The sequence below is a fragment of the Diachasmimorpha longicaudata genome, unplaced genomic scaffold (assembly GCF_034640455.1).
Source record: "Diachasmimorpha longicaudata isolate KC_UGA_2023 unplaced genomic scaffold, iyDiaLong2 ctg00000102.1, whole genome shotgun sequence".
Classification (NCBI taxonomy): Eukaryota; Metazoa; Arthropoda; class Insecta; order Hymenoptera; family Braconidae; genus Diachasmimorpha; species Diachasmimorpha longicaudata.
Genome location: NW_026973922.1, coordinates 6,004 through 150,182, shown reverse-complemented (window position 1 = coordinate 150,182; position 144,179 = coordinate 6,004). Strand labels below are relative to the sequence as shown.

The 144,179-nt window shown below is 39.4% G+C and overlaps 4 protein-coding genes across 4 annotated transcripts in view; all 4 read right to left on the bottom strand.

Moving 5' to 3' along the window:
• Positions 1–43,841: 43,841 nt before the first annotated feature.
• Positions 43,842–121,435, bottom strand: LOC135171775 (uncharacterized). The gene is made up of 7 exons (XM_064138348.1): positions 121,355–121,435; positions 119,822–121,046; positions 109,041–119,654; positions 107,985–108,192; positions 62,602–69,489; positions 58,437–58,570; positions 43,842–49,726 (listed from the first exon to the last, which is right to left on the bottom strand). Exons 1-3 carry the CDS (start codon positions 121,433–121,435, stop codon positions 114,292–114,294), a joined length of 6,669 nt encoding a protein of 2,222 aa, XP_063994418.1. The 3' UTR covers positions 43,842–49,726; positions 58,437–58,570; positions 62,602–69,489; positions 107,985–108,192; positions 109,041–114,291.
• On the bottom strand, positions 49,452–59,720 carry LOC135171777 (uncharacterized). Its single transcript, XM_064138350.1, has 6 exons — positions 59,633–59,720; positions 59,438–59,458; positions 51,271–55,131; positions 50,983–51,117; positions 50,709–50,888; positions 49,452–49,726 (listed from the first exon to the last, which is right to left on the bottom strand). Exons 1-6 carry the CDS (start codon positions 59,718–59,720, stop codon positions 49,452–49,454), a joined length of 4,560 nt encoding a protein of 1,519 aa, XP_063994420.1.
• LOC135171776 (uncharacterized) lies at positions 69,215–79,371 on the bottom strand. The gene is made up of 6 exons (XM_064138349.1): positions 79,229–79,371; positions 78,200–78,414; positions 71,034–74,837; positions 70,746–70,880; positions 70,472–70,651; positions 69,215–69,489 (listed from the first exon to the last, which is right to left on the bottom strand). The coding sequence occupies exons 3-6, from the start codon at positions 74,725–74,727 to the stop codon at positions 69,215–69,217; spliced, it is 4,284 nt and encodes a 1,427-aa protein (XP_063994419.1). The 5' UTR covers positions 74,728–74,837; positions 78,200–78,414; positions 79,229–79,371.
• Positions 121,436–131,999: 10,564 nt separating the features above from the next.
• Positions 132,000–144,179, bottom strand: part of LOC135171774 (uncharacterized) — a 15,817-nt gene continuing 3,637 nt past the window's right edge. The window contains exons 3-4 of the mRNA XM_064138347.1: positions 137,587–143,277; positions 132,000–135,874 (exon numbers count right to left, since the gene is read on the bottom strand). Of these exons, the coding sequence (XP_063994417.1) occupies positions 139,262–143,167 (3,906 nt within the window). The 5' untranslated portion in view covers positions 143,168–143,277 and the 3' untranslated portion in view covers positions 132,000–135,874; positions 137,587–139,261. The remainder of the gene's footprint in view (positions 135,875–137,586; positions 143,278–144,179) is intronic.

The following is a 144,179-nucleotide window of genomic DNA, read 5'->3' as shown; positions in this document are numbered from 1 at the left end:
ACGACATCGTGGGAATCACTTTTTTTTGGCTGCACCTAGACAAAATCTGGCATCATATTCGGTTTCAGCACGCCGAATATCAAAGGAAACTGATGCAACATCGTTTTCTTCGCGACCACAGCTCACGAAAAACTCAATCATAGAAGTTGATATTCGGGTTCGATATGATGGCATATAACTTGAGCACACATTGTCGTAGGCCGATGAAACCGCGTGCAATAGCTTCGTCTCGTCGAACTACACGAGTGCAATGCGCCAAGTTTGCGTTTGAACGATTTGTCTTCGAGAAAAAGTCGATTATACATATGCGTGTTTACGACATCGTGGGAATCACTTTTTTTTGGCTGCACCTAGACAAAATCTGGCATCATATTCGGTTTCAGCACGCCGAATAACCACGGAAACTGATGCAACATCGTTTTCTTCGCGACCACAGCTCACGAAAAACTCAATCATAGAAGTTGATATTCGGGTTCGATATGATGGCATATAACTTGAGCACACATTGTCGTAGGCCGATGAAACCGCGTGCAATAGCTTCGGCTCGTCGAACTACACGAGTGCAATGCGCCAAGTTTGCGTTTGAACGATTTGTCTTCGAGAAAAAGTCGATTATACATATGCGTGTTTACGACATCGTGGGAATCACTTTTTTTTGGCTGCACCTAGACAAAATCTGGCATCATATTCGGTTTCAGCTCGCCGAATAACCAAGGAAACTGATGCAACATCGTTTTCTTCGCGACCACAGCTCACGAAAAACTCAATCGTAGAAGTTGATATTCGGGTTCGATATGATGGCATATAACTTGAGCACACATTGTCGTAGGCCGATGAAACCGCGTGCAATAGCTTCGTCTCGTCGAACTACACGAGTGCAATGCGCCAAGTTTGCGTTTGAACGATTTTTCTTCGAGAAAAAGTCGATTATACATATGCGTTTTTACGACATCGTGGGAATCACTTTTTTTTGGCTGCACCTAGACAAAATCTGGCATCATATTCGGTTTCAGCACGCCGAATAACCAAGGAAACTGATGCAACATCGTTTTCTTCGCCACCACAGCTCACGAAAAACTCAATCATAGAAGTTGATATTCGTGTTCGATATGATGGCATATAACTTGAGTACACATTGTCGTAGGCCGATGAAACCGCGTGCAATAGCTCCGTCTCGTCGAACTACACGAGTGCAATGCGCCAAGTTTGCGTTTGAACGATTTGTCTTCGAGAAAAAGTCGATTATACATATGCGTTTTTACGACATCGTGGGAATCACTTTTTTTTGGCTGCACCTAGAGAAAATCTGGCATCATATTCGGTTTCAGCACGCCGAATAACCAAGGAAACTGATGCAACATCGTTTTCTTCGCCACCACAGCTCACGAAAAACTCAATCATAGAAGTTGATATTCGTGTTCGATATGATGGCATATAACTTGAGTACACATTGTCGTAGGCCGATGAAACCGCGTGCAATAGCTCCGTCTCGTCGAACTACACGAGTGCAATGCGCCAAGTTTGCGTTTGAACGATTTGTCTTCGAGAAAAAGTCGATTATACATATGCGTTTTTACGACATCGTGGGAATCACTTTTTTTTGGCTGCACCTAGACAAAATCTGGCATCATATTCGGTTTCAGCACGCCGAATATCCAAGGAAACTGATGCAACATCGTTTTCTTCGCGACCACAGCTCACGAAAAACTCAATCATAGAAGTTGATATTCGGGTTCGATATGATGGCATATAACTTGAGCTCACAGTGTCGTAGGCCGATGAAACCGCGTGCAATAGCTTCGTCTCGTCGAACTACACGAGTGCAATGCGCCAAGTTTGCGTTTGAACGATTTGTCTTCGAGAAAAAGTCGATTATACATATGCGTGTTTACGACATCGTGGGAATCACTTTTTTTTGGCTGCACCTAGACAAAATCTGGCATCATATTCGGTTTCAGCACGCCGAATAACCACGGAAACTGATGCAACATCGTTTTCTTCGCGACCACAGCTCACGAAAAACTCAATCATAGAAGTTGATATTCGGGTTCGATATGATGGCATATAACTTGAGCACACATTGTCGTAGGCCGATGAAACCGCGTGCAATAGCTTCGGCTCGTCGAACTACACGAGTGCAATGCGCCAAGTTTGCGTTTGAACGATTTGTCTTCGAGAAAAAGTCGATTATACATATGCGTGTTTACGACATCGTGGGAATCACTTTTTTTTGGCTGCACCTAGACAAAATCTGGCATCATATTCGGTTTCAGCACGCCGAATAACCAAGGAAACTGATGCAACATCGTTTTCTTCGCGACCACAGCTCACGAAAAACTCAATCGTAGAAGTTGATATTCGGGTTCGATATGATGGCATATAACTTGAGCACACATTGTCGTAGGCCGATGAAACCGCGTGCAATAGCTTCGTCTCGTCGAACTACACGAGTGCAATGCGCCAAGTTTGCGTTTGAACGATTTTTCTTCGAGAAAAAGTCGATTATACATATGCGTTTTTACGACATCGTGGGAATCACTTTTTTTTGGCTGCACCTAGACAAAATCTGGCATCATATTCGGTTTCAGCACGCCGAATAACCAAGGAAACTGATGCAACATCGTTTTCTTCGCCACCACAGCTCACGAAAAACTCAATCATAGAAGTTGATATTCGTGTTCGATATGATGGCATATAACTTGAGTACACATTGTCGTAGGCCGATGAAACCGCGTGCAATAGCTCCGTCTCGTCGAACTACACGAGTGCAATGCGCCAAGTTTGCGTTTGAACGATTTGTCTTCGAGAAAAAGTCGATTATACATATGCGTTTTTACGACATCGTGGGAATCACTTTTTTTTGGCTGCACCTAGAGAAAATCTGGCATCATATTCGGTTTCAGCACGCCGAATAACCAAGGAAACTGATGCAACATCGTTTTCTTCGCCACCACAGCTCACGAAAAACTCAATCATAGAAGTTGATATTCGTGTTCGATATGATGGCATATAACTTGAGTACACATTGTCGTAGGCCGATGAAACCGCGTGCAATAGCTCCGTCTCGTCGAACTACACGAGTGCAATGCGCCAAGTTTGCGTTTGAACGATTTGTCTTCGAGAAAAAGTCGATTATACATATGCGTTTTTACGACATCGTGGGAATCACTTTTTTTTGGCTGCACCTAGACAAAATCTGGCATCATATTCGGTTTCAGCACGCCGAATATCCAAGGAAACTGATGCAACATCGTTTTCTTCGCGACCACAGCTCACGAAAAACTCAATCATAGAAGTTGATATTCGGGTTCGATATGATGGCATATAACTTGAGCACACATTGTCGTAGGCCGATGAAACCGCGTGCAATAGCTTCGTCTCGTCGAACTACACGAGTGCAATGCGCCAAGTTTGCGTTTGAACGATTTGTCTTCGAGAAAAAGTCGATTATACATATGCGTGTTTACGACATCGTGGGAATCACTTTTTTTTGGCTGCACCTAGACAAAATCTGGCATCATATTCGGTTTCAGCACGCCGAATAACCACGGAAACTGATGCAACATCGTTTTCTTCGCGACCACAGCTCACGAAAAACTCAATCATAGAAGTTGATATTCGGGTTCGATATGATGGCATATAACTTGAGCACACATTGTCGTAGGCCGATGAAACCGCGTGCAATAGCTTCGGCTCGTCGAACTACACGAGTGCAATGCGCCAAGTTTGCGTTTGAACGATTTGTCTTCGAGAAAAAGTCGATTATACATATGCGTGTTTACGACATCGTGGGAATCACTTTTTTTTGGCTGCACCTAGACAAAATCTGGCATCATATTCGGTTTCAGCACGCCGAATAACCAAGGAAACTGATGCAACATCGTTTTCTTCGCGACCACAGCTCACGAAAAACTCAATCATAGAAGTTGATATTCGTGTTCGATATGATGGCATATAACTTGAGTACACATTGTCGTAGGCCGATGAAACCGCGTGCAATAGCTCCGTCTCGTCGAACTACACGAGTGCAATGCGCCAAGTTTGCGTTTGAACGATTTGTCTTCGAGAAAAAGTCGATTATACATATGCGTGTTTACGACATCGTGGGAATCACTTTTTTTTGGCTGCACCTAGAGAAAATCTGGCATCATATTCGGTTTCAGCACGCCGAATAACCAAGGAAACTGATGCAACATCGTTTTCTTCGCGACCACAGCTCACGAAAAACTCAATCATAGAAGTTGATATTCGTGTTCGATATGATGGCATATAACTTGAGTACACATTGTCGTAGGCCGATGAAACCGCGTGCAATAGCTCCGTCTCGTCGAACTACACGAGTGCAATGCGCCAAGTTTGCGTTTGAACGATTTGTCTTCGTGAAAAAGTCGATTATACATATGCGTTTTTACGACATCGTGGGAATCACTTTTTTTTGGCTGCACCTAGACAAAATCTGGCATCATATTCGGTTTCAGCACGCCGAATAGCCAAGGAAACTGATGCAACATCGTTTTCTTCGCGACCACAGCTCACGAAAAACTCAATCATAGAAGTTGATATGCGTGTTCGATATGATGGCATATAACTTGAGTACACATTGTCGTAGGCCGATGAAACCGCGTGCAATAGCTCCGTCTCGTCGAACTACACGAGTGCAATGCGCCAAGTTTGCGTTTGAACGATTTGTCTTCGAGAAAAAGTCGATTATACATATGCGTGTTTACCACATCGTGGGAACTACTTTTTTTTGGCTGCACCTAGACAAAATCTGGCATCATATTCGGTTTCAGCACGCCGAATAACCAAGGAAACTGATGCAACATCGTTTTCTTCGCGACCACAGCTCACGAAAAACTCAATCATAGAAGTTGATATTCGTGTTCGATATGATGGCATATAACTTGAGTACACATTGTCGTAGGCCGATGAAACCGCGTGCAATAGCTCCGTCTCGTCGAACTACACGAGTGCAATGCGCCAAGTTTGCGTTTGAACGATTTGTCTTCGTGAAAAAGTCGATTATACATATGCGTTTTTACGACATCGTGGGAATCACTTTTTTTTGGCTGCACCTAGACAAAATCTGGCATCATATTCGGTTTCAGCACGCCGAATAGCCAAGGAAACTGATGCAACATCGTTTTCTTCGCGACCACAGCTCACGAAAAACTCAATCATAGAAGTTGATATGCGTGTTCGATATGATGGCATATAACTTGAGTACACATTGTCGTAGGCCGATGAAACCGCGTGCAATAGCTCCGTCTCGTCGAACTACACGAGTGCAATGCGCCACGTTTGCGTTTGAACGATTTGTCTTCGAGAAAAAGTCGATTATACATATGCGTTTTTACGACATCGTGGGAATCACTTTTTTTTGGCTGCACCTAGACAAAATCTGGCATCATATTCGGTTTCAGCACGCCGAATATCCAAGGAAACTGATGCAACATCGTTTTCTTCGCGACCACAGCTCACGAAAAACTCAATCATAGAAGTTGATATTCGGGTTCGATATGATGGCATATAACTTGAGCACACATTGTCGTAGGCCGATGAAACCGCGTGCAATAGCTTCGTCTCGTCGAACTACACGAGTGCAATGCGCCAAGTTTGCGTTTGAACGATTTGTCTTCGAGAAAAAGTCGATTATACATATGCGTGTTTACCACATCGTGGGAATCACTTTTTTTTGGCTGCACCTAGACAAAATCTGGCATCATAATCGGTTTCAGCACGCCGAATAGCCAAGGAAACTGATGCAACATCGTTTTCTTCGCGACCACAGCTCACGAAAAACTCAATCATAGAAGTTGATATGCGTGTTCGATATGATGGCATATAACTTGAGTACACATTGTCGTAGGCCGATGAAACCGCGTGCAATAGCTCCGTCTCGTCGAACTACACGAGTGCAATGCGCCAAGTTTGCGTTTGAACGATTTGTCTTCGAGAAAAAGTCGATTATACATATGCGTTTTTACGACATCGTGGGAATCACTTTTTTTTGGCTGCACCTAGACAAAATCTGGCATCATATTCGGTTTCAGCACGCCGAATATCCAAGGAAACTGATGCAACATCGTTTTCTTCGCGACCACAGCTCACGAAAAACTCAATCATAGAAGTTGATATTCGGGTTCGATATGATGGCATATAACTTGAGCACACATTGTCGTAGGCCGATGAAACCGCGTGCAATAGCTTCGTCTCGTCGAACTACACGAGTGCAATGCGCCAAGTTTGCGTTTGAACGATTTGTCTTCGAGAAAAAGTCGATTATACATATGCGTGTTTACCACATCGTGGGAATCACTTTTTTTTGGCTGCACCTAGACAAAATCTGGCATCATATTCGGTTTCAGCACGCCGAATAACCAAGGAAACTGATGCAACATCGTTTTCTTCGCGACCACAGCTCACGAAAAACTCAATCATAGAAGTTGATATTCTGGTTCGATATGATGGCATATAACTTGAGCACACATTGTCGTAGGCCGATGAAACCGCGTGCAATAGCTCCGTCTCGTCGAACTACACGAGTGCAATGCGCCAAGTTTGCGTTTGAACGATTTGTCTTCGAGAAAAAGTCGATTATACATATGCGTTTTTACGACATCGTGGGAATCACTTTTTTTTGGCTGCACCTAGACAAAATCTGGCATCATATTCGGTTTCAGCACGCCGAATAACCAAGGAAACTGATGCAACATCGTTTTCTTCGCCACCACAGCTCACGAAAAACTCAATCATAGAAGTTGATATTCGTGTTCGATATGATGGCATATAACTTGAGTACACATTGTCGTAGGCCGATGAAACCGCGTGTAATAGCTCCGTCTCGTCGAACTACACGAGTGCAATGCGCCAAGTTTGCGTTTGAACGATTTGTCTTCGAGAAAAAGTCGATTATACATATGCGTTTTTACGACATCGTGGGAATCACTTTTTTTTGGCTGCACCTAGACAAAATCTGGCACCATATTCGGTTTCAGCACGCCGAATATCCAAGGAAACTAATGCAACATCGTTTTCTTCGCGACCACAGCTCACGAAAAACTCAATCATAGAAGTTGATATTCGGGTTCGATATGATGGCATATAACTTGAGCACACATTGTCGTAGGCCGATGAAACCGCGTGCAATAGCTTCGTCTCGTCGAACTACACGAGTGCAATGCGCCAAGTTTGCGTTTGAACGATTTGTCTTCGTGAAAAAGTCGATTATACATATGCGTTTTTACGACATCGTGGGAATCACTTTTTTTTGGCTGCACCTAGACAAAATCTGGCATCATATTCGGTTTCAGCACGCCGAATAACCAAGGAAACTGATGCAACATCGTTTTCTTCGCCACCACAGCTCACGAAAAACTCAATCATAGAAGTTGATATTCGTGTTCGATATGATGGCATATAACTTGAGTACACATTGTCGTAGGCCGATGAAACCGCGTGTAATAGCTCCGTCTCGTCGAACTACACGAGTGCAATGCGCCAAGTTTGCGTTTGAACGATTTGTCTTCGTGAAAAAGTCGATTATACATATGCGTTTTTACGACATCGTGGGAATCACTTTTTTTTGGCTGCACCTAGACAAAATCTGGCATCATATTCGGTTTCAGCACGCCGAATCGCCAAGGAAACTGATGCAACATCGTTTTCTTCGCGACCACAGCTCACGAAAAACTCAATCATAGAAGTTGATATGCGTGTTCGATATGATGGCATATAACTTGAGTACACATTGTCGTAGGCCGATGAAACCGCGTGCAATAGCTCCGTCTCGTCGAACTACACGAGTGCAATGCGCCACGTTTGCGTTTGAACGATTTGTCTTCGAGAAAAAGTCGATTATACATATGCGTTTTTACGACATCGTGGGAATCACTTTTTTTTGGCTGCACCTAGACAAAATCTGGCATCATATTCGGTTTCAGCACGCCGAATATCCAAGGAAACTGATGCAACATCGTTTTCTTCGCGACCACAGCTCACGAAAAACTCAATCATAGAAGTTGATATTCGGGTTCGATATGATGGCATATAACTTGAGCACACATTGTCGTAGGCCGATGAAACCGCGTGCAATAGCTTCGGCTCGTCGAACTACACGAGTGCAATGCGCCAAGTTTGCGTTTGAACGATTTGTCTTCGAGAAAAAGTCGATTATACATATGCGTTTTTACGACATCGTGGGAATCACTTTTTTTTGGCTGCACCTAGACAAAATCTGGCATCATATTCGGTTTCAGCACGCCGAATATCCAAGGAAACTGATGCAACATCGTTTTCTTCGCGACCACAGCTCACGAAAAACTCAATCATAGAAGTTGATATTCGGGTTCGATATGATGGCATATAACTTGAGCACACATTGTCGTAGGCCGATGAAACCGCGTGCAATAGCTTCGTCTCGTCGAACTACACGAGTGCAATGCGCCAAGTTTGCGTTTGAACGATTTGTCTTCGAGAAAAAGTCGATTATACATATGCGTGTTTACCACATCGTGGGAATCACTTTTTTTTGGCTGCACCTAGACAAAATCTGGCATCATATTCGGTTTCAGCACGCCGAATAGCCAAGGAAACTGATGCAACATCGTTTTCTTCGCGACCACAGCTCACGAAAAACTCAATCATAGAAGTTGATATGCGTGTTCGATATGATGGCATATAACTTGAGTACACATTGTCGTAGGCCGATGAAACCGCGTGCAATAGCTCCGTCTCGTCGAACTACACGAGTGCAATGCGCCAAGTTTGCGTTTGAACGATTTGTCTTCGAGAAAAAGTCGATTATACATATGCGTTTTTACGACATCGTGAGAATCACTTTTTTTTGGCTGCACCTAGACAAAATCTGGCATCATATTCGGTTTCAGCACGCCGAATATCCAAGGAAACTGATGCAACATCGTTTTCTTCGCGACCACAGCTCACGAAAAACTCAATCATAGAAGTTGATATGCGTGTTCGATATGATGGCATATAACTTGAGTACACATTGTCGTAGGCCGATGAAACCGCGTGCAATAGCTCCGTCTCGTCGAACTACACGAGTGCAATGCGCCACGTTTGCGTTTGAACGATTTGTCTTCGAGAAAAAGTCGATTATACATATGCGTTTTTACGACATCGTGGGAATCACTTTTTTTTGGCTGCACCTAGACAAAATCTGGCATCATATTCGGTTTCAGCACGCCGAATATCCAAGGAAACTGATGCAACATCGTTTTCTTCGCGACCACAGCTCACGAAAAACTCAATCATAGAAGTTGATATTCGGGTTCGATATGATGGCATATAACTTGAGCACACATTGTCGTAGGCCGATGAAACCGCGTGCAATAGCTTCGGCTCGTCGAACTACACGAGTGCAATGCGCCAAGTTTGCGTTTGAACGATTTGTCTTCGAGAAAAAGTCGATTATACATATGCGTTTTTACGACATCGTGGGAATCACTTTTTTTTGGCTGCACCTAGACAAAATCTGGCATCATATTCGGTTTCAGCACGCCGAATATCCAAGGAAACTGATGCAACATCGTTTTCTTCGCGACCACAGCTCACGAAAAACTCAATCATAGAAGTTGATATTCGGGTTCGATATGATGGCATATAACTTGAGCACACATTGTCGTAGGCCGATGAAACCGCGTGCAATAGCTTCGTCTCGTCGAACTACACGAGTGCAATGCGCCAAGTTTGCGTTTGAACGATTTGTCTTCGAGAAAAAGTCGATTATACATATGCGTGTTTACCACATCGTGGGAATCACTTTTTTTTGGCTGCACCTAGACAAAATCTGGCATCATATTCGGTTTCAGCACGCCGAATAGCCAAGGAAACTGATGCAACATCGTTTTCTTCGCGACCACAGCTCACGAAAAACTCAATCATAGAAGTTGATATGCGTGTTCGATATGATGGCATATAACTTGAGTACACATTGTCGTAGGCCGATGAAACCGCGTGCAATAGCTCCGTCTCGTCGAACTACACGAGTGCAATGCGCCAAGTTTGCGTTTGAACGATTTGTCTTCGAGAAAAAGTCGATTATACATATGCGTTTTTACGACATCGTGAGAATCACTTTTTTTTGGCTGCACCTAGACAAAATCTGGCATCATATTCGGTTTCAGCACGCCGAATATCCAAGGAAACTGATGCAACATCGTTTTCTTCGCGACCACAGCTCACGAAAAACTCAATCATAGAAGTTGATATTCGGGTTCGATATGATGGCATATAACTTGAGCACACATTGTCGTAGGCCGATGAAACCGCGTGCAATAGCTTCGTCTCGTCGAACTACACGAGTGCAATGCGCCAAGTTTGCGTTTGAACGATTTGTCTTCGAGAAAAAGTCGATTATACATATGCGTGTTTACCACATCGTGGGAATCACTTTTTTTTGGCTGCACCTAGACAAAATCTGGCATCATATTCGGTTTCAGCACGCCGAATAACCAAGGAAACTGATGCAACATCGTTTTCTTCGCGACCACAGCTCACGAAAAACTCAATCATAGAAGTTGATATTCTGGTTCGATATGATGGCATATAACTTGAGCACACATTGTCGTAGGCCGATGAAACCGCGTGCAATAGCTCCGTCTCGTCGAACTACACGAGTGCAATGCGCCAAGTTTGCGTTTGAACGATTTGTCTTCGAGAAAAAGTCGATTATACATATGCGTTTTTACGACATCGTGGGAATCACTTTTTTTTGGCTGCACCTAGACAAAATCTGGCATCATATTCGGTTTCAGCACGCCGAATAACCAAGGAAACTGATGCAACATCGTTTTCTTCGCCACCACAGCTCACGAAAAACTCAATCATAGAAGTTGATATTCGTGTTCGATATGATGGCATATAACTTGAGTACACATTGTCGTAGGCCGATGAAACCGCGTGTAATAGCTCCGTCTCGTCGAACTACACGAGTGCAATGCGCCAAGTTTGCGTTTGAACGATTTGTCTTCGAGAAAAAGTCGATTATACATATGCGTTTTTACGACATCGTGGGAATCACTTTTTTTTGGCTGCACCTAGACAAAATCTGGCATCATATTCGGTTTCAGCACGCCGAATATCCAAGGAAACTAATGCAACATCGTTTTCTTCGCGACCACAGCTCACGAAAAACTCAATCATAGAAGTTGATATTCGGGTTCGATATGATGGCATATAACTTGAGCACACATTGTCGTAGGCCGATGAAACCGCGTGCAATAGCTTCGTCTCGTCGAACTACACGAGTGCAATGCGCCAAGTTTGCGTTTGAACGATTTGTCTTCGTGAAAAAGTCGATTATACATATGCGTTTTTACGACATCGTGGGAATCACTTTTTTTTGGCTGCACCTAGACAAAATCTGGCATCATATTCGGTTTCAGCACGCCGAATCGCCAAGGAAACTGATGCAACATCGTTTTCTTCGCGACCACAGCTCACGAAAAACTCAATCATAGAAGTTGATATTCGGGTTCGATATGATGGCATATAACTTGAGCACACATTGTCGTAGGCCGATGAAACCGCGTGCAATAGCTTCGTCTCGTCGAACTACACGAGTGCAATGCGCCAAGTTTGCGTTTGAACGATTTGTCTTCGAGAAAAAGTCGATTATACATATGCGTGTTTACCACATCGTGGGAATCACTTTTTTTTGGCTGCACCTAGACAAAATCTGGCATCATATTCGGTTTCAGCACGCCGAATAACCAAGGAAACTGATGCAACATCGTTTTCTTCGCGACCACAGCTCACGAAAAACTCAATCATAGAAGTTGATATTCTGGTTCGATATGATGGCATATAACTTGAGCACACATTGTCGTAGGCCGATGAAACCGCGTGCAATAGCTCCGTCTCGTCGAACTACACGAGTGCAATGCGCCAAGTTTGCGTTTGAACGATTTGTCTTCGAGAAAAAGTCGATTATACATATGCGTTTTTACGACATCGTGGGAATCACTTTTTTTTGGCTGCACCTAGACAAAATCTGGCATCATATTCGGTTTCAGCACGCCGAATAACCAAGGAAACTGATGCAACATCGTTTTCTTCGCCACCACAGCTCACGAAAAACTCAATCATAGAAGTTGATATTCGTGTTCGATATGATGGCATATAACTTGAGTACACATTGTCGTAGGCCGATGAAACCGCGTGTAATAGCTCCGTCTCGTCGAACTACACGAGTGCAATGCGCCAAGTTTGTGTTTGAACGATTTGTCTTCGAGAAAAAGTCGATTATACATATGCGTTTTTACGACATCGTGGGAATCACTTTTTTTTGGCTGCACCTAGACAAAATCTGGCATCATATTCGGTTTCAGCACGCCGAATATCCAAGGAAACTAATGCAACATCGTTTTCTTCGCGACCACAGCTCACGAAAAACTCAATCATAGAAGTTGATATTCGGGTTCGATATGATGGCATATAACTTGAGCACACATTGTCGTAGGCCGATGAAACCGCGTGCAATAGCTTCGTCTCGTCGAACTACACGAGTGCAATGCGCCAAGTTTGCGTTTGAACGATTTGTCTTCGTGAAAAAGTCGATTATACATATGCGTTTTTACGACATCGTGGGAATCACTTTTTTTTGGCTGCACCTAGACAAAATCTGGCATCATATTCGGTTTCAGCACGCCGAATCGCCAAGGAAACTGATGCAACATCGTTTTCTTCGCGACCACAGCTCACGAAAAACTCAATCATAGAAGTTGATATGCGTGTTCGATATGATGGCATATAACTTGAGTACACATTGTCGTAGGCCGATGAAACCGCGTGCAATAGCTCCGTCTCGTCGAACTACACGAGTGCAATGCGCCACGTTTGCGTTTGAACGATTTGTCTTCGAGAAAAAGTCGATTATACATATGCGTTTTTACGACATCGTGGGAATCACTTTTTTTTGGCTGCACCTAGACAAAATCTGGCATCATATTCGGTTTCAGCACGCCGAATATCCAAGGAAACTGATGCAACATCGTTTTCTTCGCGACCACAGCTCACGAAAAACTCAATCATAGAAGTTGATATTCGGGTTCGATATGATGGCATATAACTTGAGCACACATTGTCGTAGGCCGATGAAACCGCGTGCAATAGCTTCGGCTCGTCGAACTACACGAGTGCAATGCGCCAAGTTTGCGTTTGAACGATTTGTCTTCGAGAAAAAGTCGATTATACATATGCGTTTTTACGACATCGTGGGAACCACTTTTTTTTGGCTGCACCTAGACAAAATCTGGCATCATATTCGGTTTCAGCACGCCGAATATCCAAGGAAACTGATGCAACATCGTTTTCTTCGCGACCACAGCTCACGAAAAACTCAATCATAGAAGTTGATATTCGGGTTCGATATGATGGCATATAACTTGAGCACACATTGTCGTAGGCCGATGAAACCGCGTGCAATAGCTTCGTCTCGTCGAACTACACGAGTGCAATGCGCCAAGTTTGCGTTTGAACGATTTGTCTTCGAGAAAAAGTCGATTATACATATGCGTGTTTACCACATCGTGGGAATCACTTTTTTTTGGCTGCACCTAGACAAAATCTGGCATCATATTCGGTTTCAGCACGCCGAATAGCCAAGGAAACTGATGCAACATCGTTTTCTTCGCGACCACAGCTCACGAAAAACTCAATCATAGAAGTTGATATGCGTGTTCGATATGATGGCATATAACTTGAGTACACATTGTCGTAGGCCGATGAAACCGCGTGCAATAGCTCCGTCTCGTCGAACTACACGAGTGCAATGCGCCAAGTTTGCGTTTGAACGATTTGTCTTCGAGAAAAAGTCGATTATACATATGCGTTTTTACGACATCGTGAGAATCACTTTTTTTTGGCTGCACCTAGACAAAATCTGGCATCATATTCGGTTTCAGCACGCCGAATATCCAAGGAAACTGATGCAACATCGTTTTCTTCGCGACCACAGCTCACGAAAAACTCAATCATAGAAGTTGATATGCGTGTTCGATATGATGGCATATAACTTGAGTACACATTGTCGTAGGCCGATGAAACCGCGTGCAATAGCTCCGTCTCGTCGAACTACACGAGTGCAATGCGCCACGTTTGCGTTTGAACGATTTGTCTTCGAGAAAAAGTCGATTATACATATGCGTTTTTACGACATCGTGGGAATCACTTTTTTTTGGCTGCACCTAGACAAAATCTGGCATCATATTCGGTTTCAGCACGCCGAATATCCAAGGAAACTGATGCAACATCGTTTTCTTCGCGACCACAGCTCACGAAAAACTCAATCATAGAAGTTGATATTCGGGTTCGATATGATGGCATATAACTTGAGCACACATTGTCGTAGGCCGATGAAACCGCGTGCAATAGCTTCGGCTCGTCGAACTACACGAGTGCAATGCGCCAAGTTTGCGTTTGAACGATTTGTCTTCGAGAAAAAGTCGATTATACATATGCGTTTTTACGACATCGTGGGAATCACTTTTTTTTGGCTGCACCTAGACAAAATCTGGCATCATATTCGGTTTCAGCACGCCGAATATCCAAGGAAACTGATGCAACATCGTTTTCTTCGCGACCACAGCTCACGAAAAACTCAATCATAGAAGTTGATATTCGGGTTCGATATGATGGCATATAACTTGAGCACACATTGTCGTAGGCCGATGAAACCGCGTGCAATAGCTTCGTCTCGTCGAACTACACGAGTGCAATGCGCCAAGTTTGCGTTTGAACGATTTGTCTTCGAGAAAAAGTCGATTATACATATGCGTGTTTACCACATCGTGGGAATCACTTTTTTTTGGCTGCACCTAGACAAAATCTGGCATCATATTCGGTTTCAGCACGCCGAATAGCCAAGGAAACTGATGCAACATCGTTTTCTTCGCGACCACAGCTCACGAAAAACTCAATCATAGAAGTTGATATGCGTGTTCGATATGATGGCATATAACTTGAGTACACATTGTCGTAGGCCGATGAAACCGCGTGCAATAGCTCCGTCTCGTCGAACTACACGAGTGCAATGCGCCAAGTTTGCGTTTGAACGATTTGTCTTCGAGAAAAAGTCGATTATACATATGCGTTTTTACGACATCGTGAGAATCACTTTTTTTTGGCTGCACCTAGACAAAATCTGGCATCATATTCGGTTTCAGCACGCCGAATATCCAAGGAAACTGATGCAACATCGTTTTCTTCGCGACCACAGCTCACGAAAAACTCAATCATAGAAGTTGATATTCGGGTTCGATATGATGGCATATAACTTGAGCACACATTGTCGTAGGCCGATGAAACCGCGTGCAATAGCTTCGTCTCGTCGAACTACACGAGTGCAATGCGCCAAGTTTGCGTTTGAACGATTTGTCTTCGAGAAAAAGTCGATTATACATATGCGTGTTTACCACATCGTGGGAATCACTTTTTTTTGGCTGCACCTAGACAAAATCTGGCATCATATTCGGTTTCAGCACGCCGAATAACCAAGGAAACTGATGCAACATCGTTTTCTTCGCCACCACAGCTCACGAAAAACTCAATCATAGAAGTTGATATTCGTGTTCGATATGATGGCATATAACTTGAGTACACATTGTCGTAGGCCGATGAAACCGCGTGTAATAGCTCCGTCTCGTCGAACTACACGAGTGCAATGCGCCAAGTTTGCGTTTGAACGATTTGTCTTCGAGAAAAAGTCGATTATACATATGCGTTTTTACGACATCGTGGGAATCACTTTTTTTTGGCTGCACCTAGACAAAATCTGGCATCATATTCGGTTTCAGCACGCCGAATATCCAAGGAAACTAATGCAACATCGTTTTCTTCGCGACCACAGCTCACGAAAAACTCAATCATAGAAGTTGATATTCGGGTTCGATATGATGGCATATAACTTGAGCACACATTGTCGTAGGCCGATGAAACCGCGTGCAATAGCTTCGTCTCGTCGAACTACACGAGTGCAATGCGCCAAGTTTGCGTTTGAACGATTTGTCTTCGTGAAAAAGTCGATTATACATATGCGTTTTTACGACATCGTGGGAATCACTTTTTTTTGGCTGCACCTAGACAAAATCTGGCATCATATTCGGTTTCAGCACGCCGAATAACCAAGGAAACTGATGCAACATCGTTTTCTTCGCCACCACAGCTCACGAAAAACTCAATCATAGAAGTTGATATTCGTGTTCGATATGATGGCATATAACTTGAGTACACATTGTCGTAGGCCGATGAAACCGCGTGTAATAGCTCCGTCTCGTCGAACTACACGAGTGCAATGCGCCAAGTTTGCGTTTGAACGATTTGTCTTCGAGAAAAAGTCGATTATACATATGCGTTTTTACGACATCGTGGGAATCACTTTTTTTTGGCTGCACCTAGACAAAATCTGGCATCATATTCGGTTTCAGCACGCCGAATATCCAAGGAAACTAATGCAACATCGTTTTCTTCGCGACCACAGCTCACGAAAAACTCAATCATAGAAGTTGATATTCGGGTTCGATATGATGGCATATAACTTGAGCACACATTGTCGTAGGCCGATGAAACCGCGTGCAATAGCTTCGTCTCGTCGAACTACACGAGTGCAATGCGCCAAGTTTGCGTTTGAACGATTTGTCTTCGTGAAAAAGTCGATTATACATATGCGTTTTTACGACATCGTGGGAATCACTTTTTTTTGGCTGCACCTAGACAAAATCTGGCATCATATTCGGTTTCAGCACGCCGAATCGCCAAGGAAACTGATGCAACATCGTTTTCTTCGCGACCACAGCTCACGAAAAACTCAATCATAGAAGTTGATATGCGTGTTCGATATGATGGCATATAACTTGAGTACACATTGTCGTAGGCCGATGAAACCGCGTGCAATAGCTCCGTCTCGTCGAACTACACGAGTGCAATGCGCCACGTTTGCGTTTGAACGATTTGTCTTCGAGAAAAAGTCGATTATACATATGCGTTTTTACGACATCGTGGGAATCACTTTTTTTTGGCTGCACCTAGACAAAATCTGGCATCATATTCGGTTTCAGCACGCCGAATATCCAAGGAAACTGATGCAACATCGTTTTCTTCGCGACCACAGCTCACGAAAAACTCAATCATAGAAGTTGATATTCGGGTTCGATATGATGGCATATAACTTGAGCACACATTGTCGTAGGCCGATGAAACCGCGTGCAATAGCTTCGGCTCGTCGAACTACACGAGTGCAATGCGCCAAGTTTGCGTTTGAACGATTTGTCTTCGAGAAAAAGTCGATTATACATATGCGTTTTTACGACATCGTGGGAATCACTTTTTTTTGGCTGCACCTAGACAAAATCTGGCATCATATTCGGTTTCAGCACGCCGAATATCCAAGGAAACTGATGCAACATCGTTTTCTTCGCGACCACAGCTCACGAAAAACTCAATCATAGAAGTTGATATTCGGGTTCGATATGATGGCATATAACTTGAGCACACATTGTCGTAGGCCGATGAAACCGCGTGCAATAGCTTCGTCTCGTCGAACTACACGAGTGCAATGCGCCAAGTTTGCGTTTGAACGATTTGTCTTCGAGAAAAAGTCGATTATACATATGCGTGTTTACCACATCGTGGGAATCACTTTTTTTTGGCTGCACCTAGACAAAATCTGGCATCATATTCGGTTTCAGCACGCCGAATAGCCAAGGAAACTGATGCAACATCGTTTTCTTCGCGACCACAGCTCACGAAAAACTCAATCATAGAAGTTGATATGCGTGTTCGATATGATGGCATATAACTTGAGTACACATTGTCGTAGGCCGATGAAACCGCGTGCAATAGCTCCGTCTCGTCGAACTACACGAGTGCAATGCGCCAAGTTTGCGTTTGAACGATTTGTCTTCGAGAAAAAGTCGATTATACATATGCGTTTTTACGACATCGTGAGAATCACTTTTTTTTGGCTGCACCTAGACAAAATCTGGCATCATATTCGGTTTCAGCACGCCGAATATCCAAGGAAACTGATGCAACATCGTTTTCTTCGCGACCACAGCTCACGAAAAACTCAATCATAGAAGTTGATATGCGTGTTCGATATGATGGCATATAACTTGAGTACACATTGTCGTAGGCCGATGAAACCGCGTGCAATAGCTCCGTCTCGTCGAACTACACGAGTGCAATGCGCCACGTTTGCGTTTGAACGATTTGTCTTCGAGAAAAAGTCGATTATACATATGCGTTTTTACGACATCGTGGGAATCACTTTTTTTTGGCTGCACCTAGACAAAATCTGGCATCATATTCGGTTTCAGCACGCCGAATATCCAAGGAAACTGATGCAACATCGTTTTCTTCGCGACCACAGCTCACGAAAAACTCAATCATAGAAGTTGATATTCGGGTTCGATATGATGGCATATAACTTGAGCACACATTGTCGTAGGCCGATGAAACCGCGTGCAATAGCTTCGGCTCGTCGAACTACACGAGTGCAATGCGCCAAGTTTGCGTTTGAACGATTTGTCTTCGAGAAAAAGTCGATTATACATATGCGTTTTTACGACATCGTGGGAATCACTTTTTTTTGGCTGCACCTAGACAAAATCTGGCATCATATTCGGTTTCAGCACGCCGAATATCCAAGGAAACTGATGCAACATCGTTTTCTTCGCGACCACAGCTCACGAAAAACTCAATCATAGAAGTTGATATTCGGGTTCGATATGATGGCATATAACTTGAGCACACATTGTCGTAGGCCGATGAAACCGCGTGCAATAGCTTCGTCTCGTCGAACTACACGAGTGCAATGCGCCAAGTTTGCGTTTGAACGATTTGTCTTCGAGAAAAAGTCGATTATACATATGCGTGTTTACCACATCGTGGGAATCACTTTTTTTTGGCTGCACCTAGACAAAATCTGGCATCATATTCGGTTTCAGCACGCCGAATAGCCAAGGAAACTGATGCAACATCGTTTTCTTCGCGACCACAGCTCACGAAAAACTCAATCATAGAAGTTGATATGCGTGTTCGATATGATGGCATATAACTTGAGTACACATTGTCGTAGGCCGATGAAACCGCGTGCAATAGCTCCGTCTCGTCGAACTACACGAGTGCAATGCGCCAAGTTTGCGTTTGAACGATTTGTCTTCGAGAAAAAGTCGATTATACATATGCGTTTTTACGACATCGTGAGAATCACTTTTTTTTGGCTGCACCTAGACAAAATCTGGCATCATATTCGGTTTCAGCACGCCGAATATCCAAGGAAACTGATGCAACATCGTTTTCTTCGCGACCACAGCTCACGAAAAACTCAATCATAGAAGTTGATATTCGGGTTCGATATGATGGCATATAACTTGAGCACACATTGTCGTAGGCCGATGAAACCGCGTGCAATAGCTTCGTCTCGTCGAACTACACGAGTGCAATGCGCCAAGTTTGCGTTTGAACGATTTGTCTTCGAGAAAAAGTCGATTATACATATGCGTGTTTACCACATCGTGGGAATCACTTTTTTTTGGCTGCACCTAGACAAAATCTGGCATCATATTCGGTTTCAGCACGCCGAATAACCAAGGAAACTGATGCAACATCGTTTTCTTCGCGACCACAGCTCACGAAAAACTCAATCATAGAAGTTGATATTCTGGTTCGATATGATGGCATATAACTTGAGCACACATTGTCGTAGGCCGATGAAACCGCGTGCAATAGCTCCGTCTCGTCGAACTACACGAGTGCAATGCGCCAAGTTTGCGTTTGAACGATTTGTCTTCGAGAAAAAGTCGATTATACATATGCGTTTTTACGACATCGTGGGAATCACTTTTTTTTGGCTGCACCTAGACAAAATCTGGCATCATATTCGGTTTCAGCACGCCGAATAACCAAGGAAACTGATGCAACATCGTTTTCTTCGCCACCACAGCTCACGAAAAACTCAATCATAGAAGTTGATATTCGTGTTCGATATGATGGCATATAACTTGAGTACACATTGTCGTAGGCCGATGAAACCGCGTGTAATAGCTCCGTCTCGTCGAACTACACGAGTGCAATGCGCCAAGTTTGCGTTTGAACGATTTGTCTTCGAGAAAAAGTCGATTATACATATGCGTTTTTACGACATCGTGGGAATCACTTTTTTTTGGCTGCACCTAGACAAAATCTGGCATCATATTCGGTTTCAGCACGCCGAATATCCAAGGAAACTAATGCAACATCGTTTTCTTCGCGACCACAGCTCACGAAAAACTCAATCATAGAAGTTGATATTCGGGTTCGATATGATGGCATATAACTTGAGCACACATTGTCGTAGGCCGATGAAACCGCGTGCAATAGCTTCGTCTCGTCGAACTACACGAGTGCAATGCGCCAAGTTTGCGTTTGAACGATTTGTCTTCGTGAAAAAGTCGATTATACATATGCGTTTTTACGACATCGTGGGAATCACTTTTTTTTGGCTGCACCTAGACAAAATCTGGCATCATATTCGGTTTCAGCACGCCGAATCGCCAAGGAAACTGATGCAACATCGTTTTCTTCGCGACCACAGCTCACGAAAAACTCAATCATAGAAGTTGATATTCGGGTTCGATATGATGGCATATAACTTGAGCACACATTGTCGTAGGCCGATGAAACCGCGTGCAATAGCTTCGTCTCGTCGAACTACACGAGTGCAATGCGCCAAGTTTGCGTTTGAACGATTTGTCTTCGAGAAAAAGTCGATTATACATATGCGTGTTTACCACATCGTGGGAATCACTTTTTTTTGGCTGCACCTAGACAAAATCTGGCATCATATTCGGTTTCAGCACGCCGAATAACCAAGGAAACTGATGCAACATCGTTTTCTTCGCGACCACAGCTCACGAAAAACTCAATCATAGAAGTTGATATTCTGGTTCGATATGATGGCATATAACTTGAGCACACATTGTCGTAGGCCGATGAAACCGCGTGCAATAGCTCCGTCTCGTCGAACTACACGAGTGCAATGCGCCAAGTTTGCGTTTGAACGATTTGTCTTCGAGAAAAAGTCGATTATACATATGCGTTTTTACGACATCGTGGGAATCACTTTTTTTTGGCTGCACCTAGACAAAATCTGGCATCATATTCGGTTTCAGCACGCCGAATAACCAAGGAAACTGATGCAACATCGTTTTCTTCGCCACCACAGCTCACGAAAAACTCAATCATAGAAGTTGATATTCGTGTTCGATATGATGGCATATAACTTGAGTACACATTGTCGTAGGCCGATGAAACCGCGTGTAATAGCTCCGTCTCGTCGAACTACACGAGTGCAATGCGCCAAGTTTGCGTTTGAACGATTTGTCTTCGAGAAAAAGTCGATTATACATATGCGTTTTTACGACATCGTGGGAATCACTTTTTTTTGGCTGCACCTAGACAAAATCTGGCATCATATTCGGTTTCAGCACGCCGAATATCCAAGGAAACTAATGCAACATCGTTTTCTTCGCGACCACAGCTCACGAAAAACTCAATCATAGAAGTTGATATTCGGGTTCGATATGATGGCATATAACTTGAGCACACATTGTCGTAGGCCGATGAAACCGCGTGCAATAGCTTCGTCTCGTCGAACTACACGAGTGCAATGCGCCAAGTTTGCGTTTGAACGATTTGTCTTCGTGAAAAAGTCGATTATACATATGCGTTTTTACGACATCGTGGGAATCACTTTTTTTTGGCTGCACCTAGACAAAATCTGGCATCATATTCGGTTTCAGCACGCCGAATCGCCAAGGAAACTGATGCAACATCGTTTTCTTCGCGACCACAGCTCACGAAAAACTCAATCATAGAAGTTGATATGCGTGTTCGATATGATGGCATATAACTTGAGTACACATTGTCGTAGGCCGATGAAACCGCGTGCAATAGCTCCGTCTCGTCGAACTACACGAGTGCAATGCGCCACGTTTGCGTTTGAACGATTTGTCTTCGAGAAAAAGTCGATTATACATATGCGTTTTTACGACATCGTGGGAATCACTTTTTTTTGGCTGCACCTAGACAAAATCTGGCATCATATTCGGTTTCAGCACGCCGAATATCCAAGGAAACTGATGCAACATCGTTTTCTTCGCCACCACAGCTCACGAAAAACTCAATCATAGAAGTTGATATTCGTGTTCGATATGATGGCATATAACTTGAGTACACATTGTCGTAGGCCGATGAAACCGCGTGTAATAGCTCCGTCTCGTCGAACTACACGAGTGCAATGCGCCAAGTTTGTGTTTGAACGATTTGTCTTCGAGAAAAAGTCGATTATACATATGCGTTTTTACGACATCGTGGGAATCACTTTTTTTTGGCTGCACCTAGACAAAATCTGGCATCATATTCGGTTTCAGCACGCCGAATATCCAAGGAAACTAATGCAACATCGTTTTCTTCGCGACCACAGCTCACGAAAAACTCAATCATAGAAGTTGATATTCGGGTTCGATATGATGGCATATAACTTGAGCACACATTGTCGTAGGCCGATGAAACCGCGTGCAATAGCTTCGTCTCGTCGAACTACACGAGTGCAATGCGCCAAGTTTGCGTTTGAACGATTTGTCTTCGTGAAAAAGTCGATTATACATATGCGTTTTTACGACATCGTGGGAATCACTTTTTTTTGGCTGCACCTAGACAAAATCTGGCATCATATTCGGTTTCAGCACGCCGAATCGCCAAGGAAACTGATGCAACATCGTTTTCTTCGCGACCACAGCTCACGAAAAACTCAATCATAGAAGTTGATATGCGTGTTCGATATGATGGCATATAACTTGAGTACACATTGTCGTAGGCCGATGAAACCGCGTGCAATAGCTCCGTCTCGTCGAACTACACGAGTGCAATGCGCCACGTTTGCGTTTGAACGATTTGTCTTCGAGAAAAAGTCGATTATACATATGCGTTTTTACGACATCGTGGGAATCACTTTTTTTTGGCTGCACCTAGACAAAATCTGGCATCATATTCGGTTTCAGCACGCCGAATATCCAAGGAAACTGATGCAACATCGTTTTCTTCGCGACCACAGCTCACGAAAAACTCAATCATAGAAGTTGATATTCGGGTTCGATATGATGGCATATAACTTGAGCACACATTGTCGTAGGCCGATGAAACCGCGTGCAATAGCTTCGGCTCGTCGAACTACACGAGTGCAATGCGCCAAGTTTGCGTTTGAACGATTTGTCTTCGAGAAAAAGTCGATTATACATATGCGTTTTTACGACATCGTGGGAACCACTTTTTTTTGGCTGCACCTAGACAAAATCTGGCATCATATTCGGTTTCAGCACGCCGAATATCCAAGGAAACTGATGCAACATCGTTTTCTTCGCGACCACAGCTCACGAAAAACTCAATCATAGAAGTTGATATTCGGGTTCGATATGATGGCATATAACTTGAGCACACATTGTCGTAGGCCGATGAAACCGCGTGCAATAGCTTCGTCTCGTCGAACTACACGAGTGCAATGCGCCAAGTTTGCGTTTGAACGATTTGTCTTCGAGAAAAAGTCGATTATACATATGCGTGTTTACCACATCGTGGGAATCACTTTTTTTTGGCTGCACCTAGACAAAATCTGGCATCATATTCGGTTTCAGCACGCCGAATAGCCAAGGAAACTGATGCAACATCGTTTTCTTCGCGACCACAGCTCACGAAAAACTCAATCATAGAAGTTGATATGCGTGTTCGATATGATGGCATATAACTTGAGTACACATTGTCGTAGGCCGATGAAACCGCGTGCAATAGCTCCGTCTCGTCGAACTACACGAGTGCAATGCGCCAAGTTTGCGTTTGAACGATTTGTCTTCGAGAAAAAGTCGATTATACATATGCGTTTTTACGACATCGTGAGAATCACTTTTTTTTGGCTGCACCTAGACAAAATCTGGCATCATATTCGGTTTCAGCACGCCGAATATCCAAGGAAACTGATGCAACATCGTTTTCTTCGCGACCACAGCTCACGAAAAACTCAATCATAGAAGTTGATATGCGTGTTCGATATGATGGCATATAACTTGAGTACACATTGTCGTAGGCCGATGAAACCGCGTGCAATAGCTCCGTCTCGTCGAACTACACGAGTGCAATGCGCCACGTTTGCGTTTGAACGATTTGTCTTCGAGAAAAAGTCGATTATACATATGCGTTTTTACGACATCGTGGGAATCACTTTTTTTTGGCTGCACCTAGACAAAATCTGGCATCATATTCGGTTTCAGCACGCCGAATATCCAAGGAAACTGATGCAACATCGTTTTCTTCGCGACCACAGCTCACGAAAAACTCAATCATAGAAGTTGATATTCGGGTTCGATATGATGGCATATAACTTGAGCACACATTGTCGTAGGCCGATGAAACCGCGTGCAATAGCTTCGGCTCGTCGAACTACACGAGTGCAATGCGCCAAGTTTGCGTTTGAACGATTTGTCTTCGAGAAAAAGTCGATTATACATATGCGTTTTTACGACATCGTGGGAATCACTTTTTTTTGGCTGCACCTAGACAAAATCTGGCATCATATTCGGTTTCAGCACGCCGAATATCCAAGGAAACTGATGCAACATCGTTTTCTTCGCGACCACAGCTCACGAAAAACTCAATCATAGAAGTTGATATTCGGGTTCGATATGATGGCATATAACTTGAGCACACATTGTCGTAGGCCGATGAAACCGCGTGCAATAGCTTCGTCTCGTCGAACTACACGAGTGCAATGCGCCAAGTTTGCGTTTGAACGATTTGTCTTCGAGAAAAAGTCGATTATACATATGCGTGTTTACCACATCGTGGGAATCACTTTTTTTTGGCTGCACCTAGACAAAATCTGGCATCATATTCGGTTTCAGCACGCCGAATAGCCAAGGAAACTGATGCAACATCGTTTTCTTCGCGACCACAGCTCACGAAAAACTCAATCATAGAAGTTGATATGCGTGTTCGATATGATGGCATATAACTTGAGTACACATTGTCGTAGGCCGATGAAACCGCGTGCAATAGCTCCGTCTCGTCGAACTACACGAGTGCAATGCGCCAAGTTTGCGTTTGAACGATTTGTCTTCGAGAAAAAGTCGATTATACATATGCGTTTTTACGACATCGTGAGAATCACTTTTTTTTGGCTGCACCTAGACAAAATCTGGCATCATATTCGGTTTCAGCACGCCGAATATCCAAGGAAACTGATGCAACATCGTTTTCTTCGCGACCACAGCTCACGAAAAACTCAATCATAGAAGTTGATATTCGGGTTCGATATGATGGCATATAACTTGAGCACACATTGTCGTAGGCCGATGAAACCGCGTGCAATAGCTTCGTCTCGTCGAACTACACGAGTGCAATGCGCCAAGTTTGCGTTTGAACGATTTGTCTTCGAGAAAAAGTCGATTATACATATGCGTGTTTACCACATCGTGGGAATCACTTTTTTTTGGCTGCACCTAGACAAAATCTGGCATCATATTCGGTTTCAGCACGCCGAATAACCAAGGAAACTGATGCAACATCGTTTTCTTCGCCACCACAGCTCACGAAAAACTCAATCATAGAAGTTGATATTCGTGTTCGATATGATGGCATATAACTTGAGTACACATTGTCGTAGGCCGATGAAACCGCGTGTAATAGCTCCGTCTCGTCGAACTACACGAGTGCAATGCGCCAAGTTTGCGTTTGAACGATTTGTCTTCGAGAAAAAGTCGATTATACATATGCGTTTTTACGACATCGTGGGAATCACTTTTTTTTGGCTGCACCTAGACAAAATCTGGCATCATATTCGGTTTCAGCACGCCGAATATCCAAGGAAACTAATGCAACATCGTTTTCTTCGCGACCACAGCTCACGAAAAACTCAATCATAGAAGTTGATATTCGGGTTCGATATGATGGCATATAACTTGAGCACACATTGTCGTAGGCCGATGAAACCGCGTGCAATAGCTTCGTCTCGTCGAACTACACGAGTGCAATGCGCCAAGTTTGCGTTTGAACGATTTGTCTTCGTGAAAAAGTCGATTATACATATGCGTTTTTACGACATCGTGGGAATCACTTTTTTTTGGCTGCACCTAGACAAAATCTGGCATCATATTCGGTTTCAGCACGCCGAATAACCAAGGAAACTGATGCAACATCGTTTTCTTCGCCACCACAGCTCACGAAAAACTCAATCATAGAAGTTGATATTCGTGTTCGATATGATGGCATATAACTTGAGTACACATTGTCGTAGGCCGATGAAACCGCGTGTAATAGCTCCGTCTCGTCGAACTACACGAGTGCAATGCGCCAAGTTTGCGTTTGAACGATTTGTCTTCGAGAAAAAGTCGATTATACATATGCGTTTTTACGACATCGTGGGAATCACTTTTTTTTGGCTGCACCTAGACAAAATCTGGCATCATATTCGGTTTCAGCACGCCGAATATCCAAGGAAACTAATGCAACATCGTTTTCTTCGCGACCACAGCTCACGAAAAACTCAATCATAGAAGTTGATATTCGGGTTCGATATGATGGCATATAACTTGAGCACACATTGTCGTAGGCCGATGAAACCGCGTGCAATAGCTTCGTCTCGTCGAACTACACGAGTGCAATGCGCCAAGTTTGCGTTTGAACGATTTGTCTTCGTGAAAAAGTCGATTATACATATGCGTTTTTACGACATCGTGGGAATCACTTTTTTTTGGCTGCACCTAGACAAAATCTGGCATCATATTCGGTTTCAGCACGCCGAATCGCCAAGGAAACTGATGCAACATCGTTTTCTTCGCGACCACAGCTCACGAAAAACTCAATCATAGAAGTTGATATGCGTGTTCGATATGATGGCATATAACTTGAGTACACATTGTCGTAGGCCGATGAAACCGCGTGCAATAGCTCCGTCTCGTCGAACTACACGAGTGCAATGCGCCACGTTTGCGTTTGAACGATTTGTCTTCGAGAAAAAGTCGATTATACATATGCGTTTTTACGACATCGTGGGAATCACTTTTTTTTGGCTGCACCTAGACAAAATCTGGCATCATATTCGGTTTCAGCACGCCGAATATCCAAGGAAACTGATGCAACATCGTTTTCTTCGCGACCACAGCTCACGAAAAACTCAATCATAGAAGTTGATATTCGGGTTCGATATGATGGCATATAACTTGAGCACACATTGTCGTAGGCCGATGAAACCGCGTGCAATAGCTTCGGCTCGTCGAACTACACGAGTGCAATGCGCCAAGTTTGCGTTTGAACGATTTGTCTTCGAGAAAAAGTCGATTATACATATGCGTTTTTACGACATCGTGGGAATCACTTTTTTTTGGCTGCACCTAGACAAAATCTGGCATCATATTCGGTTTCAGCACGCCGAATATCCAAGGAAACTGATGCAACATCGTTTTCTTCGCGACCACAGCTCACGAAAAACTCAATCATAGAAGTTGATATTCGGGTTCGATATGATGGCATATAACTTGAGCACACATTGTCGTAGGCCGATGAAACCGCGTGCAATAGCTTCGTCTCGTCGAACTACACGAGTGCAATGCGCCAAGTTTGCGTTTGAACGATTTGTCTTCGAGAAAAAGTCGATTATACATATGCGTGTTTACCACATCGTGGGAATCACTTTTTTTTGGCTGCACCTAGACAAAATCTGGCATCATATTCGGTTTCAGCACGCCGAATAGCCAAGGAAACTGATGCAACATCGTTTTCTTCGCGACCACAGCTCACGAAAAACTCAATCATAGAAGTTGATATGCGTGTTCGATATGATGGCATATAACTTGAGTACACATTGTCGTAGGCCGATGAAACCGCGTGCAATAGCTCCGTCTCGTCGAACTACACGAGTGCAATGCGCCAAGTTTGCGTTTGAACGATTTGTCTTCGAGAAAAAGTCGATTATACATATGCGTTTTTACGACATCGTGAGAATCACTTTTTTTTGGCTGCACCTAGACAAAATCTGGCATCATATTCGGTTTCAGCACGCCGAATATCCAAGGAAACTGATGCAACATCGTTTTCTTCGCGACCACAGCTCACGAAAAACTCAATCATAGAAGTTGATATGCGTGTTCGATATGATGGCATATAACTTGAGTACACATTGTCGTAGGCCGATGAAACCGCGTGCAATAGCTCCGTCTCGTCGAACTACACGAGTGCAATGCGCCACGTTTGCGTTTGAACGATTTGTCTTCGAGAAAAAGTCGATTATACATATGCGTTTTTACGACATCGTGGGAATCACTTTTTTTTGGCTGCACCTAGACAAAATCTGGCATCATATTCGGTTTCAGCACGCCGAATATCCAAGGAAACTGATGCAACATCGTTTTCTTCGCGACCACAGCTCACGAAAAACTCAATCATAGAAGTTGATATTCGGGTTCGATATGATGGCATATAACTTGAGCACACATTGTCGTAGGCCGATGAAACCGCGTGCAATAGCTTCGGCTCGTCGAACTACACGAGTGCAATGCGCCAAGTTTGCGTTTGAACGATTTGTCTTCGAGAAAAAGTCGATTATACATATGCGTTTTTACGACATCGTGGGAATCACTTTTTTTTGGCTGCACCTAGACAAAATCTGGCATCATATTCGGTTTCAGCACGCCGAATATCCAAGGAAACTGATGCAACATCGTTTTCTTCGCGACCACAGCTCACGAAAAACTCAATCATAGAAGTTGATATTCGGGTTCGATATGATGGCATATAACTTGAGCACACATTGTCGTAGGCCGATGAAACCGCGTGCAATAGCTTCGTCTCGTCGAACTACACGAGTGCAATGCGCCAAGTTTGCGTTTGAACGATTTGTCTTCGAGAAAAAGTCGATTATACATATGCGTGTTTACCACATCGTGGGAATCACTTTTTTTTGGCTGCACCTAGACAAAATCTGGCATCATATTCGGTTTCAGCACGCCGAATAGCCAAGGAAACTGATGCAACATCGTTTTCTTCGCGACCACAGCTCACGAAAAACTCAATCATAGAAGTTGATATGCGTGTTCGATATGATGGCATATAACTTGAGTACACATTGTCGTAGGCCGATGAAACCGCGTGCAATAGCTCCGTCTCGTCGAACTACACGAGTGCAATGCGCCAAGTTTGCGTTTGAACGATTTGTCTTCGAGAAAAAGTCGATTATACATATGCGTTTTTACGACATCGTGAGAATCACTTTTTTTTGGCTGCACCTAGACAAAATCTGGCATCATATTCGGTTTCAGCACGCCGAATATCCAAGGAAACTGATGCAACATCGTTTTCTTCGCGACCACAGCTCACGAAAAACTCAATCATAGAAGTTGATATTCGGGTTCGATATGATGGCATATAACTTGAGCACACATTGTCGTAGGCCGATGAAACCGCGTGCAATAGCTTCGTCTCGTCGAACTACACGAGTGCAATGCGCCAAGTTTGCGTTTGAACGATTTGTCTTCGAGAAAAAGTCGATTATACATATGCGTGTTTACCACATCGTGGGAATCACTTTTTTTTGGCTGCACCTAGACAAAATCTGGCATCATATTCGGTTTCAGCACGCCGAATAACCAAGGAAACTGATGCAACATCGTTTTCTTCGCGACCACAGCTCACGAAAAACTCAATCATAGAAGTTGATATTCTGGTTCGATATGATGGCATATAACTTGAGCACACATTGTCGTAGGCCGATGAAACCGCGTGCAATAGCTCCGTCTCGTCGAACTACACGAGTGCAATGCGCCAAGTTTGCGTTTGAACGATTTGTCTTCGAGAAAAAGTCGATTATACATATGCGTTTTTACGACATCGTGGGAATCACTTTTTTTTGGCTGCACCTAGACAAAATCTGGCATCATATTCGGTTTCAGCACGCCGAATAACCAAGGAAACTGATGCAACATCGTTTTCTTCGCCACCACAGCTCACGAAAAACTCAATCATAGAAGTTGATATTCGTGTTCGATATGATGGCATATAACTTGAGTACACATTGTCGTAGGCCGATGAAACCGCGTGTAATAGCTCCGTCTCGTCGAACTACACGAGTGCAATGCGCCAAGTTTGCGTTTGAACGATTTGTCTTCGAGAAAAAGTCGATTATACATATGCGTTTTTACGACATCGTGGGAATCACTTTTTTTTGGCTGCACCTAGACAAAATCTGGCATCATATTCGGTTTCAGCACGCCGAATATCCAAGGAAACTAATGCAACATCGTTTTCTTCGCGACCACAGCTCACGAAAAACTCAATCATAGAAGTTGATATTCGGGTTCGATATGATGGCATATAACTTGAGCACACATTGTCGTAGGCCGATGAAACCGCGTGCAATAGCTTCGTCTCGTCGAACTACACGAGTGCAATGCGCCAAGTTTGCGTTTGAACGATTTGTCTTCGTGAAAAAGTCGATTATACATATGCGTTTTTACGACATCGTGGGAATCACTTTTTTTTGGCTGCACCTAGACAAAATCTGGCATCATATTCGGTTTCAGCACGCCGAATCGCCAAGGAAACTGATGCAACATCGTTTTCTTCGCGACCACAGCTCACGAAAAACTCAATCATAGAAGTTGATATTCGGGTTCGATATGATGGCATATAACTTGAGCACACATTGTCGTAGGCCGATGAAACCGCGTGCAATAGCTTCGTCTCGTCGAACTACACGAGTGCAATGCGCCAAGTTTGCGTTTGAACGATTTGTCTTCGAGAAAAAGTCGATTATACATATGCGTGTTTACCACATCGTGGGAATCACTTTTTTTTGGCTGCACCTAGACAAAATCTGGCATCATATTCGGTTTCAGCACGCCGAATAACCAAGGAAACTGATGCAACATCGTTTTCTTCGCGACCACAGCTCACGAAAAACTCAATCATAGAAGTTGATATTCTGGTTCGATATGATGGCATATAACTTGAGCACACATTGTCGTAGGCCGATGAAACCGCGTGCAATAGCTCCGTCTCGTCGAACTACACGAGTGCAATGCGCCAAGTTTGCGTTTGAACGATTTGTCTTCGAGAAAAAGTCGATTATACATATGCGTTTTTACGACATCGTGGGAATCACTTTTTTTTGGCTGCACCTAGACAAAATCTGGCATCATATTCGGTTTCAGCACGCCGAATAACCAAGGAAACTGATGCAACATCGTTTTCTTCGCCACCACAGCTCACGAAAAACTCAATCATAGAAGTTGATATTCGTGTTCGATATGATGGCATATAACTTGAGTACACATTGTCGTAGGCCGATGAAACCGCGTGTAATAGCTCCGTCTCGTCGAACTACACGAGTGCAATGCGCCAAGTTTGCGTTTGAACGATTTGTCTTCGAGAAAAAGTCGATTATACATATGCGTTTTTACGACATCGTGGGAATCACTTTTTTTTGGCTGCACCTAGACAAAATCTGGCATCATATTCGGTTTCAGCACGCCGAATATCCAAGGAAACTAATGCAACATCGTTTTCTTCGCGACCACAGCTCACGAAAAACTCAATCATAGAAGTTGATATTCGGGTTCGATATGATGGCATATAACTTGAGCACACATTGTCGTAGGCCGATGAAACCGCGTGCAATAGCTTCGTCTCGTCGAACTACACGAGTGCAATGCGCCAAGTTTGCGTTTGAACGATTTGTCTTCGTGAAAAAGTCGATTATACATATGCGTTTTTACGACATCGTGGGAATCACTTTTTTTTGGCTGCACCTAGACAAAATCTGGCATCATATTCGGTTTCAGCACGCCGAATCGCCAAGGAAACTGATGCAACATCGTTTTCTTCGCGACCACAGCTCACGAAAAACTCAATCATAGAAGTTGATATGCGTGTTCGATATGATGGCATATAACTTGAGTACACATTGTCGTAGGCCGATGAAACCGCGTGCAATAGCTCCGTCTCGTCGAACTACACGAGTGCAATGCGCCACGTTTGCGTTTGAACGATTTGTCTTCGAGAAAAAGTCGATTATACATATGCGTTTTTACGACATCGTGGGAATCACTTTTTTTTGGCTGCACCTAGACAAAATCTGGCATCATATTCGGTTTCAGCACGCCGAATATCCAAGGAAACTGATGCAACATCGTTTTCTTCGCGACCACAGCTCACGAAAAACTCAATCATAGAAGTTGATATTCGGGTTCGATATGATGGCATATAACTTGAGCACACATTGTCGTAGGCCGATGAAACCGCGTGCAATAGCTTCGGCTCGTCGAACTACACGAGTGCAATGCGCCAAGTTTGCGTTTGAACGATTTGTCTTCGAGAAAAAGTCGATTATACATATGCGTTTTTACGACATCGTGGGAATCACTTTTTTTTGGCTGCACCTAGACAAAATCTGGCATCATATTCGGTTTCAGCACGCCGAATATCCAAGGAAACTGATGCAACATCGTTTTCTTCGCGACCACAGCTCACGAAAAACTCAATCATAGAAGTTGATATTCGGGTTCGATATGATGGCATATAACTTGAGCACACATTGTCGTAGGCCGATGAAACCGCGTGCAATAGCTTCGTCTCGTCGAACTACACGAGTGCAATGCGCCAAGTTTGCGTTTGAACGATTTGTCTTCGAGAAAAAGTCGATTATACATATGCGTGTTTACCACATCGTGGGAATCACTTTTTTTTGGCTGCACCTAGACAAAATCTGGCATCATATTCGGTTTCAGCACGCCGAATAGCCAAGGAAACTGATGCAACATCGTTTTCTTCGCGACCACAGCTCACGAAAAACTCAATCATAGAAGTTGATATGCGTGTTCGATATGATGGCATATAACTTGAGTACACATTGTCGTAGGCCGATGAAACCGCGTGCAATAGCTCCGTCTCGTCGAACTACACGAGTGCAATGCGCCAAGTTTGCGTTTGAACGATTTGTCTTCGAGAAAAAGTCGATTATACATATGCGTTTTTACGACATCGTGAGAATCACTTTTTTTTGGCTGCACCTAGACAAAATCTGGCATCATATTCGGTTTCAGCACGCCGAATATCCAAGGAAACTGATGCAACATCGTTTTCTTCGCGACCACAGCTCACGAAAAACTCAATCATAGAAGTTGATATTCGGGTTCGATATGATGGCATATAACTTGAGCACACATTGTCGTAGGCCGATGAAACCGCGTGCAATAGCTTCGTCTCGTCGAACTACACGAGTGCAATGCGCCAAGTTTGCGTTTGAACGATTTGTCTTCGAGAAAAAGTCGATTATACATATGCGTGTTTACCACATCGTGGGAATCACTTTTTTTTGGCTGCACCTAGACAAAATCTGGCATCATATTCGGTTTCAGCACGCCGAATAACCAAGGAAACTGATGCAACATCGTTTTCTTCGCGACCACAGCTCACGAAAAACTCAATCATAGAAGTTGATATTCTGGTTCGATATGATGGCATATAACTTGAGCACACATTGTCGTAGGCCGATGAAACCGCGTGCAATAGCTCCGTCTCGTCGAACTACACGAGTGCAATGCGCCAAGTTTGCGTTTGAACGATTTGTCTTCGAGAAAAAGTCGATTATACATATGCGTTTTTACGACATCGTGGGAATCACTTTTTTTTGGCTGCACCTAGACAAAATCTGGCATCATATTCGGTTTCAGCACGCCGAATAACCAAGGAAACTGATGCAACATCGTTTTCTTCGCCACCACAGCTCACGAAAAACTCAATCATAGAAGTTGATATTCGTGTTCGATATGATGGCATATAACTTGAGTACACATTGTCGTAGGCCGATGAAACCGCGTGTAATAGCTCCGTCTCGTCGAACTACACGAGTGCAATGCGCCAAGTTTGCGTTTGAACGATTTGTCTTCGAGAAAAAGTCGATTATACATATGCGTTTTTACGACATCGTGGGAATCACTTTTTTTTGGCTGCACCTAGACAAAATCTGGCATCATATTCGGTTTCAGCACGCCGAATATCCAAGGAAACTAATGCAACATCGTTTTCTTCGCGACCACAGCTCACGAAAAACTCAATCATAGAAGTTGATATTCGGGTTCGATATGATGGCATATAACTTGAGCACACATTGTCGTAGGCCGATGAAACCGCGTGCAATAGCTTCGTCTCGTCGAACTACACGAGTGCAATGCGCCAAGTTTGCGTTTGAACGATTTGTCTTCGTGAAAAAGTCGATTATACATATGCGTTTTTACGACATCGTGGGAATCACTTTTTTTTGGCTGCACCTAGACAAAATCTGGCATCATATTCGGTTTCAGCACGCCGAATCGCCAAGGAAACTGATGCAACATCGTTTTCTTCGCGACCACAGCTCACGAAAAACTCAATCATAGAAGTTGATATTCGGGTTCGATATGATGGCATATAACTTGAGCACACATTGTCGTAGGCCGATGAAACCGCGTGCAATAGCTTCGTCTCGTCGAACTACACGAGTGCAATGCGCCAAGTTTGCGTTTGAACGATTTGTCTTCGAGAAAAAGTCGATTATACATATGCGTGTTTACCACATCGTGGGAATCACTTTTTTTTGGCTGCACCTAGACAAAATCTGGCATCATATTCGGTTTCAGCACGCCGAATAACCAAGGAAACTGATGCAACATCGTTTTCTTCGCGACCACAGCTCACGAAAAACTCAATCATAGAAGTTGATATTCTGGTTCGATATGATGGCATATAACTTGAGCACACATTGTCGTAGGCCGATGAAACCGCGTGCAATAGCTCCGTCTCGTCGAACTACACGAGTGCAATGCGCCAAGTTTGCGTTTGAACGATTTGTCTTCGAGAAAAAGTCGATTATACATATGCGTTTTTACGACATCGTGGGAATCACTTTTTTTTGGCTGCACCTAGACAAAATCTGGCATCATATTCGGTTTCAGCACGCCGAATAACCAAGGAAACTGATGCAACATCGTTTTCTTCGCCACCACAGCTCACGAAAAACTCAATCATAGAAGTTGATATTCGTGTTCGATATGATGGCATATAACTTGAGTACACATTGTCGTAGGCCGATGAAACCGCGTGTAATAGCTCCGTCTCGTCGAACTACACGAGTGCAATGCGCCAAGTTTGCGTTTGAACGATTTGTCTTCGAGAAAAAGTCGATTATACATATGCGTTTTTACGACATCGTGGGAATCACTTTTTTTTGGCTGCACCTAGACAAAATCTGGCATCATATTCGGTTTCAGCACGCCGAATATCCAAGGAAACTAATGCAACATCGTTTTCTTCGCGACCACAGCTCACGAAAAACTCAATCATAGAAGTTGATATTCGGGTTCGATATGATGGCATATAACTTGAGCACACATTGTCGTAGGCCGATGAAACCGCGTGCAATAGCTTCGTCTCGTCGAACTACACGAGTGCAATGCGCCAAGTTTGCGTTTGAACGATTTGTCTTCGTGAAAAAGTCGATTATACATATGCGTTTTTACGACATCGTGGGAATCACTTTTTTTTGGCTGCACCTAGACAAAATCTGGCATCATATTCGGTTTCAGCACGCCGAATCGCCAAGGAAACTGATGCAACATCGTTTTCTTCGCGACCACAGCTCACGAAAAACTCAATCATAGAAGTTGATATGCGTGTTCGATATGATGGCATATAACTTGAGTACACATTGTCGTAGGCCGATGAAACCGCGTGCAATAGCTCCGTCTCGTCGAACTACACGAGTGCAATGCGCCACGTTTGCGTTTGAACGATTTGTCTTCGAGAAAAAGTCGATTATACATATGCGTTTTTACGACATCGTGGGAATCACTTTTTTTTGGCTGCACCTAGACAAAATCTGGCATCATATTCGGTTTCAGCACGCCGAATATCCAAGGAAACTGATGCAACATCGTTTTCTTCGCGACCACAGCTCACGAAAAACTCAATCATAGAAGTTGATATTCGGGTTCGATATGATGGCATATAACTTGAGCACACATTGTCGTAGGCCGATGAAACCGCGTGCAATAGCTTCGGCTCGTCGAACTACACGAGTGCAATGCGCCAAGTTTGCGTTTGAACGATTTGTCTTCGAGAAAAAGTCGATTATACATATGCGTTTTTACGACATCGTGGGAATCACTTTTTTTTGGCTGCACCTAGACAAAATCTGGCATCATATTCGGTTTCAGCACGCCGAATATCCAAGGAAACTGATGCAACATCGTTTTCTTCGCGACCACAGCTCACGAAAAACTCAATCATAGAAGTTGATATTCGGGTTCGATATGATGGCATATAACTTGAGCACACATTGTCGTAGGCCGATGAAACCGCGTGCAATAGCTTCGTCTCGTCGAACTACACGAGTGCAATGCGCCAAGTTTGCGTTTGAACGATTTGTCTTCGAGAAAAAGTCGATTATACATATGCGTGTTTACCACATCGTGGGAATCACTTTTTTTTGGCTGCACCTAGACAAAATCTGGCATCATATTCGGTTTCAGCACGCCGAATAGCCAAGGAAACTGATGCAACATCGTTTTCTTCGCGACCACAGCTCACGAAAAACTCAATCATAGAAGTTGATATGCGTGTTCGATATGATGGCATATAACTTGAGTACACATTGTCGTAGGCCGATGAAACCGCGTGCAATAGCTCCGTCTCGTCGAACTACACGAGTGCAATGCGCCAAGTTTGCGTTTGAACGATTTGTCTTCGAGAAAAAGTCGATTATACATATGCGTTTTTACGACATCGTGAGAATCACTTTTTTTTGGCTGCACCTAGACAAAATCTGGCATCATATTCGGTTTCAGCACGCCGAATATCCAAGGAAACTGATGCAACATCGTTTTCTTCGCGACCACAGCTCACGAAAAACTCAATCATAGAAGTTGATATGCGTGTTCGATATGATGGCATATAACTTGAGTACACATTGTCGTAGGCCGATGAAACCGCGTGCAATAGCTCCGTCTCGTCGAACTACACGAGTGCAATGCGCCACGTTTGCGTTTGAACGATTTGTCTTCGAGAAAAAGTCGATTATACATATGCGTTTTTACGACATCGTGGGAATCACTTTTTTTTGGCTGCACCTAGACAAAATCTGGCATCATATTCGGTTTCAGCACGCCGAATATCCAAGGAAACTGATGCAACATCGTTTTCTTCGCGACCACAGCTCACGAAAAACTCAATCATAGAAGTTGATATTCGGGTTCGATATGATGGCATATAACTTGAGCACACATTGTCGTAGGCCGATGAAACCGCGTGCAATAGCTTCGGCTCGTCGAACTACACGAGTGCAATGCGCCAAGTTTGCGTTTGAACGATTTGTCTTCGAGAAAAAGTCGATTATACATATGCGTTTTTACGACATCGTGGGAATCACTTTTTTTTGGCTGCACCTAGACAAAATCTGGCATCATATTCGGTTTCAGCACGCCGAATATCCAAGGAAACTGATGCAACATCGTTTTCTTCGCGACCACAGCTCACGAAAAACTCAATCATAGAAGTTGATATTCGGGTTCGATATGATGGCATATAACTTGAGCACACATTGTCGTAGGCCGATGAAACCGCGTGCAATAGCTTCGTCTCGTCGAACTACACGAGTGCAATGCGCCAAGTTTGCGTTTGAACGATTTGTCTTCGAGAAAAAGTCGATTATACATATGCGTGTTTACCACATCGTGGGAATCACTTTTTTTTGGCTGCACCTAGACAAAATCTGGCATCATATTCGGTTTCAGCACGCCGAATAGCCAAGGAAACTGATGCAACATCGTTTTCTTCGCGACCACAGCTCACGAAAAACTCAATCATAGAAGTTGATATGCGTGTTCGATATGATGGCATATAACTTGAGTACACATTGTCGTAGGCCGATGAAACCGCGTGCAATAGCTCCGTCTCGTCGAACTACACGAGTGCAATGCGCCAAGTTTGCGTTTGAACGATTTGTCTTCGAGAAAAAGTCGATTATACATATGCGTTTTTACGACATCGTGAGAATCACTTTTTTTTGGCTGCACCTAGACAAAATCTGGCATCATATTCGGTTTCAGCACGCCGAATATCCAAGGAAACTGATGCAACATCGTTTTCTTCGCGACCACAGCTCACGAAAAACTCAATCATAGAAGTTGATATTCGGGTTCGATATGATGGCATATAACTTGAGCACACATTGTCGTAGGCCGATGAAACCGCGTGCAATAGCTTCGTCTCGTCGAACTACACGAGTGCAATGCGCCAAGTTTGCGTTTGAACGATTTGTCTTCGAGAAAAAGTCGATTATACATATGCGTGTTTACCACATCGTGGGAATCACTTTTTTTTGGCTGCACCTAGACAAAATCTGGCATCATATTCGGTTTCAGCACGCCGAATAACCAACAAGGAAACTGATGCAACATCGTTTTCTTCGCGACCACAGCTCACGAAAAACTCAATCATAGAAGTTGATATTCTGGTTCGATATGATGGCATATAACTTGAGCACACATTGTCGTAGGCCGATGAAACCGCGTGCAATAGCTCCGTCTCGTCGAACTACACGAGTGCAATGCGCCAAGTTTGCGTTTGAACGATTTGTCTTCGAGAAAAAGTCGATTATACATATGCGTTTTTACGACATCGTGGGAATCACTTTTTTTTGGCTGCACCTAGACAAAATCTGGCATCATATTCGGTTTCAGCACGCCGAATAACCAAGGAAACTGATGCAACATCGTTTTCTTCGCCACCACAGCTCACGAAAAACTCAATCATAGAAGTTGATATTCGTGTTCGATATGATGGCATATAACTTGAGTACACATTGTCGTAGGCCGATGAAACCGCGTGTAATAGCTCCGTCTCGTCGAACTACACGAGTGCAATGCGCCAAGTTTGCGTTTGAACGATTTGTCTTCGAGAAAAAGTCGATTATACATATGCGTTTTTACGACATCGTGGGAATCACTTTTTTTTGGCTGCACCTAGACAAAATCTGGCATCATATTCGGTTTCAGCACGCCGAATATCCAAGGAAACTGATGCAACATCGTTTTCTTCGCGACCACAGCTCACGAAAAACTCAATCATAGAAGTTGATATTCGGGTTCGATATGATGGCATATAACTTGAGCACACATTGTCGTAGGCCGATGAAACCGCGTGCAATAGCTTCGGCTCGTCGAACTACACGAGTGCAATGCGCCAAGTTTGCGTTAGAACGATTTGTCTTCGAGAAAAAGTCGATTATACATATGCGTTTTTACGACATCGTGGGAATCACTTTTTTTTGGCTGCACCTAGACAAAATCTGGCATCATATTCGGTTTCAGCACGCCGAATAGCCAAGGAAACTGATGCAACATCGTTTTCTTCGCGACCACAGCTCACGAAAAACTCAATCATAGAAGTTGATATGCGTGTTCGATATGATGGCATATAACTTGAGTACACATTGTCGTAGGCCGATGAAACCGCGTGCAATAGCTCCGTCTCGTCGAACTACACGAGTGCAATGCGCCAAGTTTGCGTTTGAACGATTTGTCTTCGAGAAAAAGTCGATTATACATATGCGTTTTTACGACATCGTGGGAATCACTTTTTTTTGGCTGCACCTAGACAAAATCTGGCATCATATTCGGTTTCAGCACGCCGAATATCCAAGGAAACTGATGCAACATCGTTTTCTTCGCGACCACAGCTCACGAAAAACTCAATCATAGAAGTTGATATTCGGGTTCGATATGATGGCATATAACTTGAGCACACATTGTCGTAGGCCGATGAAACCGCGTGCAATAGCTTCGTCTCGTCGAACTACACGAGTGCAATGCGCCAAGTTTGCGTTTGAACGATTTGTCTTCGAGAAAAAGTCGATTATACATATGCGTGTTTACCACATCGTGGGAATCACTTTTTTTTGGCTGCACCTAGACAAAATCTGGCATCATATTCGGTTTCAGCACGCCGAATAGCCAAGGAAACTGATGCAACATCGTTTTCTTCGCGACCACAGCTCACGAAAAACTCAATCATAGAAGTTGATATGCGTGTTCGATATGATGGCATATAACTTGAGTACACATTGTCGTAGGCCGATGAAACCGCGTGCAATAGCTCCGTCTCGTCGAACTACACGAGTGCAATGCGCCAAGTTTGCGTTTGAACGATTTGTCTTCGAGAAAAAGTCGATTATACATATGCGTTTTTACGACATCGTGGGAATCACTTTTTTTTGGCTGCACCTAGACAAAATCTGGCATCATATTCGGTTTCAGCACGCCGAATATCCAAGGAAACTGATGCAACATCGTTTTCTTCGCGACCACAGCTCACGAAAAACTCAATCATAGAAGTTGATATTCGGGTTCGATATGATGGCATATAACTTGAGCACACATTGTCGTAGGCCGATGAAACCGCGTGCAATAGCTTCGTCTCGTCGAACTACACGAGTGCAATGCGCCAAGTTTGCGTTTGAACGATTTGTCTTCGAGAAAAAGTCGATTATACATATGCGTGTTTACCACATCGTGGGAATCACTTTTTTTTGGCTGCACCTAGACAAAATCTGGCATCATATTCGGTTTCAGCACGCCGAATAACCAAGGAAACTGATGCAACATCGTTTTCTTCGCGACCACAGCTCACGAAAAACTCAATCATAGAAGTTGATATTCTGGTTCGATATGATGGCATATAACTTGAGCACACATTGTCGTAGGCCGATGAAACCGCGTGCAATAGCTCCGTCTCGTCGAACTACACGAGTGCAATGCGCCAAGTTTGCGTTTGAACGATTTGTCTTCGAGAAAAAGTCGATTATACATATGCGTTTTTACGACATCGTGGGAATCACTTTTTTTTGGCTGCACCTAGACAAAATCTGGCATCATATTCGGTTTCAGCACGCCGAATAACCAAGGAAACTGATGCAACATCGTTTTCTTCGCCACCACGGCTCACGAAAAACTCAATCATAGAAGTTGATATTCGTGTTCGATATGATGGCATATAACTTGAGAACACATTGTCGTAGGCCGATGAAACCGCGTGTAATAGCTCCGTCTCGTCGAACTACACGAGTGCAATGCGCCAAGTTTGCGTTTGAACGATTTGTCTTCGAGAAAAAGTCGATTATACATATGCGTTTTTACGACATCGTGGGAATCACTTTTTTTTGGCTGCACCTAGACAAAATCTGGCATCATATTCGGTTTCAGCACGCCGAATATCCATGGAAACTGATGCAACATCGTTTTCTTCGCGACCACAGCTCACGAAAAACTCAATCATAGAAGTTGATATTCGGGTTCGATATGATGGCATATAACTTGAGCACACATTGTCGTAGGCCGATGAAACCGCGTGCAATAGCTTCGTCTCGTCGAACTACACGAGTGCAATGCGCCAAGTTTGCGTTTGAACGATTTGTCTTCGAGAAAAAGTCGATTATACATATGCGTGTTTACCACATCGTGGGAATCACTTTTTTTTGGCTGCACCTAGACAAAATCTGGCATCATATTCGGTTTCAGCACGCCGAATAACCAAGGAAACTGATGCAACATCGTTTTCTTCGCGACCACAGCTCACGAAAAACTCAATCATAGAAGTTGATATTCTGGTTCGATATGATGGCATATAACTTGAGCACACATTGTCGTAGGCCGATGAAACCGCGTGCAATAGCTCCGTCTCGTCGAACTACACGAGTGCAATGCGCCAAGTTTGCGTTTGAACGATTTGTCTTCGAGAAAAAGTCGATTATACATATGCGTTTTTACGACATCGTGGGAATCACTTTTTTTTGGCTGCACCTAGAGAAAATCTGGCATCATATTCGGTTTCAGCACGCCGAATAACCAAGGAAACTGATGCAACACCGTTTTCTTCGCCACCACAGCTCACGAAAAACTCAATCATAGAAGTTGATATTCGTGTTCGATATGATGGCATATAACTTGAGTACACATTGTCGTAGGCCGATGAAACCGCGTGCAATAGCTCCGTCTCGTCGAACTACACGAGTGCAATGCGCCAAGTTTGCGTTTGAACGATTTGTCTTCGAGAAAAAGTCGATTATACATATGCGTTTTTACGACATCGTGGGAATCACTTTTTTTTGGCTGCACCTAGACAAAATCTGGCATCATATTCGGTTTCAGCACGCCGAATAACCAAGGAAACTGATGCAACATCGTTTTCTTCGCGACCACAGCTCACGAAAAACTCAATCATAGAAGTTGATATTCGGGTTCGATATGATGGCATATAACTTGAGCACACATTGTCGTAGGCCGATGAAACCGCGTGCAATAGCTTCGTCTCGTCGAACTACACGAGTGCAATGCGCCAAGTTTGCGTTTGAACGATTTTTCTTCGAGAAAAAGTCGATTATACATATGCGTTTTTACGACATTGTTACGTATTTCCGGTGAATTTGGTGTTATTAAAAGAAATAAAATCTCAGTTGGTGTCATTGTTTCAATATTGTCCTTCCGTTTTTGATCTTAGTAATTTAGGGAAGCCGAAATAACAATTTTTAACCGTCGAGCGGTAGCCGATTAAAATTTGACTTGCCGATTTTAAGAAGGACATGCTAGATTGATTTATTTTAACGTTGAGAATTTACCGAAAACCGTAAATAGTGGTTAAACTTTCCTTTTTTGGAATATCAAACGACATCCGGGTAGAAAGAATAAATGTTTTCCTCACGTTACTCACTTTCGTTGTTTCTTTTATAATTAGTCCTTTGGGTCGCTGTCTGGACGGCTGCTTGGCTGGATGGATGATACGTTTTCTGTAGTCTTTTTGAATAAAGTTTTTTTTTTTGATTTCACTTATTGACGTTTTCTTTTCTGGATTTCCGAGAGAAACAAAATTAATAAATATATATATATCGAACGAAAACTGTATTTTTAATCGTTGGTTCACTTCACTAAGAGTGCGGTTTGTTTTTAGATTACATTATTTAATTGTTAAATTCTCGTGGGGTTCGCAAGAGACCGTTCGTAAACGAGCATCTTGGGTCGCCTCGGCAAAATTTATCAATTAATTTTACTGAAGATTTGGAATGAAAGAGTTAATTGTTAAATTCTCGTGGGGTTCGCAAGAGACCGTTCGTAAACGAGCATCTTGGGTCGCCTCGGCAAAATTTATCAATTAATTCTATAAAAAATTATGCAATGAAAGATTCAATTGTTAAATTCTCGTGGGGTTCGCAAGGCACCGTTATTTAAACGAGCGTCTTGGGTCGCCTCGGCAAAATTTATCAATTAATTCTATTCAAGAGTGATTTTTCACGTAAGTCAACCGATAAATTCTCGTGGGGTTCGCAAGCCACCGTTCTTAAACGAGCGTCTTGGGTCGCCTCGGCAAAATTTCTCGGTATGATTTGTGTGATGGGGAAGTTAACACTTTTTCACAACACTTGGTATCACTTCTTTTTTATTCACCACAAATTCTTTACTTGTTTGAGACTTGACATGTTTAAATTTAATAATTAAAGTGAATGGTGGCTTTAGAAAAATATTTCATGTAAATGAATCTTATGTCGAAAAATGCGAAAGGTAAAATAATTGTGAGTTCAACAGTGCAGACAGCAAAATTATCATAAATTCAACGGTGCAGAAGGCCAAATTATTCTAAGTTCAAGAGTGCAGAAGGCCAAATTATTCTAAGTTCAAGAGTGCAGAAGGCAAAATTATTCTAAGTTCATAACTCACGAAATTTTTCCAAGTCCACAACTCACGAAATATTTTCTAAGTCCAAAAATAATTTGGAACTTAGTCGATTTAATGTTCCCGGAGCTCTTCGGAGAGATGACTGCTGCTGGCTGATGTTGAAGTTGAACTGCCGTTTTTCTGCGGCACTGAGACTACTCTGACCGATTATTCACCGCGTCGATCGTTGGCGCACGCTATCCAGTAGTAGGGATGGTGGGGATGCTTCGTTTAACGTGCAACTCCACTTGACTGAGAGTAGGGATGGCGCGTGATGCGTATTCATATGTTCTGTGTGTAGTCTCATCTAATGCTGTGACATTCTCTTATGCCTTATTACATTTTTCATTTTTACATTTTTAATTCTTAAAAATTATTTCTGATATTTTGACAATGATTTTTCTGTTTTAAAATTAATTTTTGAACGTGATTTTCACTATAGCTTAAATGGATCCTTTTGGCATCCTCATGGTACTACTATAAGCAATTTTTGTCTATTGACATTGTCTCTTGACAAATTTGACAAAATTCGTTTTTGACCCTATTTTTGGTCTAGAAATACGATCCTAGTATTAAAACTTTTTTGACAATTTTTTATATCATTTCAATTGTATATAACAATAGTATTTTTCAGTAATCAGGAACAATTATTCATCCATTCAAATGTCCACATTTTATAGCATTTTTCCATAAATTTTCCTTTTCTTAACTATACAACTTTCGGAGATATTGACTTGACCTTGAAAAATGTTTATTAACTTCTAATGGCGTTGTTTATAACGTGAAAAATCTAATCAATGGCTCAGTCGTTAGAGGATTCAGTGGACTATTTTTATGGATTTTTCGGTAGAAATTCGTTCATTAATTTCGTGGTTATTAACATTTACAATTAAGATCGCTAATTTATCAAAATTGACATGTTTAAATTGTTGAGTTTTGTTTAATTTTCTTTCATATTCTTGTTCTTGTTATTTAAATGCGCTAATTTCGCCAATTTTAGATTTTTTTAGGGGTAATTCCTAATGACATGTCAATAGACATTCAGTTTTGTCTATTGACTTTTACAATTTTCTATTACATATTTTTGTAGTTCACAATTTATGCCATAGTTTCTATATGGGATGTTTTTGCATATGTCCCATAGGGAAAGCGCTATCAATTCTCGAACTTTATTTGCATACACCGATACAAGGATTTGAGTGTGTGTGTATAGTGTGAATTATTTAAAAATCAATATCTTCACTGTTTATGAAGATTAAGAAAAGATTTTTTTGTTACATATCAAGGATCTACTGAACTTCCTTTTACGATTTTTCTGAATTGTTTACAGGATTTTTCATGTACGTTTTGTTTACAACAATTATATTTGTTAATAATTTTTATCATTTTTATGAATGGAATAAATAGTTTTCAATATATGGAGTCCTTTTTTGTCTGGAAACCATTTCTCTATCGTCAATAATGCGGACGCTAGAATTTTCCAAAGTTTTTGTGGACACACCGATACATGGGTTTGTATGTGTGGGTGTGTGTAAAAGTTTAAAAATGAATATCTTCACTATTTATGAAGATTAAGAAGAGATTTTTGAAATACATATTTAGGATCTACAGAACTTCCTTTTACGATTTTTCTGAATTGTTCGTAGAATATTTCATGTATATTTTGTTTACAACAATTATATTTGTTAATAAATTTTATTATTTTTATGAGTGAAATAAATAGTTCTCAGAATATGGAGTCCCTTTTGTATGGAAACCATTTCTCTATCATCAATAATGCGTACGCTAGAATTTTCCAAAGTTTTGTGGACACACGGATACATGGGCTTGTATGTGTCTGTATGAAACTTCAAAAATAAATATCTCAACTGTTTATGAAGATTAAGAAAAGATTTTTGGTGGGTGCTTACCCCGGTGATCGTTCTTTCTTTTCCACTGATTTGCATTTTGTTGTTATAAATGTTTGTTAATTGTTTATTAACAAATTCTATTTTTTCATAACTTTTCATGGCCATTGTCTTATGGAATATTTAGTTTACGTTATTTCTTGACTTTTCATGCATCCTTTTTGATGCAATAGTCGAATTTATCTATTTTTCAGAATTATGATTTCTCTTTTGTATTTAAATTATTCGTTTGTCTTTTCATTTATTTCAATCGGAGTCATATCATTCTTAGATTGACTCGTATCAATATATACGTGGAAATTTCCAAGATTTCGTCATTTTTGAGAGGGTGCGTTACTCGTCCTCGCGGTTTAACCCTGTTCTAACGTCCCAAAGCTGAGTTTCTTTTAATCATTGATATGTGGGCTCCTGTATGGTCCCGAATTATTTTTATTTTAAGTAATTATTTATTTATTCTGTGCAATGATTGTATTAAAGGTCATCGGCTTGCGACGTCAGAGGGAGAAATACTGTTCCGTCCTCCGTCAATGTTTCTATCTTTTCATTTCTTTATTCTTATTTATATATAGAATCCTTTTGGTCATTCATCTAAGAATGTTTTGTTACATGACCTCTGGTTGATATATATGATCAGTTATTTATAGCGGTATTTATACTTTGCAATTGCTTCTATTTTTCAGAATTATGATTTCTCTTTTGTATTTCATTCTTCGTTTTTCTTTTCATTTATTTCAATCGGAGTCATATCATTCTTAGATTGACTCGTATCAATATATACGTGGAAATTTCCAAGATTTCGTCATTTTTGAGAGGGTGCGTTACTCGTCCTCGCGGTTTAACCCTGTTCTAACGTCCCAAAGCTGAGTTTCTTTTAATCATTGGTATGTGGGCTCCTGTATGGTCCCGAATTATTTTCATTATAAGTAATCATTTATTTATTCTGTGCAATGATTGTATTAAAGGTCATCGGCTTGCGACGTCAGAGGGAGAAATACTGTTCCGTCCTCCGTCAATGTTTCTATCTTTTCATTTCGGTAGTCTTATTTATATATAGAATCCTTTTGGTCATTCATCTAAGAATGTTTTGTTACATGACCTCTGGTTGAAATATATGATCAGTAATTTATAGCGGTATTTAGTATTTATATTTGATTGATTTCATCCTTTATATTTTGCAATTGCTTCAAGGGGATATCATTCATAGAAAACGTATGTGAATACGTAACATGACAATGGTGAGTGCAGTTGCTTTTGTCTGTTTTAGCGACAAAAGCAACTGTAAAAGTCTATTATAGTTTATTCATTGATATTATTGTCGTCTTTTTTTTTTGTGAAAAATCAACCAATCACGGTCCTTATTCCATAGTTTTGTGATTTTTACATATTTTATCGTTATGAACTCTATCAGGGGATTCTCCGGTACATTACCTCGAAAGTATAAGCTCCTAACCCACTGAAATTCAATTAAACATTTCATAATTTTATTTTTATCTAAGCGTTGCATGTTTGACAGTATTTGATTGAGTTCAACTATTCGATTCATGTATTTCACTATTTAATCTCTAATTATTTGTTGCACTGAGTTTTGCAATCCCACTTCACGTATTTAATGTTCCTAGTTTTTTTTTGTTTTTCATTTCAGTAGTCTTTTAAATGTTTTAATTATTTGTCGACACAGTTTGGCTTCCTTGCGCCAATCATATTCGTCATTCATGTAAAATTTTATGATTTGAGGATTCGTGTCCAATTTTATAAAGTGCATGTTGCCAAATAATACTCCTTGTATGACAGCGATGTGTAGTGGTTTAATTATTTCTTCGAGATTCTCTGTTAAATTGTTAAGCGTTGCCGGTTTTTCCCTTGCTTTTCTGCAGTCTGCGATTTTTGTGGCATACGTAGTAAGTTTATTATATATTTTATTCCTCAGACTAACAGGATAATTCAGTATTAAGGACGCTCGTAACGTCCTGTATCGGATTGACGGATCCATTTTATGTATTCTGTAATCGTAGGTTTAATTTAGATATATATTCGTGTAGGTATTATTGAGAAAAAGGGAGGTGCTTATAAGTGGTTACTTCCCAATTGAGTAAACCCAGGTATTGCTTGCAGTGAACATATATAGATAGATATAGAACATTTAAATTTCATGAAATTTTTTTTTTTTGCCCAATATATGTTTGATTATTTGATTTTTAAATTATTATAGGCTTAAGCGTAGTGTTAAGTGGTCCAAGTCACTTTCGTATAGTTAAATTACGTATTGTCACGTTTGCGAGGTACCCATAGATCTTAAATATTGGACTTTAATGTAATTGAACATAATATAACATAATAAGAGATACAGTGTAGTAAAATAATAATCTTCTGATCCTGTTCCGGTCGTGTTCTTCGGTATCCTCAGCTCCTTGCTGTTCTGTTGTCCGTTTTGGTATCATGGATCGACTAATGCCTGCGGATCAACTGCCGAAGTCTGGTCATAGTACGTACATTTGTTGTTTTCTTTGGCTAGGATTATTAGAAAGGTATGGGGACGTTCATATGGTAAGGAAGGTTTCGTTCACCCAATGGTGCTGTGACAGATCTATCTATATGCTGTTCCATTTTGGTATTCAATTTTCTGCGATTTGTTCACGTTCTCCACTCATATCTTGCATTCGTACTTCTTGTTGGTAGCGGAGGTTGAATTCCGGTATTCGTTTTCATTGATTTTGAATTATTGCTTGACTTGGATATCTTGGGTTCCCATTTCCAGTATGATGATGGTTATGCTGCTTTGCACTGTAGAGAGTACTTCTACTGCATGCTCGCTCCGTTGTAGTCTCCATTATCATGTGGAACTTCCCATCGTCGTCACGATCGTGTAGAATGTTTGTTTTACGCATGTAAGGTAATTTGAATATCTGTTGTTTAGTGTTGGTCAGCAAGATTGTGACCTCTCTTTTAAATATTTTGTTTTCATTTTCTTCGTCCTTTTCCAGGTGTACGCGGTATTTTCTGAGTGAGAACATGACGTGAGCATCTTTCCAGCGATAGTTCGAATTGATTTTCGAGTATCAAGAGGTCGGAAGATGGATATAGGGGAGCAGGTAAGGAAAGCAAAATAGGATTGTGTTTTGTTCGTCGTTGTTGTTTTCTTTTCAGGCCGAAGGTCCGCAGAACATCAAGTTCGATCCCTGATATCCTGAAGAATTAGGTGCCAATATTCGGAACCTTAAGCCCCAACTGTAGGGCGTTGCATGTTTCAGCTCATTCATGCTGAAGGAATTTCAGGCTTATTCTAAATCTTACACTTCAATTCATAATTTTACATACTACTCGTCAGTGGCCTATCGTTACAGTATTTTATTATATATTCTACTTATTTCTTCACTTGTTTTCAGGTTATCGCAAAGGTGACAATCGATACTCGAACTCATGCCAGCCCACAGTATTGTTACTTCATGAGTATGATTCTAATGTTATGCATATACATACATGTATATACATATGCATATGTATATGAATATTATAATTTTTATTATTTATTTAGTGAGGCTATTTAACGGGATCTGTGTCATTCCGTCGGCGTTCTTTTACCGTTATAATTCAAGCGTTAGTAGCCATTATGAATAGTTAAGTTTAGTATTATTTTTTTATTTTTATTTTGCAAGTTTCTCTCATTTTCTCAAGTTAAGCCTGAAGTAATAGAAAGAATATCCTACCTTTATCTGCTATCATTATCTGTATCTATTTCGTCCGCCGAAATCTCCTCCAATTCTTCGTGACTATCGGTATTTTCTATTTCGTCGATTTTCGCTTCGCAATATTGTTTAAATACATCTAATAATTTATGCATTTTTTCTACTTTCTTTTGCAATTGTCTCGCGATAATTAATATTCGGTGTTTCCTTTTCCTCGCCTCTAAGATTTCTTTATTGGGGTGTCTCCATATCCTAATCATACGAGGGCGCTCATTCGTGTGTCTGTCCATTCCTGATTCTGGAATGATATGAGACGTTTATTTCTTTATTTACGGAAGAAAAAACGTTTCGTTCCATTTATAACTCTATATTTTGCATTCAGTGCATTGCAAATACGTGCTCGTGCAGATTAGTGCTACCTTCACCTAGATTATATAAAAGGGATGCGGACAGCAAAAGTCGGGAAAAGAAAAAAAAAAATTATGTGTCTAAAATATTAAGTGCAGCATGGTAATGTTGCGTGCTCTGTTATTATCTACTTTGTCTAATGTTTTTTGACTAAACTATTTTCATTCTTGATACCGTTTGGAATCAAAAGTTTGGTTGAAAGCGCGTTATTTTTCCCCTAGCCTTAGTTTGCCAAAAATTATGATGTATGTCCAATTTTTGGTTTACTGATTGTTATGCTGAAGGAATTAATAAATGTCGCACAGTGTAGATATTAAATATGTCATGATTTATATTAATGACCTCTGTTATGTTTTTGTTTTAATGTCTACAAATGTTGATTATGAATGTTTGACTCGATATAAAGCATTGAGAGTACATTCGGTACGGGATTATCTCCCAATAAAAAAAAAATGTATATGGACATTATGATTTTATGCACATATGAATGAAAAATAAAAAAAATCTATATCTATATATGTATACATATATATGTAGGTTATTTCATTGAATACAATGCTAGTGATAATTATAAAAAAAATATAGAAAGAGTAGTTTCGAATACTGTATAAAATACTATAAAATAATATTTATTTAGTTATTTATTTTTTTTTTTTTTTTCTATCTTATTTCGCCGCCGTTTCCCTGGGGACCCCTTGGATCGTCACTCCCAAAGTATTTATTGACTCCAAACCCCATTGAAATTCGGCCTTCTCCCCGTCGTGTAATGGAATCGTGTAGGTTATGATTGTTGAGTTTCTATTTCAGTAGAATCCTTAAGTGTTGAATAATTTTTAATACAACTTCTAGTTGAGTCTTCCACGCCGGTTTACCTCCAAACGCCATTTCGATGATTTCTGGGTTGGTGTTTTCTAGTATTATTACGTGTATATCTTCGCTGATTGAGTTTTGCAGTATCTGGATATTCAATTTTCCAAGAAATCGTTTCACATCTGCTTCTATAAATTTCAGGTGGCTCACGGGTTTAGCCCCTCCGGCGATTTTCAGTAGATCTTTTTCAAATCCCTTTAGCCTATTAAGTAAGTGTTGTCGTTCTTGTGGTGGGATTTGGTCGCGAAGGTGAGTGTGATATTCACTTAGCTTTACGGTCCTGTCCATTTCCTGTTGAATGATAAAGCCAATTTTTAATGTGAGGTTTGAGAGCTGTTGTCAATGGGTGGTGAAGATTTAAGCCTTTTGAGTGATTAAAGAAACCAAAGCGTGAAGATGCGTCTGTGATTACTGAATGTTGGAAAATGTCCCCCTTCCCTAATTTCACTTATTTTCGTGCCAGCAGGTCTTTTAGTTTCCTCCTCCTGGTTTCCTTAATCCTTCTCCGCCTTTGCTCTTCTTCCGCTTTTTCTTCTCCAATTCTCTGCTTCCTTCTTGATTTACTAATTTTAAACACATCCGCCAACCTTTGCTTTTTTTCTTCTAATTTTTCCTTCATCTCTAAGAATTCGTCCTCATTTGCAGTAGCATATTGTTTTCTTCGTCCTTCAAGCGTAGGTATAGGAGTAGGCTTATAGGTAGGTTGAAGTGACTCTAGTCTTTCAAGAATGATGTACGGGTTCGGAAGGGTTGATGGGTTGGGATTAATATATTTGGGGATATATGGAGTGACAGGTCGTGGTGGTGGTATTACTGGTATTTGCGTTGGGGTTTCAGGCACAGTTGTAGGACAGTAACGATCATGTCGAGGGTCATGTTCATCAATGTGATAGGTCGACTTGTTGGGTGTTGTTGTGTCCATTGATGCGGCGTAGAAGATGAGAGGTGTTTGTGAGGGTCTTTTATTGTTTATGTCAAGGCCTGTATACACCCTATACCTTGGGTCGTTGGGGAAGACATTGATAACATATCTAGCAGGTTCATCGTCAAGAGGATGTAAGACATACGTTTCGTCGGAGTGAGTTGGATCAGGCATCACGATTAGGTGATTCCTCATAGTTGATGAGGTGCTTGGTTGGTGTGAACTGCAATGGTTTTCGTGTGAAGCGCCTGTTGGAATGGATACATCGGTGATATTGTGTGTAGATAATGGGCCAGGTGTATTTTGATGATTGATAGCAGGGTTTGACGTGCTAGTAGAGATGTGCGGGATTTTCATAACTGGGGTGGTGCTGACTAATCCTTGATTAGATGACGGTAGTACGTGTAGCGTAGCGTGAGTTGCAGGTGACAGTGAATGGAGCGTGATTTTTTTAGGTGAGGATGTTGTGATCTCGGATCGGTCATGCTCATTGGGGATTATGACTTCTTGCGTGCAAATTGTAATTTTTACATCAATTGGTGCAAATGTATCTACTAGGATTTGTTCTATTATATTCCATGGGACGTCGTCGAATTGATCAGTCTTAGCTATGCTAATTGATTTGATATTGAGATCAATTATTGCGTTGTGAACAGATTGTAACCCTTCGCGAATGTCTTCTTCGACCACTATGTTGTTCCTATTATTACGCAGGGGTAGGATGAGGGTAAGTTTTTTCTTATAAGGTATAACTTTTACACGGAGTAAAGTGAGATCATTGATCGGACAATCGATTGTATGCAGTATTTCCAGAGCTCCATTATCGCAAGCTTCACCCCTAATAGAAGTAAAGATAAGATAATTGTCTTGTCGCATGGCTAAATTGTCACGACATTCAATTACCTGATCCGAAATTATTCGCGAATTTGGTGGTAGTCTTTCTTTATTTTCCCTTTGTCGTTGATTCTCGAATGGAACGCGAGCTGTTGGGAATATTTCTTCGCTCGAATCGCTTGAATCATCTGAGTCAGGTACATCGACCACAACTGCTTCATTCTCTTGATTGCTAATAGGGTCTGTTCTGAGTATATCAGTCGAGTTGTTATCTTGTGCATCCTCTGGGAATATGAACATGTCGGACATAATTTCAGTAAAGTCTGCTAACCCTAGAGACCCGTCATCAAAAAATGTTTCATCTATTTCATCACAAGCGGCTGGGGGTAAATAGTGGGATGGGTCGATGTCTTGATTATTTGCAACGCTTGCAGGATATGACTCAGAGCTGCGTTCGCTCTCCGCTAATCCACCGTTACTGGATAGCTCACTGTGATTATGTTCGTTATCTGAGTCATTTCCTTCAGGTGATATCAGGGGTTCAGATGCCGGATGTTCGGCTAAGATTTCCGTCGCGCTACTTGAGCCTGTCTGTTGCGTGATATCTTCGTCAGCTATATTACTTCTTTTATTTCTACCTACATTCTCACTGTCCTCTGATTTCGTGCTGTTATCTACTGCTATATCAATATCATCGCTTCCCACACGAGATCTTTTCGTCAGTGCTTTTGTTACCTCTTTCTTTTTTCGTTTTGCTGGGGCCGTAAATATTGAATCACTAGAAGAGGTGTCAGAATCAATCGTGAAAATTCTTTTTATATCTAACAAAGTATCATCGTTGTCGCATTCTGTTTCGTTATTAAATGGAATATTTCTAGATAAAGCATCAGCATTTGCGTTCACTAACCCTGGTTTATATACTATTCGGTAATCAAAATCCTGCATACTTAGTCTCCACCTAACAATTCTAGAATTTGGCGACGACACCGAATTAATCCACGTCAAAGGCCTGTGGTCTGTAACTAATGTAAATTTCCGACCGTAGACATAAGGTCGAAAGTAGTTTACCGCATAAATGATAGCAAGCATTTCCTTTTCTATAGTTGAGTAATTTCTTTCTGATTTTCCTAATACTCTTGAGATATAGGCAATTGGAAGATCTTTACCAATCTCTCCTTGACTGAGAATTCCGGCAATGCCGTATCCGCAAGCATCTGTCGTGATTACAAACTCCTTGGTGAAATCTGGATATTGCAGTATGGGAGATTTGCACAGCGCGTTCCGTAAATTACTAAAGGCTTTGTTTTCCTCGTCGCCCCATTGAAATTTCTTGTCTTTCATTAGGAGAGAGGTTAAAGGTTTGGCGATTTTTGCATAATTTGGGATGAATCGACGGTAATACCCGGTTAGGCCAAGAAATTGTCTGATATTTTTCTGATTGGTTGGTCTTGGAAAATTTTGGACAGCTGTTAATTTTTTTGGTTCCGGACGTACTCCATCAGATGATATAATGTGTCCCAGATAATTGATCTCTTTCTTTAAAAAGTGACATTTATCCGGTTCGAGTTGCAAACCAGCCTTTCGTAAGCGCTCACTTAAATTTTGAAACTTTCGAACATGCTCTTCAAGAGTCTGAGAATAGATCACTATATCATCCATGTAGACGAATAATTCTTTACCCTGTAATCCAATTAGGACTTTATCCATCATTCTTTGGAATGTTGGGGGTGCGTTTTTGAGACCGAAGGGCATGCGCGTAAACTCATAGTGCTGATAGGGTGTAGAGAATGCGGTTTTATGTGTGTCATTAGGATGAATAGGGATTTGATGGAATCCACTAGCAAGGTCAAAGCTTGAGAAATATTGGGCATTTCCCAACTGGTCTAATATTTCATTAATGTTTGGGAGAGGGTAGGCGTCCCCGATGGTTTTTTCATTGAGAGATCGGTAGTCAATTACCATTCTCCATCTTTTATTTCCTAAGGAATCTTCCTTTTTCGGAACTATCCAAATGGGAGAACTATAGGGCGAATCGGATGGTTTAATTATACCTCTTGCCTCTAATTCTGTACATTGTTTTATAATTTCGTCTTTGTGAATAGGAGGGAATCTATATTGTCGTTTGAATACAGGTACGTCATCTATTGTATTAATTTGATGAAAAATAGCATTTGTAGCACCTAAAGCTTCGCCATTAAGAACAAAAAGGTCTTGGTGTTGGCTAATGAGTTCAGTAATTACAGTATTTTCTGTTTCAGTCAAATGATCGAGATAGAGGAGGTTTTGTATAGATTTTGCACGTTCAGCAGTGAGTTTATCGCTTGAGACTACATTAATGGGAATAGTATCGAGAGGTGGACTTGCGAACCAATTTGGCTTGTGACTTAGATAGTCGAGTTTTTGAATATGAGAATTAGGCTCTTCTTGAAAATTGTTTTCGCGGATCAGTTCGCGCTGTGCATCAGTCTCTCCTCTACATGTTAACCAACTACACTGGCCCATCTTAATCACAGGCGTAGGCAAGGTCAAATCTTGATCACTTTGATTGATAGCTCTGATGTATGCGTTTCCTTGAATATTCAATTCTGGACTTCCAATTATGGAAACCTTGTCTGCAATGTAAATATCCGAGATAAGGCCAACCGTGGGTGAATCTTTGGTTAATTGAACTGTAAATGCACAGGAAGAATTTTTAGGAATTGTTTGATAGTCGTCGTAAGTTATTTCCATCACTACATTATGGAAAGAAAAAGTTTTAGATTCATACGAAAGAGTGGCTCTGAACTCATGGAAAAATTCTGCGCCAATAATTCCGGCCTGAATTATAGGAAGATTGTCGCTCACTACATGAAATTTTATGGAATAGTTATCAATGTTAATTAAAACGGTTCCAAGGGTTTTAATAAAATTGTCAGTAATACCGTGAAGCTCAATAATGTCTTTGTTATTCATTGGGGCGTGAAAATTAAGAGCGCTGATTTTAATTAAATTGACTTCCGCACCACTATCGATCATCATCACCGTTGGTAATTTTAATTGTGATGAGTATAATGTAACGGACGCGATCTTTGTTTTTCCAATTTGCACGTGAGCAATACGAGAATAAGGCTTTAATTCTGTCTGTCCTTTCGAATCGAGAAGTTTTTCTGCAGTAGTCCTCTCACTAGATCCATTGGGTTTTACGGGCGCGGTTAATCTGAGATTTTCAATTGATTTTTCCGTGTCTAATTGTGCTTCTTTTAGATGATGGACATCGCTAGTTTCAATTGATGATGTTTTAGGGTTATTTGATTCCGTATGTGTTCGATTGGGAGGATTTGTAGCTACGGATTCATTAGCGTTAGATAGTTGTTCAGACGCGCGCCGCGCAGTGGTGTTAATGGAACAATCGGAATTTATTTTTGTATTTTCTGTGGAAATTTTAATCTCTGATTCTACTGGGGAAACTATCGCATTAATCGGTTCGTCAGGTATACAATTAATGTTAACGTTCGTCTCTGAATTATTTTTTTCGAATTGATTATTATTAACTGAGTCCTGTACTTTTTTTAACCCCCGGGATTTCTGTCTCAATTCTTCATGATATCCGAGTCCGTACCGCATTAATGATGGTTTTTGTTCCCATAACGCCCTAAGCCCTTCATGTGTTTTGATGGCATTAATTGTTCGTGCTCTTTGATCGACGTATAATTCTTCTATGGTTTTGATCGGGATTTTCGCTAGATCCGCTCCGGAAATATTTATATTACTATTAATTGCGCTTTTCAAAGTGTCCTGAATATTTAATTTAGAACTTCGTAGTGTGCAATCGCGTTTTATTGAGTTCCCGTGGTTGTTCCCGAAGTCGAGGGGAAATTCGGTTGGATTTGATTTTCGCTCGATTGGTTGCACGGGTTTTGAGATAGTGACGGGATTTGATTCGGATTGCTCCCCGTAAACCCGCCAATATTCTGTTCGGGGAGTTGGCCATTTTTTGAATTCATTTCTTTTTGTCTGTTCATGTAAGCTAACTTTCTACAGTTACTCAAGTTATGCCCTGGCGATCGACATAATTCACAAAAAACTCCCGGTATATAGCTTGGTTTATTGCCGTTTTCCTGCCCAAAATTGCTATTACTTGAATAATTTTGAGTACCAGTATTATTAAAGGAACTAAAATTGTTTCGATTTGCAGAAAAGCGATGATTATTCCATGAACCTGGGTTGCTGAAATTCCTGGGATGATTATTGTGATATCTATTTTGAGATATTGCTTTTGAGTTACTAAACCCTTGTGGTGTTTTGCTGAACCCGTTTCGATGTGAAGTTTCGTTGTCCCGTCGATTGAAAACGCGGTTGTCCTCTTGTGGAATGTTTGCATTAACTCCAGAGCTGTGTGAGTTAGTTTGAGTTGTGCCAATAAAATTTTGGGGCTCGTGAAATCGAGTCATGTCGCGTTCGTGGATTTTATACACTTCGATTGTATTTTTAAATGTTTCATCTAGAGTCGTATGGGGTTTAGATAAGCATTGGATACGAAGCGAAGGTGGAAGACCATTCAGAAAGGCTCTAATAGTATCTTTTTCAAGTTTAGTGACATCTTCTACTGTTAAATATTCTCTTTCAAGCGTTTCAGTTTTAATTACATCAGAATAGAGGCTTTTAACGTGGTTAATGTAATCTACAACATGCTCTTGCGATTTCTTGCAAACATTCTCAAGCGCTGCTTTCAATTCATTTGCAGTTTTATAAGGATCAAAAAAGTTGCGTAAATTAGTTTCAAGTTCCAGAGGTGTTTGATATTCCAAATTTTCTAAGGTTATTCGTGCACGTCCTTTAAATTTCTGACGAACAAGTGCTAAAAACATGGGAACGGTAGACTGGTCGAGCATAGAGCATGCACGATTGCAAGCTCTCATAAATTGTGTAACTGTTATATTGTAACCGTCAAAAGAAGGTATATACGAGAGTGCATCTTTAACTGTGATTCTACTCGGAATGTAGTGCGCATTGATAGGTGTATTGCTGGGTTGTGATTGTGCAGTTTTATTTTTCAATAAATCTATGTCATTCTTAAGGGTAGCCATCTCATCCAGAATTACGTTAGTTGCCAAATAATTTTGATTTGAAATATTGGGTCGTTCAAAGTCTCCTTCCGACGGAGAATTACTAGTCTGCGTTTGACATTCTTTCAATTGTTTTACTGAAGCTTGTAGGTCTTTAATTATTTGGGCCTGTTCTTCGATTAATTTCAATCTTTCCAAGAGTTGTTGATTAAGCTCGCGGGCTTCTTCTAATTGCTCTGGTATCTCACCCACATTCGTTTCGTAATTATCCATTTTGATTGATGCAAGTATTGATATCTATATATATAAATTTTGTTAATGTATTTCAAAAATCAAAAAAAAAACAATGAATCTGTATGAATATATATATGGTAACGAGTTGAATTAATCGATTAATTTTTGAGATTTACTTTTTTTCTTTCAGAACAAAAAAAAACTCGAGTAAAATAAAATGAAGGATGAAACGAAAAACGAACATTGGTCAGTATATCGTATCTTCTAGGATGATAGGCGTTAAAAGTGCTAAAATTCATTAGATTAAAATTACGTGTGCGACCAGCCAACTAATGCAATAAAAAAAAACGAAAAAGTGACTGAGAAAAACCCCACACTTAGCACCATTTTTGTTACGTATTTCCGGTGAATTTGGTGTTATTAAAAGAAATAAAATCTCAGTTGGTGTCATTGTTTCAATATTGTCCTTCCGTTTTTGATCTTAGTAATTTAGGGAAGCCGAAATAACAATTTTTAACCGTCGAGCGGTAGCCGATTAAAATTTGACTTGCCGATTTTAAGAAGGACATGCTAGATTGATTTATTTTAACGTTGAGAATTTACCGAAAACCGTAAATAGTGGTTAAACTTTCCTTTTTTGGAATATCAAACGACATCCGGGTAGAAAGAATAAATGTTTTCCTCACGTTACTCACTTTCGTTGTTTCTTTTATAATTAGTCCTTTGGGTCGCTGTCTGGACGGCTGCTTGGCTGGATGGATGATACGTTTTCTGTAGTCTTTTTGAATAAAGTTTTTTTTTTTGATTTCACTTATTGACGTTTTCTTTTCTGGATTTCCGAGAGAAACAAAATTAATAAATATATATATATCGAACGAAAACTGTATTTTTAATCGTTGGTTCACTTCACTAAGAGTGCGGTTTGTTTTTAGATTACATTATTTAATTGTTAAATTCTCGTGGGGTTCGCAAGAGACCGTTCGTAAACGAGCATCTTGGGTCGCCTCGGCAAAATTTATCAATTAATTTTACTGAAGATTTGGAATGAAAGAGTTAATTGTTAAATTCTCGTGGGGTTCGCAAGAGACCGTTCGTAAACGAGCATCTTGGGTCGCCTCGGCAAAATTTATCAATTAATTCTATAAAAAATTATGCAATGAAAGATTCAATTGTTAAATTCTCGTGGGGTTCGCAAGGCACCGTTATTTAAACGAGCGTCTTGGGTCGCCTCGGCAAAATTTATCAATTAATTCTATTCAAGAGTGATTTTTCACGTAAGTCAACCGATAAATTCTCGTGGGGTTCGCAAGCCACCGTTCTTAAACGAGCGTCTTGGGTCGCCTCGGCAAAATTTCTCGGTATGATTTGTGTGATGGGGAAGTTAACACTTTTTCACAACACTTGGTATCACTTCTTTTTTATTCACCACAAATTCTTTACTTGTTTGAGACTTGACATGTTTAAATTTAATAATTAAAGTGAATGGTGGCTTTAGAAAAATATTTCATGTAAATGAATCTTATGTCGAAAAATGCGAAAGGTAAAATAATTGTGAGTTCAACAGTGCAGACAGCAAAATTATCATAAATTCAACGGTGCAGAAGGCCAAATTATTCTAAGTTCAAGAGTGCAGAAGGCCAAATTATTCTAAGTTCAAGAGTGCAGAAGGCAAAATTATTCTAAGTTCATAACTCACGAAATTTTTCCAAGTCCACAACTCACGAAATATTTTCTAAGTCCAAAAATAATTTGGAACTTAGTCGATTTAATGTTCCCGGAGCTCTTCGGAAAGATGACTGCTGCTGGCTGATGTTGAAGTTGAACTGCCGTTTTTCTGCGGCACTGAGACTACTCTGACCGATTATTCACCGCGTCGATCGTTGGCGCACGCTATCCAGTAGTAGGGATGGTGGGGATGCTTCGTTTAACGTGCAACTCCACTTGACTGAGAGTAGGGATGGCGCGTGATGCGTATTCATATGTTCTGTGTGTAGTCTCATCTAATGCTGTGACATTCTCTTATGCCTTATTACATTTTTCATTTTTACATTTTTAATTCTTAAAAATTATTTCTGATATTTTGACAATGATTTTTCTGTTTTAAAATTAATTTTTGAACGTGATTTTCACTATAGCTTAAATGGATCCTTTTGGCATCCTCATGGTACTACTATAAGCAATTTTTGTCTATTGACATTGTCTCTTGACAAATTTGACAAAATTCGTTTTTGACCCTATTTTTGGTCTAGAAATACGATCCTAGTATTAAAACTTTTTTGACAATTTTTTATATCATTTCAATTGTATATAACAATAGTATTTTTCAGTAATCAGGAACAATTATTCATCCATTCAAATGTCCACATTTTATAGCATTTTTCCATAAATTTTCCTTTTCTTAACTATACAACTTTCGGAGATATTGACTTGACCTTGAAAAATGTTTATTAACTTCTAATGGCGTTGTTTATAACGTGAAAAATCTAATCAATGGCTCAGTCGTTAGAGGATTCAGTGGACTATTTTTATGGATTTTTCGGTAGAAATTCGTTCATTAATTTCGTGGTTATTAACATTTACAATTAAGATCGCTAATTTATCAAAATTGACATGTTTAAATTGTTGAGTTTTGTTTAATTTTCTTTCATATTCTTGTTCTTGTTATTTAAATGCGCTAATTTCGCCAATTTTAGATTTTTTTAGGGGTAATTCCTAATGACATGTCAATAGACATTCAGTTTTGTCTATTGACTTTTACAATTTTCTATTACATATTTTTGTAGTTCACAATTTATGCCATAGTTTCTATATGGGATGTTTTTGCATATGTCCCATAGGGAAAGCGCTATCAATTCTCGAACTTTATTTGCATACACCGATACAAGGATTTGAGTGTGTGTGTATAGTGTGAATTATTTAAAAATCAATATCTTCACTGTTTATGAAGATTAAGAAAAGATTTTTTTGTTACATATCAAGGATCTACTGAACTTCCTTTTACGATTTTTCTGAATTGTTTACAGGATTTTTCATGTACGTTTTGTTTACAACAATTATATTTGTTAATAATTTTTATCATTTTTATGAATGGAATAAATAGTTTTCAATATATGGAGTCCTTTTTTGTCTGGAAACCATTTCTCTATCGTCAATAATGCGGACGCTAGAATTTTCCAAAGTTTTGTGGACACACGGATACATGGGCTTGTATGTGTCTGTATGAAACTTCAAAAATAAATATCTCAACTGTTTATGAAGATTAAGAAAAGATTTTTGGTGGGTGCTTACCCCGGTGATCGTTCTTTCTTTTCCACTGATTTGCATTTTGTTGTTATAAATGTTTGTTAATTGTTTATTAACAAATTCTATTTTTTCATAACTTTTCATGGCCATTGTCTTATGGAATATTTAGTTTACGTTATTTCTTGACTTTTCATGCATCCTTTTTGATGCAATAGTCGAATTTATCTATTTTTCAGAATTATGATTTCTCTTTTGTATTTAAATTATTCGTTTGTCTTTTCATTTATTTCAATCGGAGTCATATCATTCTTAGATTGACTCGTATCAATATATACGTGGAAATTTCCAAGATTTCGTCATTTTTGAGAGGGTGCGTTACTCGTCCTCGCGGTTTAACCCTGTTCTAACGTCCCAAAGCTGAGTTTCTTTTAATCATTGATATGTGGGCTCCTGTATGGTCCCGAATTATTTTTATTTTAAGTAATTATTTATTTATTCTGTGCAATGATTGTATTAAAGGTCATCGGCTTGCGACGTCAGAGGGAGAAATACTGTTCCGTCCTCCGTCAATGTTTCTATCTTTTCATTTCTTTATTCTTATTTATATATAGAATCCTTTTGGTCATTCATCTAAGAATGTTTTGTTACATGACCTCTGGTTGATATATATGATCAGTTATTTATAGCGGTATTTATACTTTGCAATTGCTTCTATTTTTCAGAATTATGATTTCTCTTTTGTATTTCATTCTTCGTTTTTCTTTTCATTTATTTCAATCGGAGTCATATCATTCTTAGATTGACTCGTATCAATATATACGTGGAAATTTCCAAGATTTCGTCATTTTTGAGAGGGTGCGTTACTCGTCCTCGCGGTTTAACCCTGTTCTAACGTCCCAAAGCTGAGTTTCTTTTAATCATTGGTATGTGGGCTCCTGTATGGTCCCGAATTATTTTCATTATAAGTAATCATTTATTTATTCTGTGCAATGATTGTATTAAAGGTCATCGGCTTGCGACGTCAGAGGGAGAAATACTGTTCCGTCCTCCGTCAATGTTTCTATCTTTTCATTTCGGTAGTCTTATTTATATATAGAATCCTTTTGGTCATTCATCTAAGAATGTTTTGTTACATGACCTCTGGTTGAAATATATGATCAGTAATTTATAGCGGTATTTAGTATTTATATTTGATTGATTTCATCCTTTATATTTTGCAATTGCTTCAAGGGGATATCATTCATAGAAAACGTATGTGAATACGTAACAACATCGTGGGAATCACTTTTTTTTGGCTGCACCTAGACAAAATTGTTACGTATTTCCGGTGAATTTGGTGTTATTAGAAGAAATAAAATCTCAGTTGGTGTCATTGTTTCAATATTGTCCTTCCGTTTTTGATTTTAGTAATTTAGGGAAGCCGAAATAACAATTTTTAACCGTCGAGCGGTAGCCGATTAAAATTTGACTTGCCGATTTTAAGAAGGACATGCTAGATTGATTTATTTTAACGTTGAGAATTTACCGAAAACCGTAAATAGTGGTTAAACTTTCCCTTTTTGGAATATCAAACGACATCCGGGTAGAAAGAATAAATGTTTTCCTCATGTTACTCACTTTCGTTATTTCTTTTATAATTAGTCCTTTGGGTCGCTATCTGGACGGCTGCTTGGCTGGATGGATGATACGTTTTCCGTAGTCTTTTTGAATAAAGTTTTTTTTTTGTTATTTCACTTATTGACGTTTTCTTTTCTGGATTTCCGAGAGAAACAAAATTAATAAATATATATATATCGAACGAAAACTGTATTTTTAATCGTTGGTTCACTTCACTAAGAGAGTGCGGTTTGTTTTAGATTACATAATTTAATTGTTAAATTCTCGTGGGGTTCGCAAGAGACCGTTCGTAAACGAGCATCTTGGGTCGCCTCGGCAAAATTTATCAATTAATTTTACTGAAGATTTGGAATGAAAGAGTTAATTGTTAAATTCTCGTGGGGTTCGCAAGAGACCGTTCGTAAACGAGCATCTTGGGTCGCCTCGGCAAAATTTATCAATTAATTCTATAAAAAATTATGCAATGAAAGATTCAATTGTTAAATTCTCGTGGGGTTCGCAAGGCACCGTTATTTAAACGAGCGTCTTGGGTCGCCTCGGCAAAATTTATCAATTAATTCTATTCAAGAGTGATTTTTCACGTAAGTCAACCGATAAATTCTCGTGGGGTTCGCAAGCCACCGTTCTTAAACGAGCGTCTTGGGTCGCCTCGGCAAAATTTCTCGGTATGATTTGTGTGATGGGGAAGTTAACACTTTTTCACAACACTTGGTATCACTTCTTTTTTATTCACCACAAATTCTTTACTTGTTTGAGACTTGACATGTTTAAATTTAATAATTAAAGTGAATGGTGGCTTTAGAAAAATATTTCATGTAAATGAATCTTATGTCGAAAAATGCGAAAGGTAAAATAATTGTGAGTTCAACAGTGCAGACAGCAAAATTATCATAAATTCAACGGTGCAGAAGGCCAAATTATTCTAAGTTCAAGAGTGCAGAAGGCCAAATTATTCTAAGTTCAAGAGTGCAGAAGGCAAAATTATTCTAAGTTCATAACTCACGAAATTTTTCCAAGTCCACAACTCACGAAATATTTTCTAAGTCCAAAAATAATTTGGAACTTAGTCGATTTAATGTTCCCGGAGCTCTTCGGAGAGATGACTGCTGCTGGCTGATGTTGAAGTTGAACTGCCGTTTCTCTGCGGCACTGAGACTACTCTGACCGATTATTCACCGCGTCGATCGTTGGCGCACGCTATCCAGTAGTAGGGATGGTGGGGATGCTTCGTTTAACGTGCAACTCCACTTGACTGAGAGTAGGGATGGCGCGTGATGCGTATTCATATGTTCTGTGTGTAGTCTCATCTAATGCTGTGACATTCTCTTATGCCTTATTACATTTTTCATTTTTACATTTTTAATTCTTAAAAATTATTTCTGATATTTTGACAATGATTTTTCTGTTTTAAAATTAATTTTTGAACGTGATTTTCACTATAGCTTAAATGGATCCTTTTGGCATCCTCATGGTACTACTATAAGCAATTTTTGTCTATTGACATTGTCTCTTGACAAATTTGACAAAATTCGTTTTTGACCCTATTTTTGGTCTAGAAATACGATTCTAGTATTAAAACTTTTTTGACAATTTTTTATAACATTTCAATTGTTAATAACAATAGTATTTTTCAGTAATCAGGAACAATTATTCATCCATTCAAATGTCCACATTTTATAGCATTTTTCCATAAATTTTCATTTTCTTAACTATACAACTTTCGGAGATATTGACTTGACCTTGAAAAATGTTTATTAACTTTTAATGGCGTTGTTTATAACGTGAAAAATCTAATCAATGGCTCAGTCGTTAGAGGATTCAGTGGACTATTTTTATGGATTTTTCGGTAGCAATTCGTTCATTAATTTCGTGGTTATTAACATTTACAATTAAGATCGCTAATTTATCAAAATTGACATGTTTAAATTGTTGAGTTTTGTTTAATTTTCTTTCATATTCTTGTTCTTGTTATTTAAATGCACTAATTTCGCCAATTTTAGATTTTTTAGGGGTAATTCTTAATGACATGTCAATAGACATTCAGTTTTGTCTATTGACTTTTACAATTTTTTATTACATATTTTTGTAGTTCACAATTTATGCCGTAGTTTCTATATGGGATGTTTTTGCATATGTCCCATAGGGAAAGCGCTATCAATTCTCGAACTTTATTTGCATACACCGATACAAGGATTTGAGTGTGTGTGTATAGTGTGAATTATTTAAAAATCAATATCTTCACTGTTTATGAAGATTAAGAAAAGATTTTTTTTGTTACATATCAAGGATCTACTGAACTTCCTTTTACGATTTTTCTGAATTGTTTACAGGATTTTTCATGTACGTTTTGTTTACAACAATTATATTTGTTAATAATTTTTATCATTTTTATGAATGGAATAAATAGTTTTCAATATATGGAGTCCTTTTTTGTCTGGAAACCATTTCTCTATCGTCAATAATGCGGACGCTAGAATTTTCCAAAGTTTTTGTGGACACACCGATACATGGGTTTGTATGTGTGGGTGTGTGTAAAAGTTTAAAAATGAATATCTTCACTATTTATGAAGATTAAGAAGAGATTTTTGAAATACATATTTAGGATCTACAGAACTTCCTTTTACGATTTTTCTGAATTGTTCGTAGAATATTTCATGTATATTTTGTTTACAACAATTATATTTGTTAATAAATTTTATTATTTTTATGAGTGAAATAAATAGTTCTCAGAATATGGAGTCCCTTTTGTATGGAAACCATTTCTCTATCATCAATAATGCGTACGCTAGAATTTTCCAAAGTTTTGTGGACACACGGATACATGGGCTTGTATGTGTCTGTATGAAACTTCAAAAATAAATATCTCAACTGTTTATGAAGATTAAGAAAAGATTTTTGGTGGGTGCTTACCCCGGTGATCGTTCTTTCTTTTCCACTGATTTGCATTTTGTTGTTATAAATGTTTGTTAATTGTTTATTAACAAATTCTATTTTTTCATAACTTTTCATGGCCATTGTCTTATGGAATATTTAGTTTACGTTATTTCTTGACTTTTCATGCATCCTTTTTGATGCAATAGTCGAATTTATCTATTTTTCAGAATTATGATTTCTCTTTTGTATTTAAATTATTCGTTTGTCTTTTCATTTATTTCAATCGGAGTCATATCATTCTTAGATTGACTCGTATCAATATATACGTGGAAATTTCCAAGATTTCGTCATTTTTGAGAGGGTGCGTTACTCGTCCTCGCGGTTTAACCCTGTTCTAACGTCCCAAAGCTGAGTTTCTTTTAATCATTGATATGTGGGCTCCTGTATGGTCCCGAATTATTTTTATTTTAAGTAATTATTTATTTATTCTGTGCAATGATTGTATTAAAGGTCATCGGCTTGCGACGTCAGAGGGAGAAATACTGTTCCGTCCTCCGTCAATGTTTCTATCTTTTCATTTCTTTATTCTTATTTATATATAGAATCCTTTTGGTCATTCATCTAAGAATGTTTTGTTACATGACCTCTGGTTGATATATATGATCAGTTATTTATAGCGGTATTTATACTTTGCAATTGCTTCTATTTTTCAGAATTATGATTTCTCTTTTGTATTTCATTCTTCGTTTTTCTTTTCATTTATTTCAATCGGAGTCATATCATTCTTAGATTGACTCGTATCAATATATACGTGGAAATTTCCAAGATTTCGTCATTTTTGAGAGGGTGCGTTACTCGTCCTCGCGGTTTAACCCTGTTCTAACGTCCCAAAGCTGAGTTTCTTTTAATCATTGGTATGTGGGCTCCTGTATGGTCCCGAATTATTTTCATTATAAGTAATCATTTATTTATTCTGTGCAATGATTGTATTAAAGGTCATCGGCTTGCGACGTCAGAGGGAGAAATACTGTTCCGTCCTCCGTCAATGTTTCTATCTTTTCATTTCGGTAGTCTTATTTATATATAGAATCCTTTTGGTCATTCATCTAAGAATGTTTTGTTACATGACCTCTGGTTGAAATATATGATCAGTAATTTATAGCGGTATTTAGTATTTATATTTGATTGATTTCATCCTTTATATTTTGCAATTGCTTCAAGGGGATATCATTCATAGAAAACGTATGTGAATACGTAACATGACAATGGTGAGTGCAGTTGCTTTTGTCTGTTTTAGCGACAAAAGCAACTGTAAAAGTCTATTATAGTTTATTCATTGATATTATTGTCGTCTTTTTTTTTTGTGAAAAATCAACCAATCACGGTCCTTATTCCATAGTTTTGTGATTTTTACATATTTTATCGTTATGAACTCTATCAGGGGATTCTCCGGTACATTACCTCGAAAGTATAAGCTCCTAACCCACTGAAATTCAATTAAACATTTCATAATTTTATTTTTATCTAAGCGTTGCATGTTTGACAGTATTTGATTGAGTTCAACTATTCGATTCATGTATTTCACTATTTAATCTCTAATTATTTGTTGCACTGAGTTTTGCAATCCCACTTCACGTATTTAATGTTCCTAGTTTTTTTTTGTTTTTCATTTCAGTAGTCTTTTAAATGTTTTAATTATTTGTCGACACAGTTTGGCTTCCTTGCGCCAATCATATTCGTCATTCATGTAAAATTTTATGATTTGAGGATTCGTGTCCAATTTTATAAAGTGCATGTTGCCAAATAATACTCCTTGTATGACAGCGATGTGTAGTGGTTTAATTATTTCTTCGAGATTCTCTGTTAAATTGTTAAGCGTTGCCGGTTTTTCCCTTGCTTTTCTGCAGTCTGCGATTTTTGTGGCATACGTAGTAAGTTTATTATATATTTTATTCCTCAGACTAACAGGATAATTCAGTATTAAGGACGCTCGTAACGTCCTGTATCGGATTGACGGATCCATTTTATGTATTCTGTAATCGTAGGTTTAATTTAGATATATATTCGTGTAGGTATTATTGAGAAAAAGGGAGGTGCTTATAAGTGGTTACTTCCCAATTGAGTAAACCCAGGTATTGCTTGCAGTGAACATATATAGATAGATATAGAACATTTAAATTTCATGAAATTTTTTTTTTTTGCCCAATATATGTTTGATTATTTGATTTTTAAATTATTATAGGCTTAAGCGTAGTGTTAAGTGGTCCAAGTCACTTTCGTATAGTTAAATTACGTATTGTCACGTTTGCGAGGTACCCATAGATCTTAAATATTGGACTTTAATGTAATTGAACATAATATAACATAATAAGAGATACAGTGTAGTAAAATAATAATCTTCTGATCCTGTTCCGGTCGTGTTCTTCGGTATCCTCAGCTCCTTGCTGTTCTGTTGTCCGTTTTGGTATCATGGATCGACTAATGCCTGCGGATCAACTGCCGAAGTCTGGTCATAGTACGTACATTTGTTGTTTTCTTTGGCTAGGATTATTAGAAAGGTATGGGGACGTTCATATGGTAAGGAAGGTTTCGTTCACCCAATGGTGCTGTGACAGATCTATCTATATGCTGTTCCATTTTGGTATTCAATTTTCTGCGATTTGTTCACGTTCTCCACTCATATCTTGCATTCGTACTTCTTGTTGGTAGCGGAGGTTGAATTCCGGTATTCGTTTTCATTGATTTTGAATTATTGCTTGACTTGGATATCTTGGGTTCCCATTTCCAGTATGATGATGGTTATGCTGCTTTGCACTGTAGAGAGTACTTCTACTGCATGCTCGCTCCGTTGTAGTCTCCATTATCATGTGGAACTTCCCATCGTCGTCACGATCGTGTAGAATGTTTGTTTTACGCATGTAAGGTAATTTGAATATCTGTTGTTTAGTGTTGGTCAGCAAGATTGTGACCTCTCTTTTAAATATTTTGTTTTCATTTTCTTCGTCCTTTTCCAGGTGTACGCGGTATTTTCTGAGTGAGAACATGACGTGAGCATCTTTCCAGCGATAGTTCGAATTGATTTTCGAGTATCAAGAGGTCGGAAGATGGATATAGGGGAGCAGGTAAGGAAAGCAAAATAGGATTGTGTTTTGTTCGTCGTTGTTGTTTTCTTTTCAGGCCGAAGGTCCGCAGAACATCAAGTTCGATCCCTGATATCCTGAAGAATTAGGTGCCAATATTCGGAACCTTAAGCCGCAACTGTAGGGCGTTGCATGTTTCAGCTCATTCATGCTGAAGGAATTTCAGGCTTATTCTAAATCTTACACTTCAATTCATAATTTTACATACTACTCGTCAGTGGCCTATCGTTACAGTATTTTATTATATATTCTACTTATTTCTTCACTTGTTTTCAGGTTATCGCAAAGGTGACAATCGATACTCGAACTCATGCCAGCCCACAGTATTGTTACTTCATGAGTATGATTCTAATGTTATGCATATACATACATGTATATACATATGCATATGTATATGAATATTATAATTTTTATTATTTATTTAGTGAGGCTATTTAACGGGATCTGTGTCATTCCGTCGGCGTTCTTTTACCGTTATAATTCAAGCGTTAGTAGCCATTATGAATAGTTAAGTTTAGTATTATTTTTTTATTTTTATTTTGCAAGTTTCTCTCATTTTCTCAAGTTAAGCCTGAAGTAATAGAAAGAATATCCTACCTTTATCTGCTATCATTATCTGTATCTATTTCGTCCGCCGAAATCTCCTCCAATTCTTCGTGACTATCGGTATTTTCTATTTCGTCGATTTTCGCTTCGCAATATTGTTTAAATACATCTAATAATTTATGCATTTTTTCTACTTTCTTTTGCAATTGTCTCGCGATAATTAATATTCGGTGTTTCCTTTTCCTCGCCTCTAAGATTTCTTTATTGGGGTGTCTCCATATCCTAATCATACGAGGGCGCTCATTCGTGTGTCTGTCCATTCCTGATTCTGGAATGGTATGAGACGTTTATTTCTTTATTTACGGAAGAAAAAACGTTTCGTTCCATTTATAACTCTATATTTTGCATTCAGTGCATTGCAAATACGTGCTCGTGCAGATTAGTGCTACCTTCACCTAGATTATATAAAAGGGATGCGGACAGCAAAAGTCGGGAAAAGAAAAAAAAAAATTATGTGTCTAAAATATTAAGTGCAGCATGGTAATGTTGCGTGCTCTGTTATTATCTACTTTGTCTAATGTTTTTTGACTAAACTATTTTCATTCTTGATACCGTTTGGAATCAAAAGTTTGGTTGAAAGCGCGTTATTTTTCCCCTAGCCTTAGTTTGCCAAAAATTATGATGTATGTCCAATTTTTGGTTTACTGATTGTTATGCTGAAGGAATTAATAAATGTCGCACAGTGTAGATATTAAATATGTCATGATTTATATTAATGACCTCTGTTATGTTTTTGTTTTAATGTCTACAAATGTTGATTATGAATGTTTGACTCGATATAAAGCATTGAGAGTACATTCGGTACGGGATTATCTCCCAATAAAAAAAAAATGTATATGGACATTATGATTTTATGCACATATGAATGAAAAATAAAAAAAATCTATATCTATATATGTATACATATATATGTAGGTTATTTCATTGAATACAATGCTAGTGATAATTATAAAAAAAATATAGAAAGAGTAGTTTCGAATACTGTATAAAATACTATAAAATAATATTTATTTAGTTATTTATTTTTTTTTTTTTTTTCTATCTTATTTCGCCGCCGTTTCCCTGGGGACCCCTTGGATCGTCACTCCCAAAGTATTTATTGACTCCAAACCCCATTGAAATTCGGCCTTCTCCCCGTCGTGTAATGGAATCGTGTAGGTTATGATTGTTGAGTTTCTATTTCAGTAGAATCCTTAAGTGTTGAATAATTTTTAATACAACTTCTAGTTGAGTCTTCCACGCCGGTTTACCTCCAAACGCCATTTCGATGATTTCTGGGTTGGTGTTTTCTAGTATTATTACGTGTATATCTTCGCTGATTGAGTTTTGCAGTATCTGGATATTCAATTTTCCAAGAAATCGTTTCACATCTGCTTCTATAAATTTCAGGTGGCTCACGGGTTTAGCCCCTCCGGCGATTTTCAGTAGATCTTTTTCAAATCCCTTTAGCCTATTAAGTAAGTGTTGTCGTTCTTGTGGTGGGATTTGGTCGCGAAGGTGAGTGTGATATTCACTTAGCTTTACGGTCCTGTCCATTTCCTGTTGAATGATAAAGCCAATTTTTAATGTGAGGTTTGAGAGCTGTTGTCAATGGGTGGTGAAGATTTAAGCCTTTTGAGTGATTAAAGAAACCAAAGCGTGAAGATGCGTCTGTGATTACTGAATGTTGGAAAATGTCCCCCTTCCCTAATTTCACTTATTTTCGTGCCAGCAGGTCTTTTAGTTTCCTCCTCCTGGTTTCCTTAATCCTTCTCCGCCTTTGCTCTTCTTCCGCTTTTTCTTCTCCAATTCTCTGCTTCCTTCTTGATTTACTAATTTTAAACACATCCGCCAACCTTTGCTTTTTTTCTTCTAATTTTTCCTTCATCTCTAAGAATTCGTCCTCATTTGCAGTAGCATATTGTTTTCTTCGTCCTTCAAGCGTAGGTATAGGAGTAGGCTTATAGGTAGGTTGAAGTGACTCTAGTCTTTCAAGAATGATGTACGGGTTCGGAAGGGTTGATGGGTTGGGATTAATATATTTGGGGATATATGGAGTGACAGGTCGTGGTGGTGGTATTACTGGTATTTGCGTTGGGGTTTCAGGCACAGTTGTAGGACAGTAACGATCATGTCGAGGGTCATGTTCATCAATGTGATAGGTCGACTTGTTGGGTGTTGTTGTGTCCATTGATGCGGCGTAGAAGATGAGAGGTGTTTGTGAGGGTCTTTTATTGTTTATGTCAAGGCCTGTATACACCCTATACCTTGGGTCGTTGGGGAAGACATTGATAACATATCTAGCAGGTTCATCGTCAAGAGGATGTAAGACATACGTTTCGTCGGAGTGAGTTGGATCAGGCATCACGATTAGGTGATTCCTCATAGTTGATGAGGTGCTTGGTTGGTGTGAACTGCAATGGTTTTCGTGTGAAGCGCCTGTTGGAATGGATACATCGGTGATATTGTGTGTAGATAATGGGCCAGGTGTATTTTGATGATTGATAGCAGGGTTTGACGTGCTAGTAGAGATGTGCGGGATTTTCATAACTGGGGTGGTGCTGACTAATCCTTGATTAGATGACGGTAGTACGTGTAGCGTAGCGTGAGTTGCAGGTGACAGTGAATGGAGCGTGATTTTTTTAGGTGAGGATGTTGTGATCTCGGATCGGTCATGCTCATTGGGGATTATGACTTCTTGCGTGCAAATTGTAATTTTTACATCAATTGGTGCAAATGTATCTACTAGGATTTGTTCTATTATATTCCATGGGACGTCGTCGAATTGATCAGTCTTAGCTATGCTAATTGATTTGATATTGAGATCAATTATTGCGTTGTGAACAGATTGTAACCCTTCGCGAATGTCTTCTTCGACCACTATGTTGTTCCTATTATTACGCAGGGGTAGGATGAGGGTAAGTTTTTTCTTATAAGGTATAACTTTTACACGGAGTAAAGTGAGATCATTGATCGGACAATCGATTGTATGCAGTATTTCCAGAGCTCCATTATCGCAAGCTTCACCCCTAATAGAAGTAAAGATAAGATAATTGTCTTGTCGCATGGCTAAATTGTCACGACATTCAATTACCTGATCCGAAATTATTCGCGAATTTGGTGGTAGTCTTTCTTTATTTTCCCTTTGTCGTTGATTCTCGAATGGAACGCGAGCTGTTGGGAATATTTCTTCGCTCGAATCGCTTGAATCATCTGAGTCAGGTACATCGACCACAACTGCTTCATTCTCTTGATTGCTAATAGGGTCTGTTCTGAGTATATCAGTCGAGTTGTTATCTTGTGCATCCTCTGGGAATATGAACATGTCGGACATAATTTCAGTAAAGTCTGCTAACCCTAGAGACCCGTCATCAAAAAATGTTTCATCTATTTCATCACAAGCGGCTGGGGGTAAATAGTGGGATGGGTCGATGTCTTGATTATTTGCAACGCTTGCAGGATATGACTCAGAGCTGCGTTCGCTCTCCGCTAATCCACCGTTACTGGATAGCTCACTGTGATTATGTTCGTTATCTGAGTCATTTCCTTCAGGTGATATCAGGGGTTCAGATGCCGGATGTTCGGCTAAGATTTCCGTCGCGCTACTTGAGCCTGTCTGTTGCGTGATATCTTCGTCAGCTATATTACTTCTTTTATTTCTACCTACATTCTCACTGTCCTCTGATTTCGTGCTGTTATCTACTGCTATATCAATATCATCGCTTCCCACACGAGATCTTTTCGTCAGTGCTTTTGTTACCTCTTTCTTTTTTCGTTTTGCTGGGGCCGTAAATATTGAATCACTAGAAGAGGTGTCAGAATCAATCGTGAAAATTCTTTTTATATCTAACAAAGTATCATCGTTGTCGCATTCTGTTTCGTTATTAAATGGAATATTTCTAGATAAAGCATCAGCATTTGCGTTCACTAACCCTGGTTTATATACTATTCGGTAATCAAAATCCTGCATACTTAGTCTCCACCTAACAATTCTAGAATTTGGCGACGACACCGAATTAATCCACGTCAAAGGCCTGTGGTCTGTAACTAATGTAAATTTCCGACCGTAGACATAAGGTCGAAAGTAGTTTACCGCATAAATGATAGCAAGCATTTCCTTTTCTATAGTTGAGTAATTTCTTTCTGATTTTCCTAATACTCTTGAGATATAGGCAATTGGAAGATCTTTACCAATCTCTCCTTGACTGAGAATTCCGGCAATGCCGTATCCGCAAGCATCTGTCGTGATTACAAACTCCTTGGTGAAATCTGGATATTGCAGTATGGGAGATTTGCACAGCGCGTTCCGTAAATTACTAAAGGCTTTGTTTTCCTCGTCGCCCCATTGAAATTTCTTGTCTTTCATTAGGAGAGAGGTTAAAGGTTTGGCGATTTTTGCATAATTTGGGATGAATCGACGGTAATACCCGGTTAGGCCAAGAAATTGTCTGATATTTTTCTGATTGGTTGGTCTTGGAAAATTTTGGACAGCTGTTAATTTTTTTGGTTCCGGACGTACTCCATCAGATGATATAATGTGTCCCAGATAATTGATCTCTTTCTTTAAAAAGTGACATTTATCCGGTTCGAGTTGCAAACCAGCCTTTCGTAAGCGCTCACTTAAATTTTGAAACTTTCGAACATGCTCTTCAAGAGTCTGAGAATAGATCACTATATCATCCATGTAGACGAATAATTCTTTACCCTGTAATCCAATTAGGACTTTATCCATCATTCTTTGGAATGTTGGGGGTGCGTTTTTGAGACCGAAGGGCATGCGCGTAAACTCATAGTGCTGATAGGGTGTAGAGAATGCGGTTTTATGTGTGTCATTAGGATGAATAGGGATTTGATGGAATCCACTAGCAAGGTCAAAGCTTGAGAAATATTGGGCATTTCCCAACTGGTCTAATATTTCATTAATGTTTGGGAGAGGGTAGGCGTCCCCGATGGTTTTTTCATTGAGAGATCGGTAGTCAATTACCATTCTCCATCTTTTATTTCCTAAGGAATCTTCCTTTTTCGGAACTATCCAAATGGGAGAACTATAGGGCGAATCGGATGGTTTAATTATACCTCTTGCCTCTAATTCTGTACATTGTTTTATAATTTCGTCTTTGTGAATAGGAGGGAATCTATATTGTCGTTTGAATACAGGTACGTCATCTATTGTATTAATTTGATGAAAAATAGCATTTGTAGCACCTAAAGCTTCGCCATTAAGAACAAAAAGGTCTTGGTGTTGGCTAATGAGTTCAGTAATTACAGTATTTTCTGTTTCAGTCAAATGATCGAGATAGAGGAGGTTTTGTATAGATTTTGCACGTTCAGCAGTGAGTTTATCGCTTGAGACTACATTAATGGGAATAGTATCGAGAGGTGGACTTGCGAACCAATTTGGCTTGTGACTTAGATAGTCGAGTTTTTGAATATGAGAATTAGGCTCTTCTTGAAAATTGTTTTCGCGGATCAGTTCGCGCTGTGCATCAGTCTCTCCTCTACATGTTAACCAACTACACTGGCCCATCTTAATCACAGGCGTAGGCAAGGTCAAATCTTGATCACTTTGATTGATAGCTCTGATGTATGCGTTTCCTTGAATATTCAATTCTGGACTTCCAATTATGGAAACCTTGTCTGCAATGTAAATATCCGAGATAAGGCCAACCGTGGGTGAATCTTTGGTTAATTGAACTGTAAATGCACAGGAAGAATTTTTAGGAATTGTTTGATAGTCGTCGTAAGTTATTTCCATCACTACATTATGGAAAGAAAAAGTTTTAGATTCATACGAAAGAGTGGCTCTGAACTCATGGAAAAATTCTGCGCCAATAATTCCGGCCTGAATTATAGGAAGATTGTCGCTCACTACATGAAATTTTATGGAATAGTTATCAATGTTAATTAAAACGGTTCCAAGGGTTTTAATAAAATTGTCAGTAATACCGTGAAGCTCAATAATGTCTTTGTTATTCATTGGGGCGTGAAAATTAAGAGCGCTGATTTTAATTAAATTGACTTCCGCACCACTATCGATCATCATCACCGTTGGTAATTTTAATTGTGATGAGTATAATGTAACGGACGCGATCTTTGTTTTTCCAATTTGCACGTGAGCAATACGAGAATAAGGCTTTAATTCTGTCTGTCCTTTCGAATCGAGAAGTTTTTCTGCAGTAGTCCTCTCACTAGATCCATTGGGTTTTACGGGCGCGGTTAATCTGAGATTTTCAATTGATTTTTCCGTGTCTAATTGTGCTTCTTTTAGATGATGGACATCGCTAGTTTCAATTGATGATGTTTTAGGGTTATTTGATTCCGTATGTGTTCGATTGGGAGGATTTGTAGCTACGGATTCATTAGCGTTAGATAGTTGTTCAGACGCGCGCCGCGCAGTGGTGTTAATGGAACAATCGGAATTTATTTTTGTATTTTCTGTGGAAATTTTAATCTCTGATTCTACTGGGGAAACTATCGCATTAATCGGTTCGTCAGGTATACAATTAATGTTAACGTTCGTCTCTGAATTATTTTTTTCGAATTGATTATTATTAACTGAGTCCTGTACTTTTTTTAACCCCCGGGATTTCTGTCTCAATTCTTCATGATATCCGAGTCCGTACCGCATTAATGATGGTTTTTGTTCCCATAACGCCCTAAGCCCTTCATGTGTTTTGATGGCATTAATTGTTCGTGCTCTTTGATCGACGTATAATTCTTCTATGGTTTTGATCGGGATTTTCGCTAGATCCGCTCCGGAAATATTTATATTACTATTAATTGCGCTTTTCAAAGTGTCCTGAATATTTAATTTAGAACTTCGTAGTGTGCAATCGCGTTTTATTGAGTTCCCGTGGTTGTTCCCGAAGTCGAGGGGAAATTCGGTTGGATTTGATTTTCGCTCGATTGGTTGCACGGGTTTTGAGATAGTGACGGGATTTGATTCGGATTGCTCCCCGTAAACCCGCCAATATTCTGTTCGGGGAGTTGGCCATTTTTTGAATTCATTTCTTTTTGTCTGTTCATGTAAGCTAACTTTCTACAGTTACTCAAGTTATGCCCTGGCGATCGACATAATTCACAAAAAACTCCCGGTATATAGCTTGGTTTATTGCCGTTTTCCTGCCCAAAATTGCTATTACTTGAATAATTTTGAGTACCAGTATTATTAAAGGAACTAAAATTGTTTCGATTTGCAGAAAAGCGATGATTATTCCATGAACCTGGGTTGCTGAAATTCCTGGGATGATTATTGTGATATCTATTTTGAGATATTGCTTTTGAGTTACTAAACCCTTGTGGTGTTTTGCTGAACCCGTTTCGATGTGAAGTTTCGTTGTCCCGTCGATTGAAAACGCGGTTGTCCTCTTGTGGAATGTTTGCATTAACTCCAGAGCTGTGTGAGTTAGTTTGAGTTGTGCCAATAAAATTTTGGGGCTCGTGAAATCGAGTCATGTCGCGTTCGTGGATTTTATACACTTCGATTGTATTTTTAAATGTTTCATCTAGAGTCGTATGGGGTTTAGATAAGCATTGGATACGAAGCGAAGGTGGAAGACCATTCAGAAAGGCTCTAATAGTATCTTTTTCAAGTTTAGTGACATCTTCTACTGTTAAATATTCTCTTTCAAGCGTTTCAGTTTTAATTACATCAGAATAGAGGCTTTTAACGTGGTTAATGTAATCTACAACATGCTCTTGCGATTTCTTGCAAACATTCTCAAGCGCTGCTTTCAATTCATTTGCAGTTTTATAAGGATCAAAAAAGTTGCGTAAATTAGTTTCAAGTTCCAGAGGTGTTTGATATTCCAAATTTTCTAAGGTTATTCGTGCACGTCCTTTAAATTTCTGACGAACAAGTGCTAAAAACATGGGAACGGTAGACTGGTCGAGCATAGAGCATGCACGATTGCAAGCTCTCATAAATTGTGTAACTGTTATATTGTAACCGTCAAAAGAAGGTATATACGAGAGTGCATCTTTAACTGTGATTCTACTCGGAATGTAGTGCGCATTGATAGGTGTATTGCTGGGTTGTGATTGTGCAGTTTTATTTTTCAATAAATCTATGTCATTCTTAAGGGTAGCCATCTCATCCAGAATTACGTTAGTTGCCAAATAATTTTGATTTGAAATATTGGGTCGTTCAAAGTCTCCTTCCGACGGAGAATTACTAGTCTGCGTTTGACATTCTTTCAATTGTTTTACTGAAGCTTGTAGGTCTTTAATTATTTGGGCCTGTTCTTCGATTAATTTCAATCTTTCCAAGAGTTGTTGATTAAGCTCGCGGGCTTCTTCTAATTGCTCTGGTATCTCACCCACATTCGTTTCGTAATTATCCATTTTGATTGATGCAAGTATTGATATCTATATATATAAATTTTGTTAATGTATTTCAAAAATCAAAAAAAAAACAATGAATCTGTATGAATATATATATGGTAACGAGTTGAATTAATCGATTAATTTTTGAGATTTACTTTTTTTCTTTCAGAACAAAAAAAAACTCGAGTAAAATAAAATGAAGGATGAAACGAAAAACGAACATTGGTCAGTATATCGTATCTTCTAGGATGATAGGCGTTAAAAGTGCTAAAATTCATTAGATTAAAATTACGTGTGCGACCAGCCAACTAATGCAATAAAAAAAAACGAAAAAGTGACTGAGAAAAACCCCACACTTAGCACCATTTTTGTTACGTATTTCCGGTGAATTTGGTGTTATTAGAAGAAATAAAATCTCAGTTGGTGTCATTGTTTCAATATTGTCCTTCCGTTTTTGATTTTAGTAATTTAGGGAAGCCGAAATAACAATTTTTAACCGTCGAGCGGTAGCCGATTAAAATTTGACTTGCCGATTTTAAGAAGGACATGCTAGATTGATTTATTTTAACGTTGAGAATTTACCGAAAACCGTAAATAGTGGTTAAACTTTCCCTTTTTGGAATATCAAACGACATCCGGGTAGAAAGAATAAATGTTTTCCTCATGTTACTCACTTTCGTTATTTCTTTTATAATTAGTCCTTTGGGTCGCTATCTGGACGGCTGCTTGGCTGGATGGATGATACGTTTTCCGTAGTCTTTTTGAATAAAGTTTTTTTTTTGTTATTTCACTTATTGACGTTTTCTTTTCTGGATTTCCGAGAGAAACAAAATTAATAAATATATATATATCGAACGAAAACTGTATTTTTAATCGTTGGTTCACTTCACTAAGAGAGTGCGGTTTGTTTTAGATTACATAATTTAATTGTTAAATTCTCGTGGGGTTCGCAAGAGACCGTTCGTAAACGAGCATCTTGGGTCGCCTCGGCAAAATTTATCAATTAATTTTACTGAAGATTTGGAATGAAAGAGTTAATTGTTAAATTCTCGTGGGGTTCGCAAGAGACCGTTCGTAAACGAGCATCTTGGGTCGCCTCGGCAAAATTTATCAATTAATTCTATAAAAAATTATGCAATGAAAGATTCAATTGTTAAATTCTCGTGGGGTTCGCAAGGCACCGTTATTTAAACGAGCGTCTTGGGTCGCCTCGGCAAAATTTATCAATTAATTCTATTCAAGAGTGATTTTTCACGTAAGTCAACCGATAAATTCTCGTGGGGTTCGCAAGCCACCGTTCTTAAACGAGCGTCTTGGGTCGCCTCGGCAAAATTTCTCGGTATGATTTGTGTGATGGGGAAGTTAACACTTTTTCACAACACTTGGTATCACTTCTTTTTTATTCACCACAAATTCTTTACTTGTTTGAGACTTGACATGTTTAAATTTAATAATTAAAGTGAATGGTGGCTTTAGAAAAATATTTCATGTAAATGAATCTTATGTCGAAAAATGCGAAAGGTAAAATAATTGTGAGTTCAACAGTGCAGACAGCAAAATTATCATAAATTCAACGGTGCAGAAGGCCAAATTATTCTAAGTTCAAGAGTGCAGAAGGCCAAATTATTCTAAGTTCAAGAGTGCAGAAGGCAAAATTATTCTAAGTTCATAACTCACGAAATTTTTCCAAGTCCACAACTCACGAAATATTTTCTAAGTCCAAAAATAATTTGGAACTTAGTCGATTTAATGTTCCCGGAGCTCTTCGGAGAGATGACTGCTGCTGGCTGATGTTGAAGTTGAACTGCCGTTTCTCTGCGGCACTGAGACTACTCTGACCGATTATTCACCGCGTCGATCGTTGGCGCACGCTATCCAGTAGTAGGGATGGTGGGGATGCTTCGTTTAACGTGCAACTCCACTTGACTGAGAGTAGGGATGGCGCGTGATGCGTATTCATATGTTCTGTGTGTAGTCTCATCTAATGCTGTGACATTCTCTTATGCCTTATTACATTTTTCATTTTTACATTTTTAATTCTTAAAAATTATTTCTGATATTTTGACAATGATTTTTCTGTTTTAAAATTAATTTTTGAACGTGATTTTCACTATAGCTTAAATGGATCCTTTTGGCATCCTCATGGTACTACTATAAGCAATTTTTGTCTATTGACATTGTCTCTTGACAAATTTGACAAAATTCGTTTTTGACCCTATTTTTGGTCTAGAAATACGATTCTAGTATTAAAACTTTTTTGACAATTTTTTATAACATTTCAATTGTTAATAACAATAGTATTTTTCAGTAATCAGGAACAATTATTCATCCATTCAAATGTCCACATTTTATAGCATTTTTCCATAAATTTTCATTTTCTTAACTATACAACTTTCGGAGATATTGACTTGACCTTGAAAAATGTTTATTAACTTTTAATGGCGTTGTTTATAACGTGAAAAATCTAATCAATGGCTCAGTCGTTAGAGGATTCAGTGGACTATTTTTATGGATTTTTCGGTAGCAATTCGTTCATTAATTTCGTGGTTATTAACATTTACAATTAAGATCGCTAATTTATCAAAATTGACATGTTTAAATTGTTGAGTTTTGTTTAATTTTCTTTCATATTCTTGTTCTTGTTATTTAAATGCACTAATTTCGCCAATTTTAGATTTTTTAGGGGTAATTCTTAATGACATGTCAATAGACATTCAGTTTTGTCTATTGACTTTTACAATTTTTTATTACATATTTTTGTAGTTCACAATTTATGCCGTAGTTTCTATATGGGATGTTTTTGCATATGTCCCATAGGGAAAGCGCTATCAATTCTCGAACTTTATTTGCATACACCGATACAAGGATTTGAGTGTGTGTGTATAGTGTGAATTATTTAAAAATCAATATCTTCACTGTTTATGAAGATTAAGAAAAGATTTTTTTTGTTACATATCAAGGATCTACTGAACTTCCTTTTACGATTTTTCTGAATTGTTTACAGGATTTTTCATGTACGTTTTGTTTACAACAATTATATTTGTTAATAATTTTTATCATTTTTATGAATGGAATAAATAGTTTTCAATATATGGAGTCCTTTTTTGTCTGGAAACCATTTCTCTATCGTCAATAATGCGGACGCTAGAATTTTCCAAAGTTTTTGTGGACACACCGATACATGGGTTTGTATGTGTGGGTGTGTGTAAAAGTTTAAAAATGAATATCTTCACTATTTATGAAGATTAAGAAGAGATTTTTGAAATACATATTTAGGATCTACAGAACTTCCTTTTACGATTTTTCTGAATTGTTCGTAGAATATTTCATGTATATTTTGTTTACAACAATTATATTTGTTAATAAATTTTATTATTTTTATGAGTGAAATAAATAGTTCTCAGAATATGGAGTCCCTTTTGTATGGAAACCATTTCTCTATCATCAATAATGCGTACGCTAGAATTTTCCAAAGTTTTGTGGACACACGGATACATGGGCTTGTATGTGTCTGTATGAAACTTCAAAAATAAATATCTCAACTGTTTATGAAGATTAAGAAAAGATTTTTGGTGGGTGCTTACCCCGGTGATCGTTCTTTCTTTTCCACTGATTTGCATTTTGTTGTTATAAATGTTTGTTAATTGTTTATTAACAAATTCTATTTTTTCATAACTTTTCATGGCCATTGTCTTATGGAATATTTAGTTTACGTTATTTCTTGACTTTTCATGCATCCTTTTTGATGCAATAGTCGAATTTATCTATTTTTCAGAATTATGATTTCTCTTTTGTATTTAAATTATTCGTTTGTCTTTTCATTTATTTCAATCGGAGTCATATCATTCTTAGATTGACTCGTATCAATATATACGTGGAAATTTCCAAGATTTCGTCATTTTTGAGAGGGTGCGTTACTCGTCCTCGCGGTTTAACCCTGTTCTAACGTCCCAAAGCTGAGTTTCTTTTAATCATTGATATGTGGGCTCCTGTATGGTCCCGAATTATTTTTATTTTAAGTAATTATTTATTTATTCTGTGCAATGATTGTATTAAAGGTCATCGGCTTGCGACGTCAGAGGGAGAAATACTGTTCCGTCCTCCGTCAATGTTTCTATCTTTTCATTTCTTTATTCTTATTTATATATAGAATCCTTTTGGTCATTCATCTAAGAATGTTTTGTTACATGACCTCTGGTTGATATATATGATCAGTTATTTATAGCGGTATTTATACTTTGCAATTGCTTCTATTTTTCAGAATTATGATTTCTCTTTTGTATTTCATTCTTCGTTTTTCTTTTCATTTATTTCAATCGGAGTCATATCATTCTTAGATTGACTCGTATCAATATATACGTGGAAATTTCCAAGATTTCGTCATTTTTGAGAGGGTGCGTTACTCGTCCTCGCGGTTTAACCCTGTTCTAACGTCCCAAAGCTGAGTTTCTTTTAATCATTGGTATGTGGGCTCCTGTATGGTCCCGAATTATTTTCATTATAAGTAATCATTTATTTATTCTGTGCAATGATTGTATTAAAGGTCATCGGCTTGCGACGTCAGAGGGAGAAATACTGTTCCGTCCTCCGTCAATGTTTCTATCTTTTCATTTCGGTAGTCTTATTTATATATAGAATCCTTTTGGTCATTCATCTAAGAATGTTTTGTTACATGACCTCTGGTTGAAATATATGATCAGTAATTTATAGCGGTATTTAGTATTTATATTTGATTGATTTCATCCTTTATATTTTGCAATTGCTTCAAGGGGATATCATTCATAGAAAACGTATGTGAATACGTAACAAAATCTGGCATCATATTCGGTTTCAGCACGCCGAATAACCAAGGAAACTGATGCAACATCGTTTTCTTCGCGACCACAGCTCACGAAAAACTCAATCATAGAAGTTGATATTCTGGTTCGATATGATGGCATATAACTTGAGCACACATTGTCGTAGGCCGATGAAACCGCGTGCAATAGCTCCGTCTCGTCGAACTACACGAGTGCAATGCGCCAAGTTTGCGTTTGAACGATTTGTCTTCGAGAAAAAGTCGATTATACATATGCGTTTTTACGACATCGTGGGAATCACTTTTTTTTGGCTGCACCTAGACAAAATCTGGCATCATATTCGGTTTCAGCACGCCGAATAACCAAGGAGACTGATGCAACATCGTTTTCTTCGCGACCACAGCTCACGATAAACTCAATCATAAAAGTTGATATTCGGGTTCGATATGATGGCATATAACTTGAGTACACATTGTCGTAGGCCGATGAAACCGCGTGCAATAGCTTCGTCTCGTCGAACTACACCAGTGCAATGCGCCAAGTTTGCGTTTGAACGATTTGTCTTCGAGAAAAAGTCGATTATACATATGCGTGTTTACGACATCGTGGGAATCACTTTTTTTTGGCTGCACCTAGACAAAATCTGGCATCATATTCGGTTTCAGCACGCCGAATAGCCAAGGAAACTGATGCAACATCGTTTTCTTCGCGACCACAGCTCACGAAAAACTCAATCATAGAAGTTGATATTCGTGTTCGATAGGATGGCATATAACTTGAGTACAAATTGTCGTAGGCCGATGAAACCGCGTGCAATAGCTCCGTCTCGTCGAACTACACGAGTGCAATGCGCCAAGTTTGCGTTTGAACGATTTGTCTTCGAGAAAAAGTCGATTATACATATGCGTTTTTACGACATCGTGGGAATCACTTTTTTTTGGCTGCACCTAGACAAAATCTGGCATCATATTCGGTTTCAGCCCGCCGAATAACCAAGGAAACTGATGCAACATCGTTTTCTTCGCCACCACAGCTCACGAAAAACTCAATCATAGAAGTTGATATTCGTGTTCGATATGATGGCATATAACTTGAGTACACATTGTCGTAGGCCGATGAAACCGCGTGCAATAGCTCCGTCTCGTCGAACTACACGAGTGCAATGCGCCAAGTTTGCGTTTGAACGATTTGTCTTCGAGAAAAAGTCGATTATACATATGCGTGTTTACGACATCGTGGGAATCACTTTTTTTTGGCTGCACCTAGACAAAATCTGGCATCATATTCGGTTTCAGCACGCCGAATAACCAAGGAAACTGATGCAACATCGTTTTCTTCGCGACCACAGCTCACGAAAAACTCAATCGTAGAAGTTGATATTCGTGTTCGATATGATGGCATATAACTTGAGTACACATTGTCGTAGGCCGATGAAACCGCGTGCAATAGCTCCGTCTCGTCGAACTACACGAGTGCAATGCGCCAAGTTTGCGTTTGAACGATTTGTCTTCGTGAAAAAGTCGATTATACATATGCGTTTTTACGACATCGTGGGAATCACTTTTTTTTGGCTGCACCTAGACAAAATCTGGCATCATATTCGGTTTCAGCACGCCGAATAACCAAGGAAACTGATGCAACATCGTTTTCTTCGCGACCACAGCTCACGAAAAACTCAATCATAGAAGTTGATATTCGGGTTCGATATGATGGCATATAACTTGAGCACACATTGTCGTAGGCCGATGAAACCGCGTGCAATAGCTTCGTCTCGTCGAACTACACGAGTGCAATGCGCCAAGTTTGCGTTTGAACGATTTTTCTTCGAGAAAAAGTCGATTATACATATGCGTTTTTACGACATCGTGGGAATCACTTTTTTTTGGCTGCACCTAGACAAAATCTGGCATCATATTCGGTTTCAGCACGCCGAATAACCAAGGAAACTGATGCAACATCGTTTTCTTCGCGACCACAGCTCACGAAAAACTCAATCATAGAAGTTGATATTCTGGTTCGATATGATGGCATATAACTTGAGCACACATTGTCGTAGGCCGATGAAACCGCGTGCAATAGCTCCGTCTCGTCGAACTACACGAGTGCAATGCGCCAAGTTTGCGTTTGAACGATTTGTCTTCGAGAAAAAGTCGATTATACATATGCGTTTTTACGACATCGTGGGAATCACTTTTTTTTGGCTGCACCTAGACAAAATCTGGCATCATATTCGGTTTCAGCACGCCGAATAACCAAGGAGACTGATGCAACATCGTTTTCTTCGCGACCACAGCTCACGATAAACTCAATCATAAAAGTTGATATTCGGGTTCGATATGATGGCATATAACTTGAGTACACATTGTCGTAGGCCGATGAAACCGCGTGCAATAGCTTCGTCTCGTCGAACTACACCAGTGCAATGCGCCAAGTTTGCGTTTGAACGATTTGTCTTCGAGAAAAAGTCGATTATACATATGCGTGTTTACGACATCGTGGGAATCACTTTTTTTTGGCTGCACCTAGACAAAATCTGGCATCATATTCGGTTTCAGCACGCCGAATAGCCAAGGAAACTGATGCAACATCGTTTTCTTCGCGACCACAGCTCACGAAAAACTCAATCATAGAAGTTGATATGCGTGTTCGATATGATGGCATATAACTTGAGTACACATTGTCGTAGGCCGATGAAACCGCGTGCAATAGCTCCGTCTCGTCGAACTACACGAGTGCAATGCGCCAAGTTTGCGTTTGAACGATTTGTCTTCGAGAAAAAGTCGATTATACATATGCGTTTTTACGACATCGTGGGAATCACTTTTTTTTGGCTGCACCTAGACAAAATCTGGCATCATATTCGGTTTCAGCACGCCGAATATCCAAGGAAACTGATGCAACATCGTTTTCTTCGCGACCACAGCTCACGAAAAACTCAATCATAGAAGTTGATATTCGGGTTCGATATGATGGCATATAACTTGAGCACACATTGTCGTAGGCCGATGAAACCGCGTGCAATAGCTTCGTCTCGTCGAACTACACGAGTGCAATGCGCCAAGTTTGCGTTTGAACGATTTGTCTTCGAGAAAAAGTCGATTATACATATGCGTGTTTACCACATCGTGGGAATCACTTTTTTTTGGCTGCACCTAGACAAAATCTGGCATCATATTCGGTTTCAGCACGCCGAATAACCAAGGAAACTGATGCAACATCGTTTTCTTCGCGACCACAGCTCACGAAAAACTCAATCATAGAAGTTGATATTCTGGTTCGATATGATGGCATATAACTTGAGCACACATTGTCGTAGGCCGATGAAACCGCGTGCAATAGCTCCGTCTCGTCGAACTACACGAGTGCAATGCGCCAAGTTTGCGTTTGAACGATTTGTCTTCGAGAAAAAGTCGATTATACATATGCGTTTTTACGACATCGTGGGAATCACTTTTTTTTGGCTGCACCTAGACAAAATCTGGCATCATATTCGGTTTCAGCACGCCGAATAACCAAGGAAACTGATGCAACATCGTTTTCTTCGCCACCACGGCTCACGAAAAACTCAATCATAGAAGTTGATATTCGTGTTCGATATGATGGCATATAACTTGAGAACACATTGTCGTAGGCCGATGAAACCGCGTGTAATAGCTCCGTCTCGTCGAACTACACGAGTGCAATGCGCCAAGTTTGCGTTTGAACGATTTGTCTTCGAGAAAAAGTCGATTATACATATGCGTTTTTACGACATCGTGGGAATCACTTTTTTTTGGCTGCACCTAGACAAAATCTGGCATCATATTCGGTTTCAGCACGCCGAATATCCATGGAAACTGATGCAACATCGTTTTCTTCGCGACCACAGCTCACGAAAAACTCAATCATAGAAGTTGATATTCGGGTTCGATATGATGGCATATAACTTGAGCACACATTGTCGTAGGCCGATGAAACCGCGTGCAATAGCTTCGTCTCGTCGAACTACACGAGTGCAATGCGCCAAGTTTGCGTTTGAACGATTTGTCTTCGAGAAAAAGTCGATTATACATATGCGTGTTTACCACATCGTGGGAATCACTTTTTTTTGGCTGCACCTAGACAAAATCTGGCATCATATTCGGTTTCAGCACGCCGAATAACCAAGGAAACTGATGCAACATCGTTTTCTTCGCGACCACAGCTCACGAAAAACTCAATCATAGAAGTTGATATTCTGGTTCGATATGATGGCATATAACTTGAGCACACATTGTCGTAGGCCGATGAAACCGCGTGCAATAGCTCCGTCTCGTCGAACTACACGAGTGCAATGCGCCAAGTTTGCGTTTGAACGATTTGTCTTCGAGAAAAAGTCGATTATACATATGCGTTTTTACGACATCGTGGGAATCACTTTTTTTTGGCTGCACCTAGAGAAAATCTGGCATCATATTCGGTTTCAGCACGCCGAATAACCAAGGAAACTGATGCAACACCGTTTTCTTCGCCACCACAGCTCACGAAAAACTCAATCATAGAAGTTGATATTCGTGTTCGATATGATGGCATATAACTTGAGTACACATTGTCGTAGGCCGATGAAACCGCGTGCAATAGCTCCGTCTCGTCGAACTACACGAGTGCAATGCGCCAAGTTTGCGTTTGAACGATTTGTCTTCGAGAAAAAGTCGATTATACATATGCGTGTTTACCACATCGTGGGAATCACTTTTTTTTGGCTGCACCTAGACAAAATCTGGCATCATATTCGGTTTCAGCACGCCGAATAACCAAGGAAACTGATGCAACATCGTTTTCTTCGCGACCACAGCTCACGAAAAACTCAATCATAGAAGTTGATATTCTGGTTCGATATGATGGCATATAACTTGAGCACACATTGTCGTAGGCCGATGAAACCGCGTGCAATAGCTCCGTCTCGTCGAACTACACGAGTGCAATGCGCCAAGTTTGCGTTTGAACGATTTGTCTTCGAGAAAAAGTCGATTATACATATGCGTTTTTACGACATCGTGGGAATCACTTTTTTTTGGCTGCACCTAGAGAAAATCTGGCATCATATTCGGTTTCAGCACGCCGAATAACCAAGGAAACTGATGCAACACCGTTTTCTTCGCCACCACAGCTCACGAAAAACTCAATCATAGAAGTTGATATTCGTGTTCGATATGATGGCATATAACTTGAGTACACATTGTCGTAGGCCGATGAAACCGCGTGCAATAGCTCCGTCTCGTCGAACTACACGAGTGCAATGCGCCAAGTTTGCGTTTGAACGATTTGTCTTCGAGAAAAAGTCGATTATACATATGCGTTTTTACGACATCGTGGGAATCACTTTTTTTTGGCTGCACCTAGACAAAATCTGGCATCATATTCGGTTTCAGCACGCCGAATAACCAAGGAAACTGATGCAACATCGTTTTCTTCGCGACCACAGCTCACGAAAAACTCAATCATAGAAGTTGATATTCGGGTTCGATATGATGGCATATAACTTGAGCACACATTGTCGTAGGCCGATGAAACCGCGTGCAATAGCTTCGTCTCGTCGAACTACACGAGTGCAATGCGCCAAGTTTGCGTTTGAACGATTTTTCTTCGAGAAAAAGTCGATTATACATATGCGTTTTTACGACATCGTGGGAATCACTTTTTTTTGGCTGCACCTAGACAAAATCTGGCATCATATTCGGTTTCAGCACGCCGAATAACCAAGGAAACTGATGCAACATCGTTTTCTTCGCGACCACAGCTCACGAAAAACTCAATCATAGAAGTTGATATTCTGGTTCGATATGATGGCATATAACTTGAGCACACATTGTCGTAGGCCGATGAAACCGCGTGCAATAGCTCCGTCTCGTCGAACTACACGAGTGCAATGCGCCAAGTTTGCGTTTGAACGATTTGTCTTCGAGAAAAAGTCGATTATACATATGCGTTTTTACGACATCGTGGGAATCACTTTTTTTTGGCTGCACCTAGACAAAATCTGGCATCATATTCGGTTTCAGCACGCCGAATAACCAAGGAGACTGATGCAACATCGTTTTCTTCGCGACCACAGCTCACGATAAACTCAATCATAAAAGTTGATATTCGGGTTCGATATGATGGCATATAACTTGAGTACACATTGTCGTAGGCCGATGAAACCGCGTGCAATAGCTTCGTCTCGTCGAACTACACCAGTGCAATGCGCCAAGTTTGCGTTTGAACGATTTGTCTTCGAGAAAAAGTCGATTATACATATGCGTGTTTACGACATCGTGGGAATCACTTTTTTTTGGCTGCACCTAGACAAAATCTGGCATCATATTCGGTTTCAGCACGCCGAATAGCCAAGGAAACTGATGCAACATCGTTTTCTTCGCGACCACAGCTCACGAAAAACTCAATCATAGAAGTTGATATTCGTGTTCGATAGGATGGCATATAACTTGAGTACAAATTGTCGTAGGCCGATGAAACCGCGTGCAATAGCTCCGTCTCGTCGAACTACACGAGTGCAATGCGCCAAGTTTGCGTTTGAACGATTTGTCTTCGAGAAAAAGTCGATTATACATATGCGTTTTTACGACATCGTGGGAATCACTTTTTTTTGGCTGCACCTAGACAAAATCTGGCATCATATTCGGTTTCAGCCCGCCGAATAACCAAGGAAACTGATGCAACATCGTTTTCTTCGCCACCACAGCTCACGAAAAACTCAATCATAGAAGTTGATATTCGTGTTCGATATGATGGCATATAACTTGAGTACACATTGTCGTAGGCCGATGAAACCGCGTGCAATAGCTCCGTCTCGTCGAACTACACGAGTGCAATGCGCCAAGTTTGCGTTTGAACGATTTGTCTTCGAGAAAAAGTCGATTATACATATGCGTGTTTACGACATCGTGGGAATCACTTTTTTTTGGCTGCACCTAGACAAAATCTGGCATCATATTCGGTTTCAGCACGCCGAATAACCAAGGAAACTGATGCAACATCGTTTTCTTCGCGACCACAGCTCACGAAAAACTCAATCGTAGAAGTTGATATTCGTGTTCGATATGATGGCATATAACTTGAGTACACATTGTCGTAGGCCGATGAAACCGCGTGCAATAGCTCCGTCTCGTCGAACTACACGAGTGCAATGCGCCAAGTTTGCGTTTGAACGATTTGTCTTCGTGAAAAAGTCGATTATACATATGCGTTTTTACGACATCGTGGGAATCACTTTTTTTTGGCTGCACCTAGACAAAATCTGGCATCATATTCGGTTTCAGCACGCCGAATAACCAAGGAAACTGATGCAACATCGTTTTCTTCGCGACCACAGCTCACGAAAAACTCAATCATAGAAGTTGATATTCGGGTTCGATATGATGGCATATAACTTGAGCACACATTGTCGTAGGCCGATGAAACCGCGTGCAATAGCTTCGTCTCGTCGAACTACACGAGTGCAATGCGCCAAGTTTGCGTTTGAACGATTTTTCTTCGAGAAAAAGTCGATTATACATATGCGTTTTTACGACATCGTGGGAATCACTTTTTTTTGGCTGCACCTAGACAAAATCTGGCATCATATTCGGTTTCAGCACGCCGAATAACCAAGGAAACTGATGCAACATCGTTTTCTTCGCGACCACAGCTCACGAAAAACTCAATCATAGAAGTTGATATTCTGGTTCGATATGATGGCATATAACTTGAGCACACATTGTCGTAGGCCGATGAAACCGCGTGCAATAGCTCCGTCTCGTCGAACTACACGAGTGCAATGCGCCAAGTTTGCGTTTGAACGATTTGTCTTCGAGAAAAAGTCGATTATACATATGCGTTTTTACGACATCGTGGGAATCACTTTTTTTTGGCTGCACCTAGACAAAATCTGGCATCATATTCGGTTTCAGCACGCCGAATAACCAAGGAGACTGATGCAACATCGTTTTCTTCGCGACCACAGCTCACGATAAACTCAATCATAAAAGTTGATATTCGGGTTCGATATGATGGCATATAACTTGAGTACACATTGTCGTAGGCCGATGAAACCGCGTGCAATAGCTTCGTCTCGTCGAACTACACCAGTGCAATGCGCCAAGTTTGCGTTTGAACGATTTGTCTTCGAGAAAAAGTCGATTATACATATGCGTGTTTACGACATCGTGGGAATCACTTTTTTTTGGCTGCACCTAGACAAAATCTGGCATCATATTCGGTTTCAGCACGCCGAATAGCCAAGGAAACTGATGCAACATCGTTTTCTTCGCGACCACAGCTCACGAAAAACTCAATCATAGAAGTTGATATTCGTGTTCGATAGGATGGCATATAACTTGAGTACAAATTGTCGTAGGCCGATGAAACCGCGTGCAATAGCTCCGTCTCGTCGAACTACACGAGTGCAATGCGCCAAGTTTGCGTTTGAACGATTTGTCTTCGAGAAAAAGTCGATTATACATATGCGTTTTTACGACATCGTGGGAATCACTTTTTTTTGGCTGCACCTAGACAAAATCTGGCATCATATTCGGTTTCAGCCCGCCGAATAACCAAGGAAACTGATGCAACATCGTTTTCTTCGCCACCACAGCTCACGAAAAACTCAATCATAGAAGTTGATATTCGTGTTCGATATGATGGCATATAACTTGAGTACACATTGTCGTAGGCCGATGAAACCGCGTGCAATAGCTCCGTCTCGTCGAACTACACGAGTGCAATGCGCCAAGTTTGCGTTTGAACGATTTGTCTTCGAGAAAAAGTCGATTATACATATGCGTGTTTACGACATCGTGGGAATCACTTTTTTTTGGCTGCACCTAGACAAAATCTGGCATCATATTCGGTTTCAGCACGCCGAATAACCAAGGAAACTGATGCAACATCGTTTTCTTCGCGACCACAGCTCACGAAAAACTCAATCGTAGAAGTTGATATTCGTGTTCGATATGATGGCATATAACTTGAGTACACATTGTCGTAGGCCGATGAAACCGCGTGCAATAGCTCCGTCTCGTCGAACTACACGAGTGCAATGCGCCAAGTTTGCGTTTGAACGATTTGTCTTCGTGAAAAAGTCGATTATACATATGCGTTTTTACGACATCGTGGGAATCACTTTTTTTTGGCTGCACCTAGACAAAATCTGGCATCATATTCGGTTTCAGCACGCCGAATAGCCAAGGAAACTGATGCAACATCGTTTTCTTCGCGACCACAGCTCACGAAAAACTCAATCATAGAAGTTGATATGCGTGTTCGATATGATGGCCTATAACTTGAGTACACATTGTCGTAGGCCGATGAAACCGCGTGCAATAGCTCCGTCTCGTCGAACTACACGAGTGCAATGCGCCAAGTTTGCGTTTGAACGATTTGTCTTCGAGAAAAAGTCGATTATACATATGCGTTTTTACGACATCGTGGGAATCACTTTTTTTTGGCTGCACCTAGACAAAATCTGGCATCATATTCGGTTTCAGCCCGCCGAATAACCAAGGAAACTGATGCAACATCGTTTTCTTCGCCACCACAGCTCACGAAAAACTCAATCATAGAAGTTGATATTCGTGTTCGATATGATGGCATATAACTTGAGTACACATTGTCGTAGGCCGATGAAACCGCGTGCAATAGCTCCGTCTCGTCGAACTACACGAGTGCAATGCGCCAAGTTTGCGTTTGAACGATTTGTCTTCGAGAAAAAGTCGATTATACATATGCGTGTTTACGACATCGTGGGAATCACTTTTTTTTGGCTGCACCTAGAAAAAATCTGGCATCATATTCGGTTTCAGCACGCCGAATAACCAAGGAAACTGATGCAACATCGTTTTCTTCGCGACCACAGCTCACGAAAAACTCAATCGTAGAAGTTGATATTCGTGTTCGATATGATGGCATATAACTTGAGTACACATTGTCGTAGGCCGATGAAACCGCGTGCAATAGCTCCGTCTCGTCGAACTACACGAGTGCAATGCGCCAAGTTTGCGTTTGAACGATTTGTCTTCGTGAAAAAGTCGATTATACATATGCGTTTTTACGACATCGTGGGAATCACTTTTTTTTGGCTGCACCTAGACAAAATCTGGCATCATATTCGGTTTCAGCACGCCGAATAGCCAAGGAAACTGATGCAACATCGTTTTCTTCGCGACCACAGCTCACGAAAAACTCAATCATAGAAGTTGATATGCGTGTTCGATATGATGGCCTATAACTTGAGTACACATTGTCGTAGGCCGATGAAACCGCGTGCAATAGCTCCGTCTCGTCGAACTACACGAGTGCAATGCGCCAAGTTTGCGTTTGAACGATTTGTCTTCGAGAAAAAGTCGATTATACATATGCGTTTTTACGACATCGTGGGAATCACTTTTTTTTGGCTGCACCTAGACAAAATCTGACATCATATTCGGTTTCAGCACGCCGAATATCCAAGGAAACTGATGCAACATCGTTTTCTTCGCGACCACAGCTCACGAAAAACTCAATCATAGAAGTTGATATTCGTGTTCGATATGATGGCATATAACTTGAGTACACATTGTCGTAGGCCGATGAAACCGCGTGCAATAGCTCCGTCTCGTCGAACTACACGAGTGCAATGCGCCAAGTTTGCGTTTGAACGATTTGTCTTCGAGAAAAAGTCGATTATACATATGCGTGTTTACGACATCGTGGGAATCACTTTTTTTTGGCTGCACCTAGACAAAATCTGGCATCATATTCGGTTTCAGCACGCCGAATAACCAAGGAAACTGATGCAACATCGTTTTCTTCGCGACCACAGCTCACGAAAAACTCAATCATAGAAGTTGATATTCGTGTTCGATATGATGGCATATAACTTGAGTACACATTGTCGTAGGCCGATGAAACCGCGTGCAATAGCTCCGTCTCGTCGAACTACACGAGTGCAATGCGCCAAGTTTGCGTTTGAACGATTTGTCTTCGAGAAAAAGTCGATTATACATATGCGTTTTTACGACATCGTGGGAATCACTTTTTTTTGGCTGCACCTAGACAAAATCTGGCATCATATTCGGTTTCAGCACGCCGAATAGCCAAGGAAACTGATGCAACATCGTTTTCTTCGCGACCACAGCTCACGAAAAACTCAATCATAGAAGTTGATATGCGTGTTCGATATGATGGCATATAACTTGAGTACACATTGTCGTAGGCCGATGAAACCGCGTGCAATAGCTCCATCTCGTCGAACTACACGAGTGCAATGCGCCAAGTTTGCGTTTGAACGATTTGTCTTCGAGAAAAAGTCGATTATACATATGCGTTTTTACGACATCGTGGGAATCACTTTTTTTTGGCTGCACCTAGGCAAAATCTGGCATCATATTCGGTTTCAGCACGCCGAATATCCAAGGAAACTGATGCAACATCGTTTTCTTCGCGACCACAGCTCACGAAAAACTCAATCATAGAAGTTGATATTCGGGTTCGATATGATGGCATATAACTTGAGTACACATTGTCGTAGGCCGATGAAACCGCGTGCAATAGCTTCGTCTCGTCGAACTACACCAGTGCAATGCGCCAAGTTTGCGTTTGAACGATTTGTCTTCGAGAAAAAGTCGATTATACATATGCGTTTTTACGACATCGTGGGAATCACTTTTTTTTGGCTGCACCTAGACAAAATCTGGCATCATATTCGGTTTCAGCACGCCGAATAGCCAAGGAAACTGATGCAACATCGTTTTCTTCGCGACCACAGCTCACGAAAAACTCAATCATAGAAGTTGATATGCGTGTTCGATATGATGGCATATAACTTGAGTACACATTGTCGTAGGCCGATGAAACCGCGTGCAATAGCTCCGTCTCGTCGAACTACACGAGTGCAATGCGCCAAGTTTGCGTTTGAACGATTTGTCTTCGTGAAAAAGTCGATTATACATATGCGTTTTTACGACATCGTGGGAATCACTTTTTTTTGGCTGCACCTAGACAAAATCTGGCATCATATTCGGTTTCAGCACGCCGACTAGCCAAGGAAACTGATGCAACATCGTTTTCTTCGCGACCACAGCTCACGAAAAACTCAATCATAGAAGTTGATATGCGTGTTCGATATGATGGCATATAACTTGAGTACACATTGTCGTAGGCCGATGAAACCGCGTGCAATAGCTCCGTCTCGTCGAACTACACGAGTGCAATGCGCCAAGTTTGCGTTTGAACGATTTGTCTTCGAGAAAAAGTCGATTATACATATGCGTGTTTACCACATCGTGGGAATCACTTTTTTTTGGCTGCACCTAGACAAAATCTGGCATCATATTCGGTTTCAGCACGCCGAATAACCAAGGAAACTGATGCAACATCGTTTTCTTCGCGACCACAGCTCACGAAAAACTCAATCATAGAAGTTGATATTCGGGTTCGATATGATGGCATATAACTTGAGTACACATTGTCGTAGGCCGATGAAACCGCGTGCAATAGCTTCGTCTCGTCGAACTACACCAGTGCAATGCGCCAAGTTTGCGTTTGAACGATTTGTCTTCGAGAAAAAGTCGATTATACATATGCGTTTTTACGACATCGTGGGAATCACTTTTTTTTGGCTGCACCTAGACAAAATCTGGCATCATATTCGGTTTCAGCACGCCGAATAGCCAAGGAAACTGATGCAACATCGTTTTCTTCGCGACCACAGCTCACGAAAAACTCAATCATAGAAGTTGATATGCGTGTTCGATATGATGGCATATAACTTGAGTACACATTGTCGTAGGCCGATGAAACCGCGTGCAATAGCTCCGTCTCGTCGAACTACACGAGTGCAATGCGCCAAGTTTGCGTTTGAACGATTTGTCTTCGTGAAAAAGTCGATTATACATATGCGTTTTTACGACATCGTGGGAATCACTTTTTTTTGGCTGCACCTAGACAAAATCTGGCATCATATTCGGTTTCAGCACGCCGACTAGCCAAGGAAACTGATGCAACATCGTTTTCTTCGCGACCACAGCTCACGAAAAACTCAATCATAGAAGTTGATATGCGTGTTCGATATGATGGCATATAACTTGAGTACACATTGTCGTAGGCCGATGAAACCGCGTGCAATAGCTCCGTCTCGTCGAACTACACGAGTGCAATGCGCCAAGTTTGCGTTTGAACGATTTGTCTTCGAGAAAAAGTCGATTATACATATGCGTGTTTACCACATCGTGGGAATCACTTTTTTTTGGCTGCACCTAGACAAAATCTGGCATCATATTCGGTTTCAGCACGCCGAATAACCAAGGAAACTGATGCAACATCGTTTTCTTCGCGACCACAGCTCACGAAAAACTCAATCATAGAAGTTGATATTCTGGTTCGATATGATGGCATATAACTTGAGCACACATTGTCGTAGGCCGATGAAACCGCGTGCAATAGCTCCGTCTCGTCGAACTACACGAGTGCAATGCGCCAAGTTTGCGTTTGAACGATTTGTCTTCGAGAAAAAGTCGATTATACATATGCGTTTTTACGACATCGTGGGAATCACTTTTTTTTGGCTGCACCTAGACAAAATCTGGCATCATATTCGGTTTCAGCACGCCGAATAACCAAGGAAACTGATGCAACATCGTTTTCTTCGCCACCACAGCTCACGAAAAACTCAATCATAGAAGTTGATATTCGTGTTCGATATGATGGCATATAACTTGAGTACACATTGTCGTAGGCCGATGAAACCGCGTGTAATAGCTCCGTCTCGTCGAACTACACGAGTGCAATGCGCCAAGTTTGCGTTTGAACGATTTGTCTTCGAGAAAAAGTCGATTATACATATGCGTTTTTACGACATCGTGGGAATCACTTTTTTTTGGCTGCACCTAGACAAAATCTGGCATCATATTCGGTTTCAGCACGCCGAATATCCAAGGAAACTGATGCAACATCGTTTTCTTCGCGACCACAGCTCACGAAAAACTCAATCATAGAAGTTGATATTCGGGTTCGATATGATGGCATATAACTTGAGCACACATTGTCGTAGGCCGATGAAACCGCGTGCAATAGCTTCGTCTCGTCGAACTACACGAGTGCAATGCGCCAAGTTTGCGTTTGAACGATTTGTCTTCGAGAAAAAGTCGATTATACATATGCGTGTTTACCACATCGTGGGAATCACTTTTTTTTGGCTGCACCTAGACAAAATCTGGCATCATATTCGGTTTCAGCACGCCGAATAACCAAGGAAACTGATGCAACATCGTTTTCTTCGCGACCACAGCTCACGAAAAACTCAATCATAGAAGTTGATATTCTGGTTCGATATGATGGCATATAACTTGAGCACACATTGTCGTAGGCCGATGAAACCGCGTGCAATAGCTCCGTCTCGTCGAACTACACGAGTGCAATGCGCCAAGTTTGCGTTTGAACGATTTGTCTTCGAGAAAAAGTCGATTATACATATGCGTTTTTACGACATCGTGGGAATCACTTTTTTTTGGCTGCACCTAGAGAAAATCTGGCATCATATTCGGTTTCAGCACGCCGAATAACCAAGGAAACTGATGCAACACCGTTTTCTTCGCCACCACAGCTCACGAAAAACTCAATCATAGAAGTTGATATTCGTGTTCGATATGATGGCATATAACTTGAGTACACATTGTCGTAGGCCGATGAAACCGCGTGCAATAGCTCCGTCTCGTCGAACTACACGAGTGCAATGCGCCAAGTTTGCGTTTGAACGATTTGTCTTCGAGAAAAAGTCGATTATACATATGCGTTTTTACGACATCGTGGGAATCACTTTTTTTTGGCTGCACCTAGACAAAATCTGGCATCATATTCGGTTTCAGCACGCCGAATAACCAAGGAAACTGATGCAACATCGTTTTCTTCGCGACCACAGCTCACGAAAAACTCAATCATAGAAGTTGATATTCGGGTTCGATATGATGGCATATAACTTGAGCACACATTGTCGTAGGCCGATGAAACCGCGTGCAATAGCTTCGTCTCGTCGAACTACACGAGTGCAATGCGCCAAGTTTGCGTTTGAACGATTTTTCTTCGAGAAAAAGTCGATTATACATATGCGTTTTTACGACATCGTGGGAATCACTTTTTTTTGGCTGCACCTAGACAAAATCTGGCATCATATTCGGTTTCAGCACGCCGAATAACCAAGGAAACTGATGCAACATCGTTTTCTTCGCGACCACAGCTCACGAAAAACTCAATCATAGAAGTTGATATTCTGGTTCGATATGATGGCATATAACTTGAGCACACATTGTCGTAGGCCGATGAAACCGCGTGCAATAGCTCCGTCTCGTCGAACTACACGAGTGCAATGCGCCAAGTTTGCGTTTGAACGATTTGTCTTCGAGAAAAAGTCGATTATACATATGCGTTTTTACGACATCGTGGGAATCACTTTTTTTTGGCTGCACCTAGACAAAATCTGGCATCATATTCGGTTTCAGCACGCCGAATAACCAAGGAGACTGATGCAACATCGTTTTCTTCGCGACCACAGCTCACGATAAACTCAATCATAAAAGTTGATATTCGGGTTCGATATGATGGCATATAACTTGAGTACACATTGTCGTAGGCCGATGAAACCGCGTGCAATAGCTTCGTCTCGTCGAACTACACCAGTGCAATGCGCCAAGTTTGCGTTTGAACGATTTGTCTTCGAGAAAAAGTCGATTATACATATGCGTGTTTACGACATCGTGGGAATCACTTTTTTTTGGCTGCACCTAGACAAAATCTGGCATCATATTCGGTTTCAGCACGCCGAATAGCCAAGGAAACTGATGCAACATCGTTTTCTTCGCGACCACAGCTCACGAAAAACTCAATCATAGAAGTTGATATTCGTGTTCGATAGGATGGCATATAACTTGAGTACAAATTGTCGTAGGCCGATGAAACCGCGTGCAATAGCTCCGTCTCGTCGAACTACACGAGTGCAATGCGCCAAGTTTGCGTTTGAACGATTTGTCTTCGAGAAAAAGTCGATTATACATATGCGTTTTTACGACATCGTGGGAATCACTTTTTTTTGGCTGCACCTAGACAAAATCTGGCATCATATTCGGTTTCAGCCCGCCGAATAACCAAGGAAACTGATGCAACATCGTTTTCTTCGCCACCACAGCTCACGAAAAACTCAATCATAGAAGTTGATATTCGTGTTCGATATGATGGCATATAACTTGAGTACACATTGTCGTAGGCCGATGAAACCGCGTGCAATAGCTCCGTCTCGTCGAACTACACGAGTGCAATGCGCCAAGTTTGCGTTTGAACGATTTGTCTTCGAGAAAAAGTCGATTATACATATGCGTGTTTACGACATCGTGGGAATCACTTTTTTTTGGCTGCACCTAGACAAAATCTGGCATCATATTCGGTTTCAGCACGCCGAATAACCAAGGAAACTGATGCAACATCGTTTTCTTCGCGACCACAGCTCACGAAAAACTCAATCGTAGAAGTTGATATTCGTGTTCGATATGATGGCATATAACTTGAGTACACATTGTCGTAGGACGATGAAACCGCGTGCAATAGCTCCGTCTCGTCGAACTACACGAGTGCAATGCGCCAAGTTTGCGTTTGAACGATTTGTCTTCGAGAAAAAGTCGATTATACATATGCGTGTTTACGACATCGTGGGAATCACTTTTTTTTGGCTGCACCTAGACAAAATCTGGCATCATATTCGGTTTCAGCACGCCGAATAACCAAGGAAACTGATGCAACATCGTTTTCTTCGCGACCACAGCTCACGAAAAACTCAATCATAGAAGTTGATATTCGTGTTCGATATGATGGCATATAACTTGAGTACACATTGTCGTAGGCCGATGAAACCGCGTGCAATAGCTTCGTCTCGTCGAACTACACCAGTGCAATGCGCCAAGTTTGCGTTTGAACGATTTGTCTTCGAGAAAAAGTCGATTATACATATGCGTGTTTACGACATCGTGGGAATCACTTTTTTTTGGCTGCACCTAGACAAAATCTGGCATCATATTCGGTTTCAGCACGCCGAATAGCCAAGGAAACTGATGCAACATCGTTTTCTTCGCGACCACAGCTCACGAAAAACTCAATCATAGAAGTTGATATTCGTGTTCGATAGGATGGCATATAACTTGAGTACAAATTGTCGTAGGCCGATGAAACCGCGTGCAATAGCTCCGTCTCGTCGAACTACACGAGTGCAATGCGCCAAGTTTGCGTTTGAACGATTTGTCTTCGAGAAAAAGTCGATTATACATATGCGTTTTTACGACATCGTGGGAATCACTTTTTTTTGGCTGCACCTAGACAAAATCTGGCATCATATTCGGTTTCAGCCCGCCGAATAACCAAGGAAACTGATGCAACATCGTTTTCTTCGCCACCACAGCTCACGAAAAACTCAATCATAGAAGTTGATATTCGTGTTCGATATGATGGCATATAACTTGAGTACACATTGTCGTAGGCCGATGAAACCGCGTGCAATAGCTCCGTCTCGTCGAACTACACGAGTGCAATGCGCCAAGTTTGCGTTTGAACGATTTGTCTTCGAGAAAAAGTCGATTATACATATGCGTGTTTACGACATCGTGGGAATCACTTTTTTTTGGCTGCACCTAGACAAAATCTGGCATCATATTCGGTTTCAGCACGCCGAATAACCAAGGAAACTGATGCAACATCGTTTTCTTCGCGACCACAGCTCACGAAAAACTCAATCGTAGAAGTTGATATTCGTGTTCGATATGATGGCATATAACTTGAGTACACATTGTCGTAGGCCGATGAAACCGCGTGCAATAGCTCCGTCTCGTCGAACTACACGAGTGCAATGCGCCAAGTTTGCGTTTGAACGATTTGTCTTCGTGAAAAAGTCGATTATACATATGCGTTTTTACGACATCGTGGGAATCACTTTTTTTTGGCTGCACCTAGACAAAATCTGGCATCATATTCGGTTTCAGCACGCCGAATAGCCAAGGAAACTGATGCAACATCGTTTTCTTCGCGACCACAGCTCACGAAAAACTCAATCATAGAAGTTGATATGCGTGTTCGATATGATGGCCTATAACTTGAGTACACATTGTCGTAGGCCGATGAAACCGCGTGCAATAGCTCCGTCTCGTCGAACTACACGAGTGCAATGCGCCAAGTTTGCGTTTGAACGATTTGTCTTCGAGAAAAAGTCGATTATACATATGCGTTTTTACGACATCGTGGGAATCACTTTTTTTTGGCTGCACCTAGACAAAATCTGACATCATATTCGGTTTCAGCACGCCGAATATCCAAGGAAACTGATGCAACATCGTTTTCTTCGCGACCACAGCTCACGAAAAACTCAATCATAGAAGTTGATATTCGTGTTCGATATGATGGCATATAACTTGAGTACACATTGTCGTAGGCCGATGAAACCGCGTGCAATAGCTCCGTCTCGTCGAACTACACGAGTGCAATGCGCCAAGTTTGCGTTTGAACGATTTGTCTTCGAGAAAAAGTCGATTATACATATGCGTGTTTACGACATCGTGGGAATCACTTTTTTTTGGCTGCACCTAGACAAAATCTGGCATCATATTCGGTTTCAGCACGCCGAATAACCAAGGAAACTGATGCAACATCGTTTTCTTCGCGACCACAGCTCACGAAAAACTCAATCATAGAAGTTGATATTCGTGTTCGATATGATGGCATATAACTTGAGTACACATTGTCGTAGGCCGATGAAACCGCGTGCAATAGCTCCGTCTCGTCGAACTACACGAGTGCAATGCGCCAAGTTTGCGTTTGAACGATTTGTCTTCGTGAAAAAGTCGATTATACATATGCGTTTTTACGACATCGTGGGAATCACTTTTTTTTGGCTGCACCTAGACAAAATCTGGCATCATATTCGGTTTCAGCACGCCGACTAGCCAAGGAAACTGATGCAACATCGTTTTCTTCGCGACCACAGCTCACGAAAAACTCAATCATAGAAGTTGATATGCGTGTTCGATATGATGGCATATAACTTGAGTACACATTGTCGTAGGCCGATGAAACCGCGTGCAATAGCTCCGTCTCGTCGAACTACACGAGTGCAATGCGCCAAGTTTGCGTTTGAACGATTTGTCTTCGAGAAAAAGTCGATTATACATATGCGTTTTTACGACATCGTGGGAATCACTTTTTTTTGGCTGCACCTAGACAAAATCCGGCATCATATTCGGTTTCAGCACGCCGAATAGCCAAGGAAACTGATGCAACATCGTTTTCTTCGCGACCACAGCTCACGAAAAACTCAATCATAGAAGTTGATATGCGTGTTCGATATGATGGCATATAACTTGAGTACACATTGTCGTAGGCCGATGAAACCGCGTGCAATAGCTCCGTCTCGTCGAACTACACGAGTGCAATGCGCCAAGTTTGCGTTTGAACGATTTGTCTTCGAGAAAAAGTCGATTATACATATGCGTTTTTACGACATCCTGGGAATCACTTTTTTTTGGCTGCACCTAGACAAAATCTGGCATCATATTCGGTTTCAGCACGCCGAATATCCAAGGAAACTGATGCAACATCGTTTTCTTCGCGACCACAGCTCACGAAAAACTCAATCATAGAAGTTGATATTCGGGTTCGATATGATGGCATATAACTTGAGTACACATTGTCGTAGGCCGATGAAACCGCGTGCAATAGCTTCGTCTCGTCGAACTACACCAGTGCAATGCGCGAAGTTTGCGTTTGAACGATTTGTCTTCGAGAAAAAGTCGATTATACATATGCGTTTTTACGACATCGTGGGAATCACTTTTTTTTGGCTGCACCTAGACAAAATCTGGCATCATATTCGGTTTCAGCACGCCGAATAGCCAAGGAAACTGATGCAACATCGTTTTCTTCGCGACCACAGCTCACGAAAAACTCAATCATAGAATTTGATATTCGTGTTCGATATGATGGCATATAACTTGAGTACACATTGTCGTAGGCCGATGAAACCGCGTGCAATAGCTTCGTCTCGTCGAACTACACCAGTGCAATGCGCCAAGTTTGCGTTTGAACGATTTGTCTTCGAGAAAAAGTCGATTATACATATGCGTGTTTACGACATCGTGGGAATCACTTTTTTTTGGCTGCACCTAGACAAAATCTGGCATCATATTCGGTTTCAGCACGCCGAATAACCAAGGAAACTGATGCAACATCGTTTTCTTCGCGACCACAGCTCACGAAAAACTCAAAAGTTGATATTCGGGTTCGATATGATGGCATATAACTTGAGCACACATTGTCGTAGGCCGATGAAACCCCGTGCAATAGCTTCGTCTCGTCGAACTACACCAGTGCAATGCGCCAAGTTTGCGTTTGAACGATTTGTCTTCGAGAAAAAGTCGATTATACATATGCGTGTTTACGACATCGTGGGAATCACTTTTTTTTGGCTGCACCTAGACAAAATCTGGCATCATATTCGGTTTCAGCACGCCGAATAGCCAAGGAAACTGATGCAACATCGTTTTCTTCGCGACCACAGCTCACGAAAAACTCAATCATAGAAGTTGATATTCGGGTTCGATATGATGGCATATAACTTGAGTACACATTGTCGTAGGCCGATGAAACCGCGTGCAATAGCTTCGTCTCGTCGAACTACACCAGTGCAATGCGCCAAGTTTGCGTTTGAACGATTTGTCTTCGAGAAAAAGTCGATTATACATATGCGTGTTTACGACATCGTGGGAATCACTTTTTTTTGGCTGCACCTAGACAAAATCTGGCATCATATTCGGTTTCAGCACGCCGAATAACCAAGGAAACTGATGCAACATCGTTTTCTTCGCGACCACAGCTCACGAAAAACTCAATCATAGAAGTTGATATGCGTGTTCGATATGATGGCATATAACTTGAGTACACATTGTCGTAGGCCGATGAAACCGCGTGCAATAGCTCCGTCTCGTCGAACTACACGAGTGCAATGCGCCAAGTTTGCGTTTGAACGATTTGTCTTCGAGAAAAAGTCGATTATACATATGCGTTTTTACGACATCGTGGGAATCACTTTTTTTTGGCTGCACCTAGACAAAATCTGGCATCATATTCGGTTTCAGCACGCCGAATATCCAAGGAAACTGATGCAACATCGTTTTCTTCGCGACCACAGCTCACGAAAAACTCAATCATAGAAGTTGATATGCGTGTTCGATATGATGGCCTATAACTTGAGTACACATTGTCGTAGGCCGATGAAACCGCGTGCAATAGCTCCGTCTCGTCGAACTACACGAGTGCAATGCGCCAAGTTTGCGTTTGAACGATTTGTCTTCGAGAAAAAGTCGATTATACATATGCGTTTTTACGACATCGTGGGAATCACTTTTTTTTGGCTGCACCTAGACAAAATCTGACATCATATTCGGTTTCAGCACGCCGAATATCCAAGGAAACTGATGCAACATCGTTTTCTTCGCGACCACAGCTCACGAAAAACTCAATCATAGAAGTTGATATTCGTGTTCGATATGATGGCATATAACTTGAGTACACATTGTCGTAGGCCGATGAAACCGCGTGCAATAGCTCCGTCTCGTCGAACTACACGAGTGCAATGCGCCAAGTTTGCGTTTGAACGATTTGTCTTCGAGAAAAAGTCGATTATACATATGCGTGTTTACGACATCGTGGGAATCACTTTTTTTTGGCTGCACCTAGACAAAATCTGGCATCATATTCGGTTTCAGCACGCCGAATAACCAAGGAAACTGATGCAACATCGTTTTCTTCGCGACCACAGCTCACGAAAAACTCAATCATAGAAGTTGATATTCGTGTTCGATATGATGGCATATAACTTGAGTACACATTGTCGTAGGCCGATGAAACCGCGTGCAATAGCTCCGTCTCGTCGAACTACACGAGTGCAATGCGCCAAGTTTGCGTTTGAACGATTTGTCTTCGAGAAAAAGTCGATTATACATATGCGTTTTTACGACATCGTGGGAATCACTTTTTTTTGGCTGCACCTAGACAAAATCAGGCATCATATTCGGTTTCAGCACGCCGAATAGCCAAGGAAACTGATGCAACATCGTTTTCTTCGCGACCACAGCTCACGAAAAACTCAATCATAGAAGTTGATATGCGTGTTCGATATGATGGCATATAACTTGAGTACACATTGTCGTAGGCCGATGAAACCGCGTGCAATAGCTCCGTCTCGTCGAACTACACGAGTGCAATGCGCCAAGTTTGCGTTTGAACGATTTGTCTTCGAGAAAAAGTCGATTATACATATGCGTTTTTACGACATCGTGGGAATCACTTTTTTTTGGCTGCACCTAGGCAAAATCTGGCATCATATTCGGTTTCAGCACGCCGAATATCCAAGGAAACTGATGCAACATCGTTTTCTTCGCGACCACAGCTCACGAAAAACTCAATCATAGAAGTTGATATTCGGGTTCGATATGATGGCATATAACTTGAGTACACATTGTCGTAGGCCGATGAAACCGCGTGCAATAGCTTCGTCTCGTCGAACTACACCAGTGCAATGCGCCAAGTTTGCGTTTGAACGATTTGTCTTCGAGAAAAAGTCGATTATACATATGCGTTTTTACGACATCGTGGGAATCACTTTTTTTTGGCTGCACCTAGACAAAATCTGGCATCATATTCGGTTTCAGCACGCCGAATAGCCAAGGAAACTGATGCAACATCGTTTTCTTCGCGACCACAGCTCACGAAAAACTCAATCATAGAAGTTGATATGCGTGTTCGATATGATGGCATATAACTTGAGTACACATTGTCGTAGGCCGATGAAACCGCGTGCAATAGCTCCGTCTCGTCGAACTACACGAGTGCAATGCGCCAAGTTTGCGTTTGAACGATTTGTCTTCGTGAAAAAGTCGATTATACATATGCGTTTTTACGACATCGTGGGAATCACTTTTTTTTGGCTGCACCTAGACAAAATCTGGCATCATATTCGGTTTCAGCACGCCGACTAGCCAAGGAAACTGATGCAACATCGTTTTCTTCGCGACCACAGCTCACGAAAAACTCAATCATAGAAGTTGATATGCGTGTTCGATATGATGGCATATAACTTGAGTACACATTGTCGTAGGCCGATGAAACCGCGTGCAATAGCTCCGTCTCGTCGAACTACACGAGTGCAATGCGCCAAGTTTGCGTTTGAACGATTTGTCTTCGAGAAAAAGTCGATTATACATATGCGTTTTTACGACATCGTGGGAATCACTTTTTTTTGGCTGCACCTAGACAAAATCTGGCATCATATTCGGTTTCAGCACGCCGAATATCCAAGGAAACTGATGCAACATCGTTTTCTTCGCGACCACAGCTCACGAAAAACTCAATCATAGAAGTTGATATTCGGGTTCGATATGATGGCATATAACTTGAGCACACATTGTCGTAGGCCGATGAAACCGCGTGCAATAGCTCCGTCTCGTCGAACTACACGAGTGCAATGCGCCAAGTTTGCGTTTGAACGATTTGTCTTCGAGAAAAAGTCGATTATACATATGCGTTTTTACGACATCGTGGGAATCACTTTTTTTTGGCTGCACCTAGACAAAATCCGGCATCATATTCGGTTTCAGCACGCCGAATAGCCAAGGAAACTGATGCAACATCGTTTTCTTCGCGACCACAGCTCACGAAAAACTCAATCATAGAAGTTGATATGCGTGTTCGATATGATGGCATATAACTTGAGTACACATTGTCGTAGGCCGATGAAACCGCGTGCAATAGCTCCGTCTCGTCGAACTACACGAGTGCAATGCGCCAAGTTTGCGTTTGAACGATTTGTCTTCGAGAAAAAGTCGATTATACATATGCGTTTTTACGACATCGTGGGAATCACTTTTTTTTGGCTGCACCTAGACAAAATCTGGCATCATATTCGGTTTCAGCACGCCGAATATCCAAGGAAACTGATGCAACATCGTTTTCTTCGCGACCACAGCTCACGAAAAACTCAATCATAGAAGTTGATATTCGGGTTCGATATGATGGCATATAACTTGAGTACACATTGTCGTAGGCCGATGAAACCGCGTGCAATAGCTTCGTCTCGTCGAACTACACCAGTGCAATGCGCGAAGTTTGCGTTTGAACGATTTGTCTTCGAGAAAAAGTCGATTATACATATGCGTGTTTACGACATCGTGGGAATCACTTTTTTTTGGCTGCACCTAGACAAAATCTGGCATCATATTCGGTTTCAGCACGCCGAATAGCCAAGGAAACTGATGCAACATCGTTTTCTTCGCGACCACAGCTCACGAAAAACTCAATCATAGAATTTGATATTCGTGTTCGATATGATGGCATATAACTTGAGTACACATTGTCGTAGGCCGATGAAACCGCGTGCAATAGCTTCGTCTCGTCGAACTACACCAGTGCAATGCGCCAAGTTTGCGTTTGAACGATTTGTCTTCGAGAAAAAGTCGATTATACATATGCGTGTTTACGACATCGTGGGAATCACTTTTTTTTGGCTGCACCTAGACAAAATCTGGCATCATATTCGGTTTCAGCACGCCGAATAACCAAGGAAACTGATGCAACATCGTTTTCTTCGCGACCACAGCTCACGAAAAACTCAAAAGTTGATATTCGGGTTCGATATGATGGCATATAACTTGAGCACACATTGTCGTAGGCCGATGAAACCCCGTGCAATAGCTTCGTCTCGTCGAACTACACCAGTGCAATGCGCCAAGTTTGCGTTTGAACGATTTGTCTTCGAGAAAAAGTCGATTATACATATGCGTGTTTACGACATCGTGGGAATCACTTTTTTTTGGCTGCACCTAGACAAAATCTGGCATCATATTCGGTTTCAGCACGCCGAATAGCCAAGGAAACTGATGCAACATCGTTTTCTTCGCGACCACAGCTCACGAAAAACTCAATCATAGAAGTTGATATTCGGGTTCGATATGATGGCATATAACTTGAGTACACATTGTCGTAGGCCGATGAAACCGCGTGCAATAGCTTCGTCTCGTCGAACTACACCAGTGCAATGCGCCAAGTTTGCGTTTGAACGATTTGTCTTCGAGAAAAAGTCGATTATACATATGCGTGTTTACGACATCGTGGGAATCACTTTTTTTTGGCTGCACCTAGACAAAATCTGGCATCATATTCGGTTTCAGCACGCCGAATAACCAAGGAAACTGATGCAACATCGTTTTCTTCGCGACCACAGCTCACGAAAAACTCAATCATAGAAGTTGATATGCGTGTTCGATATGATGGCATATAACTTGAGTACACATTGTCGTAGGTGTTACGTATTTCCGGTGAATTTGGTGTTATTAGAAGAAATAAAATCTCAGTTGGTGTCATTGTTTCAATATTGTCCTTCCGTTTTTGATCTTAGTAATTTAGGGAAGCCGAAATAACGATTTTTAACCGTCGAGCGGTAGCCGATTAAAATTTGACTTGCCGATTTTAAGAAGGACATGCTAGATTGATTTATTTTAACGTTGAGAATTTACCGAAAACCGTAAATAGTGGTTAAACTTTCCCTTTTTGGAATATCAAACGACATCCGGGTAGAAAGAATAAATGTTTTCCTCATGTTACTCACTTTCGTTATTTCTTTTATAATTAGTCCTTTGGGTCGCTGTCTGGACGGCTGCTTGGCTGGATGGATGATACGTTTTCCGTAGTCTTTTCGAATAAAGTTTTTTTTTGATTTCACTTATTGACGTTTTCTTTTCTGGATTTCCGAGAGAAACAAAATTAATAAATATATATCGAACGAAAACTGTATTTTTAATCGTTGGTTCACTTCACTAAGAGAGTGCGGTTTTTTTTTTAGATTACATTATTTAATTGTTAAATTCTCGTGGGGTTCGCAAGAGACCGTTCGTAAACGAGCATCTTGGGTCGCCTCGGCAAAATTTATCAATTAATTTTACTGAAGATTTGGAATGAAAGAGTTAATTGTTAAATTCTCGTGGGGTTCGCAAGAGACCGTTCGTAAACGAGCATCTTGGGTCGCCTCGGCAAAATTTATCAATTAATTCTATAAAAAATTATGCAATGAAAGATTCAATTGTTAAATTCTCGTGGGGTTCGCAAGGCACCGTTATTTAAACGAGCGTCTTGGGTCGCCTCGGCAAAATTTATCAATTAATTCTATTCAGGAGTGATTTTTCACGTAAGTCAACCGATAAATTCTCGTGGGGTTCGCAAGCCACCGTTCTTAAACGAGCGTCTTGGGTCGCCTCGGCAAAATTTCTCGGTATGATTTGTGTGATGGGGAAGTTAACACTTTTTCACAACACTTGGTATCACTTCTTTTTTATTCACCACAAATTCTTTACTTGTTTGAGACTTGACATGTTTAAATTTAATAATTAAAGTGAATGGTGGCTTTAGAAAAATATTTCATGTTAATGAATCTTATGTCGAAAAATGCGAAAGGCAAAATAATTGTGAGTTCAACAGTGCAGACAGCAAAATTATCATAAATTCAACAGTGCAGAAGGCCAAATTATTCTAAGTTCAAGAGTGCAGAAGGCCAAATTATTCTAAGTTCAAGAGTGCAGAAGGCCAAATTATTCTAAGTTCAAGAGTGCAGAAGGCAAAATTATTCTAAGTTCATAACTCACGAAATTTTTCCAAGTCCACAACTCACGAAATATTTTCTAAGTCCAAAAATAATTTGGAACTTAGTCGATTTAATGTTCCCGGAGCTCTTCGGAGAGATGACTGCTGCTGGCTGGTGTTGAAGTTGAACTGGCGTTTCTCTGCGGCACTGAGACTACTCTGACCGATTATTCACCGCGTCGATCGTTGGCGCACGCTATCCAGTAGTAGGGGTGGTGGGGATGCTTCGTTTAACGTGCAACTCCACTTGACTGAGAGTAGGGATGGCGCGTGATGCGTATTCATATGTTCTGTGTGTAGTCTCATCTAATGCTGTGACATTCTCTTATGCCTTATTACATTTTTCATTTTTACATTTTTAATTCTTAAAAATTATTTCTGATATTTTGACAATGATTTTTCTGTTTCAAAATTAATTTTTGAACGTGATTTTCACTATAGCTTAAATGGATCCTTTTGGCATCCTCATGGTACTACTATAAGCAATTTTTGTCTATTGACATTGTCTCTTGACAAATTTGACAAAATTCGTTTTTGACCCTATTTTTGGTCTAGAAATACGATTCTAGTATTATAACTTTTTTGACAATTTTTTATAACATTTCAATTGTTAATAACAATAGTATTTTTCAGTAATCAGGAACCATTATTCATCCATTCAAATGTCCACGTTTTATAGTATTTTTCCATAAATTTTCATTTTCTTAACTATACAACTTTCGGAGATATTGACTTGACCTTGAAAAATGTTTATTAACTTTTAATGGCGTTGTTTATAACGTGAAAAATCTAATCAATGGCTCAGTCGTTAGAGGATTCAGTGGACTATTTTTATGGATTTTTCGGTAGAAATTCGTTCATTAATTTCGTGGTTATTAACATTTACAATTAAGATCGCTAATTTATCAAAATTGACATGTTTAAATTGTTGAGTTTTGTTTAATTTTCTTTCATATTCTTGTTCTTGTTATTTAAATGCGCTAATTTCGCCAATTTTAGATTTTTTAGGGGTAATTCCTAATGACATGTCAATAGACATTCAGTTTTGTCTATTGACTTTTACAATTTTTTATTACATATTTTTGTAGTTCACAATTTATGCCATAGTTTCTATATGGGATGTTTTTGCATATGTCCCATAGGGAAAGCGCTAACAATTCTCGAACTTTATTTGCATACACCGATACAAGGATTTGAGTGTGTGTGTATCGTGTGAATTATTTAAAAATCAATATCTTCACTGTTTATGAAGATTAAGAAAAGATTTTTTTGTTACATATCAAGGATCTACTGAACTTCCTTTTACGATTTTTCTGAATTGTTTACAGGATTTTTCATGTACGTTTTGTTTACAACAATTATATTTGTTAATAATTTTTATCATTTTTATGAATGGAATAAATAGTTTTCAATATATGGAGTCCCTTTTGTCTGGAAACCATTTCTCTATCGTCAATAATGCGGACGCTAGAATTTTCCAAAGTTTTTGTGGACACACGGATACATGGGCTTGTATGTGTGTGTGTGTGTAAAAGTATAAAAATAAATATCTCAACTGTTTATGAAGATTAAGAAAAGATTTTTGGTGGGTGCTTATCCCGGTGATCGTTCTTTCTTTTCCACTGATTTTCATTTTGTTGTTATAAATATTTGTTAATTGTTTATTAACAAATTCTATTTTTTTCATAACTTTTCATAGCTATTGTCTTATGGAATATTTAGTTTACGTTATTTCTTGATTTTTCATGCATCCTTTTTGATGCAATAGTCGAATTTATCTATTTTTCAGAATTATGATTTCTCTTTTGTATTTAAATTATTCGTTTGTCTTTTCATTTATTTCAATCGGAGTCATATCATTCTTAGATTGACTCGTATCAATATATACGTGGAAATTTCCAAGATTTCGTCATTTTTGAGAGGGTGCGTTACTCGTCCTCGCGGTTTAACCCTGTTCTAACGTCCCAAAGCTGAGTTTCTTTTAATCATTGATATGTGGGCTCCTGTATGGTCCCGAATTATTTTTATTTTAAGTAATTATTTATTTATTCTGTGCAATGATTGTATTAAAGGTCATCGGCTTGCGACGTCAGAGGGAGAAATACTGTTCCGTCCTCCGTCAATGTTTCTATCTTTTCATTTCTTTATTTTTATTTATATATAGAATCCTTTTGGTCATTCATCTAAGAATGTTTTGTTACATGACCTCTGGTTGATATATATGATCAGTTATTTATAGCGGTATTTATACTTTGCAATTGCTTCTATTTTTCAGAATTATGATTTCTCTTTTGTATTTCATTCTTCGTTTGTCTTTTCATTTATTTCAATCGGAGTCACATCATTCTTAGATTGACTCGTATCAATATATACGTGGAAATTTCCAAGATTTCGTCATTTTTGAGAGGGTGCGTTACTCGTCCTCGCGGTTTAACCCTGTTCTAACGTCCCAAAGCTGAGTTTCTTTTAATCATTGATATGTGGGCTCCTGTATGGTCCCGAATTATTTTTATTTTAAGTAATTATTTATTTATTCTGTGCAATGATTGTATTAAAGGTCATCGGCTTGCGACGTCAGAGGGAGAAATACTGTTCCGTCCTCCGTCAATGTTTCTATCTTTTCATTTCTTTATTTTTATTTATATATAGAATCTTTTTGGTCATTCATCTAAGAATGTTTCGTTACATGACCTCTGGTTGAAATATATGATCAGTAATTTATAGCGGTATTTAGTATTTATATTTGATTGATTTCATCGTTTATACTTTGCAATTTCTTCAAGGGGATATCATTCATAGAAAACGTATGTGAATACGTAACATGACAATGGTGAGTGCAGTTGCTTTTGTCTGTTTTAGCGACAAAAGCAACTGTAAAAGTCTATTATAGTTTATTCATTGATATTATTGTCGTCTTTTTTTTTTTTTGTGAAAAATCAACCAATCACGGTCCTTATTCCATAGTTTTGTGATTTTTACATATTTTATCGTTATGAACTCTATCAGGGGATTCTCCGGTACATTACCTCGAAAGTATAAGCTCCTAACCCACTGAAATTCAATTAAACATTTCATAATTTTATTTTTATCTAAGCGTTGCATGTTTGACAGTATTTGATTGAGTTTAACTATTCGATTCATGTATTTCACTATTTAATCTCTAATTATTTGTTGCACTGAGTTTTGCAATCCCACTTCACGTATTTAATGTTCCTAGTTTTTTTTTTGTTTTTCATTTCAGTAGTCTTTTAAATGTTTTAATTATTTGTCGACACAGTTTGGCTTCCTTGCGCCAATCATATTCGTCATTCATGTAAAATTTTATGATTTGAGGATTCGTGTCCAATTTTATAAAGTGCATGTTGCCAAATAATACTCCTTGTATGACAGCGATGTGTAGTGGTTTAATTATTTCTTCGAGATTCTCTGTTAAATTGTTAAGCGTTGCCGGTTTTTCCCTTGCTTTTCTGCAGTCTGCGATTTTTGTGGCATACGTAGTAAGTTTATTATATATTTTATTCCTCAGACTAACAGGATAATTCAGTATTAAGGACGCTCGTAACGTCCTGTATCGGATTGACGGATCCATTTTATGTATTCTGTAATCGTAGGTTTAATTTAGATATATATTCGTGTAGGTATTATTGAGAAAAAGGGAGGTGCTTATAAGTGGTTACTTCCCAATTGAGTAAACCCAGGTATTGCTTGCAGTGAACATATATAGATAGATATAGAACATTTAAATTTCATGAAATATTTTTGCCCAATATATGTTTGATTATTTGATTTTTAAATTATTATAGGCTTAAGCGTAGTGTTTAAGTGGTCCAAGTCACTTTCGTATAGTTAAATTACGTATTGTCACGTTTGCGAGGTACCCATAGATCTTAAGTATTGGACTTTAATGTAATTGAACATGATATAACATAATAAGAGATACAGTGTAGTAAAATAATAATCTTCTGATCCTGTTCCGCTCGTATTCTTCGGTATCCTTAGCTCCTTGCTGTTCTGTTGTCCGTTTTGGTATCATGGGTCGACTAATGCCTGCGGATCAACTGCCGAAGTCTGGTCATAGTACGTACATTTGTTGTTTTCTTTGGCTAGGACTATTAGAAAGGTATGGGGACGTTCATATGGTAAGGAAGTTTTCGTTCATCCAATGGTGCTGTGACAGGTCTGTCTATATGCTGTTCAATTTTGGTATTCAATTTTCTGCGATTTGTTCTCGTTCTCCACTCATATCTTGCATTCGTACTTCTTGTTGGTAGCGGAGGTTGAATTCTGGTATTCGTTTTCATTGATTTTGAATTATTACTTGACTTGGATATCTTGGGTTCCCGTTTCCAGTATGATGATGGTTATGCTGCTTTGCACTATAGAGAGTACTTCTACTGCATGCTCGCTCCGTTGTAGTCTCCATTATCCTGTGGAACTTCCCATCGTCGTCACGATCGTGTAGAATGCTTGGTTTACGCATGTAAGGTATTTTGAATATCTGTTGTTTAGTGTTGATCAGCAAGATTGTGACCTCTCTTTTAAATATTTTGTTTTCATTTTCTTCGTCCTTTGCCAGGTGTACGCGGTATTTTCTGAGTGAGAACATGACGTGAGCATCTTTCCAGCGATAGTTCGAATTGATTTTCGAGTATCAAGAGGTCGGAAGATGGATATAGGAGAGCAGGTAAGGAAAGCAAAAGAGGGTTGTGTTTTGTTCGTCGTTGTTGTTTTCTTTTCTTCTTTTCTTTTCAGGCCGAAGGTCCGCAGAACATCAAGTTCGATCCCTGATATCCTGAAGAGTTAGGTGCCAATATTCGGAACCTTAAGCCGCAGCTGTAGGGCGTTGCATGGGTCACCTCATTCATGCTGAAGAATTTCAGGCTTATTCTAAATCTTACACTTCAATTCATAATTTTACATACTACTCGTCAGTGGCCTATCGTTACAGTATGTTATTATATATTCTACTTATTTCTTCACTTGTTTTCAGGTTATCGCAAAGGTGACAATCAATACTCGAACTCATGCCAGCCCACAGTATTGTTACTTCATCATGAGTATGATGCTAATGTTATGCATATACATACATGTATATACATATGCATATGTATATGAATATTGTAATTTTTATTATTTTTATTTAGTGTATGTAGTATTTAATTATGTATTATTTATAGATTTTTTTTTTGGTTTTTATTCATTATTAATTAGTTGTTCTAACTGAAATAACAGTTCTAACTTTTGAAGATTTTTATTCTTAATGTCTATTGTGTTATCATTTATGTGATTATGAGAGAAACTTGCATTTTAGATAACCGTAGCTTATTAATATGAACCTTTTTCTTGGCTCCATTTCTATTTATTATGACGTTACAATTTTCTAGTATTTCAATAATATTATAAGGACCTTCATACTGGTCAGTCATTTTTCCCTTATTGGGTTCTTTAAGCAAAAATACTTTATTTCCCACACTAAGCTGTTGTGGATTTATTTTCGCATCGTAATATTCTTTAGATTTAAGTTTTGCTTGATGAAGATTTTGTCCTGCTGTTTCTTGAAATTTACTGATTCGCGTAAATAGTTGGCGCAAATAGTCTCCGTATGTAGGCTCGATTGGCTCATTAGCGGCTTGACTGGATGGTAATCTAGCTAATTTCCCGAATACTAATTGATGAGGAGTGTATCCCGTTCCCTCGTGGACACTAGTGTTATATGCAAAAGAAGCTAATTCACATAGTTCGTCCCAATCTGTATGGGTGTCTGCGTACTGTTTTAGGTATTGTATGAGGACATGGTGGGATCTTTCGATGGATCCATTGCTTTGAGGTCTATATGCAGTAGTATGATATTGTTTAATTCGAAATTTCTTGGCAATTGTTTTCATGAGACAAGATATAAAATTTGAGCCTTGATCAGTGAGTATGATTTTTGGTGCTCCGAAATAGCAGATAAAATTTTTAACAAGAGCAATTGCTATTTCTCTAGAATCTCCGTTCTTTAAAGGTATAGCTAGAGAATATTTAGTTAACAAATCTTGAATGGTGAGAATATATATATTATCATTTTTAGTTTTCGATAAAGGTCCCACCATATCCATGGCGATTTTGTCGAAGGCTGCTTTAGGTGTGTCGGTAATAACCATAGGTTGTTTCGTTTTAACCCTAACTAATTTCTTTAGCTGACATGCCCTGCAATTACGAATGAGTTCGATAACGTCTTGTCTCATACTTGGCCAGAAAAAGTTCTGCCTAAGACGATTAAAAGTTTTCGTCGTACCTTTATGACCGTTCGTCGCGCTAGCGTGATACTCGAGTAGGATTTCGGATCGGTCATGCTCATTGGGGATTATGACTTCTTGCGTGCAAATTGTTATTTTTACATCAATTAGTGCAAATGTATCTACTAGGATTTGTTCTATTATATTCCATGGTACGTCGTCGAATTGATCAGTCTTAGCTATGCTAATTGATTTGATATTGAGATCGATTATTGCGTTGTGAACAGATTGTAACCCTTCGCGAATGTCTTCTTCGACCACTATGTTGTTCCTATTATTACGCAGGGGTAGGATGAGTGTAAGTTTTTTCTTATAAGGTATAACTTTTACACGGAGTAAAGTGAGATCATTGATCGGACAATCGATTGTATGCAGTATTTCCAGAGCTCCATTATCGCAAGCTTCACCCCTAATAGAAGTAAAGATAAGATAATTGTCTTGTCGCATGGCTAAATTGTCACGACATTCAATTACCTGATCCGAAATTATTCGCGAATTTGGTGGTAGTCTTTCTTTATTTTCCCTTTGTCGTTGATTCTCGAGTGGAACGCGAGCTGTTGGGAATATTTCTTCGCTCGAATCGCTTGAATTATCTGAGTCAGGTACATCGACCTCAACTGCCTCATTCTCATGATTGCTAATAGATTCTGTTCTGAGTATATCAGTCGAGTTGTTATCTTGTGCATCCTCTGGAGATATGAACATGTCGGACATAATTTCAGTGAAGTCTGCTAACCCTAGAGACCCGTCATCAAAAAATGTTTCATCTAATTCATCACAAGCGGCTGGGGGTAAATAGTGGGATGGGTCGATGTCTTGATTATTTGCAACGCTTGCAGGATATGACTCAGAGCTGCGTTCGCTCTCCGCTAATCCACCGTTACTGGATAGCTCACTGTGATTATGTTCGTTATCTGAGTCATTTCCTTCAGGTGATATCAGGGGTTCAGATGCCGGATGTTCGGCTAAGATTTCCGTCGCGCTACTTGAGCCTGTCTGTTGCGTGATATCTTCGTCAGCTATATTACTTCTTTTATTTCTACCTACATTCTCACTGTCCTCTAATTTCGTGCTGTTATCTACTACTATATCAATATCATCGCTTCCCACCCGAGATCTTTTCGTCAATGCTTTTGTTACCTCTTTCTTTTTTCGTTTTGCTGGGACCGTAAATATTGAATCACTAGAAGAGGTGTCAGAATCAATCGTGAAAATTCTTTTTATATCTAACAAAGTATCATCGTTGTCGCATTCTGTTTCGTTATTAAATGGAATATTTCTAGATAAAGCATCAGCATTTGCGTTCACTGACCCTGGTTTATATACTATTCGGTAATCAAAATCCTGCATACTTAGTCTCCACCTAACAATTCTAGAATTTGGCGACGACACCGAATTAATCCAAGTCAAAGGCCTGTGGTCTGTAACTAATGTAAATTTCCGACCGTAGACATAAGGTCGAAAGTAGTTTACCGCATAAATGATAGCAAGCATTTCCTTTTCTATAGTTGAGTAATTTCTTTCTGATTTTCCTAATACTCTTGAGATATAGGCAATTGGAAGATCTTTACCAATCTCTCCTTGACTGAGAATTCCGGCGATGCCGTATCTGCAAGCATCTGTCGTGATTACAAACTCCTTGGTGAAATCTGGATATTGCAGTATGGGAGATTTGCACAGCGCGTTCCGTAAATTACTAAAGGCTTCGTTTTCCTCGTCGCCCCATTGAAATTTCTTGTCTTTCATTAGGAGAGAGGTTAGAGGTTTGGTGATTTTTGCATAATTTGGGATGAATCGACGGTAATACCCGGTTAGGCCAAGAAATTGTCTGATATTTTTCTGATTGGTTGGTCTTGGAAAATTTTGGACAGCTGTTAATTTTTTTGGTTCCGGACGTACTCCATCAGATGATATAATGTGTCCCAGATAATTGATCTCTTTCTTTAAAAAGTGACATTTATCCGGTTCGAGTTGCAAACCAGCCTTTCGTAAGCGCTCACGTAAATTTTGAAACTTTCGAACATGCTCTTCAAGAGTCTGAGAATAGATCACTATATCATCCATGTAGACGAATAATTCTTTACCCTGTAATCCAATTAGGACTTTATCCATCATTCTTTGGAATGTTGGGGGTGCGTTTTTGAGACCGAAGGGCATGCGCGTAAACTCATAGTGCTGATAGGGTGTAGAGAATGCGGTTTTATGTGTGTCATTAGGATGAATAGGGATTTGATGGAATCCACTAGCAAGGTCAAAGCTTGAGAAATATTGGGCATTTCCCAACTGGTCTAATATTTCATTAATGTTTGGGAGAGGGTAGGCGTCCCCGATGGTTTTTTCATTGAGAGATCGGTAGTCAATTACCATTCTCCATCTTTTATTTCCTAAGGAATCTTCCTTTTTCGGAACTATCCAAATGGGAGAACTATAGGGCGAATCGGATGGTTTAATTATACCTCTTGCCTCTAATTCTGTACATTGTTTTATAATTTCGTCTTTGTGAATAGGCGGGAATCTATATTGTCGTTTGAATACAGGTATGTCATCTATTGTATTAATTTGATGAAAAATTGCATTTGTAGCACCTAAAGCTTCGCCATTAAGAACAAAAAGGTCTTGGTGTTGGCTAATGAGTTCAGTAATTACAGTCTTTTCTGTTTCAGTCAAATGATCGAGATGGAGGAGGTTTTGTATAGATTTTGCACGTTCAGCAGTGAGTTTATCGCTTGAGACTACATTAATGGGAATAGTATCGAGAGGTGGACTTGCGAACCAATTTGGCTTGTGACTTAGATAGTCGAGTTTTTGAATATGAGAATTAGGCTCTTCTTGAAAATTGTTTTCGCGGATCAGTTCGCGCTGTGCATCAGTCTCTCCTCTACATGTTAACCAACTACACTGGCCCATCTTAATCACAGGCGTAGGCAAGGTCAAATCTTGATCACTTTGATTGATAGCTCTGACGTATGCGTTTCCTTGGATATTCAATTCTGGACTTCCAATTATGGAAACCTTGTCTGCAATGTAAATATCCGAGATAAGGCCAACCGTGGGTGAGTCTTTGGTTAATTGAACTGTAAATGCACAGGAAGAATTTTTAGGAATTGTTTGATAGTCGTCGTAAGTTATTTCCATCACTACATCATGGAAAGAAAAAGTTTTAGATTCATACGAAAGAGTGGCTCTGAACTCATGGAAAAATTCTGCGCCAATAATTCCGGCCTGAATTATAGGAAGATAGTCGCTCACTACATGAAATTTTATGGAATAGTTATCAATGTTAATTAAAACGGTTCCAAGGGTTTTAATAAAATTGTCAGCAATACCGTGAAGCTCAATAATGTCTTTGTTATTCATTGGGGCGTGAAAATTGAGAGCGCTGATTTTAATTAAATTGACTTCCGCACCACTATCGATCATCATCACCGTTGGTAATTTTAATTGTGATGAGTATAATGTAACGGACGCGATCTTTGTTTTTCCAATTTGCACGTGAGCAATACGAGAATAAGGCTTTAATTCTGTCTGTCCTTTCGAGTCGAGAAGTTTTTCTGCAGTAGTCCTCTCACTAGATCCATTGGGTTTTACGGGCGCGGTTAATCTGAGATTTTCAATTGATTTTTCCGTGTCTAATTGTGCTTCTTTTAGATGATGGACATCGCTAGTTTCAATTGATGATGTTTTAGGGTTATTTGATTCCGTATGTGTTCGATTGGGAGGATTTGTTGCTACGGATTCATTAGCGTTATATAGCTGTTCAGACGCGCGCCGCGCAGTGGTGTTAATGGAACAATCGGAATTTATTTTTGCATTTTCTGTGGAAATTTTAATCTCTGATTCTACTGGGGAAACTATCGCATTAATCGGTTCGTGAGGTATACTATTAATATTAACGTTCGTCTCTGAATTATTTTTTTCGAATTGATTATTATTAACTGAGTCTTGTACTTGTTTTTCTACGTTTAACCCCCGAGATTTCTGTCTCAATTCTTCATGATATCCGAGTCCGTACCGCATTAATGATGGTTTTTGTTCCCATAACGCCCTAAGCCCTTCATGTGTTTTGATGGCATTAATTGTTCGTGCTCTTTGATCGACGTATAATTCTTCTATGGTTTTGATCGGTATTTTCGCTAGATCCGCTCCGGAAATATTTATATTACTATTACTTGCGCTTTTCAAAGTGTCCTGAATATTTAATTTAGAATTTCGTAGTGTGCAATCGCGTTTTATTGAGTTCCCGTGGTTGTTCCCGAAGTCGAGGGGAAATTCGGTTGGATTTGATTTTCGCTCGATTGGTTGCACGGGTTTTGAGATAGTGACGGGATTTGATTCGGATTGCTCCCCGTAAACCCGCCAATATTCTGTTCGGGGAGTTGGCCATTTTTTGAATTCATTTCTTTTTGTCTGTTCATGTAAGCTAACTTTCTACAGTTACTCAAGTTATGCCCTGGCGATCGACATAATTCACAAAAAACTCCCGGTATATAGCTTGGTTTATTGCCGTTTTCCTGCCCAAAATTGCTATTACTTGAATAATTTTGAGTACCAGTATTATTAAAGGAACTAAAATTGTTTCGATTTGCAGAAAAGCGATGATTATTCCATGAACCTGGGTTGCTGAAATTCCTGGGATGATTATTGTGATATCTATTTTGAGATATTGCTTTTGAGTTACTAAACCCTTGTGGTGTTTTGCTGAACCCGTTTCGATGTGAAGTTTCGTTGTCCCGTCGATTGAAAACGCGGTTGTCCTCTTGTGGAATGTTTGCATTAACTCCAGAGCTGTGTGAGTTAGTTTGAGTTGTGCCAATAAAATTTTGGGGCTCGTGAAATCGAGTCATGTCGCGTTCGTGGATTTTATACACTTCGATTGTATTTTTAAATGTTTCATCTAGAGTCGTATGGGGTTTAGATAAGCATTGGATACGAAGCGAAGGTGGAAGACCATTCAGAAAGGCTCTAATAGTATCTTTTTCAAGTTTAGTGACATCTTCTACTGTTAAATATTCTCTTTCAAGCGTTTCAGTTTTAATTACATCAGAATAGAGGCTTTTAACGTGGTTAATGTAATCTACAACATGCTCTTGCGATTTCTTGCAAACATTCTCAAGCGCTGCTTTCAATTCATTTGCAGTTTTATAAGGATCAAAAAAGTTGCGTAAATTAGTTTCAAGCTCCAGAGGTGTTTGATATTCCAAATTTTCTAAGGTTATTCGTGCACGTCCTTTAAATTTCTGACGAACAAGTGCTAAAAACATGGGAACGGTAGACTGGTCGAGCATAGAGCATGCACGATTGCAAGCTCTCATAAATTGTGTAACTGTTATATTGTAACCGTCAAAAGAAGGTATATACGAGAGTGCGTCTTTAACTGTGATTCTACTCGGAATGTAGTGCGCATTGATAGGTGTATTGCTGGGTTGTGATTGTGCAGTTTGATTTTTCAGTAAATCTATGTCATTCTTAAGGGTAGCCATTTCATCCAGAATTACGTTAGTTGCCAAATAATTTTGATTTGAAATATTGGGTCGTTCAAAATCTCCTTCCGACGGAGAATTACTAGTCTGCGTTTGACATTCTTTCAATTGTTTTACTGAAGCTTGCAGGTCTTTAATTATTTGGGCCTGTTCTTCGATTAATTTCAATCTTTCCAAGAGTTGTTGATTAAGCTCGCGGGCTTCTTCTAATTGCTCTGGTATCTCACCCACATTCGTTTCGTAATTATCCATTTTGATTGATGCAAGTATTGATATCTATATATATAAATTTTGTTAATGTATTTCAAAAATCAAAAAAAAAACAATGAATCTGTATGAATATATATATGGTAACGAGTTGAATTAATCGATTAATTTTTGAGATTTACTTTTTTTTCTTTCAGAACAAAAAAAAACTCGAGTAAAATAAAATGAAGGATGAAACGAAAAACGAACATTGGTCAGTATATCGTATCTTCTAGGATGATAGGCGTTAAAAGTGCTAAAATTCATTAGATTAAAATTACGTGTGCGACCAGCCAACTAATGCAATAAAAAAAAACGAAAAAGTGACTGAGAAAAACCCCACACTTAGCACCATTTCTGTTACGTATTTCCGGTGAATTTGGTGTTATTAGAAGAAATAAAATCTCAGTTGGTGTCATTGTTTCAATATTGTCCTTCCGTTTTTGATCTTAGTAATTTAGGGAAGCCGAAATAACGATTTTTAACCGTCGAGCGGTAGCCGATTAAAATTTGACTTGCCGATTTTAAGAAGGACATGCTAGATTGATTTATTTTAACGTTGAGAATTTACCGAAAACCGTAAATAGTGGTTAAACTTTCCCTTTTTGGAATATCAAACGACATCCGGGTAGAAAGAATAAATGTTTTCCTCATGTTACTCACTTTCGTTATTTCTTTTATAATTAGTCCTTTGGGTCGCTGTCTGGACGGCTGCTTGGCTGGATGGATGATACGTTTTCCGTAGTCTTTTCGAATAAAGTTTTTTTTTGATTTCACTTATTGACGTTTTCTTTTCTGGATTTCCGAGAGAAACAAAATTAATAAATATATATCGAACGAAAACTGTATTTTTAATCGTTGGTTCACTTCACTAAGAGAGTGCGGTTTTTTTTTTAGATTACATTATTTAATTGTTAAATTCTCGTGGGGTTCGCAAGAGACCGTTCGTAAACGAGCATCTTGGGTCGCCTCGGCAAAATTTATCAATTAATTTTACTGAAGATTTGGAATGAAAGAGTTAATTGTTAAATTCTCGTGGGGTTCGCAAGAGACCGTTCGTAAACGAGCATCTTGGGTCGCCTCGGCAAAATTTATCAATTAATTCTATAAAAAATTATGCAATGAAAGATTCAATTGTTAAATTCTCGTGGGGTTCGCAAGGCACCGTTATTTAAACGAGCGTCTTGGGTCGCCTCGGCAAAATTTATCAATTAATTCTATTCAGGAGTGATTTTTCACGTAAGTCAACCGATAAATTCTCGTGGGGTTCGCAAGCCACCGTTCTTAAACGAGCGTCTTGGGTCGCCTCGGCAAAATTTCTCGGTATGATTTGTGTGATGGGGAAGTTAACACTTTTTCACAACACTTGGTATCACTTCTTTTTTATTCACCACAAATTCTTTACTTGTTTGAGACTTGACATGTTTAAATTTAATAATTAAAGTGAATGGTGGCTTTAGAAAAATATTTCATGTTAATGAATCTTATGTCGAAAAATGCGAAAGGCAAAATAATTGTGAGTTCAACAGTGCAGACAGCAAAATTATCATAAATTCAACAGTGCAGAAGGCCAAATTATTCTATGTTCAAGAGTGCAGAAGGCCAAATTATTCTAAGTTCAAGAGTGCAGAAGGCCAAATTATTCTAAGTTCAAGAGTGCAGAAGGCAAAATTATTCTAAGTTCATAACTCACGAAATTTTTCCAAGTCCACAACTCACGAAATATTTTCTAAGTCCAAAAATAATTTGGAACTTAGTCGATTTAATGTTCCCGGAGCTCTTCGGAGAGATGACTGCTGCTGGCTGGTGTTGAAGTTGAACTGGCGTTTCTCTGCGGCACTGAGACTACTCTGACCGATTATTCACCGCGTCGATCGTTGCCGCACGCTATCCAGTAGTAGGGGTGGTGGGGATGCTTCGTTTAACGTGCAACTCCACTTGACTGAGAGTAGGGATGGCGCGTGATGCGTATTCATATGTTCTGTGTGTAGTCTCATCTAATGCTGTGACATTCTCTTATGCCTTATTACATTTTTCATTTTTACATTTTTAATTCTTAAAAATTATTTCTGATATTTTGACAATGATTTTTCTGTTTCAAAATTAATTTTTGAACGTGATTTTCACTATAGCTTAAATGGATCCTTTTGGCATCCTCATGGTACTACTATAAGCAATTTTTGTCTATTGACATTGTCTCTTGACAAATTTGACAAAATTCGTTTTTGACCCTATTTTTGGTCTAGAAATACGATTCTAGTATTATAACTTTTTTGACAATTTTTTATAACATTTCAATTGTTAATAACAATAGTATTTTTCAGTAATCAGGAACCATTATTCATCCATTCAAATGTCCACGTTTTATAGTATTTTTCCATAAATTTTCATTTTCTTAACTATACAACTTTCGGAGATATTGACTTGACCTTGAAAAATGTTTATTAACTTTTAATGGCGTTGTTTATAACGTGAAAAATCTAATCAATGGCTCAGTCGTTAGAGGATTCAGTGGACTATTTTTATGGATTTTTCGGTAGAAATTCGTTCATTAATTTCGTGGTTATTAACATTTACAATTAAGATCGCTAATTTATCAAAATTGACATGTTTAAATTGTTGAGTTTTGTTTAATTTTCTTTCATATTCTTGTTCTTGTTATTTAAATGCGCTAATTTCGCCAATTTTAGATTTTTTAGGGGTAATTCCTAATGACATGTCAATAGACATTCAGTTTTGTCTATTGACTTTTACAATTTTTTATTACATATTTTTGTAGTTCACAATTTATGCCATAGTTTCTATATGGGATGTTTTTGCATATGTCCCATAGGGAAAGCGCTAACAATTCTCGAACTTTATTTGCATACACCGATACAAGGATTTGAGTGTGTGTGTATCGTGTGAATTATTTAAAAATCAATATCTTCACTGTTTATGAAGATTAAGAAAAGATTTTTTTGTTACATATCAAGGATCTACTGAACTTCCTTTTACGATTTTTCTGAATTGTTTACAGGATTTTTCATGTACGTTTTGTTTACAACAATTATATTTGTTAATAATTTTTATCATTTTTATGAATGGAATAAATAGTTTTCAATATATGGAGTCCCTTTTGTCTGGAAACCATTTCTCTATCGTCAATAATGCGGACGCTAGAATTTTCCAAAGTTTTTGTGGACACACGGATACATGGGCTTGTATGTGTGTGTGTGTGTAAAAGTATAAAAATAAATATCTCAACTGTTTATGAAGATTAAGAAAAGATTTTTGGTGGGTGCTTATCCCGGTGATCGTTCTTTCTTTTCCACTGATTTTCATTTTGTTGTTATAAATATTTGTTAATTGTTTATTAACAAATTCTATTTTTTTCATAACTTTTCATAGCTATTGTCTTATGGAATATTTAGTTTACGTTATTTCTTGATTTTTCATGCATCCTTTTTGATGCAATAGTCGAATTTATCTATTTTTCAGAATTATGATTTCTCTTTTGTATTTAAATTATTCGTTTGTCTTTTCATTTATTTCAATCGGAGTCATATCATTCTTAGATTGACTCGTATCAATATATACGTGGAAATTTCCAAGATTTCGTCATTTTTGAGAGGGTGCGTTACTCGTCCTCGCGGTTTAACCCTGTTCTAACGTCCCAAAGCTGAGTTTCTTTTAATCATTGATATGTGGGCTCCTGTATGGTCCCGAATTATTTTTATTTTAAGTAATTATTTATTTATTCTGTGCAATGATTGTATTAAAGGTCATCGGCTTGCGACGTCAGAGGGAGAAATACTGTTCCGTCCTCCGTCAATGTTTCTATCTTTTCATTTCTTTATTTTTATTTATATATAGAATCCTTTTGGTCATTCATCTAAGAATGTTTTGTTACATGACCTCTGGTTGATATATATGATCAGTTATTTATAGCGGTATTTATACTTTGCAATTGCTTCTATTTTTCAGAATTATGATTTCTCTTTTGTATTTCATTCTTCGTTTGTCTTTTCATTTATTTCAATCGGAGTCACATCATTCTTAGATTGACTCGTATCAATATATACGTGGAAATTTCCAAGATTTCGTCATTTTTGAGAGGGTGCGTTACTCGTCCTCGCGGTTTAACCCTGTTCTAACGTCCCAAAGCTGAGTTTCTTTTAATCATTGATATGTGGGCTCCTGTATGGTCCCGAATTATTTTTATTTTAAGTAATTATTTATTTATTCTGTGCAATGATTGTATTAAAGGTCATCGGCTTGCGACGTCAGAGGGAGAAATACTGTTCCGTCCTCCGTCAATGTTTCTATCTTTTCATTTCTTTATTTTTATTTATATATAGAATCTTTTTGGTCATTCATCTAAGAATGTTTCGTTACATGACCTCTGGTTGAAATATATGATCAGTAATTTATAGCGGTATTTAGTATTTATATTTGATTGATTTCATCGTTTATACTTTGCAATTTCTTCAAGGGGATATCATTCATAGAAAACGTATGTGAATACGTAACATAGGCCGATGGAACCGCGTGCAATAGCTCCGTCTCGTCGAACTACACGAGTGCAATGCGCCAAGTTTGCGTTTGAACGATTTGTCTTCGAGAAAAAGTCGATTATACATATGCGTTTTTACGACATCGTGGGAATCACTTTTTTTTGGCTGCACCTAGACAAAATCTGGCATCATATTCGGTTTCAGCACGCCGAATATCCAAGGAAACTGATGCAACATCGTTTTCTTCGCGACCACAGCTCACGAAAAACTCAATCATAGAAGTTGATATTCGGGTTCGATATGATGGCATATAACTTGAGTACACATTGTCGTAGGCCGATGAAACCGCGTGCAATAGCTCCGTCTCGTCGAACTACACGAGTGCAATGCGCCAAGTTTGCGTTTGAACGATTTGTCTTCGAGAAAAAGTCGATTATACATATGCGTGTTTACGACATCGTGGGAATCACTTTTTTTTGGCTGCACCTAGACAAAATCTGGCATCATATTCGGTTTCAGCACGCCGAATAACCAAGGAAACTGATGCAACATCGTTTTCTTCGCGACCACAGCTCACGAAAAACTCAATCATAGAAGTTGATATTCGTGTTCGATATGATGGCATATAACTTGAGTACACATTGTCGTAGGCCGATGAAACCGCGTGCAATAGCTCCGTCTCGTCGAACTACACGAGTGCAATGCGCCAAGTTTGCGTTTGAACGATTTGTCTTCGAGAAAAAGTCGATTATACATATGCGTTTTTACGACATCGTGGGAATCACTTTTTTTTGGCTGCACCTAGACAAAATCTGGCATCATATTCGGTTTCAGCACGCCGAATAGCCAAGGAAACTGATGCAACATCGTTTTCTTCGCGACCACAGCTCACGAAAAACTCAATCATAGAAGTTGATATGCGTGTTCGATATGATGGCATATAACTTGAGTACACATTGTCGTAGGCCGATGAAACCGCGTGCAATAGCTCCGTCTCGTCGAACTACACGAGTGCAATGCGCCAAGTTTGCGTTTGAACGATTTGTCTTCGAGAAAAAGTCGATTATACATATGCGTTTTTACGACATCGTGGGAATCACTTTTTTTTGGCTGCACCTAGACAAAATCTGGCATCATATTCGGTTTCAGCACGCCGAATATCCAAGGAAACTGATGCAACATCGTTTTCTTCGCGACCACAGCTCACGAAAAACTCAATCATAGAAGTTGATATTCGGGTTCGATATGATGGCATATAACTTGAGTACACATTGTCGTAGGCCGATGAAACCGCGTGCAATAGCTTCGTCTCGTCGAACTACACCAGTGCAATGCGCGAAGTTTGCGTTTGAACGATTTGTCTTCGAGAAAAAGTCGATTATACATATGCGTGTTTACGACATCGTGGGAATCACTTTTTTTTGGCTGCACCTAGACAAAATCTGGCATCATATTCGGTTTCAGCACGCCGAATAGCCAAGGAAACTGATGCAACATCGTTTTCTTCGCGACCACAGCTCACGAAAAACTCAATCATAGAATTTGATATTCGTGTTCGATATGATGGCATATAACTTGAGTACACATTGTCGTAGGCCGATGAAACCGCGTGCAATAGCTTCGTCTCGTCGAACTACACCAGTGCAATGCGCCAAGTTTGCGTTTGAACGATTTGTCTTCGAGAAAAAGTCGATTATACATATGCGTGTTTACGACATCGTGGGAATCACTTTTTTTTGGCTGCACCTAGACAAAATCTGGCATCATATTCGGTTTCAGCACGCCGAATAACCAAGGAAACTGATGCAACATCGTTTTCTTCGCGACCACAGCTCACGAAAAACTCAAAAGTTGATATTCGGGTTCAATATGATGGCATATAACTTGAGCACACATTGTCGTAGGCCGATGAAACCCCGTGCAATAGCTTCGTCTCGTCGAACTACACCAGTGCAATGCGCCAAGTTTGCGTTTGAACGATTTGTCTTCGAGAAAAAGTCGATTATACATATGCGTGTTTACGACATCGTGGGAATCACTTTTTTTTGGCTGCACCTAGACAAAATCTGGCATCATATTCGGTTTCAGCACGCCGAATAGCCAAGGAAACTGATGCAACATCGTTTTCTTCGCGACCACAGCTCACGAAAAACTCAATCATAGAAGTTGATATTCGGGTTCGATATGATGGCATATAACTTGAGTACACATTGTCGTAGGCCGATGAAACCGCGTGCAATAGCTTCGTCTCGTCGAACTACACCAGTGCAATGCGCCAAGTTTGCGTTTGAACGATTTGTCTTCGAGAAAAAGTCGATTATACATATGCGTGTTTACGACATCGTGGGAATCACTTTTTTTTGGCTGCACCTAGACAAAATCTGGCATCATATTCGGTTTCAGCACGCCGAATAACCAAGGAAACTGATGCAACATCGTTTTCTTCGCGACCACAGCTCACGAAAAACTCAATCATAGAAGTTGATATGCGTGTTCGATATGATGGCATATAACTTGAGTACACATTGTCGTAGGCCGATGAAACCGCGTGCAATAGCTCCGTCTCGTCGAACTACACGAGTGCAATGCGCCCAGTTTGCGTTTGAACGATTTGTCTTCGAGAAAAAGTCGATTATACATATGCGTTTTTACGACATCGTGGGAATCACTTTTTTTTGGCTGCACCTAGACAAAATCTGGCATCATATTCGGTTTCAGCACGCCGAATATCCAAGGAAACTGATGCAACATCGTTTTCTTCGCGACCACAGCTCACGAAAAACTCAATCATAGAAGTTGATATGCGTGTTCGATATGATGGCCTATAACTTGAGTACACATTGTCGTAGGCCGATGAAACCGCGTGCAATAGCTCCGTCTCGTCGAACTACACGAGTGCAATGCGCCAAGTTTGCGTTTGAACGATTTGTCTTCGAGAAAAAGTCGATTATACATATGCGTTTTTACGACATCGTGGGAATCACTTTTTTTTGGCTGCACCTAGACAAAATCTGACATCATATTCGGTTTCAGCACGCCGAATATCCAAGGAAACTGATGCAACATCGTTTTCTTCGCGACCACAGCTCACGAAAAACTCAATCATAGAAGTTGATATTCGTGTTCGATATGATGGCATATAACTTGAGTACACATTGTCGTAGGCCGATGAAACCGCGTGCAATAGCTCCGTCTCGTCGAACTACACGAGTGCAATGCGCCAAGTTTGCGTTTGAACGATTTGTCTTCGAGAAAAAGTCGATTATACATATGCGTGTTTACGACATCGTGGGAATCACTTTTTTTTGGCTGCACCTAGACAAAATCTGGCATCATATTCGGTTTCAGCACGCCGAATAACCAAGGAAACTGATGCAACATCGTTTTCTTCGCGACCACAGCTCACGAAAAACTCAATCATAGAAGTTGATATTCGTGTTCGATATGATGGCATATAACTTGAGTACACATTGTCGTAGGCCGATGAAACCGCGTGCAATAGCTCCGTCTCGTCGAACTACACGAGTGCAATGCGCCAAGTTTGCGTTTGAACGATTTGTCTTCGAGAAAAAGTCGATTATACATATGCGTTTTTACGACATCGTGGGAATCACTTTTTTTTGGCTGCACCTAGACAAAATCTGGCATCATATTCGGTTTCAGCACGCCGAATAGCCAAGGAAACTGATGCAACATCGTTTTCTTCGCGACCACAGCTCACGAAAAACTCAATCATAGAAGTTGATATGCGTGTTCGATATGATGGCATATAACTTGAGTACACATTGTCGTAGGCCGATGAAACCGCGTGCAATAGCTCCGTCTCGTCGAACTACACGAGTGCAATGCGCCAAGTTTGCGTTTGAACGATTTGTCTTCGAGAAAAAGTCGATTATACATATGCGTTTTTACGACATCGTGGGAATCACTTTTTTTTGGCTGCACCTAGGCAAAATCTGGCATCATATTCGGTTTCAGCACGCCGAATATCCAAGGAAACTGATGCAACATCGTTTTCTTCGCGACCACAGCTCACGAAAAACTCAATCATAGAAGTTGATATTCGGGTTCGATATGATGGCATATAACTTGAGTACACATTGTCGTAGGCCGATGAAACCGCGTGCAATAGCTTCGTCTCGTCGAACTACACCAGTGCAATGCGCCAAGTTTGCGTTTGAACGATTTGTCTTCGAGAAAAAGTCGATTATACATATGCGTTTTTACGACATCGTGGGAATCACTTTTTTTTGGCTGCACCTAGACAAAATCTGGCATCATATTCGGTTTCAGCACGCCGAATAGCCAAGGAAACTGATGCAACATCGTTTTCTTCGCGACCACAGCTCACGAAAAACTCAATCATAGAAGTTGATATGCGTGTTCGATATGATGGCATATAACTTGAGTACACATTGTCGTAGGCCGATGAAACCGCGTGCAATAGCTCCGTCTCGTCGAACTACACGAGTGCAATGCGCCAAGTTTGCGTTTGAACGATTTGTCTTCGTGAAAAAGTCGATTATACATATGCGTTTTTACGACATCGTGGGAATCACTTTTTTTTGGCTGCACCTAGACAAAATCTGGCATCATATTCGGTTTCAGCACGCCGACTAGCCAAGGAAACTGATGCAACATCGTTTTCTTCGCGACCACAGCTCACGAAAAACTCAATCATAGAAGTTGATATGCGTGTTCGATATGATGGCATATAACTTGAGTACACATTGTCGTAGGCCGATGAAACCGCGTGCAATAGCTCCGTCTCGTCGAACTACACGAGTGCAATGCGCCAAGTTTGCGTTTGAACGATTTGTCTTCGAGAAAAAGTCGATTATACATATGCGTTTTTACGACATCGTGGGAATCACTTTTTTTTGGCTGCACCTAGACAAAATCTGGCATCATATTCGGTTTCAGCACGCCGAATATCCAAGGAAACTGATGCAACATCGTTTTCTTCGCGACCACAGCTCACGAAAAACTCAATCATAGAAGTTGATATTCGGGTTCGATATGATGGCATATAACTTGAGCACACATTGTCGTAGGCCGATGAAACCGCGTGCAATAGCTCCGTCTCGTCGAACTACACGAGTGCAATGCGCCAAGTTTGCGTTTGAACGATTTGTCTTCGAGAAAAAGTCGATTATACATATGCGTTTTTACGACATCTGTTACGTATTTCCGGTGAATTTGGTGTTATTAGAAGAAATAAAATCTCAGTTGGTGTCATTGTTTCAATATTGTCCTTCCGTTTTTGATCTTAGTAATTTAGGGAAGCCGAAATAACAATTTTTAACCGTCGAGCGGTAGCCGATTAAAATTTGACTTGCCGATTTTAAGAAGGACATGCTAGATTGATTTATTTTAACGTTGAGAATTTACCGAAAAACCGTAAATAGTGGTTAAACTTTCCCTTTTTGGAATATCAAACGACATCCGGGTAGAAAGAATAAATGTTTTCCTCATGTTACTCACTTTCGTTATTTCTTTTATAATTAGTCCTTTGGGTCGCTATCTGGACGGCTGCTTGGCTGGATGGATGATACGTTTTCCGTAGTCTTTTTGAATAAAGTTTTTTTTTTGTTATTTCACTTATTGACGTTTTCTTTTCTGGATTTCCGAGAGAAACAAAATTAATAAATATATATATATCGAACGAAAACTGTATTTTTAATCGTTGGTTCACTTCACTAAGAGAGTGCGGTTTGTTTTAGATTACATAATTTAATTGTTAAATTCTCGTGGGGTTCGCAAGAGACCGTTCGTAAACGAGCATCTTGGGTCGCCTCGGCAAAATTTATCAATTAATTTTACTGAAGATTTGGAATGAAAGAGTTAATTGTTAAATTCTCGTGGGGTTCGCAAGAGACCGTTCGTAAACGAGCATCTTGGGTCGCCTCGGCAAAATTTATCAATTAATTCTATAAAAAATTATGCAATGAAAGATTCAATTGTTAAATTCTCGTGGGGTTCGCAAGGCACCGTTATTTAAACGAGCGTCTTGGGTCGCCTCGGCAAAATTTATCAATTAATTCTATTCAAGAGTGATTTTTCACGTAAGTCAACCGATAAATTCTCGTGGGGTTCGCAAGCCACCGTTCTTAAACGAGCGTCTTGGGTCGCCTCGGCAAAATTTCTCGGTATGATTTGTGTGATGGGGAAGTTAACACTTTTTCACAACACTTGGTATCACTTCTTTTTTATTCACCACAAATTCTTTACTTGTTTGAGACTTGACATGTTTAAATTTAATAATTAAAGTGAATGGTGGCTTTAGAAAAATATTTCATGTAAATGAATCTTATGTCGAAAAATGCGAAAGGTAAAATAATTGTGAGTTCAACAGTGCAGACAGCAAAATTATCATAAATTCAACGGTGCAGAAGGCCAAATTATTCTAAGTTCAAGAGTGCAGAAGGCCAAATTATTCTAAGTTCAAGAGTGCAGAAGGCAAAATTATTCTAAGTTCATAACTCACGAAATTTTTCCAAGTCCACAACTCACGAAATATTTTCTAAGTCCAAAAATAATTTGGAACTTAGTCGATTTAATGTTCCCGGAGCTCTTCGGAGAGATGACTGCTGCTGGCTGATGTTGAAGTTGAACTGCCGTTTTTCTGCGGCACTGAGACTACTCTGACCGATTATTCACCGCGTCGATCGTTGGCGCACGCTATCCAGTAGTAGGGATGGTGGGGATGCTTCGTTTAACGTGCAACTCCACTTGACTGAGAGTAGGGATGGCGCGTGATGCGTATTCATATGTTCTGTGTATAGTCTCATCTAATGCTGTGACATTCTCTTATGCCTTATTACATTTTTCATTTTTACATTTTTAATTCTTAAAAATTATTTCTGATATTTTGACAATGATTTTTCTGTTTTAAAATTAATTTTTGAACGTGATTTTCACTATAGCTTAAATGGATCCTTTTGGCATCCTCATGGTACTACTATAAGCAATTTTTGTCTATTGACGTTGTCTCTTGACAAATTTGACAAAATTCATTTTTGACCCTATTTTTGGTCTAGAAATACGATTCTAGTATTAAAACCTTTTTGACAATTTTTTATAACATTTCAATTGTTAATAACAATAGTATTTTTCAGTAATCAGGAACAATTATTCATCCATTCAAATGTCCACATTTTATAGCATTTTTCCATAAATTTTCATTTTCTTAACTATACAACTTTCGGAGATATTGACTTGACCTTGAAAAATGTTTATTAACTTTTAATGGCGTTGTTTATAACGTGAAAAATCTAATCAATGGCTCAGTCGTTAGAGGATTCAGTGGACTATTTTTATGGATTTTTCGGTAGCAATTCGTTCATTAATTTCGTGGTTATTAACATTTACAATTAAGATCGCTAATTTATCAAAATTGACATGTTTAAATTGTTGAGTTTTGTTTAATTTTCTTTCATATTCTTGTTCTTGTTATTTAAATGCACTAATTTCGCCAATTTTAGATTTTTTAGGGGTAATTCCTAATGACATGTCAATAGACATTCAGTTTTGTCTATTGACTTTTACAATTTTTTATTACACATTTTTGTAGTTCATAATTTATGCCATAGTTTCTATATGGGATGTTTTTGCATATGTCCCATAGGGAAGGCGCTAACGATTCTCGAACTTTATTTGCATACACCGATACAAGGATTTGGGTGTGTGTGTATCGTGTGAATTATTTAAAAATCAATATCTTCACTGTTTATGAAGATTAAGAAAAGATTTTTTTGTTACATATCAAGGATCTACAGAACTTCCTTTTACGATTTTTCTGAATTGTTCGTAGAATATTTCATGTATATTTTGTTTACAACAATTATATTTGTTAATAAATTTTATTATTTTTATGAGTGAAATAAATAGTTCTCAATATATGGAGTCCCTTTTGTCTGGAAACCATTTCTCTATCGTCAATAATGCGGACGCTAGAATTTTCCAAAGTTTTTGTGGACACACCGATACATGGGTTTCTATGTGTGTGTGTAAAAGTTTAAAAATGAATATCTTCACTATTTATGAAGATTAAGAAGAGATTTTTTAGTTACATATCAAGGATCTACAGAACTTCCTTTTACGATTTTTCTGAATTGTTCGTAGAATATTTCATGTATATTTTGTTTACAACAATTATATTTGTTAATAAATTTTATTATCTTTATGAGTGAAATGAATAGTTCTCAGAATATGGAGTCCCTTTTGTATGGAAACCATTTCTCTATCATCAATAATGCGTACGCTAGAATTTTCGAAAATTTTGTGGACACACGGATACCTGGGCTTGTATGTGTGTGTATGAAACTTCAAAAATAAATATCTCAACTGTTTATGCAGATTAAGAAGAGATTTTTGGTGGGTGCTTACCCCGGTGATCGTTCTTTCTTTTCCACTGATTTTCATTTTGTTGTTATAAATGTTTGTTAATTGTTTATTAACAAATTCTATTTTTTCATAACTTTTCATGGCCATTGTCTTATGGAATATTTAGTTTACGTTATTTCTTGACTTTTCATGTATCCTTTTTGATGCAATAGTCGAATTTATCTATTTTTCTGAATTATGATTTCTCTTTTGTATTTAAATTATTCGTTTGTCTTTTCATTTATTTCAATCGGAGTCATATCATTCTTAGATTGACTCATATCAATATATACATGGAAATTTCCAAGATTTCGTCATTTTTGAGAGGGTGCGTTACTCGTCCTCGCGGTTTAACCCTGTTCTAACGTCCCAAAGCTGAGTTTCTTTTAATCATTGGTATGTGGGCTCCTGTATGGTCCCGAATTATTTTTATTTTAAGTAATCATTTATTTATTCTGTGCAATGATTGTATTAAAGGTCATCGGCTTGCGACGTCAGAGGGAGAAATACTGTTCCGTCCTCCGTCAATGTTTCTATCTTTTCATTTCTTTATTTTTATTTATATATAGAATCCTTTTGGTCATTCATCTAAGAATGTTTCGTTACATGACCTCTGGTTGATATATATGATCAGTTATTTATAGCGGTATTTATACTTTGCAATTGCTTCTATTTTTCAGAATTATGATTTCTCTTTTGTATTTCATTCTTCGTTTGTCTTTTCATTTATTTCAATCGGAGTCACATCATTCTTAGATTGACTCGTATCAATATATACGTGGAAATTTCCAAGATTTCGTCATTTTTGAGAGGGTGCGTTACTCGTCCTCGCGGTTTAACCCTGTTCTAACGTCGCAAAGCTGAGTTTCTTTCTAATCATTGGTATGTGGGCTCCTTCATGGTCCCGAATTATTTTTATTTTAAGTAATCATTTATTTATTCTGTGCAATGATTGTATTAAAGGTCATCGGCTTGCGACGTCAGAGGGAGAAATACTGTTCCGTCCTCCGTCAATGTTTCTATCTTTTCATTTCTTTATTCTTATTTATATATAGAATCCTTTTGGTCATTCATCTAAGAATGTTTTGTTACATGACCTCTGGTTGAAATATATGATCAGTAATTTATAGCGGTATTTAGTATTTATATTTGATTGATTTCATCCTTTATATTTTGCAATTGCTTCAAGGGGATATCATTCATAGAAAACGTATGTGAATACGTAACATGACAATGGTGAGTGCAGTTGCTTTTGTCTGTTTTAGCGACAAAAGCAACTGTAAAAGTCTATTATAGTTTCGTCTTTTTTTTTTTGTGAAAAATCAACCAATCACGGTCCTTATTCCATAGTTTTGTGGTTTTTACATATTTTATCGTTATGAACTCTATCAGGGGATTCTCCGGTACATTAGCTCGAAAGGATAAGCTCCTAACCCACTGAAATTCAATTAAACATATTATAATTTATTTTTATCTAAGCGTTGCATGTTTGACAGTATTTGATTGATTTTAACTATTCGATTCAAGTATTTCACTATTTAATCTCTAATTATTTGTTGCACTGAGTTTTGCAATCCCACTTCACGTATTTAATGTTCCTAGTTTTTTCTTCATTTCAGTAGTCTTTTAAATGTTTTAATTATTTGTCGACACAGTTTGGCTTCCTTGCGCCAATCGTATTCGTCATTCATGTAAAATTTCATGATTTGAGGATTCGTGTCCAATTTTATAAAGTGCATGTTGCCAAATAGTACTCCTTGTATGACAGCGATGTGTAGTGGTTTGAGTATTTCTTCGAGATTTTCTGTTAAATTGTTAAGCGCTGCCGGTTTTTCCCTTGCTTTTCTGCAGTCTGCGATTTTTGTGGAATACGTAGTAAGTTTATTATATATTTGATTCCTCAGACTAACAGGATAATTCAGTATTAAGGACGCTCGTAACGTCCTGTATCGGATTGATGGATCCATTTTATGTATTCTGTAATCGTAGGTTTAATTTAGATATATATTCGTGTAGGTATTATTGCGAAAAAGGGAGGTGCTTATAAGTGGTTACTTCCCAATTGAGTAAACCCAGGTATTGCTTGCAGTGAACATATATAGATAGATATAGAATATTTAAATTTCATGAAATATTTTTGCCCAATATATGTTTGATTATTTGATTTTTAAATTATTATAGGCTTAAGCGTAGTGTTAAGTGGTCCAAGTCACTTTCGTATAGTTAAATTACGTATTGTCACGTTTGCGAGGTACCCATAGATCTTAAGTATTGGACTTTAATGTAATTGAACATGATATATCATAATAAGAGATACAGTGTAGTAAAATAATAATCTTCTGATCCTGTTCCGCTCGTGTTCTTCGGTATCCTTAGCTCCTTGCTGTTCTGTTGTCCGTTTTGGTATCATGGATCGACTAATGCCTGCGGATCAACTGCCGAAGTCTGGTCATAGTACGTACATTTGTTGTTTTCTTTGGCTAGGATTATTAGAAAGGTATGGGGACTTTCATATGGTAAGGAAGGTTTCGTTCATCCAATGGTGCTGTGACAGGTCTATCTGTATGCTGTTCAATTTTGGTATTCAATTTTCTGCGATTTGTTCTCGTTCTCCACTCATATCTTGCATTCGTACTTCTTGTTAGTAGCGGAGGTTGGATTCCGGTATTCGTTTTCATTGATTTTGAATTATTACTTGACTTGGATATCTTGGGCTCCCATTTCCAGTATGATGATGGTTATGCTGCTTTGCACTGTAGAGAGTACTTCTACTGCATGCTCGCTCCGTTGTAGTCTCCATTATCCTGTGGAACTTCCCATCGTCGTCACGATCGTGTAGAATGCTTGGTTTACGCATGTAAGGTATTTTGAATATCTGTTGTTTAGTGTTGGTCAGCAAGATTGTGACCTCTCTTTTAAATATTTTGTTTTCATTTTCTTCGTCCTTTTCCAAGTGTACGCGGTATTTTCTGAGTGAGAACATGACGTGAGCATCTTTTCAGCGATAGTTCGAATTGATTTTCGAGTATCAAGAGGTCGGAAGAAGGATATAGGGGAGCAGGTAAGGAAAGCAAAATAGGATTGTGTTTTGTTCGTCGTTGTTGTTTTCTTTTCTTCTTTTCTTTTCAGGCCGAAGGTCCGCAGAACATCAAGTTCGATCCCTGATATCCTGAAGAATTAGGTGCCAATATTCGGAACCTTAAGCCGCAACTGTAGGGCGTTGCATGTTTCAGCTCATTCATGCTGAAGGAATTTCAGGCTTATTCTAAATCTTACACTTCAATTCATAATTTTACATACTACTCGTCAGTGGCCTATCGTTACAGTATTTTATTATATATTCTACTTATTTCTTCACTTGTTTTCAGGTTATCGCAAAGGTGACAATCGATACTCGAACTCATGCCAGCCCACAGTATTGTTACTTCATGAGTATGATTCTAATGTTATGCATATACATACATGTATATACATATGCATATGTATATGAATATTATAATTTTTATTATTTATTTAGTGAGGCTATTTAACGGGATCTGTGTCATTCCGTCGGCGTTCTTTTACCGTTATAATTCAAGCGTTAGTAGCCATTATGAATAGTTAAGTTTAGTATTATTTTTTTATTTTTATTTTGCAAGTTTCTCTCATTTTCTCAAGTTAAGCCTGAAGTAATAGAAAGAATATCCTACCTTTATCTGCTATCATTATCTGTATCTATTTCGTCCGCCGAAATCTCCTCCAATTCTTCGTGACTATCGGTATTTTCTATTTCGTCGATTTTCGCTTCGCAATATTGTTTAAATACATCTAATAATTTATGCATTTTTTCTACTTTCTTTTGCAATTGTCTCGCGATAATTAATATTCGGTGTTTCCTTTTCCTCGCCTCTAAGATTTCTTTATTGGGGTGTCTCCATATCCTAATCATACGAGGGCGCTCATTCGTGTGTCTGTCCATTCCTGATTCTGGAATGATATGAGACGTTTATTTCTTTATTTACGGAAGAAAAAACGTTTCGTTCCATTTATAACTCTATATTTTGCATTCAGTGCATTGCAAATACGTGCTCGTGCAGATTAGTGCTACCTTCACCTAGATTATATAAAAGGGATGCGGACAGCAAAAGTCGGGAAAAGAAAAAAAAAAATTATGTGTCTAAAATATTAAGTGCAGCATGGTAATGTTGCGTGCTCTGTTATTATCTACTTTGTCTAATGTTTTTTGACTAAACTATTTTCATTCTTGATACCGTTTGGAATCAAAAGTTTGGTTGAAAGCGCGTTATTTTTCCCCTAGCCTTAGTTTGCCAAAAATTATGATGTATGTCCAATTTTTGGTTTACTGATTGTTATGCTGAAGGAATTAATAAATGTCGCACAGTGTAGATATTAAATATGTCATGATTTATATTAATGACCTCTGTTATGTTTTTGTTTTAATGTCTACAAATGTTGATTATGAATGTTTGACTCGATATAAAGCATTGAGAGTACATTCGGTACGGGATTATCTCCCAATAAAAAAAAAATGTATATGGACATTATGATTTTATGCACATATGAATGAAAAATAAAAAAAATCTATATCTATATATGTATACATATATATGTAGGTTATTTCATTGAATACAATGCTAGTGATAATTATAAAAAAAATATAGAAAGAGTAGTTTCGAATACTGTATAAAATACTATAAAATAATATTTATTTAGTTATTTATTTTTTTTTTTTTTTTTCTATCTTATTTCGCCGCCGTTTCCCTGGGGACCCCTTGGATCGTCACTCCCAAAGTATTTATTGACTCCAAACCCCATTGAAATTCGGCCTTCTCCCCGTCGTGTAGTGGAATCGTGTAATTTTTGGCATTCGTGTTGTTCCAGCTCAACAAAATATTCCCTGCGGTAATTGTGCACTATTGCTACATGGGAGAACATTCCGCAACGGTGAATTGTTCGATCTAATTGTAATCGACATTCTACGACCGTAATTTGTCCATATTTGTTAAGTTGCATAAGTTCGATGTTGACATTTGTTGATTTGGGTTTAACAAGGGGGATGTGACATTGCCCCACCTGGAGTAGAGAATACGAGGTGATGTTTAAGGTAGACCCACTACAATCATAACCTACTAATCCATTAATTTCCTGGGTGTTGATGAACAACAGGACGAGAATAGCCGTCATCATCCTTTTTAGAGTCATCTGTAACATTTTTGGATGATGTTGGGATTTTGCTAACTCAATTTTCCCACTACCCTAATTTTCTGATTATAATTTGTTATTAATTATTAATTAGTTATTCTAGCTGAAATAATGATTCTAACTTTTGAAGATTTTTATTCTTAATGTCTATTGTGTTATCATTTATCTGGTTATGAGAGAAACTTGCATTTTAGATAACCGTAGCTTATTAATATGAACCTTTTTCTTGGCTCCATTTCTATTTATTATGACGTTACAATTTTCTAGTATTTCAATGATATTATAAGGACCTTCATACTGGTCAGTCATTTTTCCCTTATTGGGTTCTTTAAGCAAAAATACTTTATTTCCCACACTAAGCTGTTGTGGATTTATTTTCGCATCGTAATATTCTTTAGATTTAAGTTTTGCTTGATGAAGATTTTGTCCTGCTGTTTCTTGAAATGTAGTGATTCGAGTAAATAGTTGGCGCAAATAGTCTCCGTATGTAGGCTCGATTGGCTCATTAGCGGCTTGACTGGATGGTAATCTAGCTAATTTCCCGAATACTAATTGATGAGGAGTGTATCCCGTTCCCTCGTGGACACTAGTGTTATATGCAAAAGAAGCTAATTCACATAGTTCGTCCCAATCTGTATGGGTGTCTGCGTACTGTTTTAGGTATTGTATGAGGACATGGTGGGATCTTTCGATGGATCCATTGCTTTGAGGTCTATATGCAGTAGTATGATATTGTTTAATTCGAAATTTCTTGGCAATTGTTTTCATGAGACAAGATATAAAATTTGAGCCTTGATCGGTGAGTATGATTTTTGGTGCTCCGAAATAGCAGATAAAATTTTTAACAAGAGCAATTGCTATTTCTCTAGAATCTCCATTCTTTAAAGGTATAGCTAGAGAATATTTAGTTAACAAATCTTGAATGGTGAGAATATATATATTATCATTTTTAGTTTTCGATAAAGGTCCCACCATATCCATGGCGATTTTGTCGAAGGCTGCTTTAGGTGTGTCGGTAATAACCATAGGTTGTTTCGTTTTAACCCTAACTAATTTCTTCAGCTGACATGCCCTGCAATTACGAATGAGTTCGATAACGTCTTGTCTCATACTTGGCCAGAAAAAGTTCTGCCTAAGACGATTAAAAGTTTTCGTCGTACCTTTATGACCGTTCGTCGCGCTAGCGTGATACTCGAGTAGGATTTCGGATCGGTCATGCTCATTGGGAATTATGACTTCTTGCGTGCAAATTGTAATTTTTACATCAATTGGTGCAAATGTATCTACTAGGATTTGTTCTATTATATTCCATGGTACGTCGTCGAATTGATCAGTCTTAGCTATGCTAATTGATTTGATATTGAGATCGATTATTGCGTTGTGAACAGACTGTAACCCTTCGCGAATGTCTTCTTCAACCACTATGTTGTTCCTATTATTACGCAGGGGTAGGATGAGGGTAAGTTTTTTCTTATAAGGTATAACTTTTACACGGAGTAAAGTGAGATCATTGATCGGACAATCGATTGTATGCAGTATTTCCAGAGCTCCATTATCGCAAGCTTCACCCCTAATAGAAGTAAAGATAAGATAATTGTCTTGTCGCATGGCTAAATTGTCACGACATTCAATTACCTGATCCGAAATTATTCGCGAATTTGGTGGTAGTCTTTCTTTATTTTCCCTTTGTCGTTGATTCTCGAATGGAACGCGAGCTGTTGGGAATATTTCTTCGCTCGAATCGCTTGAATCATCTGAGTCAGGTACATCGACCACAACTGCTTCATTCTCTTGATTGCTAATAGGGTCTGTTCTGAGTATATCAGTCGAGTTGTTATCTTGTGCATCCTCTGGGAATATGAACATGTCGGACATAATTTCAGTAAAGTCTGCTAACCCTAGAGACCCGTCATCAAAAAATGTTTCATCTATTTCATCACAAGCGGCTGGGGGTAAATAGTGGGATGGGTCGATGTCTTGATTATTTGCAACGCTTGCAGGATATGACTCAGAGCTGCGTTCGCTCTCCGCTAATCCACCGTTACTGGATAGCTCACTGTGATTATGTTCGTTATCTGAGTCATTTCCTTCAGGTGATATCAGGGGTTCAGATGCCGGATGTTCGGCTAAGATTTCCGTCGCGCTACTTGAGCCTGTCTGTTGCGTGATATCTTCGTCAGCTATATTACTTCTTTTATTTCTACCTACATTCTCACTGTCCTCTGATTTCGTGCTGTTATCTACTGCTATATCAATATCATCGCTTCCCACACGAGATCTTTTCGTCAGTGCTTTTGTTACCTCTTTCTTTTTTCGTTTTGCTGGGGCCGTAAATATTGAATCACTAGAAGAGGTGTCAGAATCAATCGTGAAAATTCTTTTTATATCTAACAAAGTATCATCGTTGTCGCATTCTGTTTCGTTATTAAATGGAATATTTCTAGATAAAGCATCAGCATTTGCGTTCACTAACCCTGGTTTATATACTATTCGGTAATCAAAATCCTGCATACTTAGTCTCCACCTAACAATTCTAGAATTTGGCGACGACACCGAATTAATCCAAGTCAAAGGCCTGTGGTCTGTAACTAATGTAAATTTCCGACCGTAGACATAAGGTCGAAAGTAGTTTACCGCATAAATGATAGCAAGCATTTCCTTTTCTATAGTTGAGTAATTTCTTTCTGATTTTCCTAATACTCTTGAGATATAGGCAATTGGAAGATCTTTACCAATCTCTCCTTGACTGAGAATTCCGGCAATGCCGTATCCGCAAGCATCTGTCGTGATTACAAACTCCTTGGTGAAATCTGGATATTGCAGTATGGGAGATTTGCACAGCGCGTTCCGTAAATTACTAAAGGCTTTGTTTTCCTCGTCGCCCCATTGAAATTTCTTGTCTTTCATTAGGAGAGAGGTTAAAGGTTTGGCGATTTTTGCATAATTTGGGATGAATCGACGGTAATACCCGGTTAGGCCAAGAAATTGTCTGATATTTTTCTGATTGGTTGGTCTTGGAAAATTTTGGACAGCTGTTAATTTTTTTGGTTCCGGACGTACTCCATCAGATGATATAATGTGTCCCAGATAATTGATCTCTTTCTTTAAAAAGTGACATTTATCCGGTTCGAGTTGCAAACCAGCCTTTCGTAAGCGCTCACTTAAATTTTGAAACTTTCGAACATGCTCTTCAAGAGTCTGAGAATAGATCACTATATCATCCATGTAGACGAATAATTCTTTACCCTGTAATCCAATTAGGACTTTATCCATCATTCTTTGGAATGTTGGGGGTGCGTTTTTGAGACCGAAGGGCATGCGCGTAAACTCATAGTGCTGATAGGGTGTAGAGAATGCGGTTTTATGTGTGTCATTAGGATGAATAGGGATTTGATGGAATCCACTAGCAAGGTCAAAGCTTGAGAAATATTGGGCATTTCCCAACTGGTCTAATATTTCATTAATGTTTGGGAGAGGGTAGGCGTCCCCGATGGTTTTTTCATTGAGAGATCGGTAGTCAATTACCATTCTCCATCTTTTATTTCCTAAGGAATCTTCCTTTTTCGGAACTATCCAAATGGGAGAACTATAGGGCGAATCGGATGGTTTAATTATACCTCTTGCCTCTAATTCTGTACATTGTTTTATAATTTCGTCTTTGTGAATAGGAGGGAATCTATATTGTCGTTTGAATACAGGTACGTCATCTATTGTATTAATTTGATGAAAAATAGCATTTGTAGCACCTAAAGCTTCGCCATTAAGAACAAAAAGGTCTTGGTGTTGGCTAATGAGTTCAGTAATTACAGTATTTTCTGTTTCAGTCAAATGATCGAGATAGAGGAGGTTTTGTATAGATTTTGCACGTTCAGCAGTGAGTTTATCGCTTGAGACTACATTAATGGGAATAGTATCGAGAGGTGGACTTGCGAACCAATTTGGCTTGTGACTTAGATAGTCGAGTTTTTGAATATGAGAATTAGGCTCTTCTTGAAAATTGTTTTCGCGGATCAGTTCGCGCTGTGCATCAGTCTCTCCTCTACATGTTAACCAACTACACTGGCCCATCTTAATCACAGGCGTAGGCAAGGTCAAATCTTGATCACTTTGATTGATAGCTCTGATGTATGCGTTTCCTTGAATATTCAATTCTGGACTTCCAATTATGGAAACCTTGTCTGCAATGTAAATATCCGAGATAAGGCCAACCGTGGGTGAATCTTTGGTTAATTGAACTGTAAATGCACAGGAAGAATTTTTAGGAATTGTTTGATAGTCGTCGTAAGTTATTTCCATCACTACATTATGGAAAGAAAAAGTTTTAGATTCATACGAAAGAGTGGCTCTGAACTCATGGAAAAATTCTGCGCCAATAATTCCGGCCTGAATTATAGGAAGATTGTCGCTCACTACATGAAATTTTATGGAATAGTTATCAATGTTAATTAAAACGGTTCCAAGGGTTTTAATAAAATTGTCAGTAATACCGTGAAGCTCAATAATGTCTTTGTTATTCATTGGGGCGTGAAAATTAAGAGCGCTGATTTTAATTAAATTGACTTCCGCACCACTATCGATCATCATCACCGTTGGTAATTTTAATTGTGATGAGTATAATGTAACGGACGCGATCTTTGTTTTTCCAATTTGCACGTGAGCAATACGAGAATAAGGCTTTAATTCTGTCTGTCCTTTCGAATCGAGAAGTTTTTCTGCAGTAGTCCTCTCACTAGATCCATTGGGTTTTACGGGCGCGGTTAATCTGAGATTTTCAATTGATTTTTCCGTGTCTAATTGTGCTTCTTTTAGATGATGGACATCGCTAGTTTCAATTGATGATGTTTTAGGGTTATTTGATTCCGTATGTGTTCGATTGGGAGGATTTGTAGCTACGGATTCATTAGCGTTAGATAGTTGTTCAGACGCGCGCCGCGCAGTGGTGTTAATGGAACAATCGGAATTTATTTTTGTATTTTCTGTGGAAATTTTAATCTCTGATTCTACTGGGGAAACTATCGCATTAATCGGTTCGTCAGGTATACAATTAATGTTAACGTTCGTCTCTGAATTATTTTTTTCG

What these genes read in the sequence shown, in the direction of transcription:
- LOC135171777 (XM_064138350.1), bottom strand. Translation starts at nt 59,720, where the DNA reads ATGAATACGCATCACGCGCCATCCCTACTCTCAGTCAAGTGGAGTTGC. An exon ending in GGCGGATGTGTTTAAAATTA is followed by an intron (nt 51,118 to 51,270) that starts GTAAATCAAGAA and finishes TCCAACATTCAG; the next exon opens with TAATCACAGACGCATCTTCA. An exon ending in AACAGGAAATGGACAGGACC is followed by an intron (nt 50,889 to 50,982) that starts GTAAAGCTAAGT and finishes GATTTGAAAAAG; the next exon opens with ATCTACTGAAAATCGCCGGA.
- LOC135171776 (XM_064138349.1), bottom strand. Translation starts at nt 74,727, where the DNA reads ATGGGCCAGTGTAGTTGGTTAACATGTAGAGGAGAGACTGATGCACAG. An exon ending in GGCGGATGTGTTTAAAATTA is followed by an intron (nt 70,881 to 71,033) that starts GTAAATCAAGAA and finishes TCCAACATTCAG; the next exon opens with TAATCACAGACGCATCTTCA. An exon ending in CATCGAAATGGCGTTTGGAG is followed by an intron (nt 69,490 to 70,471) that starts GTAAACCGGCGT and finishes ATACCATTCCAG; the next exon opens with AATCAGGAATGGACAGACAC.
- LOC135171775 (XM_064138348.1), bottom strand. Translation starts at nt 121,435, where the DNA reads ATGACACCAACTGAGATTTTATTTCTTCTAATAACACCAAATTCACCG. An exon ending in GAAATGGTGCTAAGTGTGGG is followed by an intron (nt 121,047 to 121,354) that starts GTTTTTCTCAGT and finishes TTATATATATAG; the next exon opens with ATATCAATACTTGCATCAAT. An exon ending in TGGTACTCAAAATTATTCAA is followed by an intron (nt 119,655 to 119,821) that starts GTAATAGCAATT and finishes CTCCCCGAACAG; the next exon opens with AATATTGGCGGGTTTACGGG.